Below are 127,151 nucleotides of genomic sequence, written 5' to 3'. Positions count from 1 at the left end.
GTTGACAGTTAGACAGTGAGTGAGTCAGCCGGGATATTAATGCATGTCCTGTCATTTCGCATTCCCTTTTAGCAGCCTCCATCTCGCTGCTCATCTGGGACCAGCCTGAGTGACAAGAGTCTGACATTTGCAATCTCTCTGCCTCAAAGAGTGGCCAAGCATCCCCCTGGTGAGAAACGGAGAGCACCGGACAGCCCTGCTCATTCATTTGTATGTATTAGCTGTTGATAATTACAGATAATTAGGAGTGTATCTGCATGAGGTTTGGGGATTTAGTGGCAGGTGACAGCGGAGTAGACCAGGGATATTGAATTTGTTATGCCAAGTCGAAGTTATGGTTTGGGTGAGGAGTAATAAGCCATGAAATGTTGACACCTGTTGCATCATCAGAATATGTAAGGCAATGTGAAAGTTTTACCAAAGCGTCTGATTGGTTGGCAGGTGTACCACCGTCGGAGCGGGTTCTGTGTGTGGGTCAAAATTGCGTTATGCCCTGTTGCAGACAGAAAAATGGGAACAGCTAACCCCTTATGTATCCAGCTCGTTACCATAACATCTGTGAAAATACTGTGATAACTGGCAACTTAGAGAGTGGTTTTAACATTTGATCTGAAAGTGGATTTAGGAGTGGGCATCAAGAGATATTTTTAAAACTCTGAGATCACTTTGGTCAGGCTGAAATTGGTTCTTGGAGGAGAGGCTAAACAAGCTCTTTGAAAGTGTGTCAAAATGCTATTTCAAAAGATACTACTACTCTGCTAAGATTTGGAGTTTTGAGGACAGTTCATTTTGGAGAATAACATACATTTACATGAAACTTTTACTTTCTGTGTTGACTTACGCTTGTGCGCACTTAATTAGCCCCTGTGTATCTGCAAACAAAAGGCTTTCATGTTCACAATTTGGTCAGATATTTTCCTGTATGTGGAAACTGAATACAATTGCATGTTACAGTTGCATGTACAAAGACAGACTACTTGAATCTAATCTAATATGTTCTACATTGGTGAGCAAATAGCCTCCGCTGTATACATTACTTGAAGTCATACATGTTGCTAGGAGACTTTGTGTAGAGACAAATTGAGGACTAAAGGACAGAGGAGCTGGGGAGATGCTATTAAACCACTAATAAAAACATAGGAAACCAGATTTTCTTCTAAGGGACCGTTTGTAACCATAAAAACATTGTGTTACTCAAAGTATATATTGTGTAATACTTGGCCAGCTTCACCTTGTGCATAGCTTAGAGAAGGGCTCTCGGTCTCATTTTGTCTATTTCTTTTCCAGACCACAGCATGGATCTCTCTCCTTTCACACCAACACAAATTAATCTGAGCCGACTGTCCACCTGCGACGCACAAGGGCACAGGCATTTATTTCACTACAGGGACTAATATACAAAGATATATTGCACCGAGGCCGATCTTCTAACATTTTCTGTGATACTATTCTTGTCTATAGCAGTTTGTTCTGTAAACTTTTTTGACTGTGCCATAAATATTAGGGTGAGGATTTTTTGAGACAGTCTTTTCTAATTGTCAGTGTTATGCTTTAGACTTTTTAATTGATTAAAAAAGTAATACATTTTTTGTCACATCATCCGCCCTTATTTTCACAGTTGTACCGCTTTGGTCCAGGTTTGAGCCCAGTTTAGTCCAGATTCTGACACAGACTCGGTTTAGTCTTGTTGTAGACCAGGTTTAGTCCCAGCTTTAGTCCCAGTTTTGATTTAGTATGTATGCAAGTGAGAATGCAGCCTTAAATGTTGCCAAGTAGAGCACTTGCAGCTATTTTTGTAACACGCAATCAAAGCCAAAGTGCACAGAACATTTTGAGGAAAATAACAGGCACTTAACTGATGGAAAATAGAACTTAAAGAGAAGAGAGTTAGCTTTGTGTGTCTCTGTTTGAGGTAAGATGGGACAAGTCAGTGAAAGTGATTGTGAAGTTGCAAGGTGCTATTATGTGCCATTTTAGGATGATGAGTTTTTCAATAGTTAAAGTAATACCTAATGAGAAAAATTAACATTTTTATTATTATTGGTACTGATAGTTAGTATGGTATTAATGCAATAACACACAAAATATCTCCGTTTTTTTGTTTACCAGAAAGTCCAGAAAGTTTTCTACTCGTTTTACTCCTATCTCGTCTTTATAATATTGAATCCGCATCTTAAGAGTGACAATCCTACTGTGCAGTCCCCTGGGTCTGTGGGCCTAGACCAAACCAGCACTGGCTCAGACGGAGCAGTCAGGCTGATGGATAACCTTTAGGCTGATATATGGCTGCTTTTATTCCCTCAGTCCTGTACGGCTTGTGTTTGGTCAAGTGAGTGCCTCTTCCTGTGCATCAGCGTGTCCCGTGGGTCCAGAACCGCTGTCGGCTAATATGATCTATGGTCCAACAGGCTGGACATGAGTGATGACGCCCAGCGGAAATCACATTCTCCAAATTTAAGATACTGTTCCCTTATTTTCCTCACTAGTTGTTATGATGCTATTGATTGGTTGTAGTTGTAGATGGATATTGTTGGCATTTGAAGATATTTCTCTAATCTCTGACTCAAGTTTCTTTCCACCGAACAAGATTGCAAGACAAGACAAGGTCCTTTTGGTCTCTTCAGCTATTTCCTTATTTGTTTTTCTTTACTTTAATGTTGGACCTTGCAGTTTCCTCCACTGTTGGAAAAAATAATTTATCTTACACACTAATGAGATGCATCTAATTTCTTGATTCATGATTCTTCTGCACGCAGTGTTTTATAATGGGTCAGCGAACCTCCACAACAGAGCTGTGCCAGGCGCTGACACAATGCATTCTGCCCGACGATAGCTGTTCTGGTAAATACACAAAGTGAGAAATTAGATTTGGCAGGTCATTCACTCCCCCCGGGGATCTGCAACTGGTGACTCCAGTGCTTTTCTCTCTATTCTCTCAAAATGAACTGTTCACCTTATCAAGCTTCAGAACTGACTGAAAATGTATATATTTTACACATTGTTCCATGGATTAAATTATACAAAACAATGGATAAATTTAAGAAAAAGCATCAAACCGACTCGGAGTATTTATATCTACTTACTGCATCATGAGTCATTGTGATTTCAAAGGATCAATATTATGAAATGTGAAATTAACTCACTGTGACTGTGCACATCTATTTGTTTTGAAAGAGACACTTGATTTTGTTGATGAAGCACGTCATATATTCCAGCATTGTAGTTTTTGTGTGGCTTGAGATTTTGCTGTTTTGAATTACTAGCAGTCATAAAAACCATAAAGCTTAGAATAAAACTTTTGAATTAAACCAATAAAACATTTCCATTTTCACATTCTCATTGTTTCTTATTGCTGTAAAATACCATCTATTTTATACTAATAGAATCTCAAATGTCAGAGTTGTCACCTGTTATTACTTTCATTACCACGCCAACCGTAAACCTCCTCCAGTATGGCATTTGTTTGTTTGTTTTTGTTCATGATCTAGACAGACACAGGTGTAAACAGTAGCGTCACCGGAGCGTCTTCCCACTCTAAGCTGCCGCTGTGTGATTCGTGCATAAAGTGGAAGGCTCCCTGTCGCTTCACCAAAATTACATTCTGGCAGGTGTAAAAATTTGCTCTGCGAGAAACACTCCACACAAGTTGATTGTACACCTGCTTGGCTATTTCACAGGTGCTACCTCACACTCTAAAACCAAGACTCCCCCCTGCGGCTCTACTCTCCTCCCAGTCTCAAAGTGTTGACTGCCAGCACAACTCAGAACTCATCATGCTAATCCAACGCTCTCACCATTGTATTTCTGCCGTACAGGTGAGCAATAATAACTTGGAGCCCCGGTGGTTCGGTTGGCAAAGATAGCACAACATAATGATCTGCCCAAAATGCAGTGAATAATTAAATTGGCTGTCTGGTCAGGGAGCACCAAAAAGTCATTAATATCTCGATGACGTCTATGCAAGACACAACTTCTGACTCTCACAACTGCTGTGTCTCTGTAAAGGTCAGGTCTACACTCTTTACAGGCACAATAATTCATTTAGGTGTATGGGGTTTATTGAAGTGAACAAAGTGGCAGACAGCTCTTATTCTGATGACAGGTGACATTTTAAGCCTGGTAAAGGTATGAGGTTTACTTTCTCTTACCATGGGGAAATTTCAGAGTAGCACGGGAAAGTATAAAAATAACAAGTTCATTGTTTACTAGGCACATGCTAGTTTGCAAATGACTGTCAGTTGTCTTGATATGTTCTAAAGCAAATGCTAAAGCCAATGTGTTTATTTTTGAACATTTTTTGAAATCTGCTCCCCACTGAATATTAATAGTGCTCCACAGGTTAGACACAGGTTAGTGTGTGTCCTTTTAAATGCCCAACTGCAGACTCATGTTTTATGCACAGGACTAGGTGTTCCCAGTTCAGGGTTATGCTGTTTTCTCCTGTGTCCATGATAATTGGCAGTAAAGGCATTATTAGGATGAAGACCCATCTCAGCTGATCATATGTGTTTCATATATTTCAGAACTTTACCATTTAGGGACTTAGTGATTGTAAGTGATGTCTGTACCCGAATATGATAACACTGCACTTCCCAGGGTCTACTGCATAAAGAGAATTTCTTCAGTTTTAATGATAGTCTGGGCTGTGGTGCTGTGGTGCTCTCATCTCCAGACAGGGTTTTGTAAAAAGAGCCAAGACTCTGGAGGCAGTGCTGCTGAAATAATAGAGGAGTGTTGAGGATGGCCAGAGGCTGTGGATTGTTAGCTCGCTGAGTGAAGCTGCTTTCCTGCACTAGTTTGTGGACCCTTGGGCAGTTAGTTTGTGTAAACAAAATATTTATTTAATCCTTTCGTCAACAACCTGGGACTGTTGCATCTCAAAATCAGAATTGTTTTCCCAGTTCTTGGTTGTATAGTAATGTATAAAACTGTTTAGGATTCACAGATAAATCAGAGCGTGCCAGTGTGTTTATCAAAACACTGTCATTGCACACTTTGGAAATGGGCTGGTGCTCAGGGCACACAGAATCACCTTGTCTGTGGAGGGTCACCTGATGTGATGGCACATGTGTCTGCAGCCGTGTGGAGAGTGGTCCTGCTGCGCTGTAATAACACACCTCAGTGCAGGCTGAAATATTCATGGAGAGCTAAGCCCATCACTCGAAGACCGCCACATGAAGTCAGTCTTATTATCATGTGCTCTGCTCTTCTGCTGCAGGTCACTCCTGCTCTGCCTTTTAACACTGCCACCAGGGCTGAGTCACTGCTGCTCAGGTCCTGCACCAATGTCACTTCACTCTGACAGCTGTTTTCTAAAAATGTCATCCAAATTCCAAATTCACTGTACACTTCCCATAATAAAATAACAAGTGAACCAGTTTAGACTAATGTTTAAGTGCTCATTGGAGGAAAAAATAAATCACATACTACAAACATATCATATATACAGTAGTTACAATATATTATAAATTATTATATTAAGTTGTTTTACATTTCTTTATATAAATTAATGTAAAGTTATACTAACCTTGTGTGGCTTCATTACACAGTTTGTCAGAAGGAACTGAATGCATATTTATGTATAGACATAGGCCCTGACTTAATGTTACCTGAGCCGTTCTGTGGCTGTACACAGGTCAGTGTGGAGCTGCAGTAGGTCAGGGCCTGAGTGACCACCATCACTCACCACTCTCCAGTGAAGAGCCACTCTCTCCCCTGACATTGTTTGGAAAAGGTTAGACTCTCAATCAAGATTTACACAGCCCCAAAGCCACAAACATTACATCACCAGACCATCACCAGTGCTCTGCTCCTGTGAATATGACTCATGGCTTCTCGAGTTAAAATCATTTACACGAGATTAGTGTAATGTCTAATTCTCCTCTGAGATACATAGGCTTGTCTGAATGACTCAGCTGTCACAAATGTCAGAGACACTTGGTTATTGTAATAGACAACACAGCTTATAAACTGAATGGACAAATATTTTGTTCAAAACTGTAAATGAAAACAAAGTGTGTGTGTTTGGTCAGACAAAAGTGATTTGATTTACTGAGTCACCATAAAAAAGGTTCACGTTCAATAAATAAAAACAATTTATAAGAAAAGAAGGGCAGATCAAAAGCTTAAGGTAGCGGCAACGATAGTAAAACATTCCAAAAAGTATGTATAGGCTCCTCCACCTGTCAGCAGATGTAGCTCCCCTGACAGTCTGCAGACACTATATTGGTGTTTCTTCTATACTATGTTTGAACTTCTAAAACTTCTGAAGCTTACATTCAATATACGCATGTTCTTGTTTAAAGATGTCATCAATTTCCCATCTGAATGTCTGTGATCCAGACAGTCCTTGTGCAAGGTGAAGAGCCATAAAGGAGCAGTCATCCATCTTGTTTGGCGGTTGGTATTTGGAAAGCAGTTGAGAGTGATCCTCTGTCACTTCAGTGTTTTGTGGGCATCACCTCAGCCATGAGTTACACACACAGCCTCATGCATCCACGAGGAACCAGTATGACCAGCTAATCAGACTGTAATAGTTGGAGTTTATTCCAGGTTCAGCCATTATATTATGTTGCCCCTTTAACTGCTTCAAATTTAACAAGTAAAAAAAAAAAATCCAGTATCCAAATGTGGGTCACTTAAAGAAAGTCCAAATCACTATTACAAAGTATAATGTTCACAAAAATCACAACTAAACACAGCACACTGGACCAGAGTACACTGTTTCATGTCTGTGTATTTTGGCAAAGTTATGGGACACTAAAATATATGTTACAGTTTTTACAATAAAATCATGACATTTATTCCTGAATATTCCCTTTTCAGTTTATGTATTGCCAGAGCTGTATGAATATGAAGCAATGTATTTGTTCGATTCAGTGTCACGCTTGTTGTATCCATCCATCCATCCATCCATTTTCTTCCGCTTATCCGGGGCCGGGTCGCGGGGGCAGCAGTCTAAGCAGGGACTCCCAGACTTCCCTCACCCCGGACACATCCTCCAGCTCCTCCGGTGGGACCCCAAGGCGTTCCCAGGCCAGCCGAGAGACATAGTCCCTCCAGCGTGTCCTGGGTCTTCCCCGGGGCCTCCTCCCGGTGGGACATGCCCAGAACACCTCCCTAGGGAGGCGTCCAGGAGGCATCCTGAGCAGATGCCCGAGCCACCTCAGCTGGTTCCTCTCAACGTGTAGGAGCAGCGGCTCTACTCCGAGCTCCTCCCGTGTGACTGAGCTCCTCACCCTATCCCTAAGGGTGCGCCCGGCCACTCTGCGGAGGAAGCCCATTTCAGCCGCTTGTATCCGCGATCTTGTCCTTTCGGTCATTACCCAAAGCTCATGACCATAGGTGAGGGTAGGAACGTAGATTGACCGGTAAATCGAGAGCTTCGCCTTCCGGCTCAGCTCCTTCTTTACCACAACGGACCGATACAGCGACCGCATCACTGCAGACGCTGCACCGATCCGCCTGTCAATCTCACGCTCCATCCTTCCCTCACTCGTGAACAAGACCCCGAGATACTTGAACTCCTCCACTTGGGGCAGAGACTCACCACCCACCCGGAGAGAGCAAACCACCTTTTTCCGGTCGAGAACCATGGCCTCGGATTTGGAGGAGCTGATTCTCATCCCAGCCGCTTCACACTCGGCTGCAAACCGCCCCAGTGCCTGCTGCAGGTCCTGGCTCGAAGAAGCCATCAGGACAACATCATCTGCAAACAGCAGAGATGAAATCCTGTGGTTCCCAAACCAGGCCCCCTCCGGCCCCTGACTGCGCCTAGAAATTCTGTCCATAAATATAATGAACAGAACCGGTGACAAAGGGCAGCCCTGGCGGAGTCCAACATGCACTGGGAACAGGTCTGACTTACTGCCGGCAATGCGAACACAGCTCCTGCTCCGGTCATACAGGGACCGGACAGCCCTTAGCAAAGAGCCCCGGACCCCATACTCCCAGAGCACCCCCCAAAGGACACCACGAGGGACACGGTCGAATGCCTTCTCCAGATCCACAAAACACATGTGGACTGGTTGGGCATACTCCCATGAGCCCTCAAGGACCCGATGGAGAGTATAGAGCTGGTCCAGTGTTCCACGACCAGGACGAAAACCACACTGCTCCTCCTGAATCCGAGGTTCGACTATCGGTCGGATTCTCCTCTCCAGTACCCTGGAATAGACCTTACCAGGAAGGCTGAGGAGTGTGATTCCCCTGTAATTGGAACACACCCTCCGGTCCCCCTTCTTATACAGAGGGACCACCACCCCGGTCTGCCATTCCACAGGTACTGTCCCCGACCGCCACGCGATGTTGGAGACGTGTCAGCCAAGACAGCCCCACAACATCCAGAGACTTGAGGTACTCAGGACGGATCTCATCCACCCCCGGAGCCTTGCCACCGAGGAGCTTGCCAACCACCTCAGTGACTTCAGCCAGGGTGATGGACGAGTCCGCCTCTGGGTCCCCAGTTTCTGCTTCCTCCTCGGAAGACGTGACAGTGGGATTGAGGAGATCCTCAAAGTATTCCTTCCACCGCCCGACAACATCCCCAGTCGAGGTCAGCAGCTCTCCACCCGCACTGTAAACAGTGTTGGTGAAGCACTGCTTTCCCCTCCTGAGGCGTCGGACGGTTTGCCAGAATCTCTTTGAGGCCGTCCGATAGTCCTCCTCCATGGCCTCCCCGAACTCCTCCCAACCCCGAGTTTTTGCCTCTGTGACTGCCCGAGCCGCGGCACGCTTGGCCTGCCGGTACTCATCAGCTGCCTCAGGAGTCCCACGAGCCAACAAGGCTCGATAGGACTCCTTCTTCAGCTTGACGGCATCCCTTACTTCCGGTGTCCACCACCGGGTTCGGGGATTGCCGCCGCGACAAGCACCACAGACCTTACGACCACAGCTACGAGCAGCCGCATCAACAATAGAGGTGGAGAACATGGCCCACTCGGAGTCCATGTCTCCAACCTCCCCCGGGATCAGGGAGAAGCTCTCCCGGAGGCGGGAGTTGAAGACCCCCCTGACAGAGGGCTCCGCCAGACGTTCCCAGCAGACCCTCACAATACGCTTGGGCCTGCCAGGTCTGTCCGGCTTCCTCCTCCGCCAGCGGATCCAACTCACCACCAGGTGGTGATCAGTTGACAGCTCAGCCCCTCTCTTCACCCGAGTGTCCAAGACACGCGGTCGGAGGTCAGATGACACGACAACAAAGTCGATCATCGACCTCCGACCTAGAGTGTCCTGGTGCCACGTGCACCGATGGACACCCTTGTGCTCGAACATGGTGTTTGTTATGGACAAGCTGTGACTAGCACAGAAGTCCAATAACAAAACACCGCTCGGGTTCAGATCGGGGAGGCCGTTCCTCCCAATCACGCCCCTCCAAGTGTCACTGTCGTTACCCACATGGGCGTTGAAGTCCCCCAGGAGAACAACGGAGTCCCCGGTTGGTGCACTGTCTAGTACCCCTCCCAGGGACTCCAAGAAGGCCGGGTACTCTGCACTGCTGTTTGGCCCGTAGGCCGACACAACAGTGAGAGACCTGTCCCCGACCCGAAGGCGCAGGGACGCGACCCTCTCGTTCACCGGAGTGAACCCCAACACGCAGTGGCTGAGCTGTGGGGCAATGAGCAAGCCCACACCAGCTCGCCGCCGCTCCCCGCGGGCAACGCCAGAGAAATGGAGAGTCCAACCCCTCTCAAGAAGATGGGTTCCAGAGCCCAAGCTGTGCGTGGAGGTGAGGCCGACTATATCTAGCCGGTAACGCTCAACCTCCCGCACAAGCTCAGGCTCCTTCCCCCCCAGCGAGGTGACATTCCATGTCCCCAGAGCTAGTCTCCATGTCCGGAGATCCGGTCGTCGAGGTCCCCGCCTTCGACTGCTACCCGGATCTCTCCGCACCCGCCCCTCATGGCTCCTCCCGCAGGTGGTGGGTCCACGGGAGGACGGCCCCACGTCGTTTCTTCGGGCTGGGCCCGACCGGGCCCCGTGGGGAAAGGCCCGGCCACCAGGCGCTCGCTGCCGAGCACCCACCCCAGACCTGGCTCCAGGGTGGGGCCCCGGTAACGCCAGTCCGGGCGACGTAAACTGCCTTGTTGTATTTTTCTTCATGAAGGGCTTCTGAACCGCTCTTAGTCAGACCCGTCTCCGAGGACCTGTTTGCCATGGGTGACCCTACCAGGGGCATGAAGCCCCCGACAACATAGCTCCCAGGATCATTCGGGTGCTCAAACCCCTCCACCACGTTAAGGTGGCGGTTCGGGGAGGGGACAGGTCTCTCACTGTTGTGTCGGCCAACGCTTGTTGTAATAAAGTTGTAATTGCATCAAATTCATGTGAGCAAGTATAAAAGTTCATTATATTATTATATGTATTGTTCTATTTAACTCGCTGTGTCACTGAAGATGTCTCAGTTGGTCAGAACGTCAAAAGTTGCTATTATCAATAAATGTCCATTCTGAAAAGGGCTGAAATACACCGAAAAACATGGTTGAGTTGTCAGTGGCACGGTTTAGTCACACTGTCACTCAGCAAGTTTCATGTGTGGGTGTGTGAAGGTACAAGACAGAATGTGGTACTGACAGGCTAAAGCACTGGAACATTTATTGCCAAAAGGAACAAAGAAATCAGACTAAAATGAAATGGCCTTTTGAGCCTTTTTAATGAATTCACTTAAACAATGTCCTTTATAATTTGAATTGTACGCGGGTTTTAATGCAACAATGACATTTAAAAAGAGTGAAAATGGAAAGACTGCCTCCCATTAGTGTGGTTTTTAATATCTCTTTAAAAGGAATAATACCACATTCACATCGTTCATTTTGAATGAGTTGAACTGTGAATGTGCAGCCTTTAGAATATATAAGATAAGATGTATTTTGATTCTCAAGGCCTGTGAGGTTTAACCGTATGACTGAAAATAGCTGTGGACATGTGTGTGCATTCTTGCTTTCACACTGTCTCATTAGGAGCACATGTCACAGAGCAGCAACCAACATTCAACCAATCGGTTCATGATAACATGCCACAAAGGACAGTCGGTATGTGGGCCAGTCAACACCATTGTCAATCTATTGGAAAGTTTTACCGATTACTGGTTAGCCATGACAAAATGTGTTTTCTACTGTTTATCAAAAACCTTCCTCTTTTCTTGCTTACTCCTAATATAGACTGTAAGGAGACCACCACAGAAACAGGGCCAAGTACACCAGGAACAAAGATTAAAAACAACAACCCCAATTCATGCTGATGCAGATCTAAACTACACACACCAAACAGAACCAATGACACTGAAGCAGGATTGTACTGGCAAACAGAATCATTGTAGGGATGTGAAGACTTAGTAATGAAATAAAAAAACAAACAAACATGCATGATCTATGTCTTCATTCCTCAGAAACCTCTGAATGTCTTCTCTAAACTGATAGGAATAACTCACTGTTAATGTGTCATTTGGTGCACATGTGTCATAAGACAACCTGTGACCAATCAGGTCTCTGTATGTGGGATATCAGGAGGAGGAAGTATAACACAGGAAGTATAACACAGGGGCGGATCTGTTATTGCAACTCTTGTCACTTGTCAGGTACGGCGGCCACTAGCCTTGAGATACTTGGCTGTTGTCTGCGAGTGCTTTATCATGGTGATAAATGCAGCCTTGGAGCGGTGCACTATCAGCATGCTCTGAGGCATGAGACACACTCTGACTAATGAAAAGAGAAGGTCAAGGGGAAGGAGGGGGCTCGCACAATAAAAGGAGCTCGACTACAGAGATGTGGACGCAAAAGTACAGGACAACATGTCACTGACTCCAAAATGGTGTAGAGCAGAAAATAGTCTTCACACTCTTTACACTCTTCACACCTCCCTGTACATTCTCCTTACCGGTGAGGAGAATATTCCTGGTTTTGTGCGTGCATAACCTTTGTAATGCAATAGGTTATCATACCATACCATCTATGGCAATTCTCAACATACTTAATAAAGGTTTATTTTTAAAATGATTTAAAGTGTGAAGCACAATTTGTAGCAGTAATGCTACATTACAGTTTGCAGTTCTGTGATATTGTAATAAAAAAAAAGAAAACCATTTAAATTAAAATCAGAACCTTTTTTACATATTACATTTTCCCACAGTCACTTAAATGTCACACATCAGTGTTGCTTTAAACAAGCCTATTGTAACTAAGCCTTAAATCTTGCAGTACGAAGTACTTTAGCCACTTCTTAATTGCACATGCAGAACATCAGAGCTTTAATATTACAGTAATTACTTTTGACAAGAGGTCTAACGTTCAATTTCTTGTTCTTGTATCAGCCCAGACTCATTCCTTCTATCTCCAGTGTTATTAAAGCAGGTGTGGAGAATTTTTAGCACATTATTAATTTTAGCCATGTCAAAGTGACAACTGCAGAGTACTCTCTGAGATAATTAGCATATTGGGCTGAATCTATTGGCAGGGTCCTCGCCTGACTGGGCACACGACACCACACGGCCTCCTCAGGCTTCAGCAGTGATCAGGGGGTTAGCAGATGCTACGGCGTCTTTGGGGTCAGATGCAAACTTTCCTCAATGTACAAACTGAACTGCCCAGGAAAAGACAGTTTAGGGATAAAGGCTGACAAAGTAAAATAGTCTGCTCATCAACTATATTTAAACCCAACATTCCATCAATCCACAAGCAATATGTACCATGGTCAAAGGTCACATACTGGGAGATATTACTATTTTTTTCTGTTTCTTAAAATGGACAGGGACCTTTGAAAAAGTGTCTTGCTGCTGTGCTCAGAGGGAGAGCTCTTTTCCAATAGATGCTAATGAGGTTTCTACAATTAACTGGGCTCTACCAGGAGGAAGCAGACAACAAAGGAGAGGGGGAGGAATACCACACAATACTAAACACAAGCCTTATTCTTCATGCTTAATATTTAAAGGAAAGGATTCCAAGGACAAGACATCCAGTGTTTTATGTGCAAATGATAATAATGAAAACATGTTATAATAATGTCATTAGAGTATTTAACATGATCATTAAAAATGACATCTTTATACATTAAAGGCATTGTATCTGATTTTTACTGTTGTAAAATGTGGAAAAAAAAGAACAAATTCATTTTAAATGATTTGCAGTGGATCACTTGCTTCTTGTATTCTGAACATCCTAATTCTTCACTATAAAAGCTTTTCACCACTTTCAGAGACCAGAGCACAATTTAGCTTCACAGTAAAGTAACAATAACTAGGATACCATCATGCACTTCCTGATTATTGGATAATAAATGCTTTATAATTAGATGTAGATAGCATCTGCTGCTTATACAATATAACTGTCAGCAGCATGGTTGCTGAGTGGCTAGCAGTCATGCTTCACAGCAGGAAGGTTCCAGGTTTGATCCCATGGCCACCTGTGCCTTTCTGTGTGGAGTTTGCATGTTCTTGTCATGTCTGGATGAGTTTCCTTCGGGCACTCTTTCCCCCCCCATCAACCCAAAACTTAAGCAATAAAATCCTCCAGCTAAGGTAGTCCTGACCAAGCCTAGCAGCAAGATCACAGACATGGGTCCCCTGGCTCGGCACTGCAGCGCCCACTGCTCCCGATGAGGTGCCCCACCGGCGCCGAAGGATAGGTCAGATGGAACAATAAAGTGTATTGGGTCCATGGCCTCTAAGGCAACATGTTCACGATTTAACCTGAAAATATTAGTGTCTAAATTCACTTACTTCCTAGTGAATTTATTACTAGTTGTAAAAAGTAACTAAGTCTCAAAAAGTAGTTGTAAAAGATTAGGATAAGATAACGGCAGTGTGTTGACTCAAAGTGATTTCCAGTGTGTAATCTTAGATAGTTTTGGATGACACATTTTTGTATCTGATTTTGTGTTCAAGTATGATATTAAAAATACCAAACCAGGGTTCTGCAAGAGAAAGTCAATACGACTTATGTGTGTATGCTTCCAACAGACCTTTTGTTCTCAGTAATATTTTTAATGGTGATATTGATCATATGAGGATTTTAAGATCACCTTGTTACAACTGTTGCCAAGTAACATAACTGTCTTGCCAGTAGATAAGCAGCATCCTCATCTTCAAAGCAGCTTTTTCCCTGTTACTGTAGCTGTCTGTTTTGCAGGTTTAGTCCAAACAATTACTATGATTTTTTACCTTGTCTATTAATGTCATCCTGTTTGGATGCATGAAAATTAATATTTGCTCTGCTTTACACACTGAAAATAGCAGTAAATAAAATAAATAGATTCCTGGGCATTCTTTCAGTTATGATTACTGAGTGAAAAGTGTCACAGTTACTGTTGAATGTAATGCATCATGATTAGCCCTGAAAGCATTTGTGACTGTGGAAATGGTCTGTTAGATTGATAACACTTTGGAATGTGGCTTTGCTTGGATGGACCACTTTCACTGAACCATGGTCAATCCAAAAGATCATGTGTGATTCAGGAGGAGTCCGAAGGAGTGTGTTTGTTAACTGTGCAATAATCACTTGGTCCTTTGCCGAGTAATGAACAGCTATCAGAAGATGTTTTACATAATCCTGCCATCTAAGATTACCTTATTGCTTGTAAAGGCCCAGTGCGGATGTGTGCCTCATTACCTTGGGACATTGGTCATTTCATTTCAAGGGTCTGATTTTCATTAACTGCTCTGCCCCCTGCCCATTAGCGGAATGAAAGCTTGGCTGCAACCATCTGGCTGCCAACGAGACCTCAGGGTTTCTTTATGGCCACACTAAGCACAGAAAAGCCTGCACCGTTTCACAATTTTCTTTGTAAAAAAGAATGATACAAAGTTTAAAGACACACTATGTAACTTTTCTGCAGGAGATTCCACCAACTTTTCTCTTCATTTATGCTTTGCCTAGAACTATCTATTACATTTATATCTATGATGATGGAAGGTTACATGTTATCTGTGGAGAGGAGGTGACCAACCATCAGAAAAGTTAAATAGTGCTCTTTCAATATTTTTGTAGCATTTTACAAACATGGCATTACACTGAGCTATAACATGAAATTTACATATGTTTCTGAATGTTTTGGGGAGAAAGGTGAGAAAAGCTAGCCCGTATGATAGGTTTCTGCTTTAATAATACTGATCTTATGTAATGCTGGAATTTGTTGTGGTTGTCGAGTCTTTTTCTTGGTTGAGGAAAACAACGTCCCATGCTCAGGGAGGAGGCAAGAGAGAGATAAATTTAGACAAAAACATGAGAAAAAAACTGCACTGTGAGGCAAAGTCAAATAGAAACTGCAGGTAAAGTCAACATGAAACAGAGCAAAGGTAGACAATCAGGGGCATTGGATGTACAATTTGACAATATCGCTGCAGAACCCAAAGAAAGTGAAATCAAATTTTAGTTAGACCCAAGAGGGACAGTCAAAGATTCATCAGTACTTGTCGTATGTAGCTTAGGGTGCTGCATATGTAAAACAAGTGGAGCTGCTTATTATGAGAGTGACTGGGCTTTTATTAAAAATAGCATTTGCTTAGTGCTTTGTTCCAATGCCTTTAAACATCCCCCATGACTATTCCTGTCTACTAAGGGCCTTTGTTTGCTGTTTGTTTCACTGTACAAAGTGTTTTTAAAATATACATTATATTATATATTAAACTCTCCTCCCCATGTAGAATGATGCATTTAAAGATACATCTATGTGCTGCCCCACACTTTTTCAGAGGTGTATACACTAATGTAGTACAGAAAACAGATAGTCTTAATTCTTTTATTGTTATAAAACAGGGATACATATTTTATGATGATGTGGTCCTTTCCTTGTTCAGTGACCACATGATAATATACTTACAGCACTGCAGTTTTCAATCAGCACTTCCTGAATGGGATTATCTGACCCAGCTGACTTGGCAGTGATGACCCCAGTCAAAGAGCTCTCATACCCATTTTAGTGCAATAAAGGGGCGAATGAATAACACGGGACAGTCATTTATATGGCGACTCCCTTTGCCACTCTACCCAGATGAAGACGTCCTGCACTTGCTATGATTAAATACTGCTTGAGCAGTGATGTAATGCCATATTGATTTTTCCAGGATGAACCATTTTTTCCACTTCTCTGGCTGCAAAGGGAGGTCAAAGTTCACCCTCTGCCAACAGCAACTACACAAGCCTTCAGGGGTTTGTATGAAGTCGGCCGAGTTGTTTGGTAAATAGAGCTTTAATATGCACACTATGTGTGCCCAGTAGTATTTAACTGCTTTACTTTTCCTTCTGAATCTTGGTGTTACCTTGCACGTATTTAACAGATTTGACTTTGAGCCATCAAATTAACCTTTAAAACGACCCAAGGCAGAGACAGTCCATGAAAGCACCTGGCAGAAACGTCACCTCAGGGATACACTCCATGTTCTGTTCCTTATTGAAAATGGAAACATAAAACATCCGGTGCAACATGACTCCAGTGGGGCAAAGTGTTCTGAGATCTAAAAATAAAAACTAATATCAGAATGTCATTGGCATAGTGAGAGTGACAGTGCCAACACAACACTGACTTGCACACTGCTGTACCTTAATTGATACAAGGTACAGACAGTAACTCAATGCCATAGAAAGAGAACATTATACCCACCAAATGTAATATTGTATATTTAATATAAAGAGACTGGCATTGGGAACTATACATTTAAACACATTTCATTTGTGTTAGTTCTGTAAAGACAAAGTAAATAGATAGAAGTGGATTCACATGTTGACAGCTTTATAAAGCTATTTAGACTTTATTGCTTACTGATCTATTGAAGTCAATTAATCACTTTTAATAGAGTTCATTGAATCGGATCAGCTGTTGCAATCCTTATTTGGATCATAAATGCTTAATGCGGTGTTGTAAAAATCTATTAGTGAAAGTAAAAACCCAAATCGTGTGTGCTTCTGCAAACACCTCCTAAGCACGCTGTGGTGAGAGGCAGGAGCTGTGAAGAGCGCGGAAGTTTGTGTGGCTGTTCCCGGAGCTGACGCTAGGAGCTGTCCGCGGTGCTGAATCCTCCCTCTCCGCCTCCTCTGCTCTCTCCATGTGCCTCAGCTCACACAGCCGCGAATCCGCTTACTGAGCGTCACAATTAAAGCGGGACCGCCGCGTTTCACTTGGTTATTCACGACTCTCTTCATACTCCGAATTATTCCAGGGAAAGCAGAAGCCCCTGCGCTCCTCGTGTGCGGCTAGAGGCGCGTAAAACCAACGCGCGTGTGCTTTTATCCCTCGTCGCCCGGGAAGTATCATCTTTTTGAAAACACAAGGACGTGTTTGTGCAGCGCGGAGAAGAGCGACACCGACTTTGGCAGACATGAGACGAACCGGACATGTGCGGAGCCTCATCGCGGCTCTGGTGGTCGCTGCGTCCGTGGGGGAGATGTTCGCTCAAGGTAAGAACTTGGGGACTTAGCGTGGCTTTGTTTCCGTGAGTTGTTTCAGTTTCAGTGCCAGCAACGAAGCCAAAGTACGGTGCCACAAGTGTGTGCAATTAAACACAGCATCATGAAAGACATACACACACCCTAGACATCATTTTATATTTCAACTTTTTACACGGCTGCGTAAAAGTTAGCGCACATGGATTTGACTCGTGTCTCCAGACAAAAGCACATATATATGAACGCACTTGCTGTGGTTTTATTTTGTCGTAACCTTTCAAACTAATTACCTTAGCACGCTGCCAACACGTGGTTATTTAGAAGTGAGCTTTTCTTTAAATGTAACACTTTGTCATTTCAGTGGCTCTTTTTTTTTGTCACATCGTCCTTTTACAATGTTAAACTTAAACCAACACAAATCTAATTGGACTCAAGATGTGTAGTAATTACTATGTCGCCCAGGAATAATGAGGGAATATTAAAGTAAAAGCATGATAAAGAAAAACTGTGTAGTAGGTGATATGTATACAGATATTTACCTTTTAATCTGATTCATTTATTAAAGATATTTTCAGGATGCATTTTCTTCTTGTTTAGTTGCAAATACGTGCCATGCATAGGCTATAAAAATACAGTACAGACTTATTAAAATAGCTCAAAGAGGAAAACGTCTTACTTTAAACTGTTCACTGCTGGAAAGTTATGTATTTTTGCAGTGAGATAGAGAGATGTGTTTTGGCCTCTGAAGTCTGCGTGACAGACGGTGCTCCGTAATAAGACTCTAATCCTTAGGAATTGCTGAAGATTATTGACCAAGCTGTTTGCCACAGTCGAGTGCCTGTGGGAAGCAGCGGAGGATTCATTCACCATGGCCTTGGCCTAATTATTTCTCTTTTGTGCATCTGACATTTCTTTTTTATGAGCAGATATTTACCACACCTCTTCAGTGCCTCCTTCAGCACCACCTTTGTAAACAAAACTGACTTGGATCACAGAATAGTAAACCTGAATATGTCTTCACAAATATCAAATTCATTATATTTTCTGTGCCTATTATAAACTCCTTCAGGTACATTAAATGCAAATGAAATCTTTTTTATTTCTCCAGTGCAATGAGGCGTTTTATGAAAATGGCCTTTTTTTGTGTTGAAAATGAGCGCGTTTATGAGAAACAAATGATTACTAAACAATGTCATAAGTGTGCAAATGACCTCATATTGCTCGGGCTATTTCTGCAGAGCCCTCTGAAACTGAAGGGCCATTCTGAAGCAATGCCTCACACACAATTTTACATGATGACCTATGTAAAGTCACTGAAAATATATTGGACTTGACATTGTTGCATACAGAAAAACAAAACAACTACACAAAATGCTATTAGTCGCTGGTGGCGGAGTGCGTTGTATTTTGTGTAAATATTTAATGATGAGTTTATGTGAAAAAAACATAGTCAGCATTGTGCTTAGAGGCTCAAGTTGTGTAAATTTTTTAGTGTTTTCAGTCACAATTGCTCTTATTCTCAGAAAGCGCCCCTGTTTATGCTTTCCGCCCTGTACTCTGGGGAGTGGAAAAATGCACTGTCTTGTATTGTTAAGGAAATAAAATGTAACAGCTTTCATTAAAGAATTCCATTGTTTAGCTGGCGATTGGTCAAATCACTCAGAGACATTTCAATTTTTTAATCCCTGTGTTGTTTTACATTGTCAGGAGGAGTTGAAGTGGCTCGGAAAACTATCTTCTAGGGGAATATAAGGATTTGGTTGAGGGGAGACGCTTCAGTGCTTGTTGTTGTGGACTTGTATTGGCCCGGTTCCTTTTTCCTGAGTAGTAAATCGATTTTGCTGTCACAGGCACAAGAAAACTTCACTGTACTATTTATGTGGACCTATATTAAGATGTATATTTTTCCTGGGCAGTACATTGTGTTATGTCACAACAAATACACCTGTATAATAAACAGGAGCACAACAAATACTGAAACTATTTCTCTGAATATACTTTGGAGAGATAAATAAAAGAGTTATGCTTTATAGACATAAGTTGTAATATTATATCATAAACCGTATTTTGCTGCTGTAAAAACACTTACATGATTTGATCTTATATTGTGTTTCATATTCATTTTGTATCTAAAATGTCAAGCAGTTACATAAATAAACATGAACCATTACTGATTGACCATATTAGCGATCTGTTACTGTGTGTATTTATAATGTATTTACAACACATTTCTTAACAATAAATAATTGTTGAAAATAACTAGCTAACTCAAAATGAATTAAACATAAACAGTAGATGTAGTCCTCATTTGTTAATTGAAAGGAATCACATTTTCCTCACAGAAAATCACCTGTATATTAAAAGTTTAAAGCATGCACCAAAAACGACTTTTTTATTACGACGTCACATCTGTATATAAGTGTAAAGACAAACATACAGCTCCACATATATTGCATCATAATACATTAATGTGCTCATAAATGCTAAACGTCTTGTTTACACTTATTTGACGCTCTATTCTAGTCCTTTGATAATTACTAAGACAGTGAAGCCACACAACAATAGTCGTGATGCGGCTAATCCAGTCTTAACAAAGCAGACGATAATTACTGGATTCAGATACTGCCATTTTACGGTCAATAAAATCCTGACACATTTTAATAACTGCACTATTCAAAATGGAGAGATCTTTATTGGCTTCAGTGTTAAAGATTTACACAGCACTATGGCTGTTCAGCTGGGCCGATTGTCTTTACACAGTATTCCAGCTTTACAACAATATGGATTATTGTGTTTTATAAGAAATGTACAGAGGTCTTTATAGGCACTAACTTTTGTACTGACACCTGTTAGTTCTACAGCAGCATGCCACCCTATATTTAAACACTCATTTACTTTGTACGTTCAAACCAGAAATCACAGCCTGTCTTTCTCTGCATCATGTTAAAGGCAACTGTAGCCTTCCCTTATGTCATGATGACTAACGTTCATTACATTTTCCCAGATCTTGGGAATAAGACAGCATCATCTGGCCTCAGGGTGGATTGATGCTTTGAGCAGAGGGAGAAAAAAGTGAAGGCGCTATAATTCCAGGGGAGGTAATAGAAATCATTCAACACCTGTTTGTTGGATTGCCAGTGATTAACTTCATCAAGGGCTATTCAGCATCTGTGCGCTGTCATAATTAGTTTAACTTTCCCAAGGCCTGTCAATGGTAAATGAGAGTCATTATGGCAGAATGCCCCTCTTGAAGGCTTTGGCTCCTCTGCCTGGGTCCTCTGCGCGCCTGCCTCGCTCCCTTTCACTGCCTCCTAGGTAGCGCTCGCAGCTTGGCTCAATGCAACTCATTTGCCACTCTTCATGTGCAAATGGCTCTCGCTCCACGACAAGATTCTATGCATCCTAATTTGAGTCATTGCCTCACATATTTCCTCCGACTTATTTTCCAAAGGGAGGTTGCTCTCTGAAAGGATCTTTTGGGTCTTTTTTCACATTTTGTACAGACTGGTTCACCAGCTGCAGGTTTTATAGAAAGAAAATCAACTTGGTGTTAAGGCTTAATCTAGATGTACATGGCTGAAGAATGTTCCTTTCAAATGGTGAGAGAACAGGGTGTGTTTCCTTTCAGTCTGGTGAAACTCCAGTGAGGCTGGTCTCTCACACAAGCCTGGATGGAGGAAATTATATCATTTATTTTATAACATGCCAGGTTTCTTCTGGTGGTATGCACATATGTTAATTTATTTATCTATGAAAGTTTAACATTTTTGTATAGAAAAGTACCCCCAAATTATGAGAACCAATAATAAAAATCTGTCATTTTATAGCAGATTTGATAATACGGATGCACGATTACAAAATAAAACAGCCTAAATCCCATCACTCTCACAAACAACCTGTGTTATTAATGAACAGCTAAAACATATTTTTTTGGTTTAAAACAATACTAATCATATCAAATCAAATAGAATCATGGTAAACAGGCCCATACCCGCACTCAGAATTCCAACTGAAAGATTGTTGAAAGTTGAATATTGTGTCTAGAGATGTAGTACTTCTGTGTCCTTCAGCACAGATGATGGACAGAGCTCAGGAGCTGACAGATGCACTGCCTGTGTTCATTGTGTTGAGCTCAGTGTGTTGAATGTGTTGAGTGGAGCCAGGTCAGTCCTGAGCACTACACACAGAGGGCCTAGTTCATATCTGTCTGCCTTTATTTTTCAGTGTGATTCAGTGATTTGTACACACAGGCACAGAATAAATTGAGTCAATTCATTTGAAAGAGGTTCACATAATTGGTTTCAGCTCAAAGTATTTCAGTAGAACATTGTATATTGTATCCATTTTTTCCTCCCAAGCTCACAGGAAGGTAACAAGCTTTTCTCTTTATCGGGCTCCATCCTGGCCACTCCGCCCTGTTTGTTTAATCACTCTGACAGTTTGGGATAGAGCAGAAATGGCTTCTTGCACTTCGATAATTATGTGAGAGGTTTCGGTAGCACAATCGCCTCTTCTGAGAGTTAAAGTAACACGTTCACGATGGGATTGTCAACAAGGCAGAATTTGATCTGGGATTGAAATCACTCAGACACTCTTGTTCATAACATCTCCATCTAATATATTCCAGGTGAAGAGGGCCCCTCGAGCCAACTCCAAATGAACCCTGTGTTTTATGGAGGCAGCGGCTGGTCAGGGCTTTGGCTTTGGCCTTGTGCCTCATCGATCCCAGCAGCACTCCACTAGAAAAGCACCGTAGCCTCTTTTCCACACCTGCAGGCGGCGTGGCCTAATCAGGACTGGCGTGTGTGCGGCTGCTTTGGGAACGCCTCTCCCAAACGATTAGGTGCCAGGACAGGGCCGGCTCTCTTCCCTCTTCTCGCCGCCACATCCCATCTAGAAAGCATTTCATCTGTGGCTTGCCGAGTGCCGTGTGAGAAGCACTAGGTAATAGGCTGTGTAATGCGTTTGGGGAGGGGGCTGCAAGTTTAGTATTCTCTGTTAGCTCTGACCTCTGGCAGCCTCAGCCACCCCCTCAGTAATTTCCCCTGAAAAGATGTAATTGAATTCATCAGGATGAGTAAACATATCATAAGTAGCAAAGAAAGATAACGATGTTGTGGATAGATCAAGGAAGCGGATAGTGGCCTCACAACTAATTGAAAATATTCAAAGACAAACACAGGCGGAGAAAGTGTGGAATAGACTTATGCATTAATAAATGCTGCTTTTCTGGTCTCCACTCTGCAGCGCTTAACATTTTCACTTCTTCAGTTTCATCCAAAGCTGGTGTGAAAATCTTCCCAATACTGAATTCTTCCATCAAACTGGCTGGGCTAAAATAAAAGCTTTGTAACAGACGCCCATGTAATCCCAAGTTTGTGGGCTCTGACATCTCGAATGCCAGCGTGACACGGCCGCGAGCCTTGTTCTGTACAATGAGCTGTATTGAAGGCCAATCCCAGAGGAACATGTGTATAATTTGAAGCTTCTAAAATTGACCACCATCTTCCATCTTCCAAACATCGAACATTGTCTGTCTGAAGCGACCGCTGGTTGGTCAGGCAATTGTCTGTCAGTTATTGGCCGGGCACTGCCTCGGCTCCTGGTGATGGAGAGTGGGCTCATTGTGACCATTTTCATCTGTCAGAGCAGCAAGCACCTTTAGAAATGAGAGAATGCCTGCACCCAGAATGGATTAGTTAGCAGGGTACAGCTGAAGCCTGCTACGGCAACTCATTGATTGCTGGACTATAGCTTTTATCGCTAAGAGCCGGCCTCATACTGTACATTCCTCAGATTTCTTTCAGACGCCACATGTGGTAGATGGTGGAAAAACGCTAAGTAGCTTTTACTGGAGAAGGGAGCGTACCTTTGACACAGACGGCGACTCTCAAATCACACGCTCCCCTCCGTGCACTTAGATCCAGTAGGATGCCCTAAGTAGAAAAACCTTTGTGTAGAGCAGTAACGTGTGATGACTGCTGTTAGTCTTATACAGTTGGAATGTAGCATATCTATAATATTCCCATGTGATGCATTACTCAGGTTTCTTTATGTGCACCTTAACAATGATTCACACATTTTAACTTATTATAAACAAGTGTACTGGTATAGTATTGGAAAGTTAAGTTACTACTAGGCAATGTTGCTACGAATAAATGATGAATACTGCAGTTTTTCCTCAGAGAATTTATGAACATTATAATTATTATTTGTTACTCTATATAATTAATAATACAGAAAAAGTACAATTCTGGTATCGGTAAGGAAACCCAAGTGTTTTTCAACTACTAGCTGGAAAATAGTGGGAAGATACTTAACTGTAGTCAAGTCAAAGTAATTAAAAATGGCTTGTCTACTGTTCTTTAATTGAATGTTAACACCAGTGTTAATGTTATTCACCTTCTTTGTTATTATACTCCTGCTACCTAACAATACATGAATCTAAACATATTACTTATTATTATATTACCTGAAATGTTTGTAATCCTTGGTGTTGTTCATACTGGTAATGTCTTTATTTTAAGTCCGTTACGGTGCCAGTATCTGGGCTGAGAGAGAGAGGAAGCATATGCCGTGTGCTGTTAGGCCGCTCTCCTCTGGCTCCGAGTTGTTTTTGTTAAAGAGCCTGTGCCCACGTATTCATTCATGCATTCAGTGTGAATTATTACAATGATCTAAATAGATTGCTACTCAGGCATCACTCCGCACAAATAAACAGGGATCTCCATTTGCACTGCCTTTTATTCAATCACTTTATTTGCACTTTTGAAAGGGCCTGTGGTTATGTGTGTGCAGGGATCAGGTTTAAATGTATTTGGCCGTAGGGGGAGGGGCACTATTTCCTCGGTGTGGCCCTGTCTGTACTTGGCTTTGTGGGATTATTTCTGAATTATTAAAGCAAACGTAACAGAGGTAAAGGAGGATGATCCACGAACGGGATGAGGCAAAATCACTAAATCCCAGGCTAATGTACTGCATAAAATACAACATGCTCATAATGTTGTAAGTGGTCTGCAATTGAGTGCTTGGTTTCTACTAAGTGAAAATTATGACCTTGAAACAGCACCAAATACACACCCTGTGCCTCAACAATTTAAACTGCAGAATGTGCAGTTTAGGTACGGTCTCCAATTGCTGAATGTCTCTCCCTCCTCTGTCACTCCCTCTTCTTATTGTACTGCAAAAAAACAACAAGGAAATGTTTGTTTGTGTCGAATGCCTGCCACGCTCAGTTTCTACCACAATTCCACCATATTCTCCAGCCTTTAGTTCCCTGTATGCTCCACTCATCATTATGTGCTTTAGGAAGCGATCTACACACAATAAAAGGAAAAAATCTTTCTTTTTTAGCAAATAGCCTGTTAGTGTTTTTCACCACCAACACAAGCAGCATCACAAACACATCTCTGGTCTTTTTAGCCGAGTGGAACAAAAACAGATGTTTATCAGCGGTGGCTTGGGAACAAGGAGAGGACTATTCCATGAAGGTTCATTGGGAAGTGTTTTTCACAGTCAACGTCCTTGGCTACTGCACTAAGCACACTTCTCCCGAGGGCACAGTATGAGGGCTTTCATGTGTTTATTATTATATACATCCAGTGATTTTACCTGGACCAGAGCCACCAACTGGAACATGTCATATAAAAATCTTCAATAGAAGTTTGGACTTTTTCATCACAGAAATAACTACAGGATGCTTAAGATGACAGAGCTGTCTGTTTATGTTTGAGGGAATATTTTGTTATCCGCAAATATTTTGACAAATATTGACATGAGTTTTATGTTTTCCTCTGGAGGAATTTGAACCTGCTGCTGTATTTATTGTCTGTTTGAAGGCCTGAGTACAAACAAATACCAACTGTCATGTCAACAGCCATGACCAGGACTGGTTAATTGTGTGGTGCTGTACTCTTTTTGGAGCTGTCAGACTGGTGAGTAAACAAATGTAGACAGAGTTTTAGTAAACTGGAAGGAATCCCATCAGAGGAGCGGCACACTTGGCTCCAGTGCAATTACCTTCTGTAAATGAAGCTTGGTGTGTGAGTACTGAGCCGTGTGCACAGGACGCATGTCAACAGTGCACCCGTCCCCTGCACCTGCCGCCTGCACCCGCCGCCTGCACCTGACACAGGCCTCTGTTTACCTCTGCTGCCCTGTGGACTGGTGAGGAGGCTGGGGCAGAGCATGCTGTGAATAGGTGAAATATAATACTAAAGAGAGGTGTTCCTCTCCTTAGAGGCAGCTAACTGAGTTTGACAAAGCTGTTTGTGCTGAGAGGCTGTGGGAGGCTCCCTGGCTGTGGTCCAGAGCCCTGCTCACTATCAGGAAGCACTGCCCCAGTGAAGTGAAGCCGTCTTTACAGAAGAGTTAGTGACTAGCTGCGTTTAATGCCAGCAGAGACAAATGTGATCAGCTGCCTGATGATGCGTGGCTTTATTCTACAATTTTTTTTAGATACAAGAGGTCGTGTGACACAAAAGGTGTTCTGTAATATTTCTCTCCTATCAGATGGGTTGATTTCAGTATCATTTGGACTGTTAAGCTTTAAGCTTGTCTCTAAAGCCCTGTTGATTAATTACACATCACCTCCATTGTACAGCCCATACAGCTTTCCCTATGGCTTATAGGAGACAGCACAGAATGTGATTTGTACACAGTTTTGAGTGCCAAGAAAAGGGAATACCATCTGTTGAAATTCACTTGTTTTGTTTAGTGTTAACTTTTTTTTTATTATCAGAGAGTTTCTATCATCAAACTTCAAATTATATACAAAAACAAAACAATATTTATCATTTAGTGTTTTTTGGTGCATGCTCCTCAAACTGGCTGGATTCAGGGCTTTATAAGCCAATTGGATTTGTGAGTTCATTTTTCATTTCACAGCCGAGTCCAGGCTGTCCAACCAGATTAGGATAGTCAATACCAAGGACCGTAGCCAAAGAAACTAGTTACATTAGAGAATCTTAAATAGGTTAAAAGAGAGTAAATTGCAGCCTTTGGTGTTGCTCAAGCTTCAGAATAAAACAAAAATAATTGATCAGGAGACACCTTGCTGAGAGGTGTCATATTCAGCCTATTCACAGACTCATGAAAAGCTCCTCAGGGTAGACGTGTTGGAATAGATCCCCCGGGAATAAATCTTGTAGTTTCCATGGTAATATGACTTAGAAGGAGGAAGGACAAATGGTATTAGTCTAATTTTATTTTGAAAACCACTTCTTCAAAATATGAGTGTGACACATTGAGAAGTATGTAATCAGATTTAAGTAGACTTTTTTTTTTTTTTTTATATATGACAATCTTGTAGTAGTTGAGATATTCTAAGTTGCATTGTTTTAAATTTAGCTTAGACATGGGCCATATGAGAAAAAAACTAGTGTATTATGGAAAAACAGAACCCCAATAACATGTAATAAAATATGAACCCCTAAATTGTAATTGCAAACCTTATGCTGTACTCAAAATCCATTTTTATCCATTTTTGGGAATTGGAGAAGTAATGCTACAAAAACTACTCTGACTCTACTACTCTACTCTAATAATGATAGTATGGTAATAATAATAAACATAAACTGAAGGAGGAAGCTCTGATTTCAAACAGCTACTGTGCCATTACACAAATGGATGTGGAATGCCACTTGAGCGCTGGGTGCTTGAGTTTGAGCTGGCAGGGGGATTGGGTAGACTCGCCCACTGACAAACCCCCTCATGATCAGAATGCTCAGAATCATGAAGGATGCACATCAAAGAATGACCTTTTCCCTCCAAGATGCTTGTGTTTAAATCCTCCAGATTGATGGAAAGGAAAGGGAAGATAAAGGAGAGAATAGTGACTGAACTCCGTCTAATTAGGCTGGTTTTGTGCTAAGTGTGCGACGCAGTGCAGCTGGATTGGCCAAGAGTGGCTTGTGAAGAAAATCCTGCTGTCGGGGTCTGGGATGGTTTCGGTCGCACGAGCTCCGTCAGGCACACTGAGACTAAATGGGAGCGGTTAAATGATCTGTGCAAGTAAAGGCTGCGCACGGAGCAGCTGCTCTCCTATTCTGCTTTCCTCTTCTGCTCAGAGTTTGGGTCGAAGTCGTATCAGGAGAGTGCAAACTTTGCACTGGATCAACTTTTAGCATCACTGTGAGATAAGCATATTCTCAAGTAGTTTTTTTATCTGATGTTATCTTCAGTAAACCATGAGTAGGAATAATTACTTTTCTTTTATTTGTGTCTGATGGCAAGAAGGATGGATTTGTATGAAGTGAGTAAAGGGAGGCCAGTAGCTGTTTAGCATTCACCCCCCAACCCAAAGGCTGGAACTTCAATCCAATCCAAGTTCCAGTGCTTACATATCTATGGCATATCTATGACTGACAGAGATCAGAAATAAAGCATAAAACAAACCTGTGTGTGTTTAAGATGCATGGGGTACATTTCTTTGTATAATGTTGTAATACACTGATATTACATTGTATCAGGCTGTGGAGTTTGCTCTGTTAATTGTTCAGCGGAAAACTGTCCTGGCCTTTATTTGAAACACTTCCTATGAGAGACGCTTCTTAAATTAATTATGTTTGCTTAATGAATAATTAAGCCAGGGGAAAGATAATTTGATGTTACGCAGTGAGCCAGACCATTGTGCATGTAGCGGCAGCGTTGCTCTGTGCCTGGCTGGCTTCACATTGGGAGTGTGAAATGAGAATTAACAAACAATTTGCCTCCTGTTCCATATTTCAGCACGACTAAAGTATCAGTGCTGATCATGTCCCGACAAGTGTCAATACAACGTGTTTGTTTGACGCAGACACACCGACTGTGTGCTGACTTCTATTGTTTAACTCTGGTTTGCAGCGTGCTGTTTGTTCACAGTTTAAAAGGAGCACATGACAAATGCTACTCAGGCTAAAAGTCAACAAGAAAAACAGACGAACTCACTGCCTTTCTATTTCCAGCAATCAGTCTTTAAAGTACGAAAAAGTGCCTCTTATTCTTTGTTGACTGTTCTGCCATGTTTTATTCTTATCCCTGTGGGTTATTTTAAAATAAAACATAATTTTAGCTTTATGCGCTCTGATTTATTTAGCCACATCTCTCACTACACTGTGCAGCCTATGTTCTGATGTCAATATAGAACAGTTTTTTTCATTAGCAGTTTGACTTGTATCTCTGTGCTGTCTAATCCATTGGTTTAGTTTGACCAGTTCTCTCCCCAGTCTCTTTAGTTGTGCTGATCTGAGGAGGTCATTTTTATATGTGATCTGTGTGTTGTTTGTAACAAACACAATCAGCTCTACACCTCACAGTTTATACTCTCTGTAATGGTTCAAATGCCACTGACAGCTTCAATTTGACTCCACTGTGTGATTTATAGGCTCCGTGACTGGCTCACATTGACAGAAGACAGACACACCTGCGCACATACACTAACCCTGTCTACCTCCTTGTCTTCGACGTCCCTCCTCCCTTATAAAGAAATCATTGGCTCCCCGCAGAAAGGGCAAATCCTCTCCAGCCCATTTAAATTCTCCTGAGCGCATGCTGCTGACTATTCCAAACTAATTAATAGACATGTCATGAATAAAAACACTTTGATTATGAAAAGAGGTTGCCCTCTGCCTCCTTTTAGGCTTGTCATTAGTGTGAGGACACGTGTGGGGAATGGCTGGAGTGTTGGTACCAGCGCGCCCAGACAGCAGCACAGGCCCACCCTCCCCGTTTACATCTTTTGCTCCATGTTTTATTCAGGTTTGATGGAGCAGACCTGGTGCCATGCTCTCTGATTAGACGTGCGTGTAAAAACAGGAGAGCAAGGGCCAGTCGGTGCAGGAGGCCAAAGCCTGTTCAAATGGCAAGTGTGAGATGAGTGACCCCAGAGAGTGCTCTTCACCTTGCCCTCTGGCTCCTCCCCTCTCCAAATACTACTTCAGATGCATCACAAGTCACACGAGGGATTTAACATGACCTAGAGACTTTGATATTACTATACTATGTTTTGTAGTGCAAAACTTAATTAAAGTAATATATTTTAACTTATTTTATAATAACAATTTCTTCCATTTACTGTTTTGAGAGGAAAACTTAACCATTTAATACAACATACATAACAATATAATATTTAGAAACAATTAGCTCGCCTTCCTTTCATATGCTAATAGAAATAGAAACAAAAAAATGCACTTACAATATGAAGTCCACCAGTTGCAAGACATGATATATAGTAAGTTGTCAGACCAAGCAACCCTTAACAACGTCTTTGCACAGTCATGAATGGATACATTTGCTGAAGCAGTTAGTTTTACACTCGGCTACTTTATCGATTGCATGTAACAAGTGCAACATCTCCGCGCCGTACCGTACACGCTCTGCCAAACTGTTATTGATGACTCTTTGCTACTTTATGTTACTCCACAAATAGGTTGTGGTTGTCAACATGTGGTCCGGGGGCACAGCTGGGTCGCCCCAAAGGAGAGCCGGACCCCCTGCTAAGAGCCATCTGTGTCCTGCAACAAGGCCATCCATCATCCCGGGTGTAGCGCTCAATTAGGGGCTCTTCTTCAGACAGCTCGAGGCGGCAGCAAGGGGCTCTACATGTACCTGCCAGTAATGAGAACCCTTGAAACCTGCCTAGTGGCTCTCAATACAAGCCTCGAGAGCCTAAGGGAATCAATGAGTCAATCCCAGAGGCTGGTCCCACGCCCATACTCCGACTAGGCACCATATGTGGTCCCCTCTCCACGGACCAGGGGAGTCTAAATTAAGAAGAACGAACCAACTCTCTCAGACTCACGCCTCAGGAATTCAAATGAGACAGAGACTTGTTTGAAGCATGTGTGAAACTTCTATATACAATACTGTACAATGGAAGAAAAAACGGATGTATTTCTTTCTATTTCAAAGCAATGTATAATGGGCATTGGATATTGTAAAATCCTGGAAACCCTAGCCTAAATCTCTGCAGGGATCCCCAGTACAGTGTGCCCTGAATTTGTGAGTGTTCTGCTCTGTGTCCTACCGCGACTGCAGCAGGTGCTTTGACTTACTCCATAGGATGTACTCATTTACAGTTTTAGGGCAATAGTTGACGGCAAGGGAAGATTATATGCAATTCATAAACCTGTGCTCAGGGGCTGCCTCCACTGCATCTACTTGTTAAGTGCTTCTCATTAATTTCCACAGCACAGACACCCGGCACTACCTCCAGTCATACTCTCCAGCCTGGACAACCTCAGGCTAATGCTGCCCACTGTTAACAAAGAAGTAAGTGCAGAGAAAAACACACTGACCTGCCTTTGAAGATGTTTGTTAGATGAATATTGTTTTTCATGCAAGCCTTTTTATATCATTGTGTTAAGAAAATGTTATGCTGTATTCAAGTCACTATGTTTACTTACCTTTGTTCAAGTTTGCATGAGAGAAAACTATAATTTTAACTGTCCATTTAGTGAGCAATCCTCTGTTCAAGCATTTTTTTCTTCACAGCAGAAAGGTTCTCCGTTTGACCCCATATAAAACAACAGCAAAAAACAAACAAACAAAAAAACCAAAAACAAAACATGCACGACGGGACCATTCTACTCTAGTTTGTCCTGACCAGTTCAAAATCTGGACTGAGGCTTGTCCATCTTCATGCCATTGAAGGGTGGGTGAAATGCCGAGGATGGATTTCCCTAATATACCTTAACTTTAAGCACTTAGTTACAAGCCATGGAGTTGTGAACTGACAATAAATAACACATAACTAAGCAACCAGACAGTAATAAATATTTCCCAACATGCTTGTAAATCTAAATCCAATTCTCAGACAGAGCCCAGCAAATTTAGAGCATTATTTAGTTAGCCTCAGCTGCGGCCTGTTTGCACCAAGGGACTTTGTAGACAGAAGAATGATCCACTCTCTGCTGAGGGGCGAAAAGTCACAGCCCACTGGCCTCTCCAGATGAGACCGTGTTACTCTGTGCTTTGGCTCCTCTGCTTATCATCATACAAAGACTCAGACAGAGACCATTGGGCATTTCCCCTGCGCTCACATGTCGTTGTATGGCGTGTGCATCTCCTACATTACAAATCGTGTTCTTCATGCTGCTGCACTGAGCCCTCTCGCTGTTTCCCAATAATCACACCGGCTGCTCTGTTCCACATCTAAATCCCTTCCCGACAAGATTCCCAATCCCACTATGACTCCCGGACCACATCAGCGGTAAACAATATAAAGAGGAGATTTCATGTTGTATATGCTACAGTCATTCATGTGTCAAACCTAATCATAGTTTCATTTCACTTATCAGCCCTTTTCTTGTCTTCACATATTGTGCATTTTGTGGACAGGGGTGCTTTTGATAACAGATTGTGGCGCAACAACCAGCCGGGATGCAGGGAATGTAGGACGCAGCCGGAATAGAAAATTAGAAACAGCAAAAAAATGACCAACCAAGTTTAAGTTATTACATATTACATTATAACAAGTCAATCATTTTAAACCTGAGAACACTTGTATCAGTGTTTAAGTAGGAATAATTAATGAACACTTCAGTAACTCCAGCTGACTGATAAAACCTTTTCTCTTCGACTCCTTAGAACACTGTCCGTATGAAAATATAATGTAAAATGTGAGCGTCCCAATGTCATTACTGCGCATAAATCCATTACTAAAGGTACAGTGGAGTAATAGATACAGTAGGGTGGTATATGTGATGGCTTTGAAGTGGTCTCGATGATTTCACTCCTCACAAGTTTACTTCAAACACTACGCAAGTGAATGTTTTTGTTGCTATTCTTAGGCAGACACGTCTCCAGAGCCACACTCGCCTTTATTATGATCACAAAGAATATATCCTGAATATATCCATAATGATCCCTATGTTTTCCATACGGGAGACTGACAGTAAGGAGACTTATGTATGAATTAGAGGTACGCTATGTAACTTTTCTCGTGGGGGTGCGGCACCTGCTTGACTTCATGGAGATGTTGACTATTTGCATTGAACGTTGAACAGTATGACATTAAACTTATCCACCTTGAATTATTTAATTACAGGTGATTTTATTGCCTTGAAAACATGCACATCCCCGGATCTGACATGTAACTTGGCCTGGTAGTATCATCACCTACTTGTCTCCATGGAAATAAATACGTTTTGTCAAGTGCGGAACATTCAAGGAAACGCCACGACATCTCCATGAAGACAATCTGTTGGCAGGTACTCCACCAGAAAAGTTTCATAGTGCATCTTTAAAGAAATGACTTAAAATTTTGATCATAATTTTCATAATTTTTCCTTCAGCCTTGAATAGACTGCAAAATTGAGTACATAATTACCCAACATATAAGACATCTTTCACATTTGTCATTGCCAATAAATTTACCTTCTGCGTTTTCTTGCTAGAACACAATTTTCCCATTCATCAAGCCCATTTGCATATGCTGCCACTTTATAATATGCTCACGCTACGACTAGGCGCTCATTCAGGAGATGTTTACGTGCCGAAACCAGTGTGTCTGTTGTTCACAAGTGCTTGAGCATGTGGCCAGAGCGCTGTCACTAATAAGAGGAATTAAATTTGTGTAGATAAACATATGGAGATTGCCGGGTGTGAAATTGACTTGGGGCTGTGAAATTAAAGGCAATATCCAGTGAGGTGATAGCTGCGGTTGTTATGCACTGTACGTCTATGCCGCAATTCAATTAGTGCCCTTGATCGTCTTCTTTACCAAAAAGGATGTTTGATTTATTTGTTCATTAGTATCCAGCTCCTTCTCTGCACATCTCCCATCCATCGCTTCTGTGCACAAACTCGACAAACACCAGGCAACGTCGCGTAGGGCGGCTCGATTAGGAAAGGTAAAAAAAAATGAAAAGAAAAACACACTGCGATTATTTGATGCAATTATTTGTCTGCAGGGGAAATTTAACCTGTAGAGGAAGGATATTCTCTCCAAAAGCGTTGACCCTTTTTAAATACGTCAACTTTTTTCATACTTATATAGTTTAAATAGATAAAAAATATTTAAAAAGCTTACATAAGTGTTTTTGTTTTTTTATGTATTAAAAAAAAAAAAAAAAAAAGTGATTAATGTTTTAAAATCCACAGGTGAAGAGATAAGGCTTTACTTTACAGGTTATGGAGGGTAGAACGAGCTTAAGTTTAACAGAATTTAGCTCTTTGTTGATATTTCGACTGCACCATTTTTCTGTAATTGAATGGAGGAGCAAAAAATTCAAAATTTGCCGACAATTAAAATGGTATAAACTACAAATCCCCACTCACTGCCAACAGTAATCAACAAGCAAAAATTGGATCACAATAAAAAAAAAATCTCACCCAACTCTTGGTGTATTAATCCCATCGAAAGTGGATTAAATATTAAAGAGTTTGGCATGTGCAAGGGAAAGAGAGAGAGAAAGAGAGAGGGAGTGAGGGAGCGAGATAGAGGGAGAGAGGGGAGGCTATTGAAATGCCAGGGGGATTAAGTTGGAGCGAATATAGTGCAGGCGGCCAGCAGCAGTGCCATGCTAGAGTTGCTGTTTCTCAATAATAGAAATGTCAGAAAAGGGGAGAGGGGGTTGGGGTGAGTGGAGGAGGGGGGTGTCCTGCTATAGCTGCAAGCCGTCGCAATCACAGCTGCAGCAGTGTGGAATTCTGTCATTACAAGTGCACTCACCGGAAATGGCATTCACCTCTACTGCCAGGGAAAAGTTGGGATTTTAAAAGTGGTCCATTACTGAGAGCAGACCGATGCGCTCAATAATCTATGGAGATGACCGATTTTAGTGGAACAAACATTCCGAAGCATCCGTGCCTTCAGGAGGAAAGCATTATTCATATCCAATTTCATGCTTTATTTTATAGTGTTTTATCTGTCCCTGAGCGATCACTTTGTCAGCATCAGTAATGCCTATAAATCCTACAGTGGAGGAGATTAGTCTGCGTGAAGTGCCGCTGCCTGCCTGCTGTAATTAAAATTCTGCAGGATGGTCGGGGTTTCTCTCCTGCCATCAGCGCTCCCAAACACATCGCTCCCTGTCTGTCTCCTGTCGCACACTCGCTCACTCTCACGTCGTCCTTTTGTCCCTCCTCAATAGTTTTAATCAATTACGATGCATTTCCAGACAGATAACAGTATCAGTTTAAAAAGGCTCAACAAAGGATCCTTTCAACACCCACAAGCACAGATTGTTTGTTGTTTCGTCTTCGTATCTTGGCTTATCTCAGCATCTCTCGATATATAAGCAAAAAAGTAAGTGCTTTGCAAGACCTTCTATTTTTACTTAAGATGGATGAATCAGCTCTGTACAAAATACTTAACATAATAAAACTGAGAATTTGGTAGATGAGACCCAATGCGTGTGCGCTGTCATTGAATTGGCAAAGGGCGCCAGTCGTATTTTTAATTTATCTATTTGGTGTACTTTGGACCTAGTGTTGAAAATAAAAAATAAATTTCTGTGAATGAATTTGAAAATTGAAGCACTATCTGTTTTAGTTAATCCTCTCTGTATTTTTGGAACAGAGGGATATCAGTCTGGTCACCACACCCTCCATCGCGTCTCAAGTCAACACGAAGGAGCTCACTGGTCACCTATCCTTTACAAACATAATCACATGTCCCTCGTCTCAGATTAACAGTTTAGTGCTTCGAACATTCATCCTGCAGAAATCCAATATGTTTTTCAGTCCCAAGTGATTTTCCTCATACACAACCTTATTTGCTTTGATACGGACGGACCATGTGTGTCCTTGATTGGCTAATACACCCGTCAGTCACGCCCATCTGAACTTGTGTAGATTTAGCTGTGTCTTTGTAATGTACTGAAGAAGTGTGCGCTCAGAACTCCAGTGCTCACTGCAAACCACTGCTCGTAATTGAACTCTCTTCCTCGGTTGTATACTATTTTCCAAATCTCAGAACTGTCCCTTTTCTGTCTTATATAAAAAGACTAGATGCGTTCTAATCCATTTTTCTCCTTTGTCTGAGTTGCTAATGTGGCCGTCTGCCAGTGTTGTCTGGATTTAGTCTGGGAGTTCAACAAAAACAAAGTACAGTATGTCTGCGCCTATCTTTTGCACAATAAACAAGCTTTATGACCAAGGCTGTTAGCAAAAGAATCACACTTAATCACAACACAATCAAATATCAATACAATTACAACAGCGTTTAAAGTCCATCAGGCTCTGGAGCTGGCAGTCCTCTTACATTTGTAGTGATCTGGCAGTGTATCTATACAGTCAAACCTTTGTAAGAGGTATCATCTGGAAGTAATGTAGTTCTTTTCACACCAATATACCGATTGACCTAGTTATAAATGGACTAACTATTAACAACTTTTCTATTTGAGGGTCTGCCATCTGTGTTTTCCACTGAAATGTTATTGCTTTGCCTGGAATATTCCGCATTAAACTTATCTATCTCCATGGACACATACAGGTAGTCACAGGTCTGATCTGTGGACAGCATGTTTTTCCAAGTATTTTTTTTTTTTATTGCTAACAAAGCGATAACAACTCCTTAGAGACAAGAAGGTGGCAGACCCTCCACTAGAAAACAGTTACACCTTTGAAGTTATATCGCCCCATAAGACAGTTCCCATTGTTCCTATAATGTACAAAACAAAGTAGAAATGAATCATTCAGGGTGAATAGGGGATGATATGTAATTGTCTCCTCCTTAGGCGCTCCTGGCAGTATATTATTATATTGATTAGCCCGGGAGCTAATGTAACAGAAAGGCTTTCTGATAGCACCACACAATTCTGCCATTCCTCCTTTCTGCTCTTACACTTGTTGGCTCTAATGTGAGCTGTTAATCTGCTTTATCGTTTCATCGAAGCCCTTTTTGTCTGTGAGTTACGCCAATGCTTGCACCATCCCATAAGTTTGTGTCTCATTTAGAAGTTAGACCTGGGAGTTATGAGCAAAACCCGGTAGTTTTAATCAACAAATGTGCCTGCGCTCAGCAGCTGATTTGGTTTACAGCCCGGGTGACCTTTTCTGGACCATAAAGCTCAGGCTCTGCCAATCTCGCAAACGTCACGGGGTCAGCGCTTCATCAGTTATCTGTACTATAACAGCAACGCCGTGCTCAACTCTCCATCTCAAGCTATCAGGCTAACAGAGATAGATGGCTTTATCGGGAAATGTAGCTATTGCGCTACACATGCCCACATAAATTCCCTGGACGATAAGGAGAAAGCATTACGGATTGGGCAGGAGACGTTACCATGCGCTAAACTGAGGAAATTGTATACCTGGTTGTATGAATAATCTAGTCTATATTTTAAATGCTTACATGATTTATTGTTTCAGCCTCTGGGAAAGCTAATGGTTGACTGTGTTCTGTTTAGTATGGGGGTATTCCATAGGGCAGTATGTTATGATTGGGCTTCAATGGCTTTTACTAATTAAATGCTATTTTGAATTGTTTATACATTCAGAAGTCTTTTGCGTGGTCTAAATTATGCTCAGTGTGTTTTGTTGAATTGAAAATAACAGTTCTTCTGGACTTATGTAGCTCTATAACTCAATCTAAATATATTTCCAAGTACTTTATATTGCAGTTTGTCATCTAACACGTCAATTACTGTCAACACATTTAGGTTGGTGACATATTATTGTCTTAGATGCATCATTTTAGATATTTCAGAGATGGAAAAACTACATAATGTGAATCTTGGATGCTCCACAGGAGGTAAATTTACTCCAAAGTGGAAAGTAATTTTATCAGATCAGATCCCTTGGAGATAACTCAGAATTGTTGCTTAATTAATATGAAAAACAAGAACAAACCATTGCATTATTTATTCCTTTTCCATGCCCGCTCTTACTTGGTGATTCTTTCCGTCAGTGTTGGCAATTTCTGTTCTTTATTTTGTGTCTACCCGAAACAGCGCCTGAGGGTCGCAGGAGTGTGTCTGCAAGCATTTGGGGTCCTGAATACTAAAGCGGAGGTGACACAATGGAGGGATGTGAGAGGTTTCTACAAAGTGAAAAACAACTCCAGACGCACTTAGCATTAGCATGGCTCTGCGTGAACAGAGGTGAAAAGGGGTCGGTCTGCCACTTTAACCTTGTGCTCAGACATGCTGGAGTTTTGGGCTGCCCGCTCGCTCCCCTCCTCGTGGGATGGGCTCCAGCAGACAGGTACACTGCCAGGATGTTAGTCAGTTTGTTAGTATGACACCTCAGACACCACCTCTGCTCGCTGTTGGTTAGAAAAATATTATCTCAACGTGATCCAAAAACCCTCCAGCTCTAGTTTTTCAAAAGGCAAAAGTCACATTAGAGAATTTGCTTACATTGTATCAGCTCTTGGGTGTTATTTGTTTGAAACAGTCCAAACTATAGCTGAGACAAGACATATTATGCTTTTTTGAGGTTATGTATGCTATATAATATTAAACTATAGCATCAGTACATCAACATTTTACATTGTGTACATTGTAAACCGCAATATTGATTTAAAAGAGCCACTGAGTAGACAGACACCGCCAGAGTAGTGACTAGATGTTCATTTACATGCTTATATATTGTTCAAAATGACACACACATGTACGGCCCAGAGTCCAATTTTTTTTTGAATAATCAGAGAATAGGGGGAGATAAGGGGTAGGTGAAGGCAGGACAATGCAAGATATATGAATCAAGATATGCATGAATCAATCAAAATTAAACTGTCAGTAGGCCTATGGTGAGGAGGCACTGTCATAACATGGTGAACAGGTAATTCATGTGTTGAATAGATCTGTGTAGTATTTCAGAAAAAAGGTGCTTTGCAGATCTCATGTAGGATGTTGTAATGTTGCGATTAGTACTAATTTCAGGGGTATTTCGTTTTTTTGCTTGGTCTTTTGTATTAACCATTCAAAAAGACAAGCCACAATCCACAATCATCAATTCAGTCAGTACATTCACTAAAATCCATGACAATAATTCATAAATAAATATATTGGCCAAATTAAACTGTTATTTTGACACGAATCCAGGCTGAAACAGTGATGTCTGTATAGTGCCTGGCTTTTCCCTTCTGCTGTATCTGCCAACATTTAGGGGATTATACGGGCTTGTATTCTCCGTGGAGCTACATTGCGCTTACCCTTGCACCACTGTGACGACCCCTCTCAGATTAACCTGCAAACAGACACACATTTTCCAGATTTATTTTACACAGCGTGGCAAAAAATAGGCTTTACTTCGTCTTGACAATATGTACTTGTCACGGAGCATTTGTTGATAGTGTTTTTTCATGTATTTTCATGTGTTGTGAGGTTAACAAAGCCTGAGGTGATTTTTTAGAGTTGTTAGTATAAATAGTAAAATTTCACATCATGCTGCAAACTGGTATTCATTTCACAATGCTAAAATGGGTGATTTTATGATTCAAATAATAGCTGTTTTATAATCTGCCATATTAAGACGCCAACCAATTTTCTGAGTGCTCTATTTCACCTCACAAATGCGGTTCGTAACTTTTCACCGGCTTCTCTATCGTCAATTCAACCTTTGATTTGCGACCTTGCTTCTTTGATGTTAATGGAATGTATTGTTGGCTGCCGTGCTCCGCTGCCCTTGTGATGGTGAAGGACAGTGAGGATGGAGCGCTGGAGATAGGTTTATACAACTCAATCTATGGAGAACTGTGAGGATTTAAAATTCAAAATTAAACGGACTTAATCTATTTATGTGTTGAATAAACAGATTACACACATGTAGGCCACGCTGGGGAAATGATTTTCTCTGGCCCTTTAAGTCTTATAGGGTCAGAGCTGGAACATATGGAGCGCGTTCATACAGTCACTGCGCTGTATACACGGAGTACTGCATTTGTAACCAGCGGAGTACTTTTATAGAGGCGTGTTTATGTGTGATCATTTAGTTTTTACCATCAAAACAATCATTTACAATCAGTGTTGGGAGGAATACTTTTAAAATGTGTTTACTCAGAGAATACTGAATACTTACATTTTATCATGTTGTAATGTATTCTCAGAGTACTGTGTTTTGAATACACACGGAGTTGCATTATTTTATAGTTAGAAATTGCAACGTATGAGTAAAAACAGCTTTAAGTTTGTCTCACCATTTCCTATGCGTTTATTTATCACTAATTAGAGAGGGAAAACTCACATGGACTCACCACAAGAGCAGTGTTTTCTTTTTCCTCATTAATACTGAGCAGTTTGAATCCTAAAATGCAGTATTGCGGTGTTTTCTTTTAATTTTAGGACTCTAGCTGTATTCCTGAATGCAGTACTCTAAATTAGTTTTGTGAATGTGTATTTTTGTCAAAGTATTTGGTTACTTTCAACTGGTTCTGGATGTATTACCATGTTACCTATAGCTGCCTGATCCATGACAGAACCTTAACCCCCAAAAAGGTAAGCTTATGTTATTCTTCTGCTGGTTATTTTTTTGTGAAGTAAATGCACACAGAGCCCATGCCACGGAGCATCTTCAGCTCAGTGATGAATTATGACATTTGTGATAAACGCAGTGACCAGAAACTGTCAAATGGCAGCCCAGCACCCCTCCTGGCTCTTCCCTCGGTCACACTACCCACCCTCCTGTCCCCGCCCCGTCCGACCCACTCCACATCAGTCGCGGTAGGACACTAGAGGTCAAAGTTCGCAGTGGCGCGGGCTAAAGTGAGTCACTAAGTAGCTGGGGGCATCAGCAGCCAGCTTTAGTCACCGCTAAATGTCTTTTCACCTCTGCGTTTGAACCAGAAATCCTTGTATCAGCATCACTTCCCATGTGAATACAAATACACTGTAAAAACAATATAAAGATCTAAGGCAAAACTGCTTTGAAGAGAAGGAAAGAAATAGGACGTTTTGTTTGACCAGCTTATCTCCGACAGACAAGTTGTCACTCTCACACTGCCTTTTGTCCTTAAAAAAACACTAAATTATTCACAGCGCCTCACGTTGCTGTCTATTGACTATCACTTTAAATACAGATATGGGAGAAGTTGGGTTATGTGTTTGCAGGCCTGTCACAAAAATGATGAGCTCTGAAGTGATTTTGCTAGCATATACAAAATATGTAAGGGTCTGTCTATTATATTTTCCGGGAGAAATGGAGGTGCTGGGAAGGAGACCCAAACTTGTGACCTTGGAAAAGACCTGTATTTAGCGTCCAGACGGCAGTTATTGGTGTTTATGTGCTTCATGTTCACAGTTTCCTGCAGCACATCAAAGAGAATCCAAAATCCTTGACAAAAAAGTCCTTGTAATATTTTTCCTGACATGAAAAAGGTAACCAAAACGTCTTTCACTGTTGGCGTGGTCATTGTGAGTTAACTGCTTGGTTATGGGAAACTTTGCTGCAAAAGGTTCGGCCGACGTTCACAAAACAGCAGCAGCAGACGTAGGTGAGGTTGAGCGCATAGACAATTGTAGATTAAATGAAAAGAGAAAGTCAAAAGTTGGAGAGGACAGAGGGAGCGACTGTCCCAGATGGAGAAATCACAAACACTGACTATTACCTAAAGTTCCGTTGGCGGATGATGGATCCTGATTGGTTGAGGAGTGAGACGGGGTGATCTCTGATTGGTTAAGATGGTTGCTGGGCTGTTGCTGCGGCTTGAATGTCTGAGTAATAATGAAAAAAAATAGTGAAAACCCAATGACTAAACAAGCAACACAATAAACAGATTATGAATAACACACATAATATGAATGAAGTTACACCTTTGTTAACACCAGGACATGGAACAGATCCGGTTTCAACTTTTTCATTTTAAATAAGGCCATTTATTTGAGTGGAGGTCCTCAGTTAATTAATTCTAAAGGTCAGGGTTAGGTACCTGGCTGCTCGGAGGGACCTTTTAACTTGAAGTAAAGTGCTTTAACTTTGTAACACGTACCATTAATCCTCAGGTAATACTTCAGTGTGTTGTTCCAGTAGTATTCCAATGTGGAGTATTCAAGAAACAATGCACATTTTCTCCCTGTTGTGATTATAGGATTATATTTTTGCAATCCATCAAAAAATGTGCTAAAATATGCCTGAAAATGAATTGAATTACAAAAAAAAGGAAGAGTAAAAGTACAGATATCAGTTTACACCTTTGCTTATAAGGTTTGTTTGGAGCTTTACTATGTTATATCAAATTTTAAACAGCACAGACAATGTTCAAATGTACAGTTTTTTTTTTTATTTTTTATATTACATAGATTTATTACTGTGTTCTGTTATATTGCTCTCACCCGAGACGTTCTCCTTTGGCATTCTTAAGTAACTGTAACTAAAAATGCAACGTCACTTTAAATATTTGCATTGTAGATCCCCTGCTTTCCGAAACAGCGCATGAACAAACACTATATTTGTATTTAAATTACAACCTCTTGTAGTACACAGCAGCTTATTTACTCACATTGTAGTATCTCCTCACTGAAGATCACAGTGTTAAGAGGCGTTCTTTACAGTGAAAAAAGCCGTGGTCCCTCTGAAATAAGGCACTATTCATGTGCTGTGGCAGTGTATACGTGTAGAATCACCAAACAGCTCTGAACGTGGCTTTTGAAGTGTGTCTCTCGCATGTGTTTGGTACAAGGTTTAGCGCTGGCGTGGGAGGACCGACCACCTGCTGAGATGACCTTGAGGAGCTGCACTACACTCTCAATAGGCCTAAAAGAGGAGCATGCAAAATAGACGTAAAAGATGAATAAAAAAGAAGCATTTCTGCCATTGCCACTTTATTGTATGTGGACCAAAGGGGACATCTTGTTTATGAGTGGAAGATGTGATTCACTACAATGTACTCACCCAGTCTCCCATTCATTTTGAGATTTGCATTTGTGCACTTAAGATTACCAGAAAAAAAACTAAAAAACACAAAAAAACCCACAAAAAAACGAAAACAAAATCTTAAATATTTGATGATGTCAATGGAAGGGCTCTGGTAAACAAAATAAAACAGGGAATTAAATAGGCTCTTCCCATACATGTTTAATATCGTTGACATTAAGTATGTTGTCGTAAAATGATTTATTACTGATTATATTATTTTGACTTCTATTAAATACATAAAGAACTGAATACCTGAATCCTCTTCCAGCATTTATACATGCCATGTGTTTGCTGATTCCTTCATAAAATATATGATGATGGATAATTCAGCACTGTCTGTTTGCTGGTTCACACTGCAGACTGTGTGTCCCAGTATTAGATGTAAATTGAATTCCCAGACTGTAGTGTCTTGACTGATTGTGGGAAAGTTAAATAATGGAGAAGGACTAATGATGTAACATTAGAGTCACCCTCTCCAGTGTGAGTAAAGCGCCTCCCGAGGAATAGGCGCTGAAACAGACAAAGCATTAAAAATGCATATTAACACAGCCACGAGAGGGATGAATGACTGGCCACTAAAAGGTCTTTTACGGCCCCTTGTATCCACTCAGCCTAAACCACTCTCGCCTTCACTCTTGTATCTCTCTCACTCGCACAGATCAGCCCCTGCTCCACTCGTGTTTGGAGGATCCTCTTAGGTTAGCCGGGCTTGAAATCCAATTTTTGGTGAAGCTATAAAGCACAAAAATAAATATATAAAATAAGTTCAGAAACTGTGATCACTTTTTTTTGTAACTTGGGAAAAAAGTTGAAGTATAGAATCAGCAAAAGTTCGCAGCAGCTGCCTGTCGAGAGACCTCATCTTGTGGGTTTTGTTTTCACCATCTGCCTCCGCGGCAACTTTAGAGGTAATAGTTTCAGTGCAGCTCTCGTAATCTTGTCGTAATTTACATCACGTAACCTGATTGAAACATAAGGCCCCTCTCTGTGCTGTGTGTCTGGAGATTTGAGGTAGGAACCTGCCACAAGTTTTAATCTTATTTATATAATTCATATTCCACACAGATCGGCTTTGGTTTAGCATTGTTAATGAAAATGAGCACACTACTGTGACATTTTTAGAGGCTATATGAGAATTCATGTGATTGCATGGACCTCACATTATTAATGGACAGTTAATAACAGTGAATCTAGGTTATCTTAGATTCTCATTATGTGTTATGAAGAAATGAAGTCAGACTGAAGTATAATATAACAGTAAAACCTTATCTGAACTCTTCTGGCAAAAATTTATTTTATTGCTCCTTGGAAAGATTTATAAGTGAACTCCAAAGCTACAGGTAAAACCTCTGAGCTGCACTGGGTTAGAAAAGGCAGTCTTATGCCGTATATTCTGAGCAGAGAACATCTCCAAGCTACTCCTCAACTCACCTGACTACATTCAGTATTTCAACGCAGATATTTTTGAGGTGTTTATGTTCATCATTTAATAGCTTAACTCAGCAAAAAAAATAAAAATGTGAAGAAATATTTTGAGTCAGGAAAGTTTAAGGTAGACTACTTTTTCCTCCACATTACAAATATTGATATGAAAAATAAATGAGTCAAATACTCACATTTCAACTTTTGAGACCCTTAGCCCCTAGCCTATGTTTTTTATACCAATGAACACGCTTTTTTTCAATGTAAAAAATAAAAAATAAATAATAACAGAAAAGAAGCTAACCAATAAATCAAATAAATCCTTGAGCAGCAGCACTGCTAAAACCGTTGAATTATATACACAGACATTTTGAATGATATGATAAATACAATATTTATTCAGCCATGACCCTATGGCCTGCTACAAGATGATGTTAAACACAAATGTTCTCCTTTTACTATATAATGCAGAGACAGCATTGACTGAGCCTGGGAGTGAGTGAGCCTCTGGAGCTAGTGTTAGCGCAGCTTTGGTCCCTGCACTGAGCTCCATGGCTCTGAGCGGCCTCGTATCTCGCAGACCTGTACAGGAAGCAGCATCATCCATCACTGTCAGTGTTAATATTGTTTCCCCTCACCTCCCAATGGGCCGCTTGTGTTTTGGTTTAGCGCGTTTATGTTTGCAGACGTGTGTACTCACAGGCCCTCACCTGGCTGTGCTCTCTGGCATTCCTCTGCCACAACAAATAAAACTCATTCCTACATTACATGCAGCAGGCATATTAAAATGGCCTGTTTTCACACCCCTGTTGCTCTCTTTATTTTCCTCCTGTTTGTACCTTTTCCCCCGAGAATACATATTACACCATTTCTATATTCTTTGCATTGCTTTACATGGCCAATACAGTGTACAAGATACAATGTGATGTGTATCACAGAGCACATTATATGTCCTCCATTATGCAAAACTTACTTATATAATGTTATAATGGTGTTTCCTTATTACATTTATGAGTTATCCTGTGTACTTAGGCCTCTCGGGAGCTCAAAGCATCACAACATGCAGAAAATCTCCCCATGTTTATTCTCAGTCTCAGATTTTCATAGCCTTTACTGCTGATTTGAACTGCTTATTTGACTTGTTTTTCCACACATATTATAGTAGAGTAGACTCAAACACCAAGACCAGTGTGTCTAGAAGACTGAATAAAGGACAATGGAAGACATTTATCCATCTGTTCTATTTAGTGTGATAGTTTTAAGCACCTTGAGATTGCCTTGACCAGTGCTGTTAAGAAAATGACAATGGAAAACATTTGTAGTATTTCTATGTGTGAGGGTTTTTAATGATTTGAGCCGTAATTTGATGGTTTTCATTTAAATGAGCAACATTTTTATTAACATTTGGGAATAAAAATAAGCTGAAATCAAATGGAGGAAAACTGACAAGGCTCTTATAATGAAAGAAGTGAAGATGGTATCTGTCTGCCATGTTTAGAGAGAAGAAAATCAAATCTCTTTCAGATAACCTAATAGCTGCCTTCTCTATCTCCACTGCATTGCAGCCTTTAAAAGATCCAAACTATCAGAATCAAACAGAGCGATTTCAGACGTGTTGCTTTTTGTTGTGGCACTTGGACCAATCTCTCTTTATTGCAGCAAAGTGCACATCAAATACATGGTGCAATTTAAGTTGCCATTTTAAAAACACAAGTGGGGATGCTGAGTGAATGTTGGACATATCGGTGAATGCTCAACGATCACGTTTGATCTCAAACTCGGCTTTTGCTGCTTTCTTTGTTAAAAAAAAAAAGACTTACTTTGACACAGCTTGTTTAAGGAGAGTAATGAGGATATATTTATTTTTGTTTTTTAGACTAACAGCACCATGGAGAAACAAATGACTCATCTGAACAGATTCTATATCTGATATTATGCACATTGTACATTGACAAGCATTCTCTTTTGTACTCTGAAACCCACAATTTGAACTATTATGGTGTTCTTGATTTGCTATTGAAATGCTGGACTGTTTGAATAGAAAAGCTTGTGTGACGTGGTACTTACTCTATGGGTGTAGAGCAACACACAAAGCCAACAGCTGGGTACTCTCATGCTTGTGAGCACAGTTGACCTGTATGTGGTCTTAAATGAGGTCTAAAGTGGACGGAGGCAGCGGCCCCCCCCACTGACAGAAACCTTATTTTAACCGAGGCTAATTCTGCAGGGGGGCGTCCAACTGAGAGGCAAGATTCTGGTGCATTCATGCTCTGTTCAGGTTTAGTCACTGCAGTAAATATACAGCTGTTGTAGTTTAGTGTGTGCTGTCATGATGCTGCTTTTGTCATGATATTTCAGTGACTGTAGTTCCCGGGGTTAAGGTCCTGACGTGTGGCTTGTGCGCATTCTTTTTTTTTGCCACGTGTGTTACCCTATGCTTTACGTGCCCCACCCTTATGTGCTCCACCTGTGCCTTGTTACCTGTGTGTATTTAAGGCCCATGGGTTCCTCAGTTAATTTTTGTTCCATTTTCCACTATCCTTGGGTACTTGCATTTCCAGTGTCTTTATCTGCGTAAAATCTTTCTTTTGAATTTTCTGGGTTTTTTGTATTAATAAAAGTTTTCATTTAGCAGTTTCACATGTCTGGGCCCTTTTTTCTCCTCCGTGTTTCCTATACCATGACACAGGCAGTATATAATATGATGAACATAGCTGTTTAATGTAATGTATCGTCATGAACAAGCCACAATACATTTTATAATACACATTTTCAAGTTGTAGGACGCTGCTGGCTAAATACAAGAAAACAGAATGAAGCAAAGCAATAACTTTTGTAGAATTTGACCACGATGACTCCAACCAAGGAAAACATGTTAAAATTGTAATTATGAAATCTGATTAGTTGATGATGAAGAAAGATGGTTTGAGTTTGGTGGAGGTCAGGACAACAACAGGGATTCAGGAGAGTGATTTGTTCTGGCTGGTCAGCGCAGTAGATTGTACCGTGTAATTTCCTTTTTGTTCAGCACAAGGTCAACATTTGTACTTTTCTCTGTTGAAAGAGTGAAAATGTGAGAGTGACTGACTTTTAATTCTCTCCCCTTCATCCCACTTTTGACTGTGACCGATTACTAATTGCATTTACAAGTGCACCAGCCCACGCGGCATATCTACTACGAGGACTTGTACTGTAGATAAATGAAGTTGTTGCTTGGTGGCTGTTTTTCCCTGTTTTCTTGATTGAATAGTTATGGGATCAGGAGGGGCGGAGAGAGATATATCCATCATGCTGCCTTGGAAATCAGCAGATGTACAATAAAAAGTCAGATACTACCATAGGAGCCTCGCGGTAAATGAAATGACCCAGTAGCTCCTAAATTTTCTACATTTAATCCACAGTTTGGCTTCACACACAGCGCACAGTCAGGTCCATTAGCAATTCTGAAAAGTTGCGGTAGGTCTTGTTTGAACCTCGGCTATGGTCTTAATTGACTTCACCATGGAGTAAATGAGAAGAAATGAAAAGACAGATTACTCTAATGGAAGGAAATGAGGTGTGAAAGAGACAAGCGGCCCAGTATTTTAGGGGGATGTGGCGCTTTGGTAAATTGAAATACAACAAGGAGCATTCATGTAATTTAAAAAATGAAAAAAAAACAACTTGTTGCTTCTTTGATCATGCAGTTTCACAATGAACAGTTTCTACCGTGTGTAAAATATTATTTAAAAAAGTGACATTTTAGTGTGAATTACAATAATCATAGCCTGCTTATTAAACTAAAAAGTGTCTAGTTGTCCCATTTGAAGTATTGGGATTGTTGCTGCCAGTAAACTGATAACGAGCATTTGTTTTGCATGAAATAGTTTTGATAAAATGTTTCAATATTTGACATTAGACCTGTCACGATAAAACTACATCGACTCATCGTTTAACACATGACAGATGGAACAATCATTTTTGGGGGTCAGTATTTATCGTGGGAACTTTTTTCTTTAAACTAGTAAGAATTTTTTGGTTATTTTTAGATACAACGATGAGATTTAAGCTGTCAAAGTTTGAATTATGAACTTCTATGACTCATTATACAGTGTTGCATTCTGTTATTTCTTTATTACAGTTTATATTTTGTACATTTAGAATATTTTTGGGGATAATCCTACTTTATGGTTTAGTTTCAGTATTATCCTTTATCGTCTGTATTTACTTATCACACTCAAAATGTATTATCGTGACAGTATTTGACATATTCAATAGGAACAATGAGTTTTTTGTGGGGTTTTTTTGGTCCATATCACTAGTTTACAGTTTGTAGAAAATAATGAACAGCTTGTACGCCATAGAGCTAAAATGTATGTGTTGTTGTTCCTATTATCCTCTGTAGCTACAATAATCCATGTTACTGTCTCTAAATGGTCAGCGTGGCTTTGTTTTGCTTCAGCTAAAGGTCAGATCTTATGAGCGCGTCTTATTCACCATTAAAGCGCAGTGTTTTAAAAGACAACAGCCGATGAACCGCGACAGACAGAATAAAAGGGAGAAGTTATGGTTCCGCTCAATGTAGTCAAAGGGCACTGGAAGCATCGAGGTGTGTCCCATTTCTTTACCCACTCCAAAACGTGACGGAGAAATTGGGATGTCCGCCACGAATTTAAATTCAAGGGACCAAAAACCAGTGATGACCTTTTGTTTTGTTTGAGAAAAGCCATCTTGTCCTCACCTCACGCTCACTTAATTTTTTCTCATCATTTCCCCCTGTAATATATATTCTCACATTCCTGCACCTGTCACACCCACAAGTTAAATTAAATTATCATTTCATTAAGCCCGCTAATAGAATCATTTATCAGTCTCACCCCATTATTCTCTGCAATCTGCGTTCAAATAATCTTTACATGTGCACCATATGCGGCCGCTACAGTTGGCGAATCTCACTCTTGTTCAAATGGATTCTTGAACTGAGGCGTGCTCTCAGACTGCAGATAGATCTTGTCGTGTGATGTGCGAGCTTTGGGCCCATAGGAAGCGGGCTATTGATTGGCTTGTCTAGTGGCTCTCTGTAATAATAAGGAAATAAAGCCCCTGGATATTAGAAGATTGACGCCAATCAGCAGCTGCCCTCAAGTGCGCCTTGTCTTGTCTTATTAGTGCTTCTTTCCTCCATGTTCGATGTCTGGGCCTGATTTATGCACGAGGAGGAGGAGAGTGGTGCCTGTCGGTAGCCATCTTGAGGAGGATTCCCCGATGATTGCGCTTTCGTTTGGTTATCTGAGGCAAGGCAGAGGCAGTGGAATTGTCATGGATCCAGAGAACATCGGGGCAAAGACTAAGCCCATAGCTCCAGAGGAAATGTCACACATAATCAAAAACAGCAGACAGGGAAAGCTTCAATATAAAGAGGTCAGTGAGAGAGCATGCAGTGATGGACCAGACGCTCAGAGCAAATTACCAAGAATGAGAGTAATTGGAATACGTAATGCACACATTCAAATTTTGACAGTGTTTGGGATTTTGACATGGTCTGTACTTGAATGGCTTGCGTCACCAAAGTCCATCCCAAGAACATCACTAGTATCATCTTTAATGTTATGAAAAGTGTTCACGGCTAAACTTGAATGAAGGTAAGGCTGCCCTCTGTTTGTTTATACTTTTTAATCAACTTGTGGTTGAGAGTAGCTGGAGGAAGTGTCTGGGGAGTGTCAAGTCTTCTGCCCCTCCTGGATAAAGCAGATGTAAATTGATTTTCTACATAAGATTCTGTCGCCTTGGGATGAATGTATTTGGTCTCCACCTGTCTAAAGCAAATGACTGAAGATATTGTCTATTATTTCGTAGTAATTTTAGATTCTACAAAATTCATTTATACCATGGTTCCCTCACAACAAGTCATTTATCAAAACAAAGTCAGATAATGAAGCAAGTGTTTACAAAATCTCTACCCCTTATAAGATATTGATATCATGTAGTAAGAAAAGAATATTTTTCAAATCAGTTCATTATGCGAGAGCCTCAAAACTTCATCAGCCAATGAGAAGGTGCAATCTCTCACTCATTCCATTTTAAATTTGATGTAACTGACTTGAATCTCTGGGCTTTATTTTAACCTGTGTTACCTCTAGGGCAGGACGTTGAAAGTGTCTCTACTTTTCAACAATTATGTAACTCTTTGACTACTATTTCAACAAAAAATAAACACATGACAAGTGCGTGATTGCAATAATGAAGCATTAAGAATTGGGACAGTGAGCAGACACTGTTCAGAATGAGGTCTTGTTATATGGTATTTCTGTTTTCAGGACACAGAGCTAAATAAGGTAGATCTGCTATGGTTAGCCTATTTCCAGTATCTGACAGCAATCATTCCGCAATAGGAAAAGTGGTTTAAAGAAAGAATTAAGTAAGCAGTAATGAATAGATAACTACTTCCAGAGATAACACATCATTAAAATGACAAGTGATTTATGATTACTAGTGCTAAGCAAATGGCTAAATGATGTACAAGCTTAGGCTGTTAATGCGACGGTTATTCAAATAATTTGCACAGCCTACCTCATTTGTTAGATATATTTCACTTTAGCATGCCCAGTCTTCTAACTACTATATCAACTATTTATGAATGAAATGGCTGAAGTTTTTAATTTGTGTCACTAACGCATCCTGTAAGTGTTATTCTGCGCACACAAGCTAATTTCCCCGTGGATAGTAAATGCTATTTCAATGTCTTCATGTCGCTGCTCATAACAGTAAAGTAGGTGCTATCGCAGTTACGACTTGTAATTTATGAATTAGGCTTAATAAAGCACCATTGCATTTTAAAAGACTTCTGTTTGAGGACATGTGGAGTTTGCTTCAATTTTCAGGGCTAAATACAATAGCATGGCATTTATCCAGTAACAAATCAACATCACATTGTTCTGACAGTGCACAGTGCATTACCTCAAATGCATCCCTCCGCCACAATAAATATAAATTGGCAGGCTGCGAGCTGTCATTTCCACACTATAAATAGAAACAGACTATTACCTGCTCTCTGGGCAACATGTTAATCTGTGTCAACATTGTCATAATTTTACTTTAGTAACAAAGAATCACCATAATAAATACACTAGTATAAAATGAGCTTTTTGCTAAGTCTCTCTCAGCCTACACCCACATAACTTTGACTGGAAAACATGACAGTAATTACCGCAGGCTAGAAGGTGATGTTTTTGCTAGCATTGGTTTCTTGTTACTTTTTACAAATGCCATCCATTTTCTTCTGCTTATCCGGGGCCGAGTAGCGGGGGCGGCAGTCTAAGCAGGGACTTCCAGACTTCCCTCACCCCAGGCATGTCCTCAGGCTCCTCCGGTGGAACCCCAATGTGTTCCCAGGCCAGCCAAGAGACATAGTCCCTCCAGTGTGCCATGGGTCTTCCTGGGGGCCTCCTCCCGGTGGGACATGCCTAGAACACCTCCCTAGGGAAGCATCAAGGGGGCATCCTGAACAGGGGGTAACAGATTCCTGAGCCACCTGAGCTAGCTCCTCTCGATGTGGGGGAGCAGTGGGTCTACTCCAAGCTCCCAGCCACCCTACAGAAGAAAATCATTTTGGCCACTTGTATTTGCGATCTTGTCCTTTCGGTCATTACTTAGAGCTCATGACCATGGGTGAGGGTAGGAATGTAGACTGACCGGTAAATCAAGAACTTTGCCTTTCGACTCAGTCTGATACAGTGACCGCATCACTGCAGACACTGCACTGATCCGCCTGTCATTCTCACGTTCCATCCTTCCCTCACTCGTGAACAAGACCCCGAGATACTTGAACTTCTCCACTTGAGGCAGAGACTCACCACCCACCTGGAGAGTTCTTTTTCCGATCGAGAACCATGGCCTCGGATTTAGAGGAGCTGATTCTCATCCCAGCTGCTTCACACTCGGCTGCAAACCGCCCCAGTGCCTGATGCAAGTCCTGGCCCGATGAAGCCATCAGGGCAACATCATCTGCAGACAACAGTGATGAGATCCTGTGGTTCCCAAACTGCTTCCTCATCCACCAGCGAATCCAACTCACAACCAAGTGGTGATTGGTTGACAGCTCAGCCCCTCTCTTCACCCACGCATCTTGGACACGCTACTGGAGGTCAAAGTGGATCATCGACCTACAACCTAGGGTGTCCTGGTGCCATGTGCACTGATGTACACCCTTATGCTCGAACATGGTATTTGTTATGGACAAACTGTGGCTAGTACAGAAGTCTAATAACAGAATATTGCTCAGGTTCAGATCAGGGAGGCTGTTCTTCCCGATCACCCCCCTCTAGGGGTCACTGCCGTTGCCCACTTAGGCATTGAAGTCCCAAGTGGAACAACGGAGTCCCCAGTCACTGTCAAGTACCCCTCCCAGGGACTCCAAGAAGGCCGGGTACTCTGCGCTGCTGTTCGGCCCATAGGTCGACACAATAGTGAGAGACGTGCCCGTGAGCTGTGGGGCAATAAGCAAGCCCACACCAGCTCGCTGCCTCTCCCCATGGGCAATGCCAGAGAAATGGAAAGTCCAGCCTCTCTCTAGGAGTTGGTTTCCAGAGCCCAAGGTGAGGCCGTCTATATCCAGTTGGTAAGGCTCAACCTGCTGCACAACTCAGGCTCCTTCCCCCCAGCGAAGTGACATTTCACGTCCCCAGAGCCAGTCTCCGTGTCCGGAGATCCGGTCGTCGAAGCCCTCGCCTTTGACTGCCGCTCAGATCTCTCTCTTTTTAAAAATGTATTTATTTTATTTTTAATAGCATAGTAATCAGCAATAGTTTTGGTGTAGATGCAGAACATTGTAATCAGTAATCATTTTGATCATAGCCTTGGTGTGGGTCCGAGGCCATTAATAGTTTTAATTCATTTTCAGTTCAGGTTTCAGGTTTTACTCTTTCCCCATCTTACAGCCTTCAAACCTCCTACACCAAAGTCATACGCATTACTATCAGTGTTCCTTTGTCTTTAAACATAATTGCAGCCACATTTAGACTGCGTAGTGTAGAGATGACAAGTGGTCCAATCAGCAAGTGGTAATTGTACTCTGAAGAAAGCCTGTTAAATAAATGATTGGAAAGGCATTTGTACTTTTACTAATTATAGAGAGTTATGAATTAAACGTGTAGCCCTCTTTTTGCAGCTATAAACCTATATATGGTGCTATATACAGTATGTCCTTGCTTTTTATTCATCAATCCATATTACGATAAATATGAAGAAAACACATTGAACACAACATTGAATTCAGTAGCTCTAGTCTGTGCAGCTTCAACTGTAAACAACCAATTAAGCTGGTGAAATGATAGTGGTGTGGTAGCACTAGCAGCTTCTCTCTAATCACTGCAGTGAGGTCTCCAACCTGTACGCATTGATCCAGCATCGACCATTCTATGAGAAACTAACCTAGTTCTGTGCGCACACTCCTCACTTCCACTCAATATTCAGATACAAGTCCACTTCTCTGCTCTGAAGCTGACCAACAGATTGAGATACAAAGATATATGTGTTCATGGCACCTGTATTTGGCAGTGCATAAGACCGGATATAGCAATTCAGTGAGAAAATATTGCTGCACACAACTTACTGGGACAGAGATGAGAGAGGCAACAGACATAAACCAGCAGGTTTAGTTTATTTAAAGGGGGGAATTATGCAAAACTGTTTTTTTTTTTTTTTTTTTTTTTTTTTAGCTTTCTAACATGTTGTTCCCTCATCAAAAGCAAGACATTTTATTTGTCATCTATGCATGGCCCTGTTCAAACACTCTTTACAATTCGCTGTAAGATTCTGTGCAAGGCTCCGCCCACAAGCCTACATCACCCATGCTCCCACACCACACTTCTCCATAAATATACAAAAGCATGATACAAAACTGTGCACAATGACTTGACAAACCTGATGTGATGTAGTAGTTTCATTAGCAGATTACATGCTGAGGGCAAAAGGTGGAGAGACTTTGCATGAAGAGCAAAGAGAGGGGGGACTCTCAAAAACAAAAGTGAAACTTATAAAACATGTAAATACGTTGTTTTCAGCAAATATAACATTTCCAAAACAATAAAAGGTAACGCAGTGATCTAAATGTGTTAGCAGTTAATACCCCATCAGAAGTAACATAAATGGGTTCCAAAATGATTTTTAAAAAAGGAAAAAATTGTAATGTTGCCATAGCGATTAACAATAAAAAACAAAAAAACAAAACATCTTTTGAATGGGAAAAAGTCCTCAAAATGTGGCTAATTACAGAAAAATAAAACATATGAATACAACACTTTACCAGGAGAGACTGTGTTCAGTAGCCACATATATCTGGGCAGTGCAAATATTAGGTGCAAATAAAAAAAAAAAAATCCCTACTTTAAAGAACTCTGTGTTTTCTCTATTTTGTGAGTAAGGTGTTTGGCTATGAGGGCTTTAACATTTTGTGCTCATGATCCAAGTAGTCTTTGCATGTAAATATTCTGTTGTAAAAGGAGGCGCTTTGTACCTGCAGTGAAGCCCTCCCAATACACTCTTCATTTTCTCTGCTAGTGAGATGTGTCGACTCTGCTTAGTGTGCCTTTAGAACACAGCTTTGGCTCTTCTTGTTGTGACAGAATAAGGCTACAAGGAAGCGTTTCTGCTCCATCTCAGAACATCAAAAGGTCTTTGAATCGCTCATGTCGCCCAGCAAGATAAATAGGGTGTTGTTGCTTCTGCCAGTAAAGTGTAGAGGCACGTGTCAATGCTGTCAGCCCACCACAGGCTTTGGAACCAAATTGTTTACTCTTTTATGATCAAACTTTTAGCAGTGTCTTAATTCTCTAAAATGACCAAGTATGAGGATTATTCCCCCAGTGTTTGAATGTTTTATGAGGCTTTTCTAGTGGCGTGTTTTGTTTTTGCACTCATTCAGACAATATTTGTTATTAAAATTTAAATGTATGAATTCCTGCTGTGAAAATCCTTACAAAATCAATAAAGACAAAGTCAGTTTTCCAGAGCGAGCGTTTGCCCTCGGGCGAACCGACTTAACAAGCTCTTTCATATGCAAGAAAGAGAGCATTAAATCAATACGCCCAAATCAGCTGGTAGCTGCAGAATAAGTAAGTGTTATTTAAGTCAGCAAATCGCAAAGAAATTTAACAAGTACAAACGCTGGATTAAGCAGTACTGTCCAATTAAAGGGGCTTCCTCCCTATAAACCATTGCAAAGAAACTCATGTAGAATGGATTGTTTTGTAATGTTTGTTTGTGATTCTATATCAATGGTGAATCAAGGTATTTGGTTTTATTTATAGAAAGTTAAAAACACACCAAAAGTTCTTACTTGAAGTTGTATTATAAAGTATTCTAATCTGAACTCCTCTAAACCTCTTCCCTGCCACTGTTAAGAACCAAAGGTTATACAAAGTATTTATTGCACCTCACTCATTTGTTTGTGTGTTTTAATCACTCTTGTTTAAATTATACATTTGTCCAGTGCTTCTGCTGGCTCCACTAGCTGGATAACTTAAAAACTACTGATTTCTGCAGTATTAATGTAGTGTACAACCTAATATTGGACAGATCAATATTTCTCTTTATTTCTCACTATGGGTTGTTAAATATTATGAAATGAAGAGGGTTCATAGGAGAGGGAAATTACTCAACCAAAAACAATAGAGCTCTTTAATTTCATTCACGTTAAGCTGTTCTCTACAGAACATCTCAAATAAATCCTTTGACTTGCACCTCAGGGCTTTTCCTCCTCCTTTATCCCACTGAATAACTGGAGCTAATAGGAGCCGTCGCCGGAGAATCTCTTCGTCATTCTTTCCCTGTGTCAACAACATCCTTTCATCTCAAGCCTCAAAAGTGCGCTGGCAGCTTTTCTGCCTCATTAAGACAACCTGTCACCCAGAATGCAAGCTAATTAACGTGTCAAAACAGACGCCATTGTTTCATGTCGACATGTGTACACCAACGCCACCAGACCAAGATTATTCACAACCCCTCCATTTTGTCAATATTTATCACATCTGAATACCATACTATTTCAAAGGACATATTGGACCTTTATTCTATTTAAAGTGTAAATTGTGTGGGTTTGCATAAAGTAAAAAGCTTGGCAAATTCACCTAAAGAAGTAAAGTGGCTATGTTCTCTCTAAAACTTTACAAACAAGAAACACACCTTTGCAGATATGTTAAGGTATGGAAGTCACAGCCAGTTTCTAATGTTTGATCACATTCAAAGACACCGGCACCATCAAAGGCCAGCGCACACAAAAGGAGCTCCCATTTGCTCATGTTTGCGCCCAATTATTTAGGGATCTGCAGCAAAGGGACAGAAAACCCTCCAGGTTTTATTAGGCAGTGCGCATGGAAAAAATGTAGTGGATAATAAGGTAAATATGAAACGTCTGACCAGAGTGCTATCATTAAGCTGAAAATAGTTTTCTGTGAATACGAACTTAATGCAGGGGATTTTAGGAGCAAACGACGGAACTCTTTTTGGGAATCCTATTACAGACCAAAGCACAAAAGAAACACTATTTTTCACTCCAGGTTTTAAGCAGCAGCAAAGTTGTTCAATGTTGTCCATAATATAATTGGGTGCTGAATCAATTTGCATAATGGCTGTTTTTCATTCCTGGAGGTATATTATATTATTGTATAAGAACTGGTGGTTCGTTGAGAACAGTTGCGTTAGCTAAAATGAGTCGTATGTAGGCCTGTCATGATAATCAACTTATCGTTCAATATGTGAAGCTGGAACTATATATTTTTTGGCTCAGTATTTATCATCAGCACATTTTTTTGCACTACTGGGACATTTTTGGTTATTTTTTGTCCATATGATAACATTTAAGCTATAAAAGGTTGAATTAATAACTTCTATGACTCATTACAGATGCAAAATAATGACTAAAGTGTTTCATTCTGCTGTTTCTTTATTACAGTTCTTGATTTTCCAACAGTATTATAGATTTAGATATTTCTTGTGGTTTAAATCTGCTCTCGAGTGGTATAAATTAGTTTCAATATTATCGTTTATCATCTATATTTACTTCAGCCATACATCACACTTCAAAATGTGTGATTGTGACAAGCCTAGTGATACATCCACACACAATATTGAAATAATTGTTTTTATGTTATGCAAAATTGGAAAAAAGTATATTCTATTCATACACATCACCAAACTGTGAAAAGCTGCAAAAAATAAACTAAAAACTTGGATGTGTAATCAAGCAAGCTATTTCATTTGACAATTTATTCACTTCTTGTTGCTATGTGAGTCCCCCAAAAAACATCTACAGCCTTGTATGTTATCTAATAATTATTATTTTTGTCAACCTACATCACCTACAACTACAGTACAGTTTTACCCCAGCTTGGTCCCTGTGTGCTTGAATTGCTTCTTCCTGTAGGTGTTATGCATAACGCACACGTTTTCCATAGAAGTGCAAACATGAAAAGCCCCTTTACACCACTTCATCCTACAGTATTGTTGCACGGGAAGGTTACTCTGCCTGCAGCATGTGATTGTGAAATAGTCTTTGATAATAAAATTGGTGTTCCGCAAGCCTCCGCAACCAGCTCCAGTCCACGAGCATTTCCCCGGGTACTGTCAGTTCTAATGGGTCCCGGACTGCGCCCTTAAAATGCATTGTGAGCGTTATGCTGGATAATCACATTCCAGATCAGAATATATTTATGTTGAGATATAAGTTTCGATACCTCATTCTGTACATTTCCCTTCCTGACCTGGAAATGACAGCCCATAGTTTGTTACTTGCTAAAGCGCCTGTCCTTAGACCAGATGTTCTACCTTTCCCCAAAGACACTAACATAGCTAACACAGTCACAAGTGAGCCTATTAAAATAGCAACAATAGATGTGGGGGGAAATTATGCAGGAGGCCAGCATCTCACCTCATTAAGCTTCGTTCCTGTAGATTATCTGTGGCCATACTTGATGATTCTATAATGAAACTGTCGAAAAAAATATGCACTGCACTGAAGTCTTGTGCTTTGAGTTGTCTTTAATCTTACTGGTTGGTGAGTTTATGCTAAAAGCCAGACACAGACATCAGTTTTTTAATTATCTTAAATGTTGCATGCAAAAGCTATAAGAACATTTTAATAGTTGGGTTGGATCTATAAGGGAATAAGCTGAAATCTGATGTGACTATAAGATCTAACCACTGCACTCCGCTCTAACCAATGTTGTATCTTCTGTACGCCAATGGATGATAGCTCAATTATAGCAACGTGTTTTTGAAATGCGACTTCAGAGAAACGTTGGAGACGAGCCAATTCCAAATATTTTTGACTGAGTTGTTTTACAAAATTGACAGGTGGGAGACAGTGAGATTTAGGCAATTGCTGCAATTGTGTTTGCAAATACTATTTTCAAAAGTAGAACTGATGTTGATGAAAAAGTGCAGCTTATTATCACTTGTCTGCAAATGGTTCTCTTTGTCAGACTGGATTGTCACAGATGTGATTTTCAGTGGGGTTTGGATTCTGATTTTTCTGCCTGTTATAACAGACTGTAAATGGCCTCTGAAAAATAATAGATGCCTGCAGTGTCCCAGTATTAGTTAATATTGTAAAAAAAAAACACCAATAACTTTTAAGCCAATTGGTGTGTATTGTGTATACAGATACCAACATCTTAACCTCCTGAGACCTGGCGTCCTCAAATGTGGACAACACATTTTGGTTTGTCTAGGCCACAATGCAAATTTTTAGAAAGAACAATAACAGCATACAAGAACAGCAACAATGCAAATATACTATAAATATTCTTTTTTTTTTTTTTTTTTTTTACTGTTTAGAATGTTTAGAATATTTTATTTTATTATTTTTTATTTTTCTTCCTGCTCCTGTCAGCAGCTCTTCACATGAGACACATTGTTCCAAGAGGCACAATTGTTGTTTCTCATTTTGTTTTTACATTCAGGACAAATGTTGTTGTTTTCAGGGTCTTAATAAATAGGTTTTGGAAATCATTATTCAAATGTTTTGTCAAAATGATTAAAATGTCCACATATGAGGACTTTTGATTTACATAATTTTTCCTCAGAAACTACATAATGTAAAAAGATAATTCTTTGTATTTAGACTCATCTGGTCCCAGCCAGCCCAAATAACAAAGAGAAATTAATAAAGCATGGCATGCAAGAGCTCGGGTCTCAGGAGGATAAAGTGACCTTGGGATAGTCTTGCCATGTGGAGTGATGGCAGTTTACATGGAGCTAGGTTAAGAAACTATGTATGAAAGTATTTGTTTTGAATCTGAAGCGTGCCAGTACAACAATACAATAAGAAAAATCTCGTGCTGACCCAGGTAGTTCCTATCCTCCCACCCATGGCGAAATTCTCTGCAATTGACACTTTCACAATGCCAGTTTTGGGGTGGGATTCACTACCTGCTGGGTGTCACAGAGATATATCTTTGGCTGTAATGTTTCACACTATGACTTCACTATGTTTCTGTTACAAGTGTTTTATCGCTCAAAATATGCATTCTTACTGTGCAACTTGTCCTTGGCGTCACCTGCCTTCAATGGCGATAAATATTTAAATTCCATACAGTGTAATAATCCAGGTAAAGCAATAACATCTCCATGGTGACAAGCGGATCACTAGAAAAGCTGCGTAGTGCTTCTTTAACTCCAGTTTGTCATAGGTGGTTTGCTTTTTCGGTAATAGTTCTTTATGTAATTCCTAATTGAACTGTATTGTCTTTACAGGTGTTGAGAGGAGGACACCAGACACCCACAGGGACTTTTTCACACACACACCTACAGAGGAGAGAGAGAGTGAGGTGCACCCAATCACCACTGCACCCCCGGGACACATCCCCAACCACCAGCCCGTCCTGAGGGGCCTGCTCCTCCACGAACACCTGCTCACCCGAGACTTCCAGGGGGACCAACATTACTTCAGGAGGGATGGCTCCGTAGCGGCGTATCCCACAATGCCAGGTGTCTTACATGCGGCAGATATGCACGACTCTGTTACCCAGCTCGTACCCCACGAAGATGCCCCGCCATTTTCGGACATTGCCACGAAAGCAACCCCAGCCGCGACATCACCCCTAACAACTTTTACCCCGTCAACCCCCAGACCACCTTTAGCTCTGCGTGAAAGTAAAACTACTGCAGACAGGGCGCACAGTCTAGCCCCAACTACAGATGCTCTAACAACAGTCACATCTCATAGTCATAACAATAAAAACAATCCACAAAGAAATAGTCCAGAAGCTAGCCCCACATCATTGTCAACAAGGATGGAAAAAGCAGAAGGGAGAGAGAATAAAAATAAAAGCAGCACTGACAATTTCACTGCAGTGCCCAGCTTTGGAAGTGGCCTTGTGAAGTCCACAGCCACCACTATCACCACCATGCAAACATCTGGTAAGCACATGGCTTTTCATCTCGTTTTCAAAGATACAGCAGTCCAATTTTACTTCACTGAGGTTTAGAACAGGGAGTTAGATTGAGTGTGTATTATTTGGATTATGACTCATGCTTCAAAATGATCTCAGTTAAAATGTTAGTGCTGTTTGTGGGTTAGTTGGCTTGGTAAAATTTAAATTTGGAGATTAAGTTTACCTCTCATTTTGGTCCAGTAAAATGAATATAATAAAAATGAATAAATAGCAATACACACAGTTATACTTTAATATCACACATTGACAGACCAACAATATCTGAATTTACTCACAGATGCCCCCTAAACTTTTATAGTCCCATGTGCAGCTGCTCTGCCTGATGCTATGACCATGAATATGTCAAAATTGAACTATATTTGTGTTGTTCCAGACTTTTTTGTTTTATTTCAGCACCTGTTATTTTTTTTTTTTTACCAAAACTGAGCCCGTCAAAAAAACTTTCCTCTCCCATCCCCAGGAGGCCCTAACATGAAAAAGCAGGTCACTGTTGGACTTGTGTTCATTTCAGCTGGCTCACACCAACTATTCATCCCTCCACTTGGGATAACAGAGCTGCCCATGTGTCAAAAACAATCACATTTTCCCCAGAACGTCCCGGCGCCCTCTCCGCTGGGCCGTGGAGGGCTGCGGGCCCCAGACGAACTGCGTCAGAGAGGGAATGTGCAGAGATAGTTAGTGGGTTAGACATCCACACAGGCACAGGTGGGCTGTCAGAAAGATCAGTGGTCCGGGAAAAAGGGAATAACTCATATCTTTACTGTCTCCTACAGAAGTGTGCAGTATGAATTTCACTGACCCCGAGGGTAATATCGAAATCCGGCAGACGCTTGACCCCGGAGTGGAGTGCAACTACTTTGTGACTGTCTACTTGGGATATGGGATCGAGTTGCAGGTGAGACCAAAAGCCTTAAGTCAAGTATGGACTAAAATGAGACAGTTATGTATAGATGCGAGCAATCATAAGGCCTCTTATGTATCAAGCCCCAAGCTGTAGCTCAAAGAGGCTTCAGACCTCTTATATACAAAAACAAGCTATAGATGATTCAAAGGTTGTGGTTGCTGTTCAAGTGAAATGCTTAAGTAACCAAACATGTTAGACAGTTGTAACCTCTGCAGACAGACAGACAACATACAAAAAATATTACATATATATTTTTCAGATACAGTAATCCAGGTATAAGAGAGTGGACAGAGGAGATTTGCAGGCTGACTGCTTACCCATCCAATCCTTTAACAAAAAGGTTATAAAACGTAACCGTCAGGTTTTGTGTGTGCTGGTATGTGTGTTCCCAGCCTTTGCGATTCCTCAAACGCCTCATTTAGCATTGGAGACTTTCAAAATGTGCAAGCTTTGTCTTGCTGCCTCTGGAGGGCTAAGATAAGTCTTGACAGAGTATATATTTGAGAGTGTATTTTTTCCTGGGTGCTCGCTTTGAGAAACTTAAGAATATCTCTAACCACTTTTAACCACAAGCACTAGATGCTCCCTTTCTCACATATGTTTGTTATTTATTTATTTGAAAAAAAAAATAAAAAAAAATAAACAAAACTACACCAATTCACTTTTTTATCAATCTGATGAATACAAAACCATGTGGAGATACCAGATGGAGCTATACAAATGACAGAGGAGTTTGTTTCTGTCCAAAACATAAACTGTCAGCGGACTGCAGTCAATCAGAGCTTCTCATCAGCAGCGTTTGAAGCAGCGCCGCACTCAAGTTTTCAGGTCGAGAAATTGATGAAAGTAGGCATTAGATCTCATCCAGTGATATAAAGCTCATCTTATTATGCAACAAGAGCATAATCTTTTTGATGTCTCAGTGGTTGTCACGCAGTTTCAAGTGCCTCACCTGCTCATGCAGAAGTCCTTACATGGCACTTTATTCTGACCTACTCCCATACTTCTGAAACTGAAACTGTGATCTGAGACCTCAATATAGCATTCAACAAAGTGAGAAACAATATGAATTTCTATGTAGAATGCTAAATATATACACAATTTGAGCTATCTATGTCCCTATAACATCAAAAGTGACTTCACTGATAACAATTATTATGTTGATATAAGGAATTGTTATGGTTTGTGTCTTCAATATGCAGCTTAAGGCAAACCTGGCGACTCTGTTGCTGTTATTAAACCACTGTGCGTGTTACATACACTGTTATTATAGTAATATGCTCAAATGTAATGAGAGCAGTGCAGACCTGCATTATTACATAATAGAATGCTACTTTATGGAAAGCTATACTTTAGAGGATTTCTAGGTGGATTAATAAATGAAAAGTTATCTTTATAGACTAAAAAAGCCCAAGCATACACTGTTAGTCATCTTGACATTCTGTGTGATATTCTGACTGTGCCAAGCATTAACCCAGAGAAAAGGCTTGTTCTCCACACTCGAGGAGCTGTGGAGCTGTGGGAGGGACGTGACGCTTGAAGAACATGTACTTGTTTTGGCAGCCAGCCTCTATAATAGAACGGAGTCATCATTACAGTAGACAGGCCAGCAGTTTGAGAGTGAAGGAGAGGAGAAATTAGGCAAAGGAAAGCTCTCAAGGGCAGACACGGTGACTAATCGTACGCACTTGTCTCATATAAAACATAATGCGAGATATTTTCCGTCCCTTCTACTAGTGAATCATCAACATTTAAAAAAAATATATCAACTGGCGCCAAATGATAAATGAGTGGGTCTTTTTGGGGATTTTCATCAGTACGTCTTTCTGTGCTCTGCGGCAGCTTGAGACAGTAAAGTAAAATATGTATTGTGAGAATTTACTGCCACCAACATTTAATGCGGCGCCCCATCTGCTGATTCTGGACACATTACCATTCATTGGTGAAATAGCTCAAGAAGTTTGGAGCTGTGCAGAATTTGCAAGAAATATTATTACATTTGTTATCGCAGTGAGTATTCTGCAGGGCTAGGCAGACAGTCATTTTCAAACCTTAAATTGTTGCCTCAATAATTTGAAAGACTAGACTAATCATAGACGTATCTGACCAAAATAGTAGCTGACAATTACTTCTAAAATGTGTAGCCTGTCAAAACGATTAGCAGTACTAAAACTACCACAAACTGAGCTGTAAATACACGTTTTTTTTCAGCAAATTACTTGAAAGCTACGTATGGTGTTGCCTTCCACAGATTTTGAAGCAATCTTGAAACCAGACTTCTGACTGACAGGGCGAGTGTCTAATTTCTTCCACCAAATCCTTTTCCCTCCCTCCGCTGTCGATCTGAAATAAGGTTTTAGTAGAGGACAGATGGAGGTTTTCTAGAACTGGGCCGTGGCATTAAAGCGCTTAAAATCTGTTTTGGAGTTTTTTTATTTATTTGATCAAATAAATCCGATGGGTTAGCTAGCTATCAGCTCTTCCCAGGCCATCTGTCCCGCTGTGATGTGTGTGTCTCCTCTGCTCCCTGATCTACCTGCCCCGGTGACTTCAGGACCTCCGCACTTAAGCATTACGTCGCCAGTCTCTCTCTCTCTCTCAGGCCATTTTCTATACATTTCCTCCAAAAGAATGTATTACGGCGAGGATTCATTTCACGGGAAAAGTCCCCAGATGTGCCACATTCCAATTCCTTCTTCCTTTGCCTTCTCTGATAGATTTAAATGACTATCCCGCAGGCCATTATAGGGAGGATTCAGAGGGCAGCCTTTTAAGGACCTTTTTTTCCTGTCCAATTCCATTCTTGGTCAGGGTTCATTTTGGAGAGGACATGCCTGTGGTCATCCTAGGCGTTATATGAAAGAACAAACATGTTTTCAAATAATTTTACATTTAAAAACAATGTAATAGAACAATACAGCTTCTACTGAATAGCGTATTGGAGTAAAGAAGTGTAGGAAATTTGCGATCGTCTTACTAAAATACCAAACAAAGCATATATTCCTATCTTACAATGTTAAAATAAAACCCAGATCCTTTATATTTCACTATTTGTGTCTGTACAATAGCAGCACAATATAAAAAAATACCAACAATGCTTTGTTATCTAGCAGTTGCATTTTGAGCTCTCCCACTAAAACTGACAAAGGAATAATTAAGCAAGCACAAGCCAAGTTGCAGGTCAGGTCTGTGGAGAGGTGACCCAGCAGATATTTTTGTGCAATAAAAGCACGCATACTTCAATAAATTTATGGAAGATAAGTTTAAAACCACTGAGAAACTTTCCAGGCAAAGTGTTAACATCTCCAATCTCCATGGTGACGACCCCCCCCCCAGTCAAAAACATAGTGTACCTTTAATAGCAGTTGTTATTCATCATCTGCATATGTCTGCTATTTCAGCGTCCCTGTGAATTTGGGACAATAATGCTTGACTGCAACATTTATACTGTGAAGTGTACTCCCAGTAGTGCATGATTTTGTTCTGTGTCAGTTCACCTCTCCTGCCAAATCGTGCACTCCCCAAAGAACCTGTGGTGTTAATGAGCCACAAGTTGACACTATAATGAGCTGTACAGGGGGAAAATAGGCCCTTGCATAGCAGATCAGAGAAATGCTCCATTGGACGAGTGGAGGTTTTCCAAAAGGATGCCAACTGTTATAGCTTACCTTGACTCCCGGGTTAAGGATCTGTCTTTTTATTTTTCCTGTGTGGCCGCGCTCCTCGGTCTCCAGTCAATAGGCATGTTAATAAGCAGGGCCAATACTTGACACGCAGTCTCCTTTCAGCGCTGCCTCAATTACTTTATTGATCCAGATGCTCTCATTTTAATTCTACTGTTTCTCACAAAAGAAGCCAGCTCACATGGCATTGACCCGTCCTGACTGATAGGAGAGGGGATTAGATGTGTTTTGTTGGTGTTCACTGACCAATAACAAATTCAGACCCCATACTCAGCTTTAGCTCCATGGAACAACGTTTTATTTACACCTCCTGAATAAATTTACACCGAGCCATCAAGTAGGTTGTAAACTTAATTCCCGGCCACTAATAATTTGCAAAACATTTGTGATTTTTTTCTGGATACTCTGGCTCTAACGCAATATAAGAAAATTATAAGGTGGACAATAGTGAATGAATAATGCAAGAAACTGTGGAGTGACTTTGAGTGAGATGCTGTTATTGCCTTATTATTTTCATAGCGCTTCAAGTTGATTATGTGTACTTATAGATCAGTGCTTCTCAGTATTCTCACACAAGTTAATAATTGGCTTTCTGAATATAACCAAATTGATAGACTCACTTTATTAGGAGGCTAATGAGACTAAAGCCAGTTTGAAATTAGACTAAACCATAGATTCATCTCTAAAATGAAAAACTCAAACTACCACCAGGGGTAAATGTACCACAGAAACACTGATACAGAACACAGGTTAAATGCTCAGCGCTGACCACAAAATGAACTGTATATATAGATGGACAGAGCTAACCTGTAATCATGGGTGTGCTTCTGGCTCCACTGACTCTGGCTCCAATTCAATTTACATTAGAAAACTGTGGCTCCTCTCTCTGTAACTGCTGCTGTCAGGCTCGTCATTTTGGTGTTAAAATGTTTGTATTAACTCCCTGCTAAATTAGTCATACGGGCGGGAAGGGGGATTATATTGAACAGCTTCACTCCTGATTGGCTCTTTGGTTGCTATGATACTCGCGGTATGAATTCCTAATATGGAACTCTGCTCCAAATTGTCCTCTATAACTGCTAGCCTCGATGAGCTTCATTTGACAAGAGCAAAACGCTTTCGGTGACGTCACACTCACTTAGTCCGCTTCTTTATACAGTCTCAGTGTGACAAGTATCCACACTTTAAACTCCCCCCCATTTTTGTAATCAGAAACGTATGGCTTTAATTAGGGCTGTACGCCGTGATGTTACAGAGCATTTGAAGTTGAAGTGGTCACTAGAGGCAGCACACACTCGGTTTATGACAGTTTTTTGTGTTTTTTGTGTTTTTTGTGTTTGTTTTTCTTCCCAGAAAAGCTCAATATTAACCTAGTTTGAACTAAAAATGTGACTAGTAACAGTAGACAATGCTATTAATACTCTATGTACAGTTGATTTAGGGTTTAGTCTCACTTTAATTCTATTCTGTTGCTTGTGAGGTACTGTGCTTCTGGCCCATAGTAGCTGGTTTAGACCTCCCACAATCACAAGTGAGAGAAACTGGATAAATGAATGAGTTGTGTAATGCATGTGTTTCGGTTCATCCAGGCCTGTGCAGTGTTAAGCAGCACAGAGCACCATGTTTCTGAGAGACTGAGGCTGCAGCTGAATAATGGAGGCCACGGCGGCTCTGTGCCTTTAATCAAGTGAAGATGAGGCAGAGGGAAGCCTTCATCGCGCCATGCCCTGGGGGAGAGAGGCGGGACATAAAGAAGGCCAGTTTGATCTTGATGAGCTTTTTAGGGTGTCAGGGCTTTGCAGAAATGAGTTTTGGTGGGACCCAGCCATCCCATGAGGAATGCTTTCAGGTGACACTAATTGCTCCTCCTCCTCCTCCGCGAGCTGTCACCAAGAAGGAGTCTGTCTAGAGCACCACTCTCTTTCAGTGTCACCGCAGGGACAGCACAGTAAATATGCACGCTCGGAAATATGAGCAGTAATCAGCAATGCATGAATTTAAATCTATGCAAAACTGCACAGAGCAACAAATAAACGGAGTGTCAAGGCCCCGCCGCCATTTCGAAATATAAAGTTGATTTATCCGGAAGTTACAATCTGAAGTAATAAAAATATTTTAAACAGCAAACGTCATTAACTCGCAGGGGGTGTATCTGGCATCAAAACCTCATACTTTTAGACTTTGAGAGCAATACAGTAACTCCTGAATGACTCACGGAAACTCAACTTTTTAGCTGCTAATAATTCCAGACTCCTTTTTCACCTCAGCTATATTCCTTATTTAACTGCACTGTAAATAAAAACCTTTTAGCACCCCTGTTCTGTAGTAAATTGCAGCACAGTCAATCTTATATTCTTGTGTACAGGATTTGAAACACATTGAAAATTTGTGCTTTCGAAAATTTCATTCTGCACATTGATCACTGATTGATTGATTCTTATTTTTCCTTCATTCTGTGGATACCCATCAGAAAAGTACTTGAACTTTCAGGAATCACTATTTCCAACAAAATGGCATAATTACTGTAATATACGTTAACTTTATTTAAATGGTTGTCTGCTCAAAACTTCTGAGGTACTGCATGAATATTTTTACATATTGAGCAAGTAATAGCCCACGTTAAATTGTAGCAATAACCAAAATGAGGAAGTTAGGTTTTCATTTAACTGTTGTTTTAAGCCCATTCTCATTAGCACACTGCTTCAGCTGATTAGTGTGGTACCATTGTTTTATAGTGTTTGGCAGTGTTGGCTGTTTTATAACGAAGGTGAATGTTCAATTAAGATAGCTTTTTAGCATAATGAGCCCTGGAGAACTTGTATTTGGTATGGATTTATCAGGAGACGCACAAAACAGCAACTGGACGAGGAGCTTAGGAGAAGCTGCAGTCTTTAGCAGGAAGTGCGTGTCCATTGTATTGGCTGCAGGTTTTTATGGTATACTGATGACACTGCAGCTTCCAGTCCAATAGAGGTTGATTTATAGGCCCCAGAGGCAGGGTCATTTCATTTCCATGTATAGCCGGATCATTTTGATTATATACTGCTCATTTGTGCATTGCCAGTGGCCTCGGCGAGCTGAAAAAGTGAATAGCAAAGCACCGCCAGATGTTTGTCGCTGTAAATTATCAGTGTGAGACAGCCTACCTGTGCTGTCTTTATGCGGTAAGCAGTGGATTTGTAACTAAAAGTGGATGGAGATTACATGCTGTGTGTTGATTTTTCCTATTTATTCAAAAATGTTCTCTGATAAAAATAACAAATAAAAAAAATGTGCTGTTAGTGCTAAAAAATATTAAATTGTAGTTTTTAATGTCATAAAAAGTGAATGCAAAGCTGAATTGAATAAAAGTTGAATGAATAGCTGTGGTTATGTGACATTTTCCTCTAGACGTGTGAAAAAAGCTTGTACAAACATGTAATTCATATAAACAAACTGTTTAATAAGAGTGAGCAGACTTAAGGGGTTGGAGTTAGAAGTTAGCATATTTATTTGAATTATCACTCTTAATAAACCATTATAACTATATTTGTTCAACCTTAATTAAGGCTATTAACAGTGCAGTTATTATGAAGTGTTACCAAACAATAGAAACATTTTTGGCATGTTTTAATCACATTTGTTTCACGTCAATGGAAAAGGATTTGTTTTTATTAAAAGCAGTGTCTTATGGTGGCTCTGATTATCTGTTATGTGAGACTTGCTGTCAGATAGCAGAGGGGCCTGAAGTCCCAGATGAAATGCCATGGCAGGCTGCTTTCTGCTTAGATGTGATAAGAGCAGCTCCTCCACCGCGTGCTGCTCACCGGCACGGCCCCTCGCTGCAGCACACAGGTGGCCCCCGCGCTACAAAGGTCACACTGCAAATGTAGAGATTAAAGCTTCAGAACGCCAAATATCAAATCATTGTACAGAACTTTTTGTACTCAGCATGGAGTGTGAAATATCAATTGTACTTTGGCCTTGCAGGATAGTCTGTTCATTATAACAGTTTGACTGAAGAGGCGACGGCTGCCGTAGAGAAGCGGACTTCCACAAGTAGTTTCAAATATAATAAGTGCTTGATTTAACCAAATCACAAATGTTTTTCTTTTACTTTAATTTATTCCAAAATGGAAATACCACATTGCAGATGGTATACTGTGATAATGTTGAGCATGGTGCAGGAGTGTGCTTGGTCAGCCAAATCCACTGTCACAGATGTGGCTGCTGAGGCAGAGGTTTTGGCTGCTGGTTACAATAGACCTGCTTCCATCACAATGTGTGTGTGCAAGTGTGTGCATGTGTGTGCATGTGTGTGATGGTCTCCTGGCTCTTTAATGTTATGAGTGCCGGTCCACGTTCTCCCTGTAGGACGTGACTTCCCCACAGGGACATCCTCCACTACCCAAATGATTCCATTTGAAGGTTAAGAGTTGTTTCATGGTTTAGGTTAGACTGCATTGCTATCACACTAGATCAATGTAATGTCTCTTAAATCAGTGGGAACCTTATACTGTACAAGTGTAGTGTGTGAGGAGCACAAGTGTGAACGAGGTCCCTCTGGGCTTTTGGCTGCAGTGCTGCTGAAGATAAGACAGTCTGATGTCTCCTGACATGCCCAATGATTCATAATTGAGGCAGGACAGCTGTTGCTGCTACTCTGACAGGTCCCAGGGCAGTGACAGATGATAGGGCCCTCTGGGGCAGCACTGTATATCAGTCCAAATGTTCCCTGTCCACTGTGTCTGCTCACCTGCTCCTGTAAGCCTATCCAATAATCAAGTCATTTGGTGCTGTTTTCCCCAAGATGCAGTTTCATTAACATCTGTGCAGAGGTGGCACTGTAATTATAAAACATAGCACCAATTTAAACACGAGGTAGAGTGTATAGTTGAAAGGTGCAACACTGGATAAAAATGTAATCTTTGTTTGTAAAGTTTCAAGGCAATGACAAGGCCATTTTTTCAATTTCACTATACATCATTTTTCCTAACAATTATGCACAGGCATCTACATAATGGACCATTTATTTTCACTAACCATTTATTGTTTATTTGTTGATGGAAAAGCTGTAGAGGTGTGTCAAGTCTAATTGTACTTGTGATAAAAATCCAATCCAGTCAATCCAGAGCTGCCCCTTCCTCACATAAGCAGGACACAGTCACCTCTAAGCTGAGCTCTGTCCATTAGCCCTGTGCTCCCTTCAGCTGAATGACAGCCTGTCAGCAGCACAAATGTATTCTGCTGCTGTTGCAATTGCACATTGTGCTCATCTCCACAGTCTGAGCTTTTCCAGGCGGCTGCACTAAAACTCCTGCTCACTTATTACCTGTGGGACCGGGGCCTGCGGGGGGCGCGCCTTTTTCTGCCTCATGGCATTGGCCGACCTCGGCCCACTGCCTAAGACTGCATTAGCTTGCACAGCCGGTGTGCATCACACTACAGGCTTCAAAAAGACCTTGAGACTTTGGAGGCTTGGACTTGATTGCATTTTAGGATTTAGACAGAAAGACATAGAAATACTAGCAAAGCCATAAAATAATAAGCAATGAAAACTTTTCCAGTTTTATTGCTCATAACCATTAGCTGTGGATGAACATAGTGTGCTTATGGCTCTGTGGGGAATGAATCAGATGTTACTGTGAAATGTGTCAGTCCTCCATTATCCAGACAGTTTAACTGCACAGCGCTCTCCTGAGAGTCTCACTCCAGATTTCAGTGCAGATGCTGCTCAAACCTGTTGAAGACATAAAACGCTGCTGTCAGAGCGGCTCACGGGCACAAGGAGAGCACAAAGGCATTCTAATTTATACGTTTGCACCGTGATGACAGCAACAGCTACCCCCAACATCTATCTAGTAAAATTAAAATGCCTGTTGGAACTTAACATTTTACAATAAATACAATCAGTTGTGGAATCCACTGTTTTTAGTACAATAAGGTAGCAAGGTAACATTTCAAGTTCCACACCCTGTTGAGCCAAATATAGATATCGACATATTTAAATGATGTTGTGTAAAGACTCATAAGACTCATAAGAGTATATCATATTAGTAACATTACAAGCTGCATGTTAATGGTAAGGTAGGGTCATCTTTTTTTTCATGTGGTAATTTACAAATGTCAACATTCATCCAGTGAGAAATACTCACATTTTAATGGTCAAATGAGTGTTGTGTTTTCATAATACTGTGCTATAAAGTCAAGGATGATCGTTTGTGTGTCTGTTTGGCTGAAACTGCCTTTGGACATTTCCAGGTTGTGAATGTGAGTGTTTTGGACGGGGACCAGGTGACTGTAGAGGACACAGGTGGCAGAGAGCCCTCCATCCTGGCCAACGAATCGATGCTGATGCGGGGCCTTGTACTGCGCAGCTGGAGCAACCAAATCTCAATCCGCTTTCGGAGCGATCAACAGTCAAACCCTGGATTCCTCCTGCTGAGTTACCAAGGTGAGCTCATAAGAAATCTGTCAGCATTTCAAGGCCACACCCACGCAATCATTTTCAACACACATTATAGTTTGATGGACATTATTTATGCCCACACCAATCTGGTATATGCAGGGCTCATCCAGCACTGTTATTGTTTTAGTGTGATTTCTATTCAAAGGTTTTATTATTCTGGTGGTGGGGGTGTAATTAATTAAAAACGTGTCAGTCAAGTAAATGCATGATCCTAAATAGAAATACAAACAGTGTGACTAAGGAATCAGTTGTGTAGTATTATGTAGTCTTGGCTTAGTATAGCAATCTGCATTTGATGAACTTAGATTTCAGATATAAGGCTGGTTATAATGGCCAAAAAATATCCCACCCCATATTAATCAATCTCCATTTTCAGTTTGTTTTTTCTTTTCTTTTCAAAAGCAAAATAAAAACTTTGTTCCAAACCGCATTCTTTTACTGACAGAGGAGGATTTGCTATAGGATTTTGTTGATTTGCTGAATTAAAAATACTCGAGCAGATAATTGATGTTCAGACATGACTGAATCTCAATCTTGATTAAAATTAGATCAATTACCCATCCCTACTAACAAGTGTTACAAATGTCTTACTATTGAGTGCAACACAGCTTATTACGGTCAAATGTTATGGTATACGTGCGCCCCAAACGTACAAAAAGTAGTGTTAGTATTAAAAGTATTACTGCATTGAGACTCCATGGACTCACTCTGCACCTACAATATATTTTTGCTTCATTTGTCCACATAACAACCATAACCACAAAACAGCAGCACGGATAGTTACGATGTACTGTTGTTAAATAAATTCCCCCTCCTGTCCGCTCCCGTGCTTTTTCCATGTGTGACATTGATCTCTCCATGTCCACAACAATGTCTATTTAGCTGAGCAATCACACAAAGTGGCCACCAATTATATGCTCCATCGATTTGAGCTGATGCTGGAAGCTGCTGGACAAAACATTCATTCCAACACATTACTATGGCACTCTTCATCAGAGCTAAAATGATAGCGGGCATGTGAGCGACGGTGCTGACGTGAGATAAATCAGAGCGTGGTCGCCGGGCTGAGTGATGGTTGCTAGGGGTCAGGACAGCACGTACCCGCTCATGTTCGTGCGCAGACAGATGGAGACAAATAGCCCCAATATATTGTACTGTTATTTAATTTCACTTCCAGGCTCGGGATGTGGAGGGTTATAAAGAGAGCGCGTACAGGCAACATTTGGTCTATAGACACAGTGTTTCACTTTATAAAGACTACACCTTAATTAACCTTAATAAAGCTTTAAAGATTTAACTCATAGTGAACAAATTGTTTAATAAGAATGAGTCAGATAATATTAATTTGAAGTATTTACCAATGTTGCAAAAGTAAAGTCAATGTAATGATAAAACAGCATTTTAATATCAAAAATAGGCCTATATATCCAATGGGGATAGGGGTTGGGTAACTTAATATACTAAATATACCTCTTTTTCTTATTCATTTATGTGTTTATTTTTCATTTTGGATATTCCTTACAAAATACCATGTCATTTTATCAATAAGTAAACACATCACATCATCATTAGACTGTAAGATCTGAAATTAATTATTATGTTTCCAGTACATCCTCTAAAATGTTGAAGATTATATATATATATAGTAGCATTTTTAGGTTTAGTTTCCCGTATCAAATAATGAAAAAATGTGGGGAATTATATAATGGTAGTGCTGCAGACAGAATTCCAGGAGGTTATGAGTTACGGGTTGTCTGAATGAAGCCGTCAAAGCGTCTTTTGAACAAATATGTGTGTAGAATTGGATCTGCGCTCTCATTCATCTCTTTTAATGTGGAGAAGGGAAAGTGTATGTTCAGCAGAGTTTCCAAAGGCGTCTTACAAACCTGGAGATGTTTTAATTTGTCAATTCATCTCCTTGGTAAGCACTGGATCACCTTGTCACACGTAATGGCCTGTGAGAAATGTGATTGGACAAGCGTGGAGAAGCAGACAGAGCTGTGAAGGTTCAGTGTAATTAATATCTACTCCAGCGGTGACGGATGGACACCTCCTTTATCTGCTGAATACCGAGTTTGTGAGAGGAATTTATAGTCAAGATGTAAGAAAAAACAAAAACAAAACCACACATGCTCTTATAAGGTGGGTTTCCATGCTTCTTGGGGACAATATATTGACTTCAATTCATTTTATATCCTATAACCTTTAACATAGTGACAACTTTCTTTAACTTATTGCTCTCTTATCTGAACTTTAAACTATTTTGTTGGTCTAATAATAAAGGATTTACATCGTGGAGACCTGTCAAAGTCTGTAATATGCATTTTTCATTGGACAGCATGTAGTGCAGCCCACCAAGACGATTTGTACCCGGGGCCCAGAAAATGTGATAAATCCTGACCCAAGTTGAATTTCCGTTATAGCAGAAACTGCATTTTGAGAGTTTTAGAGCGGTTTAAATTGAAATCCATCCAAACATCCAACAAAATTAAAGCAACAGGAAAAGTAATAGGGTTGTCTATAATTAATACTAAACCTTGAATTAAAACTAGATAATCTACATATAGAAAAAAGATATAAATATTTCAAGTATTGATCCTGAAATAATCACATACACAGGACTAAATCTGACCTTTACTGTATAGTTTCAGAATGGTCTTGAGCTTTATCAGAATTAGTATAAGCCTGTGATAATATTAGAGAAACTACTTTTTATTTTGTGTTGAAATGAACACTCTATTGTCAGTTAATGTGTCTTGAGTATGTAGCCTTTTTCTTAGTGTTGAAATCAAGTCTGAAATTGTTGTACTGTTCATAACCACAGTACAAAGCAATGGCATCTATGAAATATATAGCATGTAGCCATCATGTCAGAGCAAGTTAACCAGCTTGTATTGATTGTATCTGACCTTAGTAAAACAGAACATGAATTAGCCCTATCATATTTACAGTAAAAGTCATAAATCTGTGGGTTCTTATCGATTTGCTGTAGCTAATCAGAGCATTGACAAGTGAAGAGGCCAGAGACCTTTACACCTGACACTAATCCACCAGCCGACCCTGCTCCTTCTCTGTATCGACGAGAAGCTCTGGTCCGAAGTTATTTCTTCTTAATAGGCTTCATCGAGTAAATGACCATTAAAATCGAGTTTTTAACCCAGCCACATAAATACCAATAGAGCATATGGTGGCAGCCTGTGCTCGGACCTTTATAAGTGAATCGTTTCCCTGATACAACTCTATTGATCAGTTTAGAAGGAGTGCTGGTGTGCTGAGCCAGCGCCAGAACTATAAAGTGTATTTAGACACGATCAATGGGACACAAAAATCCCCAGCTTCATCTCTGTAAACTTTTGTCTAAAACAGGTCACTGGGTTGTCTTAGGTTAATAACGTTGACTTCCACACTTCATCTAATGTGCCCTTCTGAAGAGACATTATCAGCTAATGAAGAGCGGTTCTTCCTAATTTCACAGCCTGAGAAAGTGTTTACACAGCAGCGCTATGGCAGCCTAATATCACAAGGATAAATAAGGGCATGTTTGCTTTCTTTAAATCATGTCCACAAGTTAATCTTTGAACAACAAGTGTGAGGAAATCCAACAATGCAACCTGTTAGTGGGTGTAAACAAGACGCAGAACAATGACTAATTTAAATACCTGCAAACATATATATGTATAGCATGTAATATTTAAAAATAAGTAGTAAAGGACATTACATTTTTGATTGACCACTCCTGGATCAACCTTTCAGTATCAACCTTTAGTGTTACGATTATTGTGGAAAGAACAATTTTTAGACTTTTCACAATCACTGGCACCAAAACCAAACCAAATTATCGCAAATATATCTTGGAGGACAAAGCTAGATGCCCGATGATTTAATCCATTTTTTCACAGCCGTCCTTTCTTTCTGGTAATGGTCTTGCTTTGCCTCACCAGTGTTTCACCTTCCTGACAATAGAACCATAACTAAAAAACATAAGCTCCACGTCTGTTTGCCCTGGCCCTACCGTGATATCCACTAATCTCTTCTGCCTCCTCCATGGGTCTATTATTTGTAATAGCAAAACAATCAGACTTTATGGCCCAGCACCGCATCTAACGGAATGGAGGCGCCACCTAATTTAATACTTCAGGAATTGGCTGCACATTTTCGCCCCTGGCTTTCCCCGCTGCATGCTCAATAGGGATGTAAATGCTGCTATGATAATGGCAATAACTAGGTTCATTGGAGCTAGTGATAAACCAAGAATTGAATGGACGACCCAGGGGCAGTGTACCTGTTCCCCCTGGCGCTCTGATTTACTACCAAAGAAGGGACTGTTTCATTATGGAAGGAGGCAGTGGCCGTGTAACAGAAAAGCTCCAGTTTGAAGATTAAAACATGCTGCGTGAGGGCAGTTTACAAGCCTCTCTGGGAAAAGAGTGTGTGTAGTAGAATGTACTGTGAGTTCAGTGCAAAGACTAATAGAATGGGCCTTTTAATATCCAATTCGGCCTTAATGCTGTTTGCAAAGACATACATAAGCTGCTGTCTTCCATCTAAAATTGATATATAGTACATGGCAATTCGTCTATTATGGCCAGCTGCTGAGTGCCTGTTCACTTAATAATTCATACAGATTATATTGTTGACAATATTTTTTCTGTCTTGGCTTTTATGTGGCTACACTCTAAACTAATGTGGCAATTGAACAATATAGATTATATAATTAGTACCATGGTTTGATTTAGGATCAGGACAGTCAATGTATGCACAAATTATAGCTGATTTTTGTGATCATGAAAATGTGGCAGTGCAGTGACAATGAATGGCTGATGTATTTTGAACAATTCCAGGGCTGATACTGATCAATGTGATTCATATTGATCAATAGATATTTTGTAACTTTGATTTGATTCTTGAGATAAATCAAAGGATTCGAAGGACTCGACATCAACATCATTGGTAGAGCGGTCAGACTCACTGACCCACAGGTTGGTAGCGTGATTCTAGCTCTCACAGATGAAGGCTAGAATCATGCTGTCGCTGGGAAACCCACCTCACCTGGAGTGTAAAGTGCTTTAAGTGCCTTAAAGGTGGAAAAGCACTATATAAAAACGTGACCATTTACCATTTACCATAATGAAAACTGTTCAAAAGTTGTACACAGGCCGAAGATCGAATGTATTATGCCAACTGTTTGCTAGGGATTAGAGAGATGATAGATAGCTTTATTTATCATCATAAATGTGATTCAGTAAATTAAAAATATATAGTCCACTTTCTACTATCATTTATCATTTGTAGTAAAATCTCCCCCCACACAAACAAACCCAAATAACCTTCTCTATATTAGCATAAGTAGATTAAGGTGTTTACAGTACGCGGCCTGTGGCTGATTATTATCATAATTGCTTTTAAGGCTGCAAACATAAATTCTATGAAGGCAGGCTTCCAGTGTGGCCTTTCTCTGTTGTTTTGTAATTACATCAGCTCTCATTTGAACTGGGCCTGACATCCATAATGCTCAAACACAATGTGGAGTATGCTAATTCACACTGAAGTTACAGCTTTTGAAAAAGGTTCTATTCTTTGCATTTCTGAACAATAGCCCAATTATGGCACTTCTGTGTTCTATTCACACGTTCTCCCAACTTTTAAAACTTTGATCATTAAAGCGTCTACACTAATGAGGTAGAACAGTGCAGTTATTAGCCAGGAAAGACGGTTGTTTAATAGGTTCCATTACAGACTTAGTTAGCCTAATCCATTATCCGTGAGAACTCTGCATCAGCCGACACTATTTGTTTAAAAACACACAAAGAAATGAACGCGCACCAGCATTGATCTTTCCCCCATTGCAATGAGCACAGTTTGACAAGCCCCTCACTGCTAGTTCCTCTTCCAGTTATCACATTACACACTCATTACGATGCTCTAGTGATCGTTGGAGGTTTCATTTGTCGTGGCGACACAAACCAGACACAGAAGAGCTTTATACTCCTGTTAATTACTTCAACGTCGCAAACATGTCATTGTACATTTGCATACTGTATGTAGCACAACACTGTAATTAATTAAGAGGGGGATCGTTTGAAACTACATTAGGAGAGTTCAAATTGTAGTGCACAGGTTGTGTGTACAGCAAGAGTAAAAAGTGCTATTGTTTGCAGCAAATATTCCAAAAATGTGCTTTGGGATTGTGCATTCGCTGAACTCATCATTAGGTAATAAGGTTTTCTCTTAGGAAACCTTTTTAAATGTAATAATTTTGAGTAATTTTGATAGTTGTCTTGTAACTATCGGCACACAAAGACATGGTTATTTGCCTTGCGTCGCTATGATAAAGATCTATTACCAGGACCGCCTGCAACAAAGGAAATTGTCACCAGGCAAATTATGATAGCTGACACTGTGCACAATGTTCTGATAAGAATAACCAGTGTCTAATGAGAATATTAAAGGGTTAAGAGTGTTACCCATGTTACGATGTTTCCCATAGTAGTAGTCGCTATTCTCCTGCATTCAAGAAGCCAATATTCCAAAAATCTTCCCCTACACCCCATATACACTCACTGTGATTATGTATTAAACCTTCAACTTTATATAAAACCTTAAGCTTTTTTTTGTATTTTCTGATAACCCGTATGGCCTTTTGCGGCACTTGGGAATAGTCCAATCTTGGTAAGGAAGATTGGACAATATTTGAACTGTTCACTGGTATCTCTTCCCATTTATCATAGGCTGGACCAGATCAGAATCAGGACTCGTTCTTGTTTATGCATTCAGTTCCAACACTAGTATATTTAAGATTGTGCTGACATATTTCTCTTTCTACAGCGTTTGTGTTGAGCTGTGCGTTCCCTAAAGAGCCCACTGGCGGAGAGGTCTCTGTGACTCACCTTCATCCTGGTGGAGAAGCGTTCTTCAGCTGTTTGACTGGCTACAAGTTGCAAGGGCCTAAAATGCTTTCATGTCGCAATGCAACCACACCATACTGGAGCGGGAAAGAGCCCCGATGCACAGGTACAGTAATCTATTTTTTGTACACACAACTACTGTATTCTATTCATAGTGCTGTCTTTGCTAGAACAAAGAAAGAAAAAAAAAAGAAAATCACCTACAGGCCAAGCTATAAGAATAAAACTGTTTAGAATTTAATTAAACATACAATTATTTCCCTTCCTGTTACCTGAGGGTTAATTGAAAGTTTTGTTACCTATTTTTATTTTCTAAATTAGTTATGAGGCCAAAAGGCAGACTCCTGACATCAGCTATTTGGAAGCTATGGGGTTTTATAATCAAATTCTGTCAAAAGTCACCCACCCAAAGTAGTTTATGCAGTATAATAAAAATGTATTTATGCAAAGTAAAGTCTATGAGTAATTTTTGTTTTGTTTTCTCCCGCTGTGTTGATTACTTGCACTCTGAGGCCAAATGAGTGTGTTTGTGTGTGATTAGCAGCACACATCTGTATTCTTTTGGAGCCAGGGCACAATAGGACCATTGGACTTGACTGCTTTAATTAGAATTGGGCTATATTTCTCTGTTTCTCCTGCTGCTAAAGGCTCATCTGACAGTTCTAGTGTGTTTGTGTAGCTGCTCTCCGCTGATAGTGAACGCGCTGGTGTTGGCCTCTTCTCTATACATGTCCATCACACACAGTCACACACTCTTAGAGCTGGTGAGGACCACGTAGTGTAGCCTGGCCACAGTCCACTGGATACAGATGTAATCTGCGCTCACACTGGGGACTTTGCTCTAAACCTCTGCTCCACTCCGCGCCATTACTTTTCTCATTTTGAGCTCCATACCCTCCAACTGGTTTGTCTTCCCTACCCTCTCTCTCTTCACACGCAGCGTCCTGCGGAGGCATGATAAAAAACACAACCTATGGTCGCATAGTCTCCCCTGGTTTCCCCGGCAACTACAGCAACAACCTGACATGTCACTGGGTCCTGGAGGCACCCGAGGGCCACAGGCTGCACGTCCACTTTGAGAAGGTGGCTCTGGCTGAGGATGATGACAGGTAATGTACAGCACTGGATGGTGCCATTAATACCTGCAGTTACAGCAGCACTCTCCATATGATGACTGCGTATACAGCATAACCTTTGTTAGTTTGTTATGTAATTAGAACCTTGAGTATGTGATCATTGGACTGGTAATTCTACTTTTAGTTTTGCAATTACTGTAAGTCTTCATATAGTTGATACTTGCTAGTATCACATTTCTCTGAAATGATGAAGTATTCCCATAGCTCTAATCAAACAGTACTGTGTAGTGTGTCTTCATCTAATATTTAGCCATTTTAAGTCATCTGTGTGACTAACAGTGTGTCTGGGGAATAAAGCTATAAATATCCATAACCTGTAGGGACTGTCTGATGAGTCTGAAACAGCTCTTTATCATTGCATGACTTTAACAGAGCTGGGTTACACAGAATAAGTCAAATTGCTACACAGGACAGCAATAACATTACAATTTGAGTTCTGCAGCTACTGATCCATAAACTTATTAGATTTGCAAATGGAACAGTGAGCAGCCCATATGAAACCTTGTAATGTCTTTTCTTTTTGTCATACCCCTCGCTGACTTCCCCTTTAATCTGCCCATCTGTGTAAATGTATGTTGTAGGCTGCTGATTAAAAACGGCAACAACATCGACTCTCCACCCATTTATGACTCCTATGAGGTGGAGTATTTGCCCAATGAAGGCCTTCTCAGTACGGGACGCTATCTGTTTGTGGAGTTCACCACAGATGGGAGCCTGACCTCCACTGGTGCAGCCATCAGATATGAATGTATGTATGGTCTAATAAATAGAAAATGCGTTTTAATCAAGATATTTATTTAAGACAAGTATGCGCAAATGTACTGCAAAAAAACTAGTCATCTGCTAAGTTGCAGACAATGGTTGAAAACATAAAGTAATGAAATACAGTTACCAACATGTAAATAGTTATGTAAATACGTGCGGGGTGGAATTTACGTGAGATTTGCCATAAAAACTTTTTACAATATTGTAAACTAAATACTGTGTTTTAGCCCAGAGACACTCATTCATCTTTTTGTGTTTAATATTTTTGCAGCTTTCGCCAAAGGAATGTGCTACGAGCCTTTTGTAAAGTATGGAAACTTCAGCAGCTCTGACTCCTCGTACGGTGTGGGGGCTGTAGTTGAATTCTCCTGTGACCCTGGATACACCCTTGAGCAAGGCTCTGTTGTGATTGAGTGTGTGGACCCAGAAAACCCACAGTGGAACGAAACAGAGCCAGCTTGCCGAGGTTAGTCAACATCTTGTGGAACTTTTCATCCTCTTTAACCTCAGTGCCAAAACCTACCTGTCCTTAAGCATTTGAAGGAGCCTGACTTTCATCTGGTTTATTTCTGGAATTAGCAAATCCTTTTCACTCACTTCCAGTTAAGTATATCTTTTAAGCAGCCTTCCTCTGATCCTTGATAAATTCCATCTTATTATTAACAATAGAGAGCGTGTGCTGGCAGGGCAGATTTCAGAAGTGCCCAAGATTAAAGCGTGCAAAGGTTGCCTGCAGACGGACTCAGTATATTGCGCACACTAAGCACTGCACTAAATAGCTGTCTACCCTTGGTGGCCTTTCCTTCTTCACTTCACATCTCCCAAACATAACACCCTGACCTCTCCACCAGGCTTTGTTGGGTGCATGGTCATTCTGACACATAGCGAAAATTGAAAAGCTTTCTAGTAAAAATAGAAATGAGGAAATTAAATTTCCGTGCCCTCTGGGTCATGGTCGCTCAGAGGTTTAGTGCCAGCATGCAGTTTTACAAGGTTCTTATCAAGGAGCCTGCACACAAAGTTATATTAGAAGTTTAAATGCTGCATGTAAAATGTTTGTAACTGTTGTAACTGTATTACTGTACATTCATATCAGTATTGTATTTACTTATATTTTAAAATGATATATGAACTGTCAAGACATAAACATAAGCATTTAAACTGACTGAGTATGCTACTAAACTATTTCACAATTATTTATAAAGATAACTCCAAAATGTATGCTGCATTGCCTGGTAAAAGTGTCTCTAGGTTACTGTATTTCTGAACAGCACACAGTTATTTGAAGAAGGAAGCATACGGTAAAGCTTTCCACAGACATTAACAGAGGAGAATGGGAGAAATAATTGATGGAGAAAAGGCAGTTTAAAGCCTCAAATGTGTAGCCTTCTGCAGCGCAGCACTTCTTTAGTTTGCAGAGTAAAGAAAAGAAATGCTATAAGGATGTTATTTTGGTTCTAAAGAGTACTGCTGTCCAGATAATGGCTGTGAAAGGCTCACGCTGTGTTATTTGTGTTGCAGCTGTGTGCAGTGGGGAGATCACAGACTCGGCTGGTGTTGTGCTGTCTCCTAATTGGCCCGAGGCCTATGACAAGGGGCAGGACTGCATCTGGGGCATCCACGTGGAAGAGGACAAGAGGATCATGCTCGACATCCAAGTGTAAGAGTGCACCAGGTGTAGAGCAAGAGCCACCTTCACATGTTAAATGCTCACTCCTCTCACACAGGACAACATGCACACCACATACTGCGCTCGTGTTGTTAATTATATATTTTTTTTAATTTCCACCACATTAAGGATTCTGTGTTGCTTCCAGCTCGCTCTGACCAGATTAGCCAGTAAGCCTCCTTGCTCCCACTTCCCTGGTGTGCGTCTTGGAGTTGGCTTTGAAATGAATACACTCTGGCAGAGAAGTACTCTCAGCCACTTGTTCTGCCTTGGCCAACTGTAATTCAACACACAGACGACGCACACATGCAGATGTCACAGAGCATGTATATGCGCCCAGTATCCTCTTCAGCCATCAATCTTCCCTGAACGCCTCATCCATCATCACACAGACACATACACAGTCACAGCTGTTAAGCAGGCAGCTGAGGCCGCTATGGAGCACTATCTGTACAAACCACTACAGACCTTGTTTTTCTCAACTAAAATAACAAACTCTAGTTATGCACATTCAAATCTGTACTTTTGCTGCATATAATTGACTCACACTATTAGTTCTATGAGCATGCTGTCTATACAGCTAACAGAATACAGCATAAGTCATTTGTTTAAGCGCCTCGAGCCTTCTGTAGTGCTGTGAAAGGTTAAAATTAAACCAGCGGGAATACAGCCTAGGGTCACAGAAAAAATAGACATGGCATACAAAAGTCTGACAGAGACAATTGTTAGTGGAGACAGTAGTCATTCATATGGCTGTTTATTGGTAAAATTATATTTAAAATAAAGCTCTCTCCTCAGATTTGCCAAAGTGCAGTATTTTGCTTTTTGTAAATTGTAATTATAAAAAATGGCACACTGTATAAAATGTAAACATATGATGCAAATGTTGGCATATTTCCATATCATGTTTTATTCAGACGAAAACATAAACAACTTATCTGCGTACTCAGTGACATTTTACCATTTTATTAAAGGTAATTCATTTTAAAGGAAGCCATATATAAAACAGTTGGTGGAAATGCAACATAAGGCAATACATAAATGGTAAACCCCCGCCCAAATCTACTCAATAAAAACAATGTTAAACTCCGTAGCTCTGCTGCCAAATGATCTTGACACATTTCGATTTGTCATTTTCATTGGTGCAATCCATTTAATAACCTTTTCAAATAATTCCAAACTTTTACACATTGTTTTTATTCTTCAAATCTAAGAACATTTCTCTGGGTCTATGCTGTACTTCAGAAGACCACTTTAAGTGAGTGCCAATTAAACCAAATAGTTTTATTAGGCAACTGGTGCTCTAAATGAAATAACTGCTAATATTTATTGTAACAATAGGACAGCATGAGTAAGAGCATAAAAAGAGTACTTAGGTTTAAGGGGACAATGTAAGATTGAGGCTGCTGATTAAAAATGGCAATAACCTAAATTAGCCTTAATGAGAGCTGGGTTTAAAGTCATTATCTGGGTTGAATAACTAAATTAAGTCGATCCATATGGAGCAAACAGACAGAAGCCTTGCTAGATTTATCAGCCCCAGCAGCAATGTGAATACCAAAACAGACTTTAAAAATATCTTTTTGAGCTCAAATGTGCATGATTTCCTTAATGGCTTTCTGTGTTGGAACAACGAGGCCAGAGAGCACTTGGTTTTGGCTCAGCCCACTCCATCGCTACAGCGCACACAATGCCCCAGCTCTTATCTCCCAGGATTATAGACTCGGAGATATGAGCAATCAGTCAAATAGGAGCTGCATATCAAAGGGAAGAGGCAGGGGAGGAAACATGTATTTCGGGAAAAGGTTGGAGTGACCCAAGTTCTTGTTAGTGGACATATTTCAGTGAACCATGTCTAAAAAGAGAGGTTAATTGTATTCATTTTTAAACTTTAGTTAAATATATTTTTGGATTTTTGTCAAATTTAGGACTACACAATATAAAAAATGTATCAGTATCACTATACCTGCAACGCAAAGAATTAACTGCATGATTATAAACAGCTAATCGCATTTAGGAATATCACAATGTCTGAAGAAATATTCAGACTCAAATAAATCCTTTTATTTTCCTCAACTGTAAACCTATATTATTATTTGCATCTATTTGTATTGATTAGATATGATTAGGAAAGGATAAACTTGTAATGAAACAGAGAAGAACAATATCCTTTGCATCTTTGTCTTTATTTTTAAAATTTCACATAATTGACAAACTAGGTATGTGCTGAGGGGATATGATGTAATGTAAAACAATGAATAATAACAGTAGAATATAAACTGTGATGGGTTAGAGTAAATCCTGGTTCTGTCCTCAACAAGGGCTGTGTATTTCTGCTTAAATAGTAACTGCTCAAAACTACTATTCACATAAAACTAACCACGTATTGTTATAGGTCTTTTAGCAGCATGCAGTCCTAACCCACTGGCTAATATGTGCTTCTACGAGTTAGTTTTTAATCCAAGCCACTGCAGTTCAGGGTTGGCCTCTTGCTGTGAATTAATGGCGCCGTGGGCAGTTCTAGTTTATCTGAAGGTTGGTCATGCGTGTCTTTCATGGCCGCGTATACCACAGCTTGTTTGATCCCCACAGATCCCTCTATTACCCTCCTGTCTGCTGTTCTCATCATTAGAATAGCATTCCAGGAGGCTTGGTCCACATATCATTTGTGTTTATGTATGTGTGTCGGGCATGTTGAAATGACAAAGCTTGTGTGTCTCATTATTAGGATGGGCACACTCTTCCATACAGTAATGAGAATGTTTGGGACATTATCATTCATCGCTGTGCCCGCGTTGGCAATTACACAAGAGCAGTGCGCATAATGAGGGTTGATTAATTAATTTAGGCCAAACAGGAGGGCCGGCTCTCAGCTAATTAGCATGGAGCAAGAGCAAGAGACAAGAGGTTACGGCAGATAGTCCCACCTGTAGACAACACTACACCAGGTACATGCTCTCAATGGGAGTTAAGAGTAGTTTATCTCTGAATACTCTTTATCAATAGGTTGCGTTCACCCGGTATCGCCATATTACTGAGTGTCTATGGGTTTTACAATGATAAAAAGTGTTGATGCATGCTATGTTGATTCACTATTCCAAACAATAGCTTTCGAATGTAAAAAAGTCCTCCAAATGTTGCATATACGTAACAGGAACAAGCTGAAACCATGAAAGCTTAAAACTGAGCTGGAGGTCAAATCAGAATTCAGTTTTTAATGTTTAATGGTGTCAGATTGAACAATTGTTGATCTTGTTTATGGTTAATACCTCTGTAATCACTGGGTCTATCTGCATAAAACAAAAACTGGCACAACGTTTAATAGCTGCACGTGGTGCTCTGACACAACCCCAACGATGTGACTGTGCTCAGCTGATAGGACTTGAAGACATAAGATTAATATAGCAAGTTTGTGGAGCTAATTCCAAACAAATAAAGTTCAGCATTTGTGGATATCAAAAGCAGTGACTCTCCATGATTTTTATAGGTCCCTGCCTGCGTGCCAGTGATCAGCTTTAACTATGAGGGTTCGTGGGTAGGTGTATAATCCCTGTATCTTTCGTCAGTAGTTGAATGTACAAAAAGTCATTCTATTATTTTTATTTGTAAGGGGAGATTGCAATATCCTCATACAATGCTAATATGCCCTCTCTTTCTTTCAATATGGGGGATTTGTGAATATTTCCCACTGACATGTCTTAGTGAAGGGCAGGCTGTACCATAATGTAACAAAACTTTGCACTTTGACATTTGCTGCCAATTAAAAACAAGCCCGTCTCTTGCCAGAACACTAATGACTCCACACAGAGCACACTTTGATATTCTTGCTTGGCTTGAGCAATAGACAAAGTTAAGCCAAACCCATGTTCTCAGGATAAGTTATAAATTCACACCGCATTTAGTCATCCACTAAGTGCTTTTTAACAATTCAACACAGCAAGGACCTTAGGGCAAGAATGTTAGTCAGTTGTGAACTTTTTACCATGGGCAGACTGGTTGAACAGAGCCCTCAACTGGACACAGTGAGTACTACAGGCACTTTTACCTTAGATGTCAGTGGAAGATGGACTGCTTTCTCGCTGAAAACAATTCTTCAATCAATGTAACAATACAAATGTCAAATATGAGTATGAAAAAATGGCTTATGCACTGCTGACAGGTATAGGAACTTTCATTGTGTAAGAGTTAATGGGATTTTACTGTTTTTTCCCCAGATTTGACTTGACAGGTCAGTTAAGGTGACAAAATGCCTTGAGGCTTGTACATAACGCAGCTGTCAGCCACCACATCAGCAGGAGCGAGCTGGCACCATTGGTATGCTGAAGACATGCGAGCGGAAAGTACAGTTTCAAACAGACCTTGAAACTTAGTGCAGTCTGAAACTATGAGAGTTGACAAACGGTGTGGTATTGTGGAGCGTTTTATGCAGTATATTTCTATAGCAATCAGGACTAACAGGAACATGCATTAAAAGATAAGCTCTGACAGTCATTCGGACAGAAAGTAATCACAAATAGAGCTGCACTGATTCATTAGAATAATTGTGTCTAGTCAATTATTAAAATAATCATAATCACATTTTAATTATTTTAAAAGTTCAAGGTTTTTTGTTTTTTTTATTAATACCCATGGGTACATTGTTTGTATGTTTGTATTTTACTTGGTGTCTGGGTTATACAAATACATGATAAAACAGTTAAAACAAAGCTATTAAATCGAAATGTCAGATTCTGATTTTGATCAATAATACACTTTATTTTTAAATATTCTCTATGTAGACACTTTCAGTCAGCATATTTAACGCTTCACTTTGTGAGTCCTTTTGTACATCATGTGAATTACATAAAATAACAATCACTTTAGAGTTATTTTATTGCATTAAAAGTTCAAATCTTTTGTAAAAGTTGCTTTGACAGACAGAAACAGGCTGCTTGGTCCGTCTGAAGCCTTAGGTCTGGCAGGTGGGGTAACAGTTGGTTGAAGCTGGGTCCATATTGGTGCAGAGAGAGCAGCTGAGTGGCCTGTGGAGTGGTACTGGAGCAGGCTTTAGGTCCACACTGAGGAGCTGCAGAGCTGGCATGTGTCTGTGTTGACACTAGGTTTAGATTTGGACTCGAACCAGTGTAGAAATGCAAGACCAACTCTGGTTTGATCACTACTGGGTAATGATATGTCATTTATTTGATGATGATGATGATGCAAATTACAAGATAGACCAGTGATGCTCTTGAAAGGAATTGTGTATTTATTAAAAGATTTCATTATGTAGATATGTACTGTATATTTTTTCCAGTGAATGAGATGTGATATTTTGTAGACCAAGCTTTGCAGCATTCATTTTTTTCACATTTTCATTTGAACCAATTTTTTGGTTTTAATTTAGCTACAGATTAAAACTATATTATGACTTGTGCATTGCAAATCATCTGAGCTTTCAATAGACATAGAGTCAGAGTCTCAGCAAGGAGGCTTTGAATATCGTTACAAAAGCCCTATAGGAGCCAACAAGGTCAAATATGGTTCAGCTCTGATGAATAAAAAGCTGCACATTAGACACAGCTGTACAAATACCTTTTATATGAGTTTTTTCAGAACTTCCCTTGAACATTTCTTTTCGTCAGTGGCTCACATGTGTTCTGCTCCACAGGATTCAGTTCTTGTGATTTGGTCCAAACCCTTATTACCATTGTGCCTGCCTCATGCACAGCTGCTGATTGTGGGCAGAATGTGGAGGTCTAAATTGTCCCTATAGCCGTCCAGCTAACAAGAGGGGGTTGCTCTCTGGTCGCTGCCTCATTTCACTGCCATTCATTCAGCTGGCATCTGCTATTTGTGTTCTTCAAGAGGCTGAAATATAGCTTTGGAACCATTTCCTCCACCATTATGAGCCAACAACAAAATCCCCCCATTTTTCAGTCAAATCAGGCTTTAACAATATGAACATAAGGCGGGTTCAGTGCTGTGAATTCTTACTTGACTGATTGGTATTGACTATAGTAATTTCAAGTTATATGTGTCTAGGGTGACCACCTCAAACTGTATTAAAAGAGAGACATAAAAGAGTGATATGAATGTGACGGGACATGGATGGATTGACTCAGGAAATTTAAGCTCAAAGATAATATGATTTTTAGTTTATATCAATTGTAACATTCAAAGAGACACTGGAATAGCAATAGCATTAACATATTACAACTATGAATGCCAGTACACACAGAAAACAAACTATTAGCATGTTTTCAACACTTTTTATAATGCACGTGGCTTCAATGAAAAAGGGAGACATTCTCAGGACATGCATTTACATTACTATTTACATTTTTTAATTTTATGATAGTAACTTACCACTGTACATAGAGAGGTACATGCTACCGAAGGACTTCTGAGTTCTTCTTTTTAATATTTTGTTTAGTATTGTACATTTATACACCTTTCTTTGTTGTAAGCCTGTCTCAAACTTGTGTACACTGCAGTTTGAACTTAACATGGAGCTGTTATTTAATGTTGCTGTGATGAAACCGTGAGACAAAACACAAAAGCTGTAGTTGCTGTTTAATTTACCTTTCGGGAGAAAATTTGGGATGCTCATTCATCTTAACCGCAGCTTGTTTTTTACTCCGAGCCCTCAGATAGATGGAGGTGAGAGGCTGTGTAAGGAGTTATGAATAACAAATTGAGCATAGGTCATTTTGTTTCACTCTATCATCATCAAGTCGTGTCACTTTTAAGACGGCTCCCCCTCCCGCTGCTTTGTCTGCTGGAACGCCGCGTGATTCATTTTGTCACAAGCACTTTCAGTTGTACAGAACAGACTTCAAAGTAAAACACTGAATATGGAAACGAAGAGGCCCGCGGGTCTCGCCTTCAAACACGTTTCACCGCTGAAAGGAAGATTCAAATAATTGGAGCCATTAATCAAAACAAGAATGGCAGTGTGTTTTTGTGTTGTCAATCGAGAGCTATTAACTATGCTTATGTCATGTTGTCACTAAAAATAAATACACTGGCAAAACCAAACAAGCACATGGACAAGAGAAACCTCCACGATGGAGTAAGGTTAAAGCTGTACTAATTAACTTTTCTATCTACCTGCTTGTCTTCCTGAAGATATTACTGTGTTGTTGCCTGAAAGTTCTTGCATTTATTCTAACAAAGGCGTGTTTTTTATTTGAGAAATGCCTTTAAAAACCTCTATTTTATTTTGAGTGAGGTCATCTCTCCACAGATCTTACTTGTAACTTGGCCTGGTGTTGTCATAATTTCACATAGTTATTAATCTTGATTTTTTTTTATTGTTTCTTTCATTTTTTACATTGCAAAATTGGAGTTTCTCTATTGTGGGACGAATAAAGGTTCTCTTATCTTATCTGGTGTCTCCATGGAGATAGATGCTGTGGAACATTTCAGGCAAAGTAGAAGCATCTGTGCAGAGATGTTTGAAATACTGTACCAAGACAAAGTTTCAATCTGTTCATCTCATAGTTCAGATATAAATACTCTGACGCTATAGCAACAATGAGCAGACACTTTTTATTTGTTCAGTTCACCCGTTTTGGAGCAATAACAATTCAGAGCGCATGAAAATTTGAATTGTGTTCTCGATTTTTCTCCTCACCATAGTTAAACAAAGATTCCATATTGTGTCTTTTTATAACATCAGGCAAACCTCATGATGATTTAGCGCCAATGCAACCTCCAGAGCTTCTTCAAATGGCACACATGTAAATTATGAGACCCCACCTGAAATGATGCCGCTAAATATGAACATATCTCATTATAATGGCCATCTTGACATTTAAGGGGGTACTTTCTCCCAACGCAGCAGAGCAATACTACTTTTCTTTCAGCATTTTCCTTGGCTAGTGCACGAATAAATGTCAAGCTATACTAACACTGCATAAAGAGGGCAAGAACATATGAATTTCTAAATGGAAAAGGTTAATGCATTCTTTAAGTTAATCATGAGCTGTGGATATCCTGTCTAACTGTGTCTCCATGGAAATATATTCAATTTCACAATTTAACACTTCCTGCTTTGTGTATGTCTGTAACCTTAGGGTAATTTAAAAAGTGGAGTATTCTATTGGAATGAGTAACGTTTTCTTACATATTTATGAAATCAATGTGTTGGTGAAAAAACATGCATCTTGAATTATTTAGTGTTTATTTTTCACATCAGATCCATCCAATATAAACTGCATACAAATGTGGCCAGAAGTGTTGACGTAGCGTTATCTGTATTCCACTGCTGTCAGCTGAATAACGCGCCGCTTGTCCTCTTACATGTAATACATTCAACCTACACTCAGGTCATTTTTAATCATAAGCAGATGTTAATTCCCTTGTTTTTGTTTGCGTTTTAGTCTCCATCTTGGTAAGAATGACCTTTTGACCTTCTACGATGGCGATGACCTGACAGCCAACATCCTGGGGCAGTACAGTGGGACGCGGCCGCACTTCAAGCTCTACACGTCCATGGCGGATGTAACTATTCAGTTTCAGTCAGACCCAGCCACAAACATCTACGGATACAACAACGGATTTGTGGTGCACTTTTTTGGTATGTATCGAGAAGTAAAGTTTTTATTTCATCTTTTGGGAAAACGCATTACTGTATTCAAATGTGCACTGTGTAAGGTTTTTGCTGAAGAGTTTGCCACCTGCTCGTCTCCATAGTTATTTACCGGGAATATTCCGTAGTATTGCATTTAACAATCTAACTTTTATTCAGTTAAATGCTGTTTTATTGCACAAAAATACACTGTGAAACATGGATTCTTGCTGTGAGCAGGGGTCTCCTCACCACTGATCTGACTTGTTTCCATGGAGATAAATAAGTTTAACGCCACCATACGTTTAAGCTATACTATGGAACATTGTTTGGTGGTGGACCCCTGCCAGAAAAGTGACACAATTCACAGTTTTCACATTTGATCTTACATAATGTGGACAATGTGCACAGTCAACTCAGCATTATTAGACTTATTATGAAAACAATGGACGCCACAGTGGAATAAAAATGGGTCTATTTAGTGGCATCCTGTTGAGCCTGACTGTACCACTGTCTCTGTCTTCCTCTCTGGGTACGGGCCAACACCAGGTGCACCAGATTAGACAAACAAAGCCACACAATAATAGGGTGCACTTCAACATCAGCTGGTTTTGTCCAACGCTTTGTTCAGTTGGCAATGTCTGCAGTAGTTATTGAAGCACAGATTGACTGGTGCCAAGCCACATGCTGTTTTTTCTTCCCAGCAAAAATAGACCTATATTTACACTCCTCACTGGCATTACACCCACCGAAGTCAAGAAAATGGTTGGTAATAATAACATTTCTGTGCTCTAACTGTCTTGTTTCTGTGCTGGTTTACAGAAGTGGCCAGGAATGACACTTGCTCCGAGCTTCCGGAAATTAGCAATGGCTGGAAGAGCACATCACACCCTGACCTTATCCACGGGACTGTCGTCACCTACCAGTGTTACCCCGGATACGAGCTCGTGGGCTCTGAAATACTCATGTGCCAATGGGATCTCACGTGGAGCGGGGACGTGCCAAAGTGTGAGGAAGGTGAGAGGAGTCAAAGGAATATCAGGATTTTTATGACAGTGGTTCTCAAACTGTGGACTGCAGGCTTTTTTTAGCTTATGTGCTGGTTTTATTTATCTTTATTTATGTTCTTATTTTTGCTTTTTTCGAGTATTTAGTAATGGCTCTCATCAAAACAGCACAACAATAAGGTCACAGGTTCGATTCAGTACTCCGATTTCTGTGTTTTCTCCTTTTCCATGGGTTTCAGAATGATAAGGAATTAGTTTTTGAAGAACAGACAAATTTCTAAGTCTGTACTTTTGAGTTTCCTTTGTCATAAAAATAAAGTCTTACGGATATGCTTCTATGTGTTGTGTTCAGTGATTGCATGCCAAGACCCGGGGAACGTCGAGCACAGTCGTAAGGTGGTAACAGGAAGCCGGTTTGCTGTCGGGTCCACGGTACAGTTCTTCTGTAATAAAGGCTACATCATCTCTGGGAACGGCCTCCTAACCTGCTACAACAGAGACTCAGCCAAGCCCAAGTGGAGCGAAAGGCTTCCCAAATGTGTCCGTAAGTAACTTTATTTACAAGCAAAGGAAACATACACTACAACTGAGAACAGAACAGAATATATATATGTATAAAAAAATCTAATCTAACATTCATACGTGCTACTGGTAATTGGTTAATTTGATGTTAATATGTTTTTATTTGTCCCTTATTCTTATTCTGCTGCTAATTAGGCATTTAAATGAACACTTTCCTATTTATAAACACTTCAACGCTTATTAGTCTGATGTTAAGACATTTTTGTGCACAAATGATGACCCTAATAGGCTTTGAGTATGGTGTTGTTTAGTGCCACTAAGACGTTTTGTTTTTACTTATTAAGCCTAGTTCATTTACAAATAATGTTCTAACATCATTCTAATAAGCCATATAAGAACTTAATAAATGTCTTAATTAAATTAGCCATTTTAAAGTATGCAAATTAGCATCTAGTTCAATGTTAATAAGTGTACCACAAAATAAAGTGTTTCTGGATTTGTGAAATGTTTGCAAAATTTGGTCTTGGCTAACATGGCCCACGCCTGATTGATGTGTTGCGTTCATTGAGTTCTACACATTATCAATCTGGGAAGGCTCTTGCTGAAAGCATTCAGAAAAAAGCAGAACATCATGACAAATATTTGAATCTGATCAAAGCATCACAACAGCGGAACAAGATGAAAAATCAAACTTTTGTTACATCCAGATGAGAGAAAAGCACAAACATCTTCCCTGTCACAAATGCACAAAGCCCTTACCTTCTGCACAAACAGAATAGTCTGTATTGATGCTAAAATAGACTGAAGTTCTTCTGTCGGCATAGCCATGTTTGTTTTGGTTCACTTGGGCACTTGGCCTTTGGCTTCTGCACAAACCTCAGTGCTGCTCTGTGATTGGTCCGCCCACCAGCTTAACCTTACAGCAAGGGTCTCTTAAGATGGATTCTCGTGAGTTTGTGAACTCACAAATATCACTAGAATCTATGTTTCTGTGCAAGGTTAGATCTGAGCTGTAACTACTATAGGATGCTACAAACGCTTTACTTTCATCATTATGAAGTTTTCTCCTTAGTAATTTCTCTCTAATGACTCTATTGTAAAACACTTCATTAACGATCACTAATTGTGTGCAGACACCACTGATGAGCTCCTGGTAATAAATGCCTTTGTAATTGTGGAAGCTTAAACATAACAGTGGGGTCTTAGTTCAAAACGTCATTTTAACAGAAATATAAAGTGCATCTAATGTCACAGTTCTAACAATTCCACAGAATTAAACAGCATTTTTAATTGCAGTTTGCATTTGATCAGCAGTTTTGTTGTCATTTTAATTTAATATGCACTGTGTTTTCTTATTATGGAGATGTTACTGATTTACCTGGATATTTCACAGTGTGGCATTAGACCTGTCTATCTCCATGGAGAAAAGAAGATAACAGTAGGCCAAGTCACAGGTCAGATCTGTGGTGAGAGAGACTAAAACCAACTCCAATTGACTGTAAGATCCATGTGTATAATGCCATTCTGTGGAACGCAAAGCAATAACATCTCTATGGACATGAGCAGGTGACAGAGTCTATACCAGAAAAGTGACATAGTGCAAACCATAGATTAGAGATTAAACAAAATATGGTCCTCAAAATGTACCATGTAACAGGAAGTACAAGCAACAACAAACAAAAAGTTACATTATGTATAATCACCAAAGGTTTATCCAGCGTTGTTGTTACAGAAAGAAGAACATTATTACTGTAACTTACCTACTCCATGTGTTTGATAGCGGAGAAATATGAGCCATGCAGAAACCCTGGTGCCCCGTCCACCAGTGTGCAGAGCTTGGAGAAGGCCTTCTACCAGGCAGGAGAGACCCTCACCTTCTCCTGCCACTCAGGCTATGAGATGCAGGGCCACGCCACCATCTACTGCATCCCTGGACATCCCTCACAGTGGAACAGCACGCCCCCTGCCTGCAAAGGTTGGCTGTTACTTCTATAAACCATCATCGTTTGTTGTGGGTAGAAGTATGCTCATTGCTTTCTAAATTACTTTCTTATTTTGAAGCTTTAACACAACAGTACATTGATGAACGGAGATTAGATGGTAAGTTAATTTTACAGTGACAATTTTGCTTATAAAGTGCGATATGATAAAGAAAAGATAAATTGCTTAATTGTCTTTTTCCATTACAGTTTCCAAAGTAGATTATGAACTAGAGGGGACCAACATAGCCCTGATTGTTTTCATTCCCACTGCAGTCATCCTTGTGACTGTGCTAGCGATTTATGTCTACTTTGTAAAGTAAGTAAAAATCTCTATCCATTTCATTAGCTGTGAAATGAGCCTTAAATTATGTACTCCTTTTTCTCAGGCTCCAAGGAAAGACCATTCGAATGCCATCATCATCATCATCGCCCCCATATGACAACATGACAGAGGAGTCGGCATTCGAAAACCCCATATATGACAGTGGAGTAAGTACGGATATAATGAACATGCAGGATGTGGACTCTCACAACACCAGCGTCCTGTCCTGATCCCATCTCATCTGGCTGTCGTCGTACTGTCATTTCACCACCAGAGGACGCTATTCATTTCATCGCTCATCCGCATGTCATGAACAAATCAGGAAAGTTCATACTCACCCTGTAGTTTAGGTGGTGGTGTTATCCTCCTTTTTATTTATTTTACATAAAAAATAAAGTGTTGTTCTCAGTTGTAAATTAAGCACCCCCTCTGGTCTCCTCTTGTCCTTCCAGCGCTGGCAGACCCGATCTAGATACTAAATCAGATGACTTTAGAGGGCCTATGAGGTAAGACCTTCATGTGAAGCTGACAGCACCATTCAATCACTGTCACAGGGTCATGACCTCTGCGTGTGTCAGATATATGTTATTTTGGGCCACTCCAGTTTCTATTATATCTGTGCTTCACCTCATGTTAGAATAAGCCTGCACAGTGTTAGCTTTAGCTGCCCTGCTCTCTTTCAGTGAAATATGGGGGGAAATATACCCTTAAAGAGTTTTTTTTTTTTCCCTTTATAAAACAATGTCTAAAAAAATAAATAAAAAATAAATAAACAATATTATTCTTTGTGTAGAGTTACAATTTCTGGGTTTTCTTTTTTTGTTAATAATCTATGTTTTGCAGGGTTGATGAAAATAAATGCGCAAACTGGGAGCCTACAAAAGAGGAATTGCTCAAGCTTTGCCTTTGGGAGCCTCACTGCACTTTTTTCATCCTCCTGTTTTAGTTTTTTATTTCTTTGAATTTTCTTTATTTGTGCAATTTTCTGTAAATAATGTCTTCGCTGTCAAATATGTAAACCTGTGAATCACCATGGTGATATTTTTATAATGTAAATTACTGAGGACCTTTGGTGATTGGATGTTTTTTTCAGTACTTTTTACCGCCCAGAGCTTGGAGCAAGTGGAAACGGACAAAAAGGTGCTTTGATTGAGACTTGATAGATAAGCCTGTCCCGATAATATTTTTATGTTTTCTGTAAGGGTCTGCTCTTGTAAATAAACTGCCTGTCCAATATGAGTGCCTCACGACTTATTATAACCCAATGAAATCACTTAATTGTAATTGAATGTTTCTTTTATCTTTTTTGGTAAGTGTCATTATCTTCTCCACACTTGTTTTGTCATCTATCAGTTTGTCTTGAATAAATAAATAAATAAATAAATAATATTTCCTACGGAAACTTCAGTGTATTATGTGAATGTAACGGATACTAAATGATGAAACTGTGGTGTTTTCTGTGTGCAACCCCAATATAAGCTTCAATACCCAAAAATGTATCTATCCAATACAGACCTGCTACTCTATGTCGAGAAATACTAGTGTATATTAATAAGATTAGTGTCTCAGTATTTTGCCTAAAAAACATGAATGACACAAATTCTTCATGGCAAAAAAATAAAAATAAATAGTCACTCTTTACACTCTGACAGCGTTGAGCCATTGGTAGTAACCATGAAAGTATGAAAGCTCTTTGCAAACACTTCATTATGAATCAAAAAGAAAATATGTAGCTAATGTGAGATACAGAGCTCACAAAAATATCAGAGCACTGTATTCATTTTTACAAATTCACTAATATCATTGAGCACCTTTTGGTTATACTGAAACCAAAATCACTTCACTGGAATGTGGGGTCTGCAGCAACAACCTTGTCATCCCATTATCCACCACTAGATGACAGCAGATCCACTCTGACCCTCACTGCTCAGGCTAAAGGGACAGTGTGTAACATTTAGACTTTAAATTTGACAAACATAACATATCTGTGTCCTCAGAAACGGGGTAACCACATGTCCTCAACATTTATTTGACTACTAACAATTGTAACGCTGATTTATTCTTAATTACAAAAAATAAACAATAAATAAAAATAAATAAACTGGACATAATGGACATGTTTTTTATGTTATAATTTTGTGTTTTTATTCTCAAAAACATCATCCAATCAGAAAACAGAATCACACGAGTCTCTTATTTGGTTAAAAAAGGCCAAGACAAAGGCACTTGAGCCCAGCCCATTCAGCCCATGTTACACACTGTACCTTTAAATGTATGGCCTTCAAATATTTCACTTAAAGCTCACAATTTGATCTGTAGTCTTCCTTTTAGAGGCATGAGTTGACGTTATAAGATTTGATTTTTTTTTCCCCACCTTGACTTGTTATAATTTTACCAGCAGATGGCGCTCTACTCTTGTCTATTAGTATCACCTATTGAAAGCATATGCAGCCCTTTATTACCTGCAGTAATTCCTCCAGAGGAAACCTACAGCTCTGCCCCTGCCATGGCCATCTTAAAGGTCCACAATGAAAGTAAAACACTGCTTTAAATCCAGTCGGGGCAGGACAAGGCAATTAAGCAGTAATACAGCGGACCATTACAAGTCCCACTCTGCACCAGTAGCCCCCAGCCACGCGCTTACACCGAGCTGTGGGAGACATATTAGCGCACACTTAATGTAATGACCCATTCACTCTGTGTTTGTATGTGCACTAGGTGGTTAGTGACGAAAAATCATTGCAACTTAATGTTTTGTTGTTGCTTTTTTCCATTATAATCTCACTGTAGGTGTTATTGTTGGACTGTTGAAGAGAAATGCAAAACTGCTCGTCTTTTTTTCTTAAATTGAAATGGGATTTATCAGGCTTTGGTTCACCCCGAGGCTCCTTTCATTTTCTATTACAGTGTTTTTAGTGGAGATTGACAGAGGCGCTCTTCCTCCCCAAAGCACAGTCCTATTAATCTGATGAATATGTTGTTCAGAGAGAATGGAAAAAGGGGGAAAACACGGCAGCTTTGGGAGACAAGAGAAAGAAGGCGTATCATGTGCAGCCAGTGGAGCCAGGTGGAGGAGGTGGAGAGGCACAAGGTTAGTGCGCGTTGGGTCATGGCTGGTCACTCAGAGGCAGTGACCCCAGCAGGCTTGACCTTTGCTCGCGCGAATCTAGCCTGGAATGGAGCTTTTTCACAACGTGTCTGAAGAACATCAATTCACTTTCACGTTTTGCAGTGCAGCCCTGGCTCTCTGCTTGTACATTCTGACTTCTGCCAAGGTATTTCAATGATAGGCAACATAGCCAATTTGTTTCTTTATCAAGCCTTTAAACTCTGTGGTTAGTCATTTGCTTTTAGATCATATATGTTGCTTAATGTCTTAGCTTTTATGATTATAATTGTACTAATCTGACCTTTAGACGTATGACAGGATTTCTCCAAGTTACAAACCAAACTAAAATACACAAATTCTCCCTCGCCCTTGCTCAGTTGTGATTTATTTCCTCACAATTGAAGGAACAAGACTATGATAATTTTGTACATACTATTTATTTTACAATTAATCCTAAAAATTGGATTTAGTTGAAGGATAAAAGCGTGATTAGCCTCTTTTGATGTGCATGTAAAAATCTTTTGTTAATCCTTTACTCTCTCATTAAACAGTTTTAGTCCCAGAGGGGCTGTTTTAATCACGCCAAGCTTACTGTCTGTTGTTATAAACTAAAAACTAATGCTTCACAAACGTATTTAACACTAAACAGAGGTAAGAGAACAGCCGTGTGCCGTGGGTGTTACTGAACGTGTCATGTGTGAAAAGTCTCAAATAACAAATATGAGAGATCTCAGCATCACGAGTGTGTGTAGTGTGCTGTTACAATACTACAATTCCTTCCAATAACTTAATTTGGATATGAAGGAAAAGGCTTGATATGCAGTACCAATGTTGATACAATAAAGATAATTAAAAACACCATATTCTTTGGACAATTCTGTACACTTCTGGGTTGTTTTTTTTGTTTTTCTGAAAACCCATACACTATTCAGGCTGTACAATGTTTGTCTATCAACATTTGTATATTGGAAATAGCCCCTGTGCAATCCTCCTTCATCTCAAATGGGGAAAAAAAGATATAGATACTGATTTCAGCAGGTATTAGTACTGAAAATAACATCAGACCTTGAAGGGCCCATATTACACTATTCTCTGATCTCTGTGATAATGTTGTTTCCTCTTCAAAAACAGACCTGGAGTTGTGTTTTGTTTCATTCACACATGTCTAACACACAAACCCTGTATATTTAGGCTGGGTTCTTCTCTCAAACTGAACAGAAAACACTCTGTTCCACCTTGTGATGTCATGTGGTGATACAGGAAGTGCTCCACTGTGTTTTTAAACTCCATACACCTTCAGAATCATTTGGATGATTTCAGGAATTAACAATCTCTACTGAACTAAAGGCAAAAGGAGCTGTTAACTTTAAAACTGACACTACATGACATCACAAGGTGGGACAGAGCTCAGAAGCTGCATACAGACTAATAATAAAGGATTACTCAAACATGTGTGAATGAAATAAAACACAACTCTCTATTTAGAAGCTCCCCGACTTGAGGTTTATATGAAATGTAACCAGTGCTTTCAGAGGTCTATAGGCATGTGTCTGTGGAGGTCCAGTTCAATAACTATGTCAAAACATTTTATTCTTTTCCAACAGGCGGCCCAAACTCGTGAGTCAAAGAAAAACACATCTACTGCACGGGCAACATGACAACATACGCAATCACTCCAAAACAGGTTAAAAAAAAGATTAAAGACATTAGGACAGTATAGCTGGGAGTGTTTGCTGTGGTCCTTGTCGCTTGTCACATGGAGGGGACAAAGCCGCAGAGCCGGGGGCCAGAGGGGAGTGGATGAACCGCGCCGATGATAATGCAGCATGACACCTCTGAAATGAATCCCTGGTTACCATGGAGAAGAAGCAACTTGGGACAGTCTCTGGGGTACTTCAAATAAAGCCAGCTGTAAGTGATGTTTGATTAGTATTTAGATCATGTTCGCGCTCAGTGGAGACATGTTGTGAGCCGCTTGTGTGCCTGTGTTACACTCATCTGGCCATGCAAGGCTGATAAATGTGATATTATTGCACAGCTCCTATTCTATACTATACATTTTGAGGGTTTTTTTCCCTCTGCACTATTTATACAATCCCAGTCAATCAGGTATGTAAATTTGCAGTTGCCAATTCAATTTGCAATTAGCACTGAATGCAATTAGCGCTTGTCAAATATTGAGAAGAGGGACATCAGAGAGCAAACACATCTATTTACAATGCAACTAACACAGGACTCATCGTGACACATGTGGGTTTTATTTCTCTGAGTCCAATGTCCTCTTTTTAATTGCAATTGTTAGTCAAACTTAAACACTATAATGTTGTTTTACTTTATTTGTTGGATTTTGAGAAGATCTTTAGAAAAAGTTGGCATTGTTTATTTTGCCATACAAATTCAGAAACCCTTGAACCAGAAAACCATTGACAGCAAATGACCATAAAAACAACAGGGTAGTTTTACATGACCAGTAAAAGTCAGATAGGTGGTCAGAAATGTGGTCATCAAAAACACCTGGTGACATGTGTCAGTAAATCAGTGGATGTTCATTGTACAGTTGTGACAAAGACAAAGTGCAATGGATTTTAAAATATATTTGTGTCTTTGCCACATTAGTTTGCCTTTTTTTTTGGCATAATTGTCTTTGTCAAAACCTGCACAAGTGTGAACAATCAGATTAATGACACCAGATGTAACATTTCAATAATCTGCTCTCCAGAAATCAGATAATGAGCACATTTTGTGTGCATATAAACATAGCCAGTGAGTGGTGATATTCGATTATTCACTACTGCTAAAGTATCAGCTTTATGATGCAGTTGATAAAACATTTAAAGACTAAACCCCAGAGCCCCGTGTCCTGTCCTTTGCTGCCTGTGCATCTTTATTTGAAAGTGTCAGCCATGTTACAGATGGACTGCTTACTAAGATGGAACTAATCACTTCTGACTGCTATCTGTCTGTGTCAATTACACAGTGGTCGCATTGTGGGTCCCTTCGCCATCGCACAGTAATAAATACAAGAACATAAAAAATAGACACTTGCTGTTAGAAGTGTGTATTTTGGCATAATTCACTGTTCACCTGTTAAAATAATTGTCCTTATAAAGATATGAACATGTTTCTGAATAGGTTGTCCAAGTATGGTTTGGTTAAACATGTCGTCAACCTCTTAGCTACCACAAATATCTTATACTTAGGCAATTGTTAGGGTATTAATTAATTAATTAGTTACTAAGCCTGAATCATTCAACTACTTGTTCATTATGAATTAAGTCTTTGTAAATGATTTAAGGCTAATTAAAGTGGAGCCGTATAAAGTGTTATTGAAATATCTCAATACTATAGTCAGACTTTAGTTGTAATAATTGTAAGTGAAAATGACATCTTTGAAATGCTTGTTCTGTTGTGTTTCAGACATTTCTTTCTCCTGGTCCACTGTCCGTCCCTTGTTGCTTGTTGCTGAGACGTTTGACAAAGACAGATTGCCTTAGTGCTGCTTAAAGGTGACTGCTTCGCTCCCTGTTCCCCCAAGTGTTGCATCATTGTGGTCCATCATGACAACCAGGGCACAAGACATCATTATAGCCTATATGGTAATAGAAAAATATATGTTGATATAAAGAAGCAAGGAAATTGTAATAAATAAATACAGTGAAGGAGCAGCAGCGGTCGGAGTAGCCCATACTGGGGGCTGGGTGGCTGAACTGAAGGGGATATTTATCATTATTGGTTCTTCTCGCGTCCCTTGGTCAAGCTGACATCCAGCCTAACATTGACATAAATCATCATTTCTTTATAATGGATCCCAGCACTACCACAAGGAGAAAAATGAGCAGACATTATGGATTTGCCCCTTTCCTTACTTTAATATATATTTTCATTTTTGACTTCATACAGTGAAATAATATCAAGGCTTTTATGTTTTTAATGTTTTTCTTTTCCTTCTTTCTGTCAGATGCACTGCAGCAGGCTCAAGTGTCACTGTGTCACAGTCAGACAGATGAATGCTCATCATGGGCTGTGGATTGCATCAGAGGAATGTAAGCAACAGAATTATGTGATACCCATTGACATGATTTAATTTTATGTACAAAGGTTTGTTTTTTACACAGTGTCAGTTAGTCTGCTTGTAAACCAGGGTGATGTTACTGTGATTGGGCTTACGTTGAGCTACATTTATCCAGAGTCCTCTATGCACTGTAACCTTAACAAAAGTAATAGTGACATTGAGATAAATGATTAGTGTAAGTGATCCTATCGTCATGTTGTTTCAGAGACAGTAGTAAAACTATTACACTTAAGCATACATAGCATTGTCAGCCCACACATTTAAAAAGGTTATAATAAAGTGTAATTCTTGTTTTTAAAGAGAGTTATAGAAGAAAACATGCCCCAAAATTAACTCCTACCTGAATCATTAAATGCCATGAATATTGCATTTGTTATAATTAAACATTAAAAATGGATGGTTTCAGTAATAAGTTAACCAGCAGCCACAGGACCTTACATTGTAAGTGTCTTGATTAATCACTTAGCAGCAAATGTATTTTCAAATTATAATATAATTATTCATCTTATGTTTCAGTTGTAGATGGTGATAAATGGAACAGGCTGAAGGGACATTACTGAAACACTGGGCTTCTTTTAAAGCCATAGACCAATACTACAGTGAACGGCACATACGCTTCAACATTGTCCATTTATTGTGTCCTGATGACTTTTTTCTAACCAAACTTTTGATTGTTTAGTTCTGCTCTGGAAATACCCCATTATCCTTACTCACTTTTTTGACACAAACTAATAACGTAGATTAAATCATGCAATGTAAATAAAATAATATAGTGTTATATTTAGTATTGATGAAACCTCATTTTGTTTTCTCTTGCATTACTTGTTTCTTGGTATGTTTACTGTAGTAGCTTACTTTTATATACCATTCCGAATAGTTGCACCTTAACTATTAATCTCCACTATTTTAATACAAGTTTTAAACAGTATAAAGTCTTGGGTTGTTCTAACAAAGCAGGCATATACATTTTATAACATCTGCTGCTAATCTAAGTATCCCTGAAATTGATAAAGTGTATTTAAATTGTTTTATTTCCTGGTTATTTGAGAAGACAACCCATATATACTGTCTTAGCCGATGGATGATGACAAATATGAGGCTTAATGTAAAATAACTTAAAGATGTTGTCTAGAACATGTCAATATGTGAGCATGGTGTCATTTCAGACGATCAGAGCTCCAGACAGCTTGTCAGGGGTCATGACCTTTACAGACTGTCCACTTCACTTCTATTAGGGCTGTGCAGTGGAGCCAGCCATCATGCAGGGGTCACTCTCCACACTTACTCTGTCAATGATCAGTACCTCTCCTACTGTCTGATTGTTGTTAGTGGAGTTAGCTCTTTTTTTATAATGGTCAGATCTGATAGCTCTGATTCAGTATTATTAAGTATATAGGCATTATTAAGTAACCAGGCATGCTGAAAATCTTTTGAATGAACACAAAAATGAGGAGTTTTCTGCTAGGGTCTCTGCCATCTGCTCTTCTCCGCTTGACTGGAGCGTCTCACTGTAAGACATTAAGGCAGTAAGGTTTAAATATTGCATTTATTCACTGCGTTTTTCGTTGCTCAAAAGTTACTTACACAACATGCATTTGTATTGTGAGTAGGCTCGCTTGTCCACAGATCTGACCTGCAGCTTGACCAGGTGGTGTCAACTGTACACACAAGTTTAATGTAATACTGTAACATTCAACAGTTATATCTTAGTGGAGACAAAGCAGGCAGCGTACCCTCCACCAGAAAAGTTACATAGTGCATCTTTAAAAGTAAACAATAAAACCTTATATCTCCAAATGCTCATTATTCACTTTAATGGACCATGACAACAGCTTAACAACGCAAGTGCAACACAAGAAAGTGTTTGGTAACACAATTTCCAACAGGAAAACAGATAGGAAGATAAGTGGACCTTTTAAATGAAAATGTCAGAGTCACCAAAGAAAGGGAGATGGGCATAATGGTGGGGTGTTATTATGGTGGGATTGTTGTGTCTGCGGCCCTCCTTTGTGCACTTTTAGTCGGTACACAGAAAGCCTCTTCACCTCTAATGGCAGTTTATCCACAAGTGACATAATTTGCTCTAAGTGCTACAATCACACCACTTATTTGTAGAGTTTATTAAAAGGGAACCATTCTATCTCTCATTAGAAACTGTGTTAAAGCAGTTTGTGTACAGTATACAACGGCTTATGTGATTCTGAAATAATGTCAAGAAAGAAAAAGTTAGATTTAGAGCTATTGGTGCTGCTGAGGGGAAATATAGTCTTTAGTGAAGCATGAATGGTGGGTTTGTTTGCGTATTTGCTTGAAAAACAAAATCTCATGGTTTATGGTTTTCTCATGGTAGCTAATTTGGGTTAGAAAGGAAATTATAGTTGAGTAGTATCAATACACAATGCCCAACTTTAGTAAAACATGTATAGTTTGTGATGTAGTGAGCGCTATTAGTCAGTCATAAAAGCCTGAAATTTGTATTTTCTCTGCTAACTGCAAAACACCACTGTATCCATGTAGTATTTATTTATACAACTTGCAAATCCTGTGGTTTAGATGTCAACAGATACGTAAAATGCATGCTATTCTAGTTTATCAGTTCCTATTTCAGTCTCCCAAATATTATCACCCCCTTTGTTGTAAAACATAGATTGGAATTAGAAATGTACTCCTACATTATTGAACCTAAATATAAAAGAAATGAAAATAAAAAAAATAAGAGAACGCATGCTCTAGACATGTCACTAGATGCTCACTTTCAAATCTTCATAATATGTAGCTACACTAACGCTGTCCTTTTTTTTACTTCTTTTCTGTTTCCCCCTTCATTCTTTGGCATTTATTGTATGCATTTAACATAAAATAACATCTGCAAGCCAGGGCTAAATCTTTGTGCTGTAAATGTTCCTCCCTGCCGCCCAAAAGAAATGAACTGAGCAAAGCCAAACTTCCATTAAAGTGAAATATATGTTTTTAATGGTTTATGGATAATGACCTATGTACAAATTCTATGCATTGGCTCATTTGTGTTTCTGGGACCTGAGAAAAGAAGATAAATTATGGCTGATGGAATTTAAACAATTAGCCATTAAACAATTATTTGAGGGGTAATTGGATTTTAAATCCAGAGGACATTTATTTTACAGACATTCATACATTTCTTTGTCACAGAAGAGTCAACAAAGATGGTGCTTTTTTGTGCTTTTTAGGTTGACATAAAGTGTACGTGCTTAACTAACTAAACTTTGTTATTATAAAGAATCTTTTTAATTCGACTGTGTGAATAAGCTGTTCAAATATATAGCTGGAATGTGACTGCAAACCCACAAATGAACAGCTACTTTCTTATGCAATCAACTCAACTTTCTTCACCAAGGTTCAATAGCTTTGTATTTTTAAGGACATATTGATATTTTCTGGACATATGAAGATTAAAAAGTGATATCATGTGAAGAATAATGTTTTCAGACTTCCTTGTTAGCAGATTTGTGCAGGTGAGTGGATGTGGGCCACCATATGTGACTTTGTGTTGAGTCTAATGCTGCAGAGGAGGATCTGCGCTCGTGAGGAGCCTGTAACACCCATGAAGAGCAGGGGGCCTTTGTGCACCTCCTCCATTCCTTTTGCCCCTCCTCCTCTCCACCCGCCATGACAGCATGATTAGCCATAAGCCCCCTGTCCCCCTCGCCCAGACCTGGACATCCTAATGCGGATTAGTCCACAAGTTAACAATGAATGAAAACGTCCTCCAGGAGCTGCTAATTCTATTCTGCTCAGTGTCAGTCCATTCACAGGCCGTGTTTGAACACAACCCATAATCTTCTTACAAATCAAAGGTGGACAAATCATATTCATTTAAACATTGCCTTGGCAGCCAGAGGACATATTATGAGCTCAACACAAGGCTATAAATCTGCCATCTGCACACAGTTCAACTGCCACGGAGACACCAGACAGGCCCAAATGCAATGGAGAGTAATACACCGCAATAGCCAATAATAATTGTTATTCTTTGTATTGGTTGGTTTGGATTCAGTTTTTTCCCAGGCTCATTTCAAACTCCAGGAATGACAGTATCACATTTGTCTATCACAAGCTTCACGTGTAATTTTATGTTGTGTTGCTGGGTAATGATCACAGTTTCTCTGATCATTAACAGGGATTTATTCACGTAACATTTAATCTTTATATGTTTCATTTGTTGCACTTTTAACTGCTTTGGCACATTATAAAGTTGGACATCGATCAGCACTGCCCAAGTAGTAAATAAATAAATACACTTTTAAAATATTTCATAATACATAGATACAAATGAATCCTTGTTTTTGGTGATTCTAGGCGTCTGCACTCTGTGAGCTCACTGCAGCTCTTCTCAGTCTAATGGTGCTGGCGCTGGCCTCTAGAGCAGATAGCATACACAGAGTGACATGAATTAGCCCCAGATCGACTGATATCTCTGCCCTGGGGAACGCTCCGGCTCCACTCTGCTTCTGCGCTGCTGAATTTGTTCTCTATTCTCCCTCAGCTCGTCCTTGTCAGGGGAACGTCAGGCCTGCCTTTGTGTGATGGACAGGTGCTGGCCAAGTCTGATGGAGCCATTTCAACACCAATGTACTGAACCAAGAAATGTCATCCAAGAACACAGGAGGGTGGCGAGGACACGTCTTTGAACACACAGGTACACGGTCTGTGTGCCTGCGATTTTTCAAAACAAAAATCAAATGGCCACAGTGTACATGGACCGTACACCCAGATGAGACGGCAGCACAACATTTGTTCAATTTTGTATGTTTGTGGCAACTCTTAAATTAACAAATGAATCATGTCATTCATATAAAATGTAGAAGAGTAATGAGTGCTGAATGTACTATGAGTTTATGTTAAAGCACAAAATAACCAACCTCTTGCATTGTCCCACAGTGTTAAAGGTGCATTATGTAACATTTCTGGTGGGGAGCTTGCCACCTGCTTCTCTCCATGGGGATGTTAGTGCTTTTCCTTCGATGTTCCACAGTAAAGTACTTATATATCTTGCATTTATTCAGTTGCAGATGTTTTACCTGTAAAAAGCACTTTTTTCATGGAACTGTGTAGGTGGCAGAGCCTCCTCCAGAAAACTGTCCTAGTGCACCTTTACGTGCAGGTTTCTGATTTTATAACAAATGTTTTGTCTGACAATCCACAATGTCTGGAGTTGGCACAGGATCTCAGTATGAATCTAAAGTTAATATCTTACCATGATCATGTAATTAACATTTATATCAAGGGCAACTGTTTTTGACTCTTTAAATTATAGCTAAGATTTTCAAATTTTGAGGTGGCTATAATCACAGTTGTGCGTTTTTTGTGTTTTTGGATTCAAAAGAGGGAATGTCAGTTTTGTGAATCTGTCATTTTTGGTTGATTCTTAGAGGCAAGAAAAATGAAAAAGTGTAGGTCAACAAATTCAAAAGGTAATCTCCGCAATTGTGAAAAATAATAGTCTAATAATGTTGCGTTGCTTTGTGCGTATTACTTATCAGAACATTTTAGCTGATTGTTCTGAATGTACGCTCTGAGCACATGTGTACACTGAAGATAAGTCTGTGATGCCTGTCCCACCAAAATTAATAGAAGCAAACTATTATTTTGGAGCTTTATTTGATTTGGCAAAAAAAAGAAGAGAATGCATCAATAAGACAAAGAACCAATGTAGTTACAAGTCGCTTGCACACGTCTCCTGACAGCAAAGTGAACAGCCATGAAAGCAATGATTCAACGTGTTTTGTTCTGGCAATGAGAATTCAAAAGAAAACCGCTAAGAATAAGAGAAATCAATAGGGAACAAAACACTTCAGATTCAGCACAGCAGCCCGCTCCGAAAGTCTGCCATGACCCTGGAATGACCATATTCCTTTATTGTTCCCTCATCTCCAGTGGATAGGACATGCATTGATTTTCTCTCACTTTGAAAACACTCCAAGCCTTTGTTTAGCTGCCGTATGCCTTTCTGTTAAGCACAACACATTTTCTTTGTGGAAGTGTTTCTGTTCTGCTTACCATACCAAGAGTGTCTAGTCAACATCTACAAGAGTGTCTAGTCAACAGAGTATACTCCAATGGCCTCGCTCATGCATTTTCTAAGTTAAAGGTACAAGTCGATAAAAAGCAGTATGAGGAGAAATCAGTGAATTCTGACTTCTGGCACTCATGACTTTTTCCAATCCTCAAAGGACCCCAGCAGAAGTCAGGGGTTAGCGCTGATCAATGGGCTGCAAATAGCTTTATTGACATGACAAGCATTACATCTGCATTGTCGGGAAACTCTGGACAAATAGAGGGATTGGCAGTAGGAACAACAAGTAGTGATGGTTGTGTTAAGATTTCAACTGTGATTATTGAGGACTGTAATGTGTGAGTCGTAGCATTGGACCTGGTCAATGTCTAATCTCATTTGAAGCAATTTTGGGCCTGGTTAGTGCTGTGATGGCAATACCAGGTGCCAGAGTGGGGCAGCAGTGGCTCTAGCGCTTACTGTTGTGTCTTAAGGCAAGATACTTCACCCACCTTGCCAAGTATGAATGTGGTGAGTGAGTGGTGGTCGGAGATTGGCAGCTTCACTTCTGTCAGTCTACAGTCTATCACCACTTGAATAATGCAACACAAAGGCTGTTTGAGTGTCCAAAAAAGCACTATATAAATTTATATTATTATTATTATTATTATTATTTTATTTATTATAATTGCAGTAGCATAGGTAACGTTTTTGTATGGTACCCAATGATCACCAGCACTGCAGTTAGTTCCCCCATCAGAGTCAGAACCCGATGCATGTCTTTTCAATGGTTACATTTACAGCTCTTGGGCAATTTGTGAATTAATTATCAAATATAGTCAATGTTTCCACTGCTCATTTCCATCAGTACATTATTATGATTCACTTTAATATCACATTTTACAGTATCTCTCGTTAAGGAAGTTATAAATCATCATATCAAAGGTTATAGAGCTCCGATGTTTACATCACCCTTTTCACTGCCTTATCTGCTTCCGGTAGCTCTAGGGGCTATAAGAGTTGGTGTCTCCAGCCTTCTGTGAGTGTATGAAGTGGTGGAGGGGAGGTCGGACCCTGCAGGAGGGTTGGAGGAGAGCAGAGTGGGTGCTATACAAGTGTTTTGTTATGAGCATATGTCTAAGTCAAGAGGCATTGAGAGCGGGGCCCGGCGCTCTCAGGGCTGTGATCAGCTGTGCACTGTGTCAGTCCATTAGCACTTTTCCTTTAACATTCTCCCAACTGTCACCACCCACTGCTCCACAACGCACAAAGGAGCACCCAATGTGACTAGACTCATACCTATCAGTCATATCATCTCACAGGGATTGGTATTTTTATCATAACACACGCAACAATCTTATTTTCAAAGTGTAACTTACCTCCTTCCAGCAAATTTGGGCTGGACGCTATGTTAAAAAATAATAAGATTTATTATTATTTTTTAATCAGAATTTTTTATTGTTTTTTTCAAGTGTAAGAAAAATAATTCCTAGTCCTTCCTAATTTCCTGAACATAAACAATACAGACTTTTAAATCAAATTGCCATTGTCAAATTTCTTCTTCCAAAGTCTGAAGTCTGCTCCAAACCACATACTTTTACTGACACGCAATTGGCTGTGCACCTCTTCATTAAAACATCTAAGCATTTAATCGATCTCAAGCCTCCAAATCAATATTTATTCATGTTTCAAAATCAAATCCAATCTAAGGCACATACACAACAAACAAATCACTCTACTTTTGTAAACGTCATTATGATTTTGCCCTGTGTCTAATGTATCCACCACAGTAAAAAAGCATATTTTTTGGAATTACAATCCACTGTTTCCTTTTCTTACTTTTACATATTTTGAATAGGTAAATCCTTTTCCTCCCAAAGCTCTCACTGTTGCAGTTTTGCCCCATAATCTAAAAACAAGCTGAACAAAAATTGGTAATACAAATGACACTTTATGCATATTTTGTCATATAAATTGAAGTAACTATATTTAATCTATAATCAGTGTTTGTTTTTAATCAGTAAAGTAAATATGTTTTTTTTTACACCCCAACAATTGCATTAAATAAACTGATTCAACTGTGGATTGCTTGTGCGACCATAGTGTGAAACACTGCTGTTGCCTCCACACAGACACCCACAGCACCACTGTCTCGGGGGACGTTTGCTGCCAGTCCCGTTCCTGCCTGACTGCACTGCACGGACACGTCAGATTGTCACAGGAAATATATATACGATCCTTGTGTAGAACCCAGGTGTGCCGAGGCAAACTGTTAAATTTGGTCATTACTCTTGTAATAGTGCTTTTATGGTTTGTTCACTCAGGGTCATGTGTGTGAATGCCAGAATGCTGGGGTGAAGTCTCAGGCACTGTCAAGTTCATAGAAAAAAATCAGTTTAGCCAAAGATAATTCTCAAATTTTAGACACTGGGAGAAAATATAAAGAGAGAATAAAAAGCTGGAGAAGTGTAAAAAGAATTTAGAGGCATGTCAGGAAAAGTTTAAACTAAAATTTGTCATGCAGCAACATATGCTCAAACGAGTGGTGATGCATGAGTGAGGAAAGGACTGGTGTGGGGGCGGGGCCAGGGGAGGGGACACGCCTCCTAACGGCTTTTTGATGCAGATAAATGGCTTACAGATGGCCTACTCTGTGAGCTCAAAAAAGACGTAAATACAAGAGAGGGAGCGTCAATATGGGACTGTCAGGGTGGCACTCTCCATGACACAATAAACACTCAACCATCAAATGCCAAGTGAAAATGCAGTTTAATGTGTATCACCATAAAGTAAACACATGATGCACTTTTATTTGACTAAATGTATGCATATTATTCCAGACTGACAGTTTACAGTGTAGTTGTGGGTACTGAGAAAGCACTTGTAAAGATATTTTAGCACAATAGTTACCTGTTTTAATGTAATTGATGCATTTTTTTTTTGTAGTTTTTTCCCTTTTTTATTATCAAAACTGAATATGGTCAAAAAAAGATATTCCTTTCTTCTTCAGGCTCATCTCCACAGGTTAAAGCATACATGGACAGAAAAATGTACATCTATATTTTTAAATGTATTATTCTAAATCCTGAACTTAAAAAAAAAACAAAAACAAAGAACATTATAATGAATAATATGATTAATTTATTTCTATGTATTTTATGGTATTTTATTGTAAGTAGTCTACAAAGTACTTTTTTTTTTTTTTTTTTTTATTTCTCCAGACTGTATCCTGAAGCCAATTGCTGCTGGCACGTCTCGTCGGCAGAGTTGCTATTTACCCATGATTCACCTTTAACACAGAGCAAGGTAAGAGGAGCCAAAATGTGATTACGCACATGAAGGATTAATCCACAGATGAGCGCGGGCTAATGTATGCTAATGATCTGACAGGATATTCTTACGGAGGCATTAGCATATCTGGGAGGCCAGACAGAGACGGCAGGCCAGTCGGAGAGGAAGCAAAGGACACAGCTGCTGATAAGAAGATCCGCCGTGTGCGTTTTTGATGGGAAATGTGGATAGTCTGGCTACAGGCATGTACCAAACCCCCATCTCTGTCTGTCTTTACCCCCTACTATCTTATTTACACATCCACACACTCATCTGAATGGACAGAGAGCAAACATATGCACACTGAATGAATACAGGACAAGATAAGGGCTAACTGGGATAATAGAGGACAATTTAACTGCAGTACAGTTGTGCTTTTATAGGATCTAGTTTAGATTAGAAATCTCATAAAATTATTGGTGACCAAATTTTAAATTGGACTAGAGTGATTCTTTTCTTGTCTGTTTCTTCCCTTTACAAAAGCTAAAAATAAAGTGACCACATTCAGAATTTGGTTTTATTGTAATTCTTTCTACATGCACACTTTGCCAGACCCTCAAATGCATGCAGATTTTGGCGGACACAAACAAAAAAATATATTACAACTGTACAATATTTGCTACTTGGTAAACTCTCATATTCTTTTAAATTCTACTTGTACGCTGACATGATTGCCTCACCATATTGGACCTCCACAGCCCTGCTACAACTGGACCAAAGGCTGAATGATGGTTGGACAGATGTTGAAAGAAGAACTTCATAAACATAACTGCAGGATTGCTTGTAGGCTTATGCAAAATTAATGAAAGGAAGTTCAAAATATGCATTAGTCACTTGAATCTCTTTTTAAATGCAAATGAATGGACTGGTCAATGAAATGTCCATACTTGCAATGCAGAATTTGTGAGTTTCTCATTATAGTTATTTACAACTTTGACTAATGAATTGTTGCTGTTGCTTTCTACGTTGACTTGTACCAAATATTGACCTACTGAAACATTGTCTTCAAGTAGAGCTGTCTTTCATATTGTGCGTGCCCTGTAGCGTTTACTGATCACAAGTCACTGTATCAATCTCAGCTTGGGTATTTGGGAGCATTGGCCCGTGCAGGACACCGGCTTGCTGTGGAGCGGGGGGTCTTTTGTGACTCCCATCTGTTTGGTGCATTTGGGACCATCCCCATGTCCCAGAGAAGGCTCAGCTGAGTGGGTGTCCATGTGGGACAGTCCCTGTGCCCCTGAGAAGGCCCAGCTGAGAGAGGCCGTTTTGTGGGTCTGTCTTTTATTTTGATGTGGGACTCGTGGCCGCATACGACTGGGAGATCAGACACTGACAGATGCTGCAAAGAGAGAATCAGTTTGAGTTTGTCTGTTAAGCTCTTGGGCTAATATTTTCCTATTGACTGGCCAGTGTACACAGCCTTGTGACCCTCGGCAGGACGGATGTGCCAGTGCAGATCGATTCATAGTGTGCGGGACGGCCCGTGTGGGAGCAGGTGATAAGCTGGTATAAGCCAGTCAGGGCAGTTCAGCAGGAATGGTGGTCCCAGTGTAGAAGGCTTCACTCAAAGAAAGAAGTGCTACATTGCAACCAGAATAATGAGTGCCTATGATATTTCAAGCGTATAAAAGACTCAAATGTAACTCACTTTTTAACCGATTTCACAAAAATGGGAGTCCTATATTTCAGCATTTCTATATCATTTAGGTTTAAATGTTTATGGTTTAAAAATGTGTCAGTTCATGCTATTGTATCAAATTGTATTAAATGTAATCCTTGATGTGTATTACAAATGCACTGAGCTGGTGGGCAGAGTGAGGCAGGTGAGCGGCTGGTGAGAGGCTGTGCATGTGTTGAGTGAAGGGTCTGTGCCATATGTCCAGATCTGCACAGTCTCTCCCTCAGTCGATGAGAGCTCACACAGGCACACTCCACCCCAGCAACAAAAGCCCCCCGGAACCCTCGCTCCCCCCTTCCTCACCCCCTCCATCGCCCCCTCCTCACCCCCTCCACACATACACCGGGCCCGGGTGAGTGACAGCAGCTGCATTGATGAGTACAATGCCCGAGATGGGACCGCTCAGCTGGCCTCACTCCCCACTTGACACAGGGCTGACCTCTGGCATGTGCCTTGTGCTCCCTGCAGGCCTTGCCCTCCTCCTGCAGACCGCGGCGCTGTGGCCCTATCACACACACCACACACACCGCTCCAAGGCACGCACGCTGGGAGGGAGCATCCTCGGGTCAGCTGGGTCAATTATATTCAAATTGAGGATAAATGATTTGTAAATCATGTACAGAGAAACAAGTGCACATACAAGAGAAGGAGACAGCTCTCTCCCAGAGAAATGAGAAGTACACATACATAAACTTAACTATTTGCTTCTTAGTTGGTTAATTTTTGTTGGCAAAATAAATGTTAGAATGGTTAAATGTTGTTTGGTATGGGCCTGAGTAAATGTTATATAAAACAGACATAAAATTGTATTATTTAAATTATTATAGTTATAGTCTATTATACTGCAAGTCTAATAAATCAATTACAATTTCACAAAGGTATCACAAAATACAGCTTAATAACAGTTTAGTTACAATTTACTTTTTGCATAAAGTGTGAAATGCAAATGATTTGACCATATTTTGCCTACACACATACTTAGCACCATAGACAACATATGTGCACATTTATATGAATAAAGGCTTTGTGCCATTTTCCTTTGGGGATCAATGACACCAACAAAAAGCTGTAAACAAACAGAAACCGTGCATGCAGAGGAGGGGGTCTTCCCTGCCCAGTGCCCCCCCATGTGCCGTTCTGCTCCTTTACAACTCCACTACAAAATGGCCTTTTAATTTGCTGCGGCGTCTGCTCTGTCTGAATTCTGCCGGCATCAATCACCATCATCACCTCTGCTGCAGTCCCGGGGGTCCTTTCACTTAACGGCCCCCAGTCACATCACTTTCTGTGTCTTTTCCCCTATACGCACTCTTTCTAACCTTCTCCATATAAACAATATGACAGAACCTCAGCCATACTACATACTATGCATTTTACTGTCATTTTATTGTCTTTGTACCAAGCTAGGGGACTCGTGTAACTTTAACTAACCCTAAGTGATTTTTAATAGTGTTCCCTATTCAAATATATAGCCTTTTAATCACTGAGATTGATTACTGTTTTATTACTCACAGTAGACTTTCTGTAAGACTTTGTCCAGTTCACGGTGTCTGTGTGTGGGAGGTTCGAGAGATAAGGACTGGCAGTTTGGTAAAGAAGTGGTCAATATGGATTAAACCTCACCCTCACTGCACTCAGCTGCAAATGTTCACATGAAGAAGGGCTGGTTGTTTCAAATGTTGTTAAGTAAAGTCTGATAATAAGGAAGTCTTTTTGTCCGTCACGGTACTGAATACAAAGGTTTGGGTAGTACTGGGACAGAGAAAACAGCAACAAATGCATTGGAACCAAAAACTGGTACCGTAACTGGAATATTTTTTTTTGTTGAGAGAGTACAATAAAAAGTTAAAATACAGTACAATAATATTTAATGGATTTTTTGGAATTAACATTGTAGTTTTTTTTTTTTTTTTCTTTCTAGATCATGATTTGATTGGTAACGGAAAGAAAAAAACAACAAAAAACTATCATTCAAGAGCTGGTACTGAAAATCAGGTATTGTTCTGTACTGGTACCTCAAAAAATAGTTTTGTGTACATTTAAAAACATAATAATATTGCATGCATAGTGTATCTGCATTAAAACAACAAGAAGTGTTTTGTATAGCTGCAGAATCCATTTGACTTTATTATTAAACTGTCAAAGTTCAGTCAGACATGGCGAGTGTGGAAAGCCATAAGAGAGTTGTTAGTGAGTTTAAAAATACAATAAAAGAGCATTACTTTTCACAGATTGGCATTATGTCACGTTACTGCTCACTGTTTGTCAGTCCTTTGGAACACTGTAATTGATAATGTAGATTTTGAACAGCAGTGAGGCAGTTTGAAGACTTGGCCTCCTCTGATGCCTCTGAATTCATTTGAACAACATAAACAGATTAGTTCGTGTGAAGACATGCCAGCTATTCAGTCTGCTGTAAGATGCCAGGTATTTTCAGCCTAAAACTTTCTCATCCTCCTCTCTAATCAGCTTTAATTGACAATAATTAGCATCTAGTAATTAATTTTGTTTTGCACAAATTGTATGTATGAATAGTCCCAGTGGGTAGCTTGTTCATCTTGTTAGGGCCAATTAGCTGCAATTAACAAACACTAATCACTTGCTTTTTTTTCTTTCCAAAACAAACAGTGCGGTGCGTGCCAGACTCCTCCACTGCACTGCGGAGAGCTCTTGTGTGTCGGGGTGCTGCTGGGGGCCGCGCGCCGGGCCACTGTGCTAATCAACACCTCTCATGTAGAAAGGCAAACCCACGAGGAGACGCTTTACACACGAGTCATACAGAGCGCACAGACAATCACGGCCCCCTCTGCTCCCTCCATTCACAACTCCTCCATTGATAGTCTGAATGTGGGTTATTGGCTTTATTAGATGGAGTCAAGCTACAGACCGTGACATATTCAAGTCAATAATGATGATAAGATTTGGACATTTTTATTCTAGGATAGGCTAGGAATAGGCTAGGAATTGGATACACTGTAGATTCCGCGTTTGTAAGTGAATCCTCTTCATTATTGTAGGCCGATTTCATTGTACTGTATTAGATTGTTATTCACCAGCAAACTCTTAAAAAAAAAGAAAAAGAAAAGAAAAAAACATGACCAATATGATATAATAATGTCCTGAACAGCATTTATGCGATTCCAATAATAAAACCAACTCATACTTAGCCTTTTTATTTTTGAGACACTTTTTAAAAATGCTCATATAAAATAGGTTAATTTCTCCTCATTGAATGGAGTTCTCTGAGTGCAAGTTAGAGTGTAAAATATATAAAATGTTATCATTTAAATGACGATTATGGGGTACACTTTCCCACCGCGCTCCGGTAAAAATGAGCTCGTGCCCATAGGTCTCCCTGTTTGTGACGTCATGGCCAGTGTTAATAACCAATGGGCTGCGCTTTCAGAGGTGAAGCTCATTAGAGTGCGCGCTGTTTTCACTCTCAGAGCCCACCGGACCAAATGGCACACGAAATACGAACCTGAGCGCGCCAGCTTCGTTTTCTACAGAAAACATTTCGTTTTGGAACCAGTCAGGATTTTCCACGCGACTTTGTGCACGGGGTCTCATGGTCCCTCTGTTTTCTCCACGCCTCCATACGGATCTCGGTGATGGAGCTGCGGGCTTTATCTCGTTATAATTTCCCACCAAAAGGCTGCCAGCATATTTCTGTTAGCGCCTAGGCTGCTGTTCAGACGAGGATTGTTGCCGTGGAGCACAGCAGTATATGTTTTGTTTCCAGCTGAGATTATCCAGCGCGCGTACAACTGGATACAGTGGAACACTTTGAGTGTGGAGCTCCATCCATCCGGGCCAAAGCCACAGAAAATAACAGGCCCGTATTGTACACACGGGGCCGTGCATCATGCTGCATTGTGCCAGCTGCGAGAAGCCCATTGTGGACAGATTTCTTCTCAAAGTTTTGGACAGACCGTGGCACGTTAAGTGCGTCCAGTGCTGCGAATGTAAATGCAGTCTTTCTGAGAAGTGTTTCTCACGAGAGGGAAGACTGTACTGTAAAAATGACTTCTTCAGGTAAGGACCAAAGAAGCTCAAACTACAGGCTGCACGTTTTGGGGGGATGGTTACTTTTAATTGCTCTATAAATTTTTTAGCCAATAGCCAGCAATAAAGCTATTGTGAATTCCACTGTGTTGTTGTCACTTTAAGGATAGCATACATAAATATATTTAAGTTATGTAACTAAAGCATATGGTTAAAAAATGTAGATTTATATTAAATTGTAGCATGTCTTATTTTTCCTTAGGTATACTTTACGCACAGTATTACGCACGCCAATAATACATCAATGTTTTATAATTAAGCAACAAAATGATGGTTCAGATTCAATATTATTGTCTGTCTAATTCACAGAGACTAAAGCTTTTTGTCTCCTCTAACTACAGGAGATTCGGGACCAAATGCGGAGGCTGCGCGCAGGGCATCTTACCAAGCGACCTGGTGCGCAGAGCCAAGAGTAAAGTGTTCCACCTGAACTGCTTCACCTGTGTCATGTGCAACAGACAGCTGTCCACCGGTGAGGAGCTCTACGTCCTGGATGAGTTCAAGTTCGTCTGTAAAGAGGACTACGTCAACAGCAACGGCAAAGACACTATCCTCCTCTCAGGTATTACCCGTGATTTACACATGGTGGGCCTGTGTGCTGGATTGGCACTATTTTTTTTTTTTTTATATTATTATTCCTTATATATTTCCTAGTATATTATATATGGCATATTCTGTTATTATTTTATATAATATTTAACGGGAAATTTGGTCTGCATTTAAGACGATTTATTTTTGGAGCATTTGATAAATGTTTTCTCTTTAAACTAGAGTCGGCTCCTTAGACTTGTATTTGTTATTTTGTAAGACCACGCACAGCTAATAAACCTGGAGGATAGCCCAGGCCTGCTCATTTTATTTTAAAAGTTTATCTATTTCAACATACGCCACTATTTGTCTATTCCCGCGATAGTGACGACGTGCAGCGACCCAAGTTTATCTCCAGACTCGCAGGACCCGCAGGACGACGGCAAGGACTCGGAGACGGGACATTTATCAGATAAGGACGTGTGCAACAACGAGAACGACGAGCAGAGCGCCTCCGGGAAAAGACGCGGCCCTCGGACGACCATCAAAGCGAAGCAGCTGGAGACGCTGAAAGCAGCTTTCGCCGCCACACCGAAGCCCACCAGACACATCCGAGAGCAGCTGTCCAGAGAGACGGGCCTCAACATGAGAGTCATACAGGTACAGCCAGGCCCGGGGCTTTAGGCTGTCACAGATAATCATACTGTGGAGGGATCAACAATAAGAATGAAACCATAAAATGATAAAGGTCGTGTCTGATTAGAACATCACAACAGTTAACTCAAGTTTTTGTTTGCGCACTCTCACAATATTTGGCTTTATGCGCCATCAAACCACAACACAAAACCAACAGTTTGAAGTATCAAGTAAACGAAATGTGTGTTTATTTATGTAACTGTTTTTATTCATGAATTCGCTTATTTATTTCATTTGTAAAAATGAAAAGACTTTTTTTTTAACCAAAGGCTGTGCATAATATTTAACATTTACATGTATAACATTTATCATTAAGAATTTTAAAATAAACTAGAGCCAAAACAAACACAAGTGGAAAGGCCATTTCTATGAAATAAATAAATTTAATAAAATGGACTGGAGCTCTACTGCCACATGAAATCTGCTATTTGTTACTCTGAAACAAAGTGTTACATAAACACACTGGTGTGTGCTGTGTGTGTATGCAGGTGTGGTTCCAGAACCGCAGGTCTAAGGAGCGCCGTATGAAGCAGCTGAGTGCCCTGAGCGCCCGCAGACACGTCTTCTTCAGAGGCTCACGCAGGATGAGGGCTCTGGGGGAGAGACTGGAGCCCGGGGAGCTCGGACACTTCGCTTATTATGGAGGTGACTAATGTTAAACTGTGTGGACACGATATGTAGATAATGGTCTTGTAATGATATCAAAAAGATAACATTGTGATTTCTATAATGAAAATATATGTCTCTTTTTATGACAGATTATCCAGGTGAATACTACAGCGCAGGAGGAAATTATGAATATTTCCAAGGACCTCCACCCACACAGGCTCAGACTCCATCAGATTTGGGTTTTGTTCCATCCTCTGTGCCGGCAGGAACGCCTTTAGGTGCAATAGACCACCCCCATCACCCCGCACACCACTGCCCCCCAGACGTACAGTGTTACTCGGACCGCCACCCCACGGACTCACCCAGCCCCGAGCCAAACGGACCAGGCTCCATGCACAGTATGTCCAGTGACATGTGTGGACCAAGCACCCCCTACACCTCTGTATCCCTCGACAACGGCTACACAAACCAGCTCTCCCAGCCATCGTCAGACATGAGCGAAGGAACTGTGTGGTAACAGAAAACCACGAAAAGGCCATTTGCTGTAAAAACAAACATATTTTTGTTCACATATTTATTTATATTATATTTAATTATTTATTTATTTATGTATTTATTTATTTATTTGTTTATTTATGGAACGTGCACTATTTGCGTTAGTATCCACAACTGCTGAATTGCTATAACTTTAAAATGGGTAATGTGGTCATGTCCTCTTGGTAAGGTTTTTAACTCTTAATTTAAGAACAGACACATGGTTCTGGAGTTGCACTTGTCTGAAATACATTAAAATAAAATCTGCAGACATTGAGGAAAGCAGGACTAAAATATATTCAGATTTAAGGTATTTGGTACTGTTAGATGGAAGACAATACTACTGCATTGCATAACATTGCCTCTGTACCATGTCTGACGATAAAAAATGCAAAACTGAATATTTTGCAACCCTAACTGTGATTTATTAGTTTATTTTATTTATTTTATCATCTGTTCCCATTGATTCCTCTCATGCCAATCAATAGGTTATTTAAAGTAATCCATAGAAATGTGACAATTGAATGACAATATATAGAGCAATAAGGAAATACATTATGTCTGCTTAAGATAGGGCCTTCGCTCACACAGGCTACAAATGTGATTGATTTCTTATTATCACTAAAAATGTCATTATTAAGTGCTGTTTTTATCATCTTCACTCCTAAAGCTCAACTACCACCTACAGTACACACACATCATGATTGTCATGTAATTTACCAAAAATCCTCTCAGGACTCATACCAGATTGACAATGTGTTCTGTTTGATCTTATTTAATTAAGTTATTTAATGCCTTCAAATGGGAGCCCTGAACAAAACGGACTATTCTGTGACCTACCTTTAATGAAGTAATTGTACAGACAGTCGCGTGTTTACGTACTCAGTATTCAGGGGTTTGGATCTCAGTCTTGTTTGACACCTCTTGATACACATGGACAGATGCAAATGAACCAAAATTTTGTAGCTGTCTCAGTGTCCTCTCAGTGTGCTAGTTTATATATGTCCTGAATAAAAGAGAAATCTAATAAAACATTGTAGCAAACGTCATGGTGGTGTTTTATATCACTTTACTATCTTTAAAAACAACCGCACAAAGTCAATGTTTTAGTGTACAATAAAAAATAATTTGTGAACCTACAGGTACACGGGCCCTGGAATGGAATTTACAATTATTATTATTATTATTATTATTATTATTTTTTTTTTTTTTTTTTTTTTTATATATTTTAGTCTTTAGTGATTTATCTTCAAGATGACCACATAATAAACAGTAATGCAACACAACATGTGAAGTGATTTAGATATTATTATTTGTTTTAAAAATGTATCTATCATAGTTTCTTGCACAGAGAGTATTAAGAAAAGGCATTCGATTTGATCAAATCACAATACTGATGCCAACTGCAGGCAAAGAGTTGACATATTTTATACATCATTACAAATGGTTTCTTTAAAATAATATACAATAGTGTAAAAATATTATCATTATATGATGAATGTATTGTATTTTAAAATATAGGAAAAAGTAATGCAAAGTTGCCTATATTGCTTCTACTTAATCCTTATTGTAAGGCCAATACGTATTACTTTCACTAAGCAGCCATCAGACGTGTATGCAAACACATTAAAACAGCATATTAAATGTGTTTGTGCTTTGTCCTGTAGTCCTTTGTCATAATATGAAAATGAATGCCTAAGCTCTGGATGTTAAATATTTTCAGTTCAGCTATAGCAGCGTGCTGCTGGTAATCAAACTAATCCATGTTTATCAGGACAAAATGCCCCGATTAGGGGAGATTTGCATGTCAAACACTCGGCCACTAAATCTATTCAAATTTGGAGGCTGATGGGGATGACAATAGACAGTCATGCTCCAAACGCCTTTGTTTCAACTCCATACAAAAAGTTCCTCTAAATACATTAGAATAGTGTGTATAAAGTTACATTAACTGTTCAATCATACACAAAATATTGATAATTGGTAATTTGTTTAGCCTTCTATATTGTGAGAGATAATGATCACATTTAAAATAAGTTAATATTTGAAATACTGTATTTCTGTAAGAGCTTTTATAAAATATTTTTAATTTCACATTTTTAAAATCACAACCAATATAATCCACAGTAAAACAAATTTCTTATTTCTGACTCCAAGATCAGATCTGTTGAAATTTCTAAATAAATGTAAACTTGCTCATGTGCAGTCACTAATGTTACAGTATTGTGCTTTAAAAATAATACTGTAGTCATTGTCTAATCTGAATTGCATTTGAACTTGAATTTCGTCCTTTCTTCACTGTTGCATATGTCACTTTGAATATCTCACCCAAGTCACTCATTTGCCTCTTCCTCCTCTGCTGGTCCACTTTCTGCATGAAAATCATTCACACATACAATTTTATAATCAATGGCCACAGTAATAGGATTCCTCTGGCCATGGGCAATTAATACAGCCCCCCTCCCCTTTTTTCTCTCTCTTTTTTTCTTCCTCACGCTGATCTCAAAGCTACGAGACATTGGCTTCTCCTCATTTACATATTTATTGCATTGGACTCAAATCTGCCGAGTGATTGATGTGGAGCCTGCCTCCTGAATTTTCAGCGGGCCATTATTATGAGAGAGAGGGAGAGAAAGCGGGGGGCGGGCGAGCGAGCGGGCATCAGTGTACTTTTGATTAAAGTTGAAGAGGACACAAGCGCAGGAGTTTCCCACCTACCTCTGCACAACTGTGGACCTGTGGGCAAAGAAACTGTACTTTAGGAAATTGTTGCACAAGAGAAGATATAGTTCATGATTGTGATACTCACTCAAACACTGTGACTGTCAGGAATAGTTCATTATGGGCCCAGCATCATATTTGACATTCACAGCATCTGTATCTGGATCACCAGGACTTCTTTGCTAATTTAACACTGCGATAATAACGTGATTATTTTATTCAGTGATAGTCTGCACATTGAAAGACATTGCTGAAAATGGACAACGGTAGAAGGTTTTTCAGTTTCTCAAAGAAGAGCTTTCAATAAAAAACAGCAACATTATTTTCAAGTCATACAAAAGTCAACGTAGAAAAATCCTGCATCACGTGTAACTCAATGCAGCCAAGGAAATACATTTGCTTGATCACTCAGCCTGGGATGACAAAATCAGTAGATTGAACATTGGCGGATAAAATGTATATGCAAGAAACATACCATGAAATCTGCTGGTCATCCACATTTCTCCTCTAGAGTTTGGTGATTTGATTGCATTTTCAGCACACTATAGACCACTGTATTGTACTTGCACTGTGAGTTGTTTCTTTTCAGCCAGTGTGTCGTACGGCTTTGAACAGGGACACAAGACAAAGACATGACACTTTAAAGGTTGATGGTTCTCCCATTGGCAATCATGCATGTAATGTTGCAGAGAAGGGAAAAGCTCCAGTCTGCAGAATATGTTGTGTGTGCATGTGTGTAATGGGGTGCATGCGGAGGGAGGGGGGTCACCCAATGCACCCCCAATGCACCCCCCCACACACACACCTCTCGGGCTTCACATGTCTATGACAGATGGAACTACTCTTAGTGCATTAAGGAAATATAAAGTGTAGTGTCGTTCTGCTGGCTGTGTGTTTGTTGAACAACTTCATATTCACGTTGCAAGAATGTATTTGACTGATTATTCTTTTTCTATTATTCAATCAAGGACAAATCTCTTAAAATTTTTGAGTAATGTTCTGTTTGTGCTGGTCCCAAGCCTGGACAAAATCACAGTTTCTCTCTAGAAAACAATCATGTATTTATAGTGTAGTTTAAAATACAGTAAATATACAGTGTGTGTGTGTGTGTGTGTGTGTATAGTATATAAGTAATGAAGATATTTTGTAATTTTATAAACTATAATGGGCATATTATCTCATCAGAATAAGTCAGCAAGGTAACTATGTTTATATTATCTAGTCTAGTTAATATATGACACATCCTTGGCTTATAATATCTACATTATTTAGTTTAAACAATGTATTAAGGTCTTCTTAAGCCAGGCAGCCATCAGTTATCAGCCTGTAAAATCATTCCCTCATCCTACAGAATATTCAAATTCTAAATCCCATGTCCTATCTACAGTATGTGCATACATTTGTCTTTCCCCTCATATCTCCCAGGCCTTATCTGCTTAACTTGGGGTGGCGCGGCTGCTTTTTTGACAACTCCTAGACATCTTTATCAGCGTTATATAGATGACGAACGTCCAGATTGTGTGATGATATTGTTCGGGGATGTGAAGCACGATTTCTTCGCTTGATCGCATTTGTCCTTCAGCGGCGGCGGAGGAGAGGACGACGCCGGTCACAAATCTGATGCTCGCTCGGCCCTGGGAAAAGCAGTAAACCAACATTTCCATAGGGACTTCTAGGCTCTCCACGCTCCACTGATATGCCTGTAATCTATGCATTTTAATGTGGGCCTGGCTGCTGGACTGTTGTGTTTACTTAGCAAAAACCTTCTTTGTCAGCAACTCAATGTGCCATCAATGTTAATAAGAGTATAGTGAATATGCATTATGTGGTAGAGTGTGCGGTGTGACACGAGAATGATATAAACCATTTGGGATTCAATGAAATGATGATGCTTAATGTAAACCCAAAAGGTACAAACAAGGCCACGATTGTGCAGGTCCTAAGCCTGGATAAATTACACAAATACATCAACATCACTGACTGTAAGATTTTGAGCCGTATTTACATCACTGGAGGCACCTTAACTGGCCTTAATAACCCATGACAGTGGCTTAGTGGTTAAAGCAGTTGTCCCCCAACCTGAAGGTCAGAGGATTGATTCCCTCACTTCCGTCAGTGTACTCCAGGGCAGCTGTGGCTACAACTACAATATCAGCATGGAGTGAATGAACAATGCAATGTATATTATTATTATTGTATTATTATTATTATTATTATTATTATTATTATTATTATTATTATTATTATTATTATTATTATTATTATTATTATTATTATTATTATTATTATTATTATTATTATTATTATTATCATCATTATTATTATTATTATTATTATTATTATTATTATTATTATTATTATTATTATTATTATTATTAGCATGAATTGATTTGGCTCTCAGATTTTATTATTATTATTATTATTATTATTTTTCTTTTTTTTTTTTACATGTAGCTTTATTTTAGTCCTGTTTTTTCCCAATATTTTTGTAATTAAAAATAAATCAGCATTACCACTGTTATGAGTAAAAGCTATATTTGATTTAAACATATTTCCCTCTTATCTAGGGACACAGACAGGTGATGATTATGAAATTTAAAATCGTACCTACTGTCCCTTTAAGTTCTGATTTTTGTATTCTGCATTCACATATTATCCCATAATATTCTTATACCTAGTTATGGTTAGATATTGCATTTTTCCTTCATATTGCACGGCTGTATTAAATGTTCTACTATGGCTTTGAGCATGCACCTTTCATTTAGCTCTAAAAGACATAGTGGACACCATAACAAGCTGTGTGCAGTGACTCTTCGCCTTGCCCACTCTCTCTCCTGTGAACTTGTCAGCACCGCTCATCTCCATACCAGCCGCTGACCTACCGTAATAACCCTGATGTATGGCCACAGTATCTGACCTTTCCCACAATCCCACAGTGGGACAACCTTCACCACCTCTGATTTTCCTCCTCCACTCCCCTCGCCCCCCTCCATCCTGCATGTGCACCTCGTCTGGCTGTACGCGCCACACTCCACTGCCCCTATGAATGTTAATGTGGTGATGGGAAAGGGAGGGGGAGTGGGTGGGATTCACCTGGAATATGCATTAGGTCTATAGACGCTGTTTTTGCATGTTATTGTACAGACCGAGCTAATGGTTTCTCCTGTCGATACAAGTGAAAGATCTGGCCACAAGAAGCGACATTATTAAGAGTATTTATTGCTTAAACAGCGAGAGTGTAGTATTGATTTCCTTTAAGACAGAAATAACTTGCCAACTGAACAATCACACAAACGTTTTGAGACAGATAGTCAAAAATACTTCCTGGCGTCTTAAGATAGATGATCCCTGGTAATCATCTAACAGGTTTAAAGAAGAAAAAAATATACAGTGATGACAGTGTTACTTAATCTTTGACCTTTATGAAATCTTTCAAATGGAGATGGCAGATTAAGTCTCCATGGCACCACAGACAAGCTGCAGACATCTCCCTGTCTCTATACTAAAACTGTGAGCTGTTTCGGAATGTTCCACCGTATGGCATTAAGTAGATCTCTGTTTTATATATTCAATTACATTTTCTTTCTTTTTTTTTGCAAAAGAAAACATTGAAAAACATGCATTCTTACTGTGAGTGGGGTCACCTCTCCACAGACCATTACCTGAGATATATAAGTTAATACCATACCATACTCTGGAACATTCTCGTAAAGCAATAACGTTTCCATAGAGACAAGCAGGGTGCCCACTGCTGAAAGTTACATATGTGCTTCTATTTCTCTAAAATCTTTTCATCTTTTTTAAATAGTTAAATGCTGCATTAAAGATACTTACAAGATGATACCCAAACTTCAACAACAAAAGATACTTTGCACAGGGAAAGATTATAATTAATGATGAATACATGTGACATATGAAGGCTATAGAGCTTTAAGGACCAGTTTTCTGACACCAGGCTTGGGCAGTATGTATTTTAACCATTGCAACTTTGACCCAATGCCTTATTGGAGGTGTGTTCTTCAGTAATGTGTTTTAGGCAGTTTATATGAGATGTCTGTGGGATATTCTTTCACCCATTCATTGTGTGAGGACAAAAGACATGTAGTTCTGAAGAATCCTCATGTGCCACTGAAGTAATGACCTCCTCCAGCCGCCCCATGTGAGAAGTAGGCTATCTCACTGTGAAATAGACTCCTCAATATGTGGCCAATGCAGAGGCCGGCCGAGATGAGATGATCTCTTCAGTGTCTTGAATGCAGAGCTCAGAGGAGCAGCTGCGCCTGGTACAGTGTCTCCTCTTTGTCACTCCCAAAAGGCTCTTGTTTTCAGGCGATAATCAGACAGACAGGGGCTTCGAGAGGATCCGGATCTCCTCTCATTTCAACTGTTGCACACACGCACACACACGTACACACTTAAATTGGGATCCGCCAACTGGGTCAGGTCTTTGTCTCTCAAGTGCTGTCAAGTCACAGAGAGTGTGAATGTGGAATTATGGACAGCCTCAGATGCATGATTGGGTCTGCGCTCTGCTCTGTCTTAATTCTTCCATCTCAAACTCACAAAATGATCCTTATTCCCCAGTATCAGTCTGGGCACAAGCATGGAACCAGTGTAGATGGAGGAAAATGCAGGTAAGGAAAGTTGAGGAGTCGCACTGACACTGAAACACCAATACTGCAATTCCTGGTTCCATTTATTAACCCAGACTAGTTCTAAAGGGGTTGGATTTTTCAAAACAAATATTCTTTAAAAAACTGAGCTGGGAAGTTTAAAAAAATTTAAATCAGTATTCCAGTTTTCTATGAGCTCTAGAAAGTGTGTTAGAAAGTGAAAGTTTAGCCATTATACTGTAGCCAGGGTTTCTAACACAATGATACAAAATAAAGTTGGTTGCACAGTTTAGTTTTAATGATGACCTTGTTTTATACATTTTTTATTTAATTTATGTGGGTTATTTTCAAAAAGGGGCACTATAAAACAACTAAGAAAGTCTTTGGTCTTCACGATGACACTTGAGAGTCTTGAACCATATACGAATTGTTAATATGTTCCAGAAGAATTTAGTTTCCCAATTTTCCCTGATATGAACTGTCTAAATGACAGACTTCCATGCAGAGAGGAAGAACATTATTGTGCAGTTTGTCAGTGATTAAAAGAAGAATTAGCCGACCTAGTGCGCTACCTCAAATGAGCAAAACCCTTTGGGAGAGCACACAGAGCAGGCAGCACACTTCCAATTATACCGCCAAATGACTCCTTCTCATTCTGGGCTGCGTATAATTGTGGTGGGTATTGGGTGCATGCAACTCAATTTGTCTTACATATTTGTTGGTAGGACGGTAATAGAGTTGACAAAGCCATGGGAATTAAATGAAAGAATTAGAACAAAATAAAAAAGAAAGAAAATTAGACAGATTCTTTAATATTTGTTTGATCTGTCTGAGACGTGTTAAGACGGTTTAAGTTTAGAAGTCAGGAAATAATAGAGCTTTAATCATCGGTGCTTGAGGAATGGGAAGACTATCACTTTCGAATAATCAGGAAACGCATCCCCTGAGTATAAAATACTTTGTACAAAAATTAATGAGGCTGCCAGTTATGTGAATATCTGTCCCCAAGATCATCAATACATGGAAATCATGAGTTGAATAAGTTCAGTGTTTTGGAGAAATGTTTCAAGAATAGTAAGAGATGGAGGCAAATCTAGGGCCAGGAGAGCTGAAGATGAGGAGAGTCTATAATAGGGTTGTCTGATGATAGGATTGTGACTGAGATGTTAGTTTCAGATGATTCATTTGTGCTTATTTTCTATCATCAAGCCAAACTGGTAATCTCTTTTTAAAATGAGTAATGTATAATCGTCTTTTATGAGCTATTAAT

The 127,151-nt window shown here is 39.9% G+C and overlaps 2 protein-coding genes across 3 annotated transcripts; both read left to right on the top strand.

Annotated features, from left to right (window-relative positions):
* Positions 1 to 17,076: 17,076 nt before the first annotated feature.
* On the top strand, positions 17,077 to 95,131 carry LOC117380970 (seizure protein 6 homolog). Of its 2 annotated transcripts, XM_055226983.1 has the most exons (18): positions 17,077 to 17,384; positions 59,301 to 59,966; positions 60,775 to 60,896; positions 70,829 to 71,021; positions 77,862 to 78,047; positions 78,882 to 79,050; positions 79,659 to 79,825; positions 80,114 to 80,308; positions 81,364 to 81,502; positions 89,875 to 90,071; positions 90,885 to 91,079; positions 91,422 to 91,613; positions 93,372 to 93,566; positions 93,653 to 93,691; positions 93,781 to 93,889; positions 93,960 to 94,062; positions 94,348 to 94,401; positions 94,739 to 95,131. In XM_055226983.1, exons 1-17 carry the CDS (start codon positions 17,306 to 17,308, stop codon positions 94,372 to 94,374), a joined length of 2,973 nt encoding a protein of 990 aa, XP_055082958.1. In that variant the 5' UTR covers positions 17,077 to 17,305; the 3' UTR covers positions 94,375 to 94,401; positions 94,739 to 95,131. The 2 variants fall into 2 exon arrangements, with proteins under 2 accessions (XP_055082958.1, XP_055082957.1); XM_055226982.1 differs by lacking the exons at positions 94,348 to 94,401; positions 94,739 to 95,131 and having other exon boundaries at positions 93,960 to 94,287.
* A 20,849-nt stretch (positions 95,132 to 115,980) lies between these two features.
* On the top strand, positions 115,981 to 118,530 carry LOC117381775 (LIM/homeobox protein Lhx1-like). Its single transcript, XM_033978791.2, has 5 exons — positions 115,981 to 116,150; positions 116,522 to 116,742; positions 117,094 to 117,368; positions 117,893 to 118,049; positions 118,163 to 118,530. The coding sequence occupies exons 1-5, from the start codon at positions 115,981 to 115,983 to the stop codon at positions 118,528 to 118,530; spliced, it is 1,191 nt and encodes a 396-aa protein (XP_033834682.1).
* Positions 118,531 to 127,151: the final 8,621 nt, after the last annotated feature.

The sequence above is a fragment of the Periophthalmus magnuspinnatus genome, chromosome 14 (genome assembly GCF_009829125.3).
Source record: "Periophthalmus magnuspinnatus isolate fPerMag1 chromosome 14, fPerMag1.2.pri, whole genome shotgun sequence".
NCBI classification, from domain to species: domain Eukaryota; kingdom Metazoa; phylum Chordata; class Actinopteri; order Gobiiformes; family Gobiidae; genus Periophthalmus; species Periophthalmus magnuspinnatus.
Note: the sequence above shows the minus strand (reverse complement) of the source record. Positions and strands in the feature narration are given on the sequence as shown.

Excerpts from the sequence above, each read along its gene's own strand:
- LOC117380970 (XM_055226982.1), top strand. The coding sequence starts at position 17,306 with ATGAGACGAACCGGACATGTGCGGAGCCTCATCGCGGCTCTGGTGGTC. Across the intron at positions 91,080-91,421 it reads CGTGCCAAAGTGTGAGGAAG|TGATTGCATGCCAAGACCCG; the intron begins GTGAGAGGAGTC and ends TGTTGTGTTCAG. Across the intron at positions 91,614-93,371 it reads AAGGCTTCCCAAATGTGTCC|CGGAGAAATATGAGCCATGC; the intron begins GTAAGTAACTTT and ends TGTGTTTGATAG.
- LOC117381775 (XM_033978791.2), top strand. The coding sequence starts at position 115,981 with ATGCTGCATTGTGCCAGCTGCGAGAAGCCCATTGTGGACAGATTTCTT. Across the intron at positions 116,151-116,521 it reads TGTAAAAATGACTTCTTCAG|GAGATTCGGGACCAAATGCG; the intron begins GTAAGGACCAAA and ends CTCTAACTACAG. Across the intron at positions 118,050-118,162 it reads ACACTTCGCTTATTATGGAG|ATTATCCAGGTGAATACTAC; the intron begins GTGACTAATGTT and ends TTTTTATGACAG.